The sequence below is a fragment of the Taudactylus pleione genome, unplaced genomic scaffold (genome assembly GCF_031769625.1).
Source record: "Taudactylus pleione unplaced genomic scaffold, aTauple2 ptg000609l, whole genome shotgun sequence".
In the NCBI taxonomy this organism is placed as follows: domain Eukaryota; kingdom Metazoa; phylum Chordata; class Amphibia; order Anura; family Myobatrachidae; genus Taudactylus; species Taudactylus pleione.
Window position 1 is genome coordinate 4,796,481 of NW_028285011.1, and position 144,179 is coordinate 4,940,659.

At 44.5% G+C, this 144,179-nt stretch overlaps 2 protein-coding genes across 4 annotated transcripts; one reads left to right on the forward strand and one right to left on the reverse strand.

The window, feature by feature from the left end:
• The first annotated feature begins 9,982 nt into the window (after window positions 1-9,982).
• LOC148480588 (uncharacterized) lies at window positions 9,983-11,175 on the forward strand. The gene has a single exon (XM_088454024.1). The coding sequence runs from the start codon at window positions 9,983-9,985 to the stop codon at window positions 11,159-11,161; it is 1,179 nt and encodes a 392-aa protein (XP_088310150.1). The 3' UTR covers window positions 11,162-11,175.
• A 12,079-nt stretch (window positions 11,176-23,254) lies between these two features.
• Window positions 23,255-90,645, reverse strand: UBE3A (ubiquitin protein ligase E3A). 3 transcript variants are annotated; one of them, XM_088454101.1, is made up of 12 exons: window positions 90,121-90,162; window positions 74,139-74,183; window positions 61,154-61,221; window positions 60,110-60,420; window positions 55,743-56,992; window positions 49,054-49,198; window positions 46,896-47,101; window positions 45,095-45,259; window positions 40,641-40,796; window positions 40,463-40,536; window positions 28,696-28,839; window positions 23,255-24,683 (listed from the first exon to the last, which is right to left on the reverse strand). In XM_088454101.1, coding segments are annotated over exons 3-12 (2,574 nt in total). In that variant the 5' UTR covers window positions 61,156-61,221; window positions 74,139-74,183; window positions 90,121-90,162; the 3' UTR covers window positions 23,255-24,562. The 3 variants fall into 3 exon arrangements, with proteins under 3 accessions (XP_088310227.1, XP_088310226.1, XP_088310228.1); XM_088454100.1 differs by lacking the exon at window positions 61,154-61,221 and having other exon boundaries at window positions 90,121-90,645; XM_088454102.1 differs by lacking the exon at window positions 61,154-61,221 and having other exon boundaries at window positions 60,110-60,224; window positions 90,121-90,164.
• Window positions 90,646-144,179: the final 53,534 nt, after the last annotated feature.

Below are 144,179 nucleotides of genomic sequence, written 5' to 3' on the forward strand. Positions count from 1 at the left end.
TTATTCATTGCCCACGTCTCAATGGGGAAACCTTTTTAGGACATTTTCATTTATCACAAAAAGCGCTTAAACATCCATTCACATTATATGTATTGAGTGTTTTGTTTGTATGTTTCACTATTGCTGGTATACGTTTTTTATCCTATACTATTCACAACATGAGCGCTTCCTTATCAAACATTAGAGTGATCGGAATGTAATATGCATCAATCATAGATTGGAGGCTATGCCTCACCCCTCAGCATAACAGTGCAGCCTTTCAATCAAACCGATCTCTTATATTTCAGTTTATACTGCTACTGTACAACCATTTTAAATATATAAACAATATGTGGAAAAGGAAAAGGCATGTAAAATGGAGATGGTAAGATCCAGAGCCTGGTTGACATCCCCACTTCTGCTTTTCACGTCGATGCCATGGCATGTAAACAATGAATGAGAGAGTGGTTGGCTAGCTGTGGACTGAAATAGATAAGTGGGAGGTATCAAGCTGGAGTGGAACGTGGCCATCTGCCCTGATGCGCTGGGCAGTGCAGAGGGTGTGAAGAGGCAAGGGACCTCTAGGACTTGCCTGCATATGAGAAAGGAAAGAGTTAACCATATGACCCAGTTCTGTGTTCTTAGATTGAGGCTCCATTCTGCAGAAGTCTCACACAGGTACCTTGCTAGAAGCATACAGCAATGGAGTGTTTCTGCTAGAAAAGCCCTCCTCCTTCCCCTCTGGAAAGACTGACAACATGACCCACCAATCACAAAGGCAGTAGTAGGGAGGACCAGCAGGAAAGAATTGTGGCTAGAGAAGTGTGTACAGTTTGACTCTCTGGAGGTAGGGGTGTTGTCCACTCTCAGTGTTAGTCGCCCTGTGTGCTCTGCTACAGCTGTCATTGCTTGCCAGATAGGGAGGAGATATAGAGAAACTGGAAAATACTTTGTTAAACTTTGAGTGGACATTATTAGTTTGCTGTTTGGTGGATTTCTGTGTCTCCTTGAATAAAGCTCATCTTGCCTTCATTATAACCTGATCCTGAACCCGGGATACCCAGGTCATCCGTTATCTTCACAGTGGGTATGTGCCGCTCACCTGATTCAGTGGTAAAGTCCTGAATGGATAGAGGTGAAGGGACAAAGACTGCAGTATTGCACTTGCTGCTATGGAGAGCCAGAGTAACCTGCTCACATGTGTGCAGTGCATGACCCGGAAGTTGCTGAGGCGCATTTTGCCTTTGAAGGGCTTTGTCACTGCCTATGCCAAGAGAGTAAAGGATACAGACTATGGGACATTACAAACAAAAAAACATATAAAGACCAGGGATGTAGTGTTCTGTAAAACAGTTCCACCTATCGTGAGGCTGGAACAAGAATCACAACACAAGCTTGTTTCTTTGGATATGCCTACAGACGTGTGTCTGAGTTGGGGACTACCAGTGTGGATACCCAATCACCAAATATTCATGTTGCAAGAAAAATAGAGGAGGGCCCCCCAAGAGATATCATGAGGAGTTTGCGCATATTGCTTTCTGTGAACCCTAAAGTATCCAAGAGGCAAAATCAAGCAGTGACTGGGAAAAATGGAAGTCAGCAATAGAGATGAATAAATTGCATCATTGCATGACAATAATACATGGACTCTTGTGAATAGGCTGACTCACCGCAAGACAATCAAGAACAAGTGGGTCTTCTGTAAGAATTTAAAGGATATATTCAGAAATCCACTACACTACAGTACTACATTTCTGCCATGTATGATTTATTGTTGTACAAGTAAAATTTTGATTCAGCTTTCCTGAATGGAGTTTTAGATAAAGAGATTTATATGGAACCTCCTGAACATTATGATGACATGTTCCAAGAAGAAAAAGTCTGTCTATTAAAAAAAGCATTGAATGGTCTGAAGCAGAGCGGTCACTTCTGGTACATTAAGTTAGACGCAGTACTTTTGCAAATAGACTTTGTACATTCAGAGACTGATTACTGTCTATACCACTAAACAATAGAGCAGAGACTGTTAATCATTCTTGTGTATGTGGATGACTTGTTACTAGCAGGACAAGAAGAAAACATAGGGGCTAATTCAGCATTGCACGCAGGGGCTGGCTGGCAACTTTTAGCCTGGGGGGCAAATGCATGCAGGTGGCCCTGGCAGAGGAGTAGCATGTAGCCATTGTGCCCGAAGAACGTGCGTGCTAGGGCGCCCCCCCTCAAGTGTTCCAGGGAGGAGGCGGGTCCATATGGGATTAATGTAAAGTAAAAATAAAGATTAGGGACAGCCCTGTCGTGGTGCCCATATGCAGTGCCCCCTGTGCCCCAGGAAAGGACCCCCTTATGCAGGCCTCCAGTAGTGCCCCCAGTAGTGATCCCCCCTATGCGGTGCCAATTATACAATATCCCCAGTAGTGGTCCCCCCTGTGCAGTGCCCCTTGTGCCCCCAGTAGTAAGCCCTTTATATAGTGCCCCAGGTAGTGGTACCCCCTATGCAGTGCTCCTTATATAGTTCCCCCAGTAGCAGTCCACACCCCATGCAGTGCCCCCAATAATGGTAACCCTTATGCAGTGCCCCTTAAATAGTGGCCCCAGTTGTAGTCTCCCCCCTATGCAGTACCCCCAGTATTGCCCTTTTTATAGAGCCCCCAGCAGTGGTCCCTCGATGCAGTGCCCCCAGTGGTAGTCCCCTCCCCCCTATGCAGTGCCCCTAGTAGTTGTCCCCTCCCCTTGTAGTGCCCCAAGTAGTAGTCCCCCCATTGTAGTGCCCCAGTAGTAGTCCCCCCTTGTAGAAGTAGTCCCCCCCTTGTAGTGCCCCCAGTAGTAGTCCCCTCAGTTGTAGTCCCCCCCTTGAAGTGCCCCCAGTTATAATCCCCAGTAGTGGTTCCCCCTTGTAGTGCTGCCCCCCTGTAGTGCCCCCAGTAGTGGTTCCCCCTTTGTAGTGCCCCCAGTAGTAGTCCCTCCCTCTTGTAGTGTCCCCAGTAGTGGTTCCTCCTTTGTAGTGCCCCCAGTAGTAGTAGTCCCCCCCTTGCATTGCCCCCATTAGTAGTAGTCCCGCCCTTCCAGTGCCTCCAGTAGTGGTTCCCCCCTTGTGGTGCCCCCAGTAGTGGTCTCCCCCTTGTAGTGCCAGCCCCCCCCAGTAGACACACATAGTAAAAAAAAATAAAACACTTACCTGAATCACCGCTCCCACCGTCGCCATCCGCTCCTCCGTCTGTCCTTCCCGGGCCAGGCCGCTCTGCATTATGGGAGAAACGTCATATGACGTCATGATGCCTCTCCCATTGCCCACTGCAGGAGCCGGAAGATGGAGCGGCTCCTGCAGTGGGTGCAGCAGCAGCTAATGAGAGTCTGACAGACTCTCATTGGCTGCTGATCAAAACAAACACACAGCTGCCGGTGCCGGCGGCTGTGTTTGTGTCACTTGTGTAGCGCTGACCAAACTCCGTCCGGTCAGCGCTACACACGCGGTGCAGTCTGTGTCACAGTGACACAGACTGCCCGAGGCCCGCGGCCCGCATGATGCTTCGGACCAGGGGGCACATGGCACCCTGCCCCCCGGCCCAGCCCACCACTGATTGCACGCAAGTGCAATGCTGAATGCAGACTCATGCTTATTGGGAATCTGTGCGTGTGCAGAACCCATTCTACGTATATGCAGAACGAGTCCTGCATGATCACACGCAGCCACTTTTATGCATTTAAGGGGCGGTGTGGGGACGACCATCATTCCCGGAAATCGGGGCATGTCTGCCCCATTTTCCAGAAGGGGCAAGGCCAGGGGCTGCATCCATGGACATAATTTCCTGGCCTCACAAGCTGGCCACCCTAAGTAAGCTGAGGCTTACTTAGGTGGCCAGCAGCCCAGCGCCGTCCACCATCGTGACCATCATTATCCCAACCTGCGACCTCATTTGCATGTTTGCAAGGACAGAATTGCAAAACTGCTTTGCAATTCTGTCCAGTACTGAATCATCTCCATAGTCAGTTTTAAGCATCTATTAGAGCAGAAATTTAAGTTGATAGGCTGTTAGGCTTAAGAATCTTGCAAAACTTGACTAAGGGAACTGTCACAGTTGATCAAAAAGGATATATTGATGCAGTACTTAACAAGTATGCAACGCTAGATGCAAAGTCAGTAAATTATCCAATTGACAAAGGCACAACATTAACAAAAGCCATGTCACCAACAAGCGAGGAAGAAATAGATTATACGAAAAGCATTCCATTTCAGAGCATTCAAGTATTGGAATTCAACCTGACATTAGACATGCCGTAAACTGAGTGAGTCAGTTGCTATTTATCCTAGGAAACAACACTGGACTGCAGTTAAAAGAATTCTGATGTATCTAAAGGGTTCAAATTAGAGGTTTCAAAGTATGGAAATGATAACTTCCAATTCTTCTGTGATGCCGATTAGGGAGCAGATGAGGATGACCGTCATTCCTACATGGGATATCTGCTTGTACTGGCAAATGCAGCCGTCAGCTGGGCAAGCAGGAAGCAACCCAGTTTTGCCCTATCTGTTACTGAGAAGGAGTTTATGGCACTGACAGAGTCAGCCAAGTAAGCCTTATACCTAAAGGAGACTTTTATATGAATTGGATTTTCTGGAACATGATGAAACCATCAACATAGAGTGGGACAATAGAGGTGCAATAGGCATCCTACAGCACAAAGTACCATGGACGGTCTGAGCACATAGTTATCAGACATCACCTCATCCGAGAGTTGGTGGAAAGGAAGACTGTCAGCATCAACTTTGTGGCAAATGAAGATAATGGGGCATATCCAATTAGCTGCGGGGTTTACCCCGCGGCTAATTAGCGCGTAGGTCAGGATTCAATTAGCGGGGACTCCACACGCGGGTGTCCCCGAGACCCCGCGCGTGAGTCCCCACTGTCAGGCTTTACCTTGCACCTCATGTAGGTGCGAGGTAAAATCTGTGTGAGGCCTCCCTATTCGGCCTCGCGCGAGCATGAACAACACACTGATTCCGCAGTTCTCACGGAATCAGTGTGTTCTCACGTGGAAGTCCTGTTTTTGGACACGGGGAAAAAGCTATTTTATTGAATAGCTAAACCCTGCGCCGCGGGACTTTCACCCCTCAGTTACTCGCGGGAGAAGTCCCGCGGGTAATTGGATATGCCCCAATGTTGCTGATCTGATGAAAAAGGGGTTGATGTGACAAGTTCTGAGAGTGTGCATGCACAATAGACCTGGCAGGCGGTGAGACATAGGCACTGGATCTGCAGTCTGGGAACAGTAAGAAGCACAGCTCTTCTCCTCAAAAGGGTGGGAGCCACCACTGGTTACAGGATATATTTTTCAGCTGCACCTAACCTAATAAATTTCCACCCTTCAAACTTGCAAGACTCCAGGTGTTCCCTGATAACTCACTATTTTTGGTCAAGTGTACAAATCACCTTCTTGAATTCCCTAAGTTATTCTACATGATTACCACCCTTTACACAATTTGCTCAAAATTGACTTGGGGGGTCATTCAGACCCACTCGCGAGCGGCAGTACGCTCGCAAGTGGGTCGATGGTCCCCACTGCACATGCGCACGACGGAGGGAGCTCCGTCGTCCGCATGCGCGAGACCCGGCGAGCGAAGGACTTTCCATCGCTCCGGGTCTCGCACCAAAGGGGGCATGCTGTCGATGTTGATCGACAGCACGCCCCCTTTGGTGGGAGTGCCTGGGGCGTGCCTGCCAGACGGAGGCGTTCCCGTGGGAACGCCTACCGTCTGAAGCCGGCCCCACTGACATCACTAGTGATGTCAGTGTGAGTGATTTTGGCTCCGATAGAGCCAAAATCACTCCTGGCCTTGCAGCTGGGAAACCCGACCGCAGGGTTTCCCTCGCAAGTCCGATGGTCGCGATGGTCAAGACCATCGCGACCATCTTTTTGCACGCTCGTATATGCTGTGGGTGGTGACAGACAGTTATACGAGCGTCCAGGAGGACGCTCCATATTAATGGAGGAGGGCCCTGATTCAGAGCGAGCGCTCTGGTCAGAGCGTCCGGCTCTGAATCAGGGCCTTGGTCTTTCTATGTTGAAACCATATCTTGGACCATATAGCTTCACTAAACACCCCTTTACCTTCCAATCTGTTAAGAGAAACATGCATAATGGGGCATTTAAGCTCAAGTAACAAACTTATTTTCATACATGGTAGATTAGTGAGCTGGACCCTGTCACCACTCTAATAGCCATTCTTATTGTAGTACTGTGTTAGCCATAGCTAAAAAAAATTATTCTACAAATGTTGATAAAATCTACTCCCCTCCATTCTCCCTCTTTTTAGAAAAACTTTTTCATGTTTTTAGAATGGAGTGGTTAGAGGCCTCATTACAAAAGTAGAGGTTTACTGAAAGATTTTTTCGAAACATGGGAAAGTTAAATAGAAACACTTTATATTTGTTACACGGGTATGGATGGGTGAAGAGTGGACGGGATGGATTCAGGTTCTCACCATAATTATTATGTTTATTTTTTTTTATTGAACATTTATCTGGAATGTAATGATCAATTAATTTTAATGTATATTTTGTTCCAGAAATGTATAATGCTGTATTTCTATTGACTGTACTATAATTTGATTGATACACTTCAATAAAGGAGAAAATTTGATTTAAAAAAAAAAAATGGGGGCAAATGAATCATAATTATGTGTCCTCTGTCAGACTCCAATCCAAGGAAGAAGAGGAAGAAAGAAAAGGGAGGAACTCCTAAAAGGTACAGTAAGTGAAACTTGAGTGTCAAAAAGTGGGGAGAGTGCCTGTAGAGTGTAGTGAGGGGGCACCAGTCAAAATCTTTCCTAGGGCACCAAATTGGATAGGGCCGGCTCTGGTGATACATAACACTCCGGTAAGTTAATATGTGAATATAAATTCCATAATTTACACAGTGGATGTCTGGAAGTTAATATGCAACTATTTAATTAAATAATATATCATAACCACCCAAGTCTATTTACCTTTGGAACGTAAAACAGGTTAGCCAGTCAAAGAACATTTTGTTTCCACAGTATAAACACATCAATTCCAATAGGTGACAAGTAAAATGTCAAAGTATTTCTAATGTGCTGTGATCAGCATCTTATGAGGAACTTATTGTAATCTGATATTATATATATATATTCTCCAGTGAAAGACAAGGCAGCACTCAGAGGCTTCCAATCGAAAAAATCCCAATGTGTGGGAATTTATTATGTGGTCGTGGTCGGCGTTTCGGGGACTGTATCCCCTTCCTCAGGACAGGAAGGGGACACGATCCCCGAAACGTCGACAACAATCAAATAATAAATACCCACACAATTTTTTTTCAATGGAAGCCTCTAAGTGCCGCCTCATCTTTCACTGGAGTATATTTGGGGGTGCTTACCCCCCAGGAGGGCACTGGAGCAAGTCATGGATGGCTGGTGAGCCAGAGTGCCGGGGTTGATCTATATATATGGAAAGAGTATGAAGTCCTGTTGCCGGAAGCCCGATCCTTAGAGATCCCGACAGGGGCACGTACATATGCAACCCTACCCTCCCCCCCCAACCCTCCCTTGGTGGTACCTAACCCTAACCCTCCTTCCGGTGATGCCTAACTCCAGCCCCCCCTCCCCCTAGCCTAGCCCTTCCTGGGGGGTGCCTGTTCCTAAGACACCCCGGGATGCCTAAACCTAAAATGCGTGGCTATGAGCTAAAAGTGGCCGGCTTACCTTCGTTCGGGAAGCCATCTGTCGAGATTCCGGCGTCGGGATTTAGACTACCGTCAGACTTTCAAAGTCTGTCTGTAGTCCCGAGTCGGAATTAAACCATTAAACCAGAAGTTGGCTGTCCTAGGACGTATTATGATCATGACTGAACTACAGGTTGTCTCAGACTAATACATACAGATAGATGCACAGGGGTGAACATCTCTACTACCATACCAACATGTTAATGCCCAACCTAGTCGTGTTTTTACAATATTTAACATATTTTGTATATTATTAAGTCCTTACTAAAAATATATAGATACTATGATTTTGTCTATGAGATCCTTGAATAATTTGAAACATTTTACTGAGCTTAAATTTATTCACCAAATTCTGATATTTAATATACTCTCTCTGTCATATACTATGGTTAGAACACATGGTTTCAATATCCCTGCTATATATCTATATGTGTACATTTTCTAATCTATGGGGCATATCCGGGTGAAACCCCGCGGCTAATTTGATATGCCCCTATATTTTGAATATATAGGAACAATGAAAGACACTTTATTTGGAGGAGTGAGCATCAAAAGCCTAAAAGGACTCCCAGACAAATGTCCAACAGCTAAAAGACATCAAAGGTGGCCAATTTTCAGAAATCGTATAGGTACATCAAGGCTCTGGACCAGGGATGTGTTCTACAATCAACAAATATCCATAGAACTGCAAAGATGGCCGCCATGCGCTCCAGGGTCCGGAAGGAACCATGTATATTAAAGACAGGAATTGGTCACGAGGAATCGGATACGGATCACTCATCATTCTTTACTTTTATTAATATATTTTCTATATAGGTCTATGTAGTATCACTGGATAATACAAATGCCCAAAAACAATGTTCACAACGAAACAAGAAATATGCGGTGATCGGAAGTGATGTATATCCCCTATGATCCCTGTGGGCGGAAGTGACGCGCCGAGTTCCATACCATTAAGAGCAACTGACACACAGCGGACACTTAGTCACAATACACATGAAGGCCGGAAATGACGCGCATTTCAAATGATGCGCATCCCGGATGACGCACATACCACACATACTCGATAAGGGCGGAAGTGACGCGCATCCAAAATGATTCGCATTCCCCATGAAACTGGGGGGCGGAAGTGATGCGGTGCGTTCCACCGTGGTCATTTTCCAATATTCTGTATAAACAATAAGGTATTTGACTCATTTTTCATTCCCTTTAGGCTTATGAAATTGTGATTAATGTCACATTATATAGTTTAGTTCCTACCTATTTCTTAAGAGGTACTTTAGATCAGAATCAGCACAGGAAGTGCTGTCATCAAAGACACATGTGATCTAGGCCCTGTTAGGTCTCCCCACACATATTCCCTTGATGAAGTCCAGATAAGAGGACGAAACGCGTTGGGTCCCTTTCTGCCATTATGAACTTTCCCAAACACTGCTGAAAGATAAGCTGAACTTTGTTTTCCATTTTTAAAAACGAAAAAAAAATCGCTCTTTTTTACATTTTCAATTTTTTATTTTCTCTATATGTGTTTTATATATAATTTGGATGATGTCATTTTTTTACTCTTAAATATTAATAAATTGCATTTTTTAGTTTATGAACCCTTATGTCAGTTTTTTATGTACTAAGAGGCTCTCTATATGTTTTTACTTCAAAATTTTGCATTGAATTACTTTGAATGTTGTTTTAAGTGATGTTATATTAGCAAGTGAGCACACTTGCACTTTCTTCATAACATTGCACATTTTCACTTTATAAATGACTTAGTGACGTTATACTAATAGGTAAGCACACTTGCACTTTTTTCATAATATGTTGCACATTTTCACCTTATAAATTATTCAGAATATTGCACTAATAGGCGCTTGTTGTCAACTATATTGTTTGATAAATATATATATATATATATATGTATGTATACATATACAGCTGCTGAAAAACTTTGCCCTGAGATTGTTTATGTACATAGTCACATCAATGGTCATGTTACCAACAACAAGGTATATTTGTTTTTGCTTGGCAAGCCTGACATTGCTCAGGAATGTGATACCTGAATAGGAAACTGCCATTGTCTGGGTGCACAGCCTGCTGTAAAAGAATGATCACTTGCAGTCCTTTGGAGCTACCTATTTAACTTCCCTGACAACATTCAAGTATAAGTGGTCTAAATTCTGACAACAAAGCCTCACAGGACTGCAAATTCTCATTAGCTACAAGTGAAGAAAACAGTCTATGAAATAAAAATCTCTATACAAATCACTGCACAAAAATGACAGAGAAGAAGTGGAGAGAAGCCGAGAAATCTCCCCTCACTATGTCATTCAATGCAAAAGAAGAAAGTCTACTAAAGAAGAAAATTCTCTCATTGGATTCCATGAAGAAACAAGCCGCTGACTCACTGACACTTGACCAGAAGATTTTATATAACCAATTTACGGTAAAGCTGAGGCGATCAGAACTGGCACATGCTAAGCTCCATGGGAACAGAGACCTGATTAAACACCTGGCACGTGAGATGTTCTCCAGTCTTAATACCACACTCAATGATGGAACAGAAGAAGCAGTGAGAGCTATACTGCACAGTGGCAAATCTCCTAGGGCTCTCTCTGCACCATGCAGACCTATATCTCGAGTGTCAGAGAAAGACCAAAGCTACAGGATGGATATCAGCCATGTCCATGGCATTAATGAACCCAAAGGAATGGATTTCCCAACTAGGAAAACGTATCTGAATACCTCTCAGAGGTTCTATTCAGCACCAGGAAGACGAAGATCGGGGAACAGACAGATACAAGTCAAATTTTTTGCCACAGATGAACCTAAAAACAAAAATCTGGTTACACCTGTCCATCCACTTTCCCCAACATTTCCAATGGCACCGAAACAAAACAGCTTTATAATAGAAGTTCCTGGCACAGAGAGAGTGGAATTCAAATCATTCTCAGGAACAGAAGCTGGAAAAGACATAAATAACACTAATTGGCCAGAGAGTAACACAAGCTTGGTGAGAAAAAGGCCAAAGTCCACAAGTTTTTTGTCATACAATGGAGGATCGAAGTTACAGGGCACCGGGAACATCATGGAGAAAATGCTTGTTGAAACAGAGGATCATTTTAAAAATAAAGTGAAGTTGTTTATTGAGAAAGTAAAATCCATGCAGCAACAAGATTCTACATTAAGAGATTATTATTCCCAGAGAATGTTGGACGTGACAGGTAAAAAAGAGATATTAACACCATCAAGCAATGAGGAGGAACAGAAGCAATGGTTGCCAGTTGGAGAAGAGCCATGCTACAGAAGCGTCACCATAAAGACACTGGATAGAAGTTTTACCAGAAAAGATTTGCCTATTGATATTCTGCTCATGGAACAGTATAATATGGTTCTTACTAAAGAGAACTATTCTGTAAGAAGCTGGATCAATAACAACCCATATATTTCTGAATAGCTGCTCCTGCTCCTGCTCCTGTATTTGTTTTATATTCTAAAGATGGGATGAAATATTTTATGACATTTCCTTAGAGATGCCTGAAGTTGATCTCTGTGACAGTGAAAAAGATGGGTTTTAAGTTTTGCACTCACAGACCAGGGGGTCTATTTACTAAGCAGTGTTAGGAGAGAGTGAAAAGTGATAAGAAAGTGATAAGGTGCCAGCCAATCAGCTCCCAACTGTCATTTTTCAAACACAGCCTGTGAGATGACAGTTGGGAGCTGATTGGCTGGCACCTTATCACTTTTCACTGTGTCTCCTAACACTGCTTAGTAAATAGACCTCTAGGTCCCTTGGTCACCCATTTGTGTTATTTGTACCCCAAACATTTCCAAAGTATAACATTTGTAAAGAATGTAATGAATTATGATTGTTTTTTTTTTAAGCGCAATAGAATTAATTGCACATACATATTTATCACATATTATGATTTAGATCAAATGTAATAGTGACAATAAAACTATAATATGCTTTCTTATTCATTTTCAAATCTAGTTATGTTTTAACAATTACAGCGATACCAAATCTGAGGTCTTTATAATTTTGAATCATTAATGTTAAAAAATAAAAAAGTTTTGTAAAAAACAAAACATGTAAACAACTAGAAACTGGTAAAATGCATTTTAACATGCAATGTCATAGGGACACTGGGCCTGATTCAGAGCCGGACGCTCTGAACGAGCGCTCGCTCTGAATCAGGGTGTGTTGTTTTTTTTGCAAGGCGGCCTCGTGGACGCTCGCATAGCTGTGGGTTACCACCCACAGCTTATGCGAGCATTCATGATGATGGTCGCGATGGTCAAGACCATCGCGACCATCGGGCTTGCGACGAGACCCTTGTGGTAGGGTCTCGTCTTCCGCAAGCCCTGGAGTGCTTTTGGCTCTATCAGAGCCAAAACAACTTCACTAGTGATGTCAGAGGGGCCCCAGACGGTAGGTGTTCCCATGGGAACGCCTTCGTCTGGGCAGACACGCCCCCGGCACGCCCACCAAAGGGGGCATGCTGTCAATCACCATCGATAGCATGCCCCCTTTGGTACAAGACCCATAACGACGGCTACCCCGTCGTTATTCGGGTCTCGCGCATGCGCACGACGGAGGCGCCTCCGTCGTGCGCATGCGCATTTGGGAAACATCGAGCCACTTGCGAGCGCTCAGCGCTCGCGAGCGGGTCTGAATGAGACCCACTGTCAGAAATTATCTGGATTTCACTAAATATTGTATGCAGTAAGCACCAGTGATCATGTTACTGTATAATGCCTGTTATCAAGATCCTACTGTGATGCATGAGGGAAAATATTCATAGGACACCTGATTAATGTAGACAAATAAATTGATACTGTTGGCAGTGCCGCAGCAGTGCCCCACACCCCGCCCCCAACCCCGCCTGGACGCTCTGGGCAGCACTATTGGCTGCAGTGTAACCTTGCAGTGACGGGGCAGTGATGGTGCCATGGGATGTAGTTAACATACCTTCACCCAGTATTCCAGTTGATGAAATCCTGGCACCGTAATGCCACTACCTGGCCCCGTCAAGAGGGACGGGGGGAGGGTTAGGCTAGGGGAGGGAAAGTTAGGGTTAGGTACCCCTAGGGTAGGGGGGACAGTTAACATACTTACCGCACCCTTGTCGGGATCCTGAGCATTGGCATGCCGCTGTCGGTATATTGACAGCTGGCATCCCCAGTGCCGGGATTTCATACCGATTCTGGTGCCACCCCCAGTGTCCTGAGCAACAGCACCGCTCGCACATCCCTCCCTACGCCCTTGGCTGTTGGCCTTCTAAGGGTGGGGTAGGTTCTGATGTAATTGATGGCAATGAAAAAATTTAAGATTTCCCAAAAAATCACAAGAGAATAGGTGGGCAAGGGCTGAGGTTTTGAAACAGGGAAGAAGAGGTGGTGACTGTTATGGCTACTATACTAGGCTGGTGGGGTAGTTGAGCTTCTGCTCAAGAAACATAAATGAAGCACCCACCCGCACCAGTCATTACTGCCATTTTTCCCGCATTTCCCGTTATGGGTTTTAGTAGTCATTGTGTAAGTCTCAATAAATTGCATCAGTACACAATGTCCTGAATTGGTCAGAGATTGTTTCAGTGGCCGCTCTGATCCCTACAAAATTGATAGGCTGAATTCTCGTTCATCGTTGTTAAACCCCAAAAATATGCTGATGTCAATAGTGTGTTGGTACAAGGTGCTCTTTTAAGAAAAACGGAGAGATGCAAACACACACCAGAATAGGCTATATGTTCATTTTTTTGCTGTTTTAAGTTTGAATACAATTTTAGCTGCGCACAAATAAATAATAAAATACCGTAGTAGTGTTAGCTTGGATTTCCCTTCCATCACAATACGTCATAGCTAATGGTCAAAAGATTATGTGGATAAAAAAAAAGCAGCAAGCTAAAGTATTGCCACTATTGTCCTTGAACGTTGTAAAGCACAGATGATGCCCTAAATTATAGGATTGTGTGATTCTATGTGTGAATCCAAACCCATGCAGAGCATTTATGTTCCCTAGGTTACAGTAAATTACTGACAAACCTTTCCCATTACATGGACTAGTGTCACTCTTAGAATACCAACCTGTGAGTGTTAATACCACAACTTTAATAATCTGTTGGACCAGAAGAAAGGGGGTATCTGGGCGCTCAGAGGATTTATGGGTTGATATGTGTGTCAAGTAAACAATAAAAGTGTTAATAAATGTTATAATAAAATAAAACACCAGGTAGCAGCCAACTTGAAGGAGAGATGTTGGTTATCTCCTATATGTATATGTATAATCTATTAGGTGAGAGGAATGGTAAGTAGTACTATGGGTGTTACTGTATATTTAAAAGTATAGATTTAGATTTATAAAAAACAATAAGGATATATACTATAAAAGATTTTAAACATATAATCATTTAACAGAGCTAGATGCTAATTATACAGTTCTCCAGGGGGTAAATTTACTAAAGTTTGATTTGTTATTTGATTTTATGAATCTATAAAATCGACTGAAATCGAATTTAAATCGAACTGCAAAATCCCTGAACAAAGCCCTCATTTACTAATATTCGATTTTGCATTCAATTTTGGTTGATTTTACGAAGGGATTTTGTGTTCAGTTTATGAAATCCCTTACAAAATCGAATCTCAAATCCCCATTAAAATCAAATGCAAAATCTAACTCAACTTCCTCATTACTTCCTACTGGGCCAAATGTATCACACACACACACTAATTAACGGGGAAAAATTGGAAACACTTGTGCACACTCTAGAAAAGTGAAAGTGATTTATGATTTCTTCATAAATATAATATGCTCATTATATATATATATATATATCTGTATACATGTGTATATACTATATACAAATAATTGAAAAAAATTTTTTTTTTTTGCCTGGCTATGTCGGCAGGACCCCACCATGGGGGAGGGGGGCTTTGTGCAACTTTGCTATGGGGCCCCAAAGAGCTAGTTACGCCCCTGATACCGCAGGTAGGTGCACAGCATAGCATAGCCTTGAGCAGCCATTATTCGTATAGCCAGACAGCCCTAGATGCTTCTGGGAACTTTTAAAGGCATCACAATCAATTTCCTGCCAAAAGAATGATGTTTAGAAGCTCAAATCAACTGTCTCACATTATTCTAGTCATTTGGGGATTTAAAGTTCGATTTTGAGTTCGATTTGCAAATTGAATGTTAGTAAATGAAGGGATCCTATATATGACTATGGGAAAACATTGGAGTTTTGCCTATATTCAATTTTGTGAAATTCCGTATTGTGGGCCTGATTCAGAGCCGGACGCTATTTGCGCTCGCTCGGTCAGAAAAAGGGGCTGGCTATTTAAATTGAGCGCTCGCTCTTTGCGGTCTGTTGACGTCTCTATGTCTGAGCGAGCGAACGAAACATGCGCTTGCTATTTTGTAAAGACGCCCCCTGGCCGCTCGCATCATACGTCATCTCAGCTATTTATTTGATTAATTGAGTACATCGAAAGGCGTCTGAACTGCTCGCAGTGCTTGCGGTAGCATTTTCCTACCGCAATCATGCGAACAGTTCAGGCTAAGAAACAACCAAGTGACGTGGTCGATGACGCTGCTTTGTTAATTATGCACACCCTTAAAACGCCCGTTTTGACCGTTTGGCACGCCTGCGTTCGAATCTCCACTCCCCGTTTTCAAGCACCTTCCCCTGTTACCACCCACAAATGCCTCATTCTGTCACTCAAATTAGCAGGCATTCGCTATTTTGCGAGCACACAATTTCCGACCGCAATGACTGGTTCGCGCATGCGTATTACAACCCATACGCATGCGCAGTTGTGCGAACATCGCTCGGAGCGAACGAGCTGCCGCTTACGAGCGGCTCTGAATCAGGCCCCGTGTCCGATTTGACATTCGATTTTGGCTTTAGTAAATCTCCAATATCAAAATCGAATGGAAATCGAACCAAAATTGAAAGGCAAATTGATCAGAATCCAAAATCGATCTTTAGTAAATATACCCCCAGGTTTCAGTAGGAATCTCAATGATTGGCTACAAACAAGATGGAATAGTTATATTTCTGATCTTGGTAGAACAAGTATAAACACAATTCTCATTAATTCAGCTTTTTGTCCATATGATAGTATCATGTAAACATTTCTGTAGATATAGGTAGAAAAAAATGTAACAAAAGGTTTTATCTCACCAAATTGGTGGTATGCGATATTTCAGGGTAATTAGAGGGGTCACCTCTTTCATATATAGGGCCTGATTCAGCAAGGTTCGCATTTTCTAATACGTACGGCTAACCGATTGTTGCGTTCTATCGCAGTGCGCGCAGACCCATTGCAGAGTGATTAACAGGAAGTGCCGTTTGTGGGTGGTAACGAGGGGATGGTCGGGCGAACGCAGGCGTGCCAGTGCGTTTCAATGCCGTTGCAGGGGCGTGTGTAAATTATCCACTGCAATATCATACGCAGCCTGAGGCCTCATAGCGTGCGCAGAAGTTAGCAATTCCTGAGTGAGGTCAGACCTGCCTTAACTGTGCATATGGGTCCGATGTTACCAATTATTTCGCTATTTTGCCAAAGTATACGGATGTGAGTAAGGGGAAGTGGGCGTCCTTATGTTAGGCTGTGACTGCAATGTGAATGCAAAGTTGCAAACATTTACATAAAAATCAAGACAAATGGTATTCACTAATTGCGCCAATTGGCAGCTTAGGTAGAATTTCCTAAGAAGAAAGGTATCTTACATTCCCAATATAAAACACAAACAATCAATAAATAAGGTGACCCACCCTAGCGCCAATAACGTTAATCGGTACTTACAGTATCTTAAATATAACAGTACTGTATTTTTCCTTGATCTTTGGTCCTTACGGATTGATGTGGTAAAATTAACTACAACATGTAAAGAAAAAAGGAAATAAAATCTAGTGCAGATTATCTTCTATTTATACAGATATTTCCATGGGTATATACCTTACATGTATCACAATGCAAATTCTATAGGGCATACCCTAAAGAATGATTAGCTTCTGTGCAACAGGTGATAGCATAAAGCACCGATTAACGTTATTAGCAAACATTTACATATCACCACTGATATTAGCAACTGCGTTGCGTGTGTATTAGCAGAATAGCGACCCTTACTAAATCAGGTCCATTGTGAGCTGCTAGTGGATAGTATTTAGGTGTTATTTGTCTCAGTATCCGAGTTCTATGCAGAGCACCGGTAATACACATAATGGGGTATATTCACTAAAGTGCAGGTTTTTAGAAGTAGAGATGTTGCCCATAACAACCAATCAGATTAAACCTTTTATTTATCTAGCGCCTTCTAGAACATAATAGTTAGAATCTGTAATCTTCTAAAAACCTGCACTTTAGTAAATATACCCTAATGTGTGGTTTCCCTGTGGATGTGGTCTCTGTGCTCACCCAAACCCACTGAAGGATGGGTATGTGATTGCCTCTTGTCTCTATAGCTGAGCTCTATGCTGGGAGCCAGTAAACACACACCATATATGGTGTCCCTGTGAGAGCGGTCTCTGTATTCGCCCGAAGCTGCTGAGTAGGTATGCTGGCAGCCACTTTCCAGCCCATCAGGTGAAAGGGTGGAGGTGGCATCTTAGAATTTCCACAGCTGTTAAATGCCCCCTCCAAATAAATATATGTAAAAACCCACTGTGTGTGACATTTGCGGGGATACCCTGGCAGGCTCTAGGGTAGTGGGTTACACAGTCAAGGCATGATAGCTATATATATATATATATATATTATATCGGGGGGTCTCAGGCAACACACACCCCAGATAAACAGAAGTGGCGATCCCCAGGCAGGCTGGTCAGGGTGTTGCTTACGCTCTGGGCTGAAATCTCCTTCAGCTTCTGCCATCTCTTGTGCACTCATCCAGCACCACAGAAACCTGGCTCTCTCTCAGCGGGCCACCTCCTCCGGCACCACAAAGTGCAGGGGAGCTGCTGCACACGGCGTAGCGTCAGAGTTGAGATGGAAATTGATGGAGCCGTGCACGCTAGGGGCTTGCATTAAGCATTTTTTGCCCTAAAATGCATCAGTCAAACAAATGTAACAAAATGCTTCCTCAGACTGCACGGATTCACTGGATATGGGACACTTGTGTATGAGGACACATCTGCGTGCAGGTGGTAGGGTCAGTTTTTAAGAGAATCAACGTGCATCCATTCTGCCTTGTATAAACGGTTCAGACTAGTGGTCGTACAATGGTGTGTGGACCGTTTTCTTTGCTCGTTCTTACCAACTGATCATTTCTTTATGACCACAGCCTATCCATCTTCAAATTGCTATTTCCAGCAGGAGAATGGACTTTAGCACAAGCTAGCTCCACAAACATGACAATAGCAAAGTGTACTCCAGCAGCCTCTACATTTACCAGATCTCAGGCCAATAGACTCTGTGCAGCCAACATATCTGCAGCAATGCATGATGCTTTCATGTCACCAAGGACCACAATCTCTAAGGAATATTTCCAGCACAGGGTTTCCCAAACTCAGTCCTCAAGACATTAACAGTCCAGGTGATAAGGATATCCATGCTTGTGCATGGACAGTAAAATCAAACTAAGGTACTAATTAAGGCACCTGTGCTTAAGCATGGATATCCTTAAAACCAGGACTGTTAGGGTGTCTTGAGGACTGAGTTTGGGAACCACTGTTCCAGCACATTGTTGAATTTTGATTCTGTTTCAGGGCACAAAAGAGGGTCTGCTCCAATATTGCAAAGCAATACATAATAAACTGGGCAATGAATGTATGTACACCAGTATAAAAACAATGATAAGCGTGTTGTCCAAGTACTCATGGGATGCCGTGCTCAGAAGAGTTATTATAAACTTTGGCACTAGCTTCTGTTTTTTTTTATTTTATTCATGGGACTATGGAACACTTTCACTAGAAACCTATTACAATTTGTGTCACAGCATCATATGAATGGTAGGATTAGAACACTCATGGGGCATACAAACTAGACGATAAAAGTGTACGACTTGAACGATAACAATATAAAGTTCATATCGTCCAGTGTGTATGCACCAAACGACCAACGATGCACACTCCCACAGTTCGTTAACTAGGTTTGCTGTTGTGCCAATCGAACGATATCATCAAAAAGTGCCTGCTCAGGGATGTGACAGGGTGATGTCACTCAATGATATCGTTCAGTGTGTACACCAATATCGCTCATACAGCACAGCGTCTAGTGTGTATGCCACATCAGTTGCACTGTTAAATCATCATCTGAACATTCAGTCTAAAGTATTGTTGGTTGGACCAGAATTTATAAGTAGCCCAAGAGGTCATATACACCAGTATAAGACTAAATATTTAGTGATTACTGAATTTGTAAAATATAAAAGGAAGCATGTGGTGGCATTTATAAAGGGGGCTACCTTATTTCACCTGGGTTTCTGTTTCAAATGTATGAAGACCATAAGCTTGCTAAACATTTAATTCTTTAAATAACGAGACTGTACAGTACTTGTGAAAAATAAACCATACTGCGTGAATTAAAAGGGAGTGGGGAAACATTGACCTTGGACTATCCCAAAATGGTTTTGCAAGTTTCACTCCTCTCGCATAGATAGTTGTAGCCACACAGCATTCAAAGAAGTTGTTTTTCCTGTGCGTCGTAAAAATGCTTAGTGTAAAAGTAGAGCGACCTATTAACAAACTTTTTAGTTACATTTAACAAAATGCCCACCAAATCTTTCCATATGCTAAACCAGGCTTATGGAGCAGATTGTACATGTGTTTTAGTGGCGCCAAAGTATGAGTGATGAGAGGATGTCAAATATGAACATCCCACAAGCCCTTGCAAATAAAAAAAAACATGAAAATGTGGGGGGGGGAAGGGAACTAAAAAATTGTTCGAAGTGACCATCGACTCAGCATCCGAATGATGGCGGAAACGGTAAACATCGACAAAGAAACTGTTAAGCTCTTGATGCAAAACCTGTCTAACATGACAAAAGTTTGTTATAAGATGGTTCCAAGGTTTCTCACTGCCGAGCAGAATTTTTTTTTTTTTAAAAGCTAAATTTGCAGACATTTTAGAAGAAATTCAAGTGGATTCGCATTTATTTAGATAAAGTTATTACCCGTGATAATATATGGATCTCCCAGTACTATCCTGAGACAAAACACCAGTCCATGGAAAACACCATCACCAAAAAAAATGAAGTAAACACGTCAAAGCAAATCCAAAGCCATGTTGATTTTATATCAAAGAAAACAAAAGGTGTTCTTTTTGAAAACTCGGTAGCAGAAGGCACAACAGTAAATTAACATTACTACAAAAATGTTCTAGCAGCTTTGCAGGAAAGAATCAGAAGAGGCCATATTTGTGGAAAATGGTTTCATCCTCCATCAGAACGCACCAGTCCACACAGCAGTTTTTGGGCGAGAAACAGATTGCAGTGCTAGAACACCCTCCATACTCACCAGATCTAGCACCGTGTGACTAATTTCTTTTCCCTAAAGTCAAATCTGTATTCAAGGGAATCCGTTTGGCATTAGTTACTGAGTTTAAAGAAAGAAAAAAAAAGGGCAGCTGTTGAGACAGCTGACAGATGATGAGCTACAGCACGGCTTTGATCAATGGAAAATAATAATGCAGCGGTGTGTGGATGCAGAAGGGGAGTACATAGAGGGGAAAATATAAATGATAGCATCAGTCTAATTATTTAATAGTCACATGGGTAATAAGCACAGGCTGTAAGAACTGTAATTCACTTATAAATCTCTTGCAGATAATCAGTGTTCAGGCATTTATTACTAATAGAGGCGTTTCTGATCCAGCTCTCTCCTCCTTGCATCTCCAGCCTCATCAACACACACCTGCCTACTTCCCTCTACTAATGACGGATGCCTGACCTCCCTGATCACCTCCTCCAATGCTCGGACATTCACACAACCACTTAGCTTTCAAACATGTCTTCAAAACAGATCTCTTCACCCAAGTTTACCCAATCCTGCTCCTAATGCTGGGTACACACCTAACATCTGCCATAAGGGGAGGGCGCATTTTAATTTTCAAAATCAGGCAACGTGCCCCAGTAAAACAGCCTAGCAGGAACACTATACATCTGCAATACCCACTTCCATCATGGGTAGTTTTTCACAACTTAAATGAGCATATTTAGGCAGTAACTGCTGCTGTAATATTAGGGATTACAGCTTTGTGTTCCACTATAGAAAATCAAACAGCAGCAAAACAGGTCATGTAGAAAAAAAAATTTTTTGTTTTTTTTTTGCCATCTGGAAAGTTTCCAACATATTATAAATCCGTTTTCAGCTACAAATTATTAGAGCTATTTCACGCCGATGTGTCCTATGGCAGGCATGGAGATTTAAATATTGCCTAGGAAAATAAAGTCAAATAATGAAGACATTGCATTTAAAATACAGGTTGAGTGTCCCATATTCAAATATTCCGAAATACGGAAAATTTTTAGCATGACTGAGAAAGTGAAACCTTTGCTTTTTGATGGTACAATGTACACAAACTTTAAGGCACAAAATTATTAAAACTATTGTATAAAATTACATTCAGGCTGTGTGTATAAGGTGTATATGAAACAAATGAATTTCATGTATGTACACAAACTTTGAGTCACAGAATTATTGAAAATATTGTATAAAATTACCTGCAGGCTGTGTGTGTAAGGTGTATATAACACATAAATGAATTCTGTGATTAGATTTGGGTCCCATTCCCAAGATATTTCATTACGGTATGTAAATATTCCAAAATACGGAATATTCAGATATCTAAAATACCCCTGGTCCCAAGCATTTTGGATATGGGAGACTCAAACTGTACTACAAAAATTCTGAGCAATGATATGTACGCCAATGCTGTGTAGACTAGCATCATTAAGCGACAGTCTGTTAACTGCACTGTTTGATACATCTCCTAAATGTGATACTTATGATCTAATCTTAAATCACCCCCTTAGCATCAATTCACAACTTATTGTTTTTAGACATTTGAAAAACTGTACTACAAGCGCAGAAATACATAGTGAATGTACTGTAGAACTTTGGCATTGCAGAGTATTTGCGCCAGGGCCCAGATCCCTGTTTTCAGCCATGTGCAAAATAGAACAGAGTTTGAGAGTCATTTAATGAAAACAAACATTCCCCTTTACAATTTGTCCCCCAGTGCTCCTCAGTGACTGTGAAAAGAGACACTCGATTTTACCTGTATGTAACAAAATTACAGAACTCCTGCCATTAACAATTTATTCTCTCCTTGTAAGAATGGTCTAGATACATAGAGGGGTAGTCAATATGAAACGTAAACTTCGCTGTCAAAGTTTACGTTTCATATCGGAGTTTTTACCTGCATTAAAGTATCGGGCGCGCGCCCGCTTATCCCCGTATTCAATATGAAATTAACGAAAACGGGAGACTCCGAAGTTGGATTTGCGTAAAGTTACGAATTTTTCCTTAAAAAAATTGTAGGACCCCCCTAAAGTTGTAAAAACATGGGGGATCACTATGGGTACCCCCGTTTTAGCCTGTAATTGAAAGCCGGGTATTTAAATAGCCGCAGCAGGTTTTTTTTCCCCAACATTGAATAAGTGATGCAGAAGAGCACTTAGGTTATTTTTTTCGTTTTTTTAAGTGGTCCCATCAAATTTGGGGCACACGAAAATGGGTACTAGCATATTTTTAAGTCCATAAAGTAAGTTTTTAAAAATTCTGCAATTGTGCACCTGCCGCTATAAATCTATTCTTCAAAACACCTGCCGCATACTTACAGAATAGCCCTGAACCTATTTCCCTATTTTTAAACAATTTTTTCCCATTTTTTTTTTCACCCCAATTTTTAAATTAATTTTTTGGGGTGTCCCTATTTTTTTAAAAACTTTTTTTTGACACAGTTCTTTTTTAAATGTAATTCCCAGGGGTGCAGGCTATTTTTTTTAAGCCTGCACCCCTAAACCCCAATTCTGCACTTTTTTTCGACACCTATTCAATGGTGAAAAGTTATCCCCGTTTTTGATCAAAGGCTTTTCGAACCTGCGATAAGTCTTTGAAATTGAATACGGTGTAAAAGTCAAACCTGCGATAATGACGTCAAAAGTGCGATATTAACGCAAAAACGATGTTTTCGCTCCCATATTGAAAACCCCTGATAGAATTACTTGATCTACTTAAACTGTTGTGTTAGTGTAGTCACAATAAGTAATGTGGAGTGTCAGCTGAAAAGCTTTCACTCTGTGCATGGCCGATACAGTAGGAGCAATATAAGAATGGGGAGCTTGGTTGTGGGGTTGTGCTTCTGCTCCTCTGTATAGAACCTTCACAAAATGCACTTGAAATTCTAAAGACAGAGGAAGATTAAGTTACGTTTATTTAAACACTTAACAAATTAGTCTTAAAACTGAATTTGCTTTTAAATTCCACATAGAACATGAAAATGACCAGACCACCTGGTGTCTATAGAGCAATTCTCAAAGCACATGCTCCGCTTTGCAGATGGTCAATTCTAATTAACTAAAAAGATATACCAATTATGTTGTTGATTAAAAATGGATAATCCCTTTATTTCATATTGCAACATGAGAAGTTTACAATACACACGCAGAAGTCCAGGAAAGATAAACAAATACATTCGGGTACAGTCTTTATGAAGTGACTCATGTGCCCTACATTTAAACTAATACAGAACCGGGGATGTATATTTGTAGAAGTCCAATGTCTTTCATTATAAAAGTGAGATGTAAATTGTGTATATCGGTTTATGAGATTAGCCTGAACAGGATTCTGTGCGTTTTGTTTTCAGAGATGTTCATTATCTACTGATTACGCAGCAGCCGTGCTCATGTGCCTCGCATATAGGAAATAAAATAGGATAAATTGACACGATGGGTAGGGAAGACTTTGGATTGTCTATTTAAAAGAATTACTTTATATGCAATTTAATATTCTTAATTTAAGTGCACTTTCACAAGCTTTTTTTTTTTCTTAGGGTACAACAAATGCTTAAAGATTTTCTGACAACCCACCATCTACCGCAGAAAGTTTGGCTGGAAATGCACGCGTCAGTAAATGCATATTGAGAGAAGAAAAATAAAAATTAAAACAGCGCTAAATTCTACCCCCCATTTTCACAGACCCAGATATAAGATTTACTCATGAAACACAATATACCTTACAAGACGTGAAGACAACAAATTGTGAAATCATTTTTTTTCTTTGTAACTTTAATTTGTAAATTTTTTGTGCTGTGGCTAAAGTAAAGGTTCGCAAGGCTGTAGAATGACATTCCAAACACTCCCCTCCATCTTTATTTACTACATTATTTCTTTTGTCACAGAAACTGCTTGGGGCTAGAACAGCAGTAATTGCATCACACGTTTTCCATGAATTCAAGTTTTATAAGCAAACTGTAAAAACAAAAAATAAAATAAAAAGAATCGGGAGAGAAAAATACAGTTCCTGATTTGAGTAGATGAAAGTTAGTCTGCTATAAATTAGCATTATTCCATGAGAGAGTATCGGTCACTGAAGACTCAAGCAGGCTCAACTTCAAGCAGTATTAAACACAAGCAAAGTGATTAAACCCTTAAAATAAATATTCAGGAAAACCTCTCTGTACATACATGTGAAAGACTGTATAACACTTTCACGCTAGGAAAAAAAAAAAAAACAAACAGACTTTGTTCAGATAAGCAGCAGAAATCTGCTGTTCCAGCCCATTGTCCCGGAGGAGAAGGGAGGCACATGTACAGTTGACAACATGTAGGTGACTATCTTATGGCCTTTGTGGTCAGGGACATCAATTTTAGCGTTGGTTATCCCTTTTGTATAGCTTTCTTTGCCTTTTCATTTTACAGCATGCCAAATCCCTTGGCATAAGTGATAGCCTTTAATAATCTCTCTTTCAGTTTCTCCTTGCTTGAGTACTCCGGGAGTAAAAGGACATTAAAGCATGTATGAGATGTTGGTAACCTGCAGCAAACATATAGACAGAAGAAAGGTAAGTACAGAACAACAGGGTCTGGCGAACACACTGACTTCTCTTAATACAGTGTTGTCACATGAGAGCTTCACATGCAGTGGTACAACCGCTATGAGAAGGCATTGAATCATTTGTGGGTCTTCTACTGACTCAAATTTAATACAGAGCTCTCCAGCTGCTGTTTAAATAGCGACAGAGGTAGAATTATCAGACTTCTATGAAGCTGTTTATTTATTATGATGTTAGGAAGATTGTCAATTTTATGTATATATTAATTTTTTTTTTTGTAATTTTAATATAATATAATATATATATATATGTACGGCTGTATATATATATTCATAATCGTGTGACTATTGATAATCATATTGATTAAATATATATGTAAGAATACTGTTTATATGTGTCCAGTTCATATATATAGTTATTTATTTAGTACATTATATACTTACTACTTTATATAGAAAAACTTAAAGTATATGTAGAGATTTTTTTCATTACCATATTCTTCTATTTGTCCCATCATAAACACGAATGGTTAACTGAAATGGTTCTTAATTGCTTCATGTGCTAATGTTTAATTAATTATTGTCAGTACAAATAGAGTGTGCTTTTGCACACTAGTCACCTCTGATGAAACGGCCTTTTTTATTGGCCGAGAAACGCATCAGGTGTTTCCTGTGCTTCCCAGACCTAGAAAGCACCTGATAGGTCCATCAGCCGCTGCCAGCCCATCTGCGTTCCAGCACACCGGCAACTTACACGGATACAGACGCACACGCCGTTGTGCCTCAGTCTGTCTGGACTCCCGCGGATTGGCACACTGCCTGCACCTCAGCTTCCAGACATCTTTTCTACCGGGCCCTAGTGAAACAGCGTGGCCGCCTAATTCACTCATGACGGCCAGTTACCGGGACTCCTGCAGGCACAGACGCCGATACAAATCCTTCCCCGCAGTCACTACCCGCTTGGCTCCGGTGGTTAACAGTGAGGCCTATCACCCTTCCAGACGGCTCAGCTACCACATAATATCCGGATCTGTCAAGTGGTAGGCCAAACGCTACATAGCTGTTTTTGCCGGGACGCTGGCTTACAGCTTCATTTCCATACAGGTGTAAATCCTCACCGTTGCCTGTTATCTTTACAAGTTGATTGTGCTGCATCATCAACTATTATTCAGTTGGAACACAATATATATGCAGATTTTAATTACTAACATTTTCAATTCGCTTCACTAACGCTGGCTGAGCTGGATGGAGAATGCAGGAGACACTTTGCAGTTAATTATATTTCTATTAACCCTTTATTGCATGTTACTATCTTGCTTACCCATGTTCTACTATCATTTAAGGTGCCATATTAACAGTATCTAGTCTGGACATTATTAATTTATTCTGTGCACATGTCATTTTATGATATTGAGATTTTATTACATGTTTTGTGATAGTGATTTTTTGGATTAATAAATTATTTACCACTGTCCAGCGCTCTTCATTGTTTTTCTACTAGACTTGTATGAAGCTGTTCTGAGTCAGCGATGTTGCTGCTGACCCTAAATACTGCTTGTGTGACACCCCTAGACAAAAACTCTTCATTCCAGGGGGTTTGCATGTGAAGCGCTAAAGGTCAGGGTGGAAACACCACAGGAGGGGGGGAGGGAATACCTTTTCCACATTAATTACACATAGAAAAAACTAGGTATTCACCGCATAATGGAATTTCTACATGATCCTCTAGATGGCACAGTGCTATAGTGTTTTGGTGACACACATCTACAGCTATATTCTCATCTAATACGATTGCTTCACAAATTACAATTGTAGCATGTGTGGACAGCTTTAGACCACTGCAAAAAACAAAACAACCTATCTTGCGCTCCAAACTTGTTCAACTTCAATATAGGCAGTTTTCCTCCAATGATGGAACCGCTCTCACATGAAATAAGAGACATAAAATGCCACAATAGTGTAATATTGTCAATATTAAAAATCAATCCTTTGTGAGAATCCAGAAAATGGAAATAGGTGCAGGAAAAAAGGATCCTCTCCCAGGTTTATTATGTCCCCTTCTTTCATTTCCTTGTAGCTAGTGATAGTGGTACGCTTATTGCGCGTTCCACATCACACTTGGACATATTTATATTGTATATCATTTCATTGTTTATATATATTTTATGGTATTGTAAAAGGTGAAAACCGGGTATATTTTGCACTTTTATAATTCATTTATGGCAGTAAGTGATGTTGGAACACATAATGTGTGTTTCACATCACATTTGAATATAGCTGGATGCTCCCCATCTGTAGCTCGATGATGTGATCTAATCCTGACACATGACGGTGATCCCAGGGAGAGAGGGCAGTGACGTCATTTGCGGGCGGCGTGTCCTTACTCCCGCGATATGTAAGCAGGCACTTAACCACAGGGAGAAAGGACAGTGACGTCAGACGTGGTCGGCGCATCCTCAGCCTGGAGCCTACTCCCACGATATGGTAGTAGGTGAGTTATAACAGGTGAAGACCGCATGTTAACAGCGTCTTCCGGGTCTCACAATTAGGTCACATGTTTCGTGGATGCCACTGTTTCATTGGCTTATGAGGTGTGGTTGCTAGGCAACCCCAACCTATTTAGGTTTTCACTGTGCCTGTGTGGGCTGTTTCTTGGTTGATCTAACGGCAGAGCCCACACTGTGACAGATGAACCTATTGATATTCTAAGGAGTGGTAAGACACTGTGAGCATATTTCATTTGTACTCAGTTGGTATATTTTAAGTATAAGTTGATGACTAGAAGTTTTCTCTTATTTTAGTTTATTTACATTTACACTCCACTTGAAAAAGACGCCGCAGTGCGTCGAAACGCGTAGAAAGGAGTGTCACACAGCGGATTTGTTATATGGCCAGTACACATCATTTACTGAAAGTACCTGGGTCCCATCTTCAGTAATATCACATCTTTATGGTACGGCTGTTTACAAACCTCTGGTTATATCATTGTTCTTTTCTGGTTCTTTGAGATTGTATAGAAGCTACTTATTCCCTTTAAACTGATGGACGTAGAGGAACCTAAAGAAACCGCTATATGATTGACACCAGTTTGATTGAAGTAAGCATACGTGTAAGCTTTTGACACGCTGCATATCTTCACGATTGTGTTACTCTGGGATTTGAAGACTGGTTTTTGGATATCTTTCTGAAGTATCACTCTTGTAAAAGGAGAGGATCCTTTTTTCCTGCACCTATTTCCATTTTCGGGATTCTCACAAAGGATTGATTTTTAATATTGACAATTTTACACTATTGTGGCATTTTAGGTCTTTTATTTCATGTGAGAGCGGTTCCATCATTGGAGGAAAACTGCCTATATTGAAGTTGAACAAGTTTAGAGCGCAAGAGAGGTTGTTTGTTTTGTTTTTTGCATATCATTTACTCTAAGTTTGGTGACTTATCATCTTACCACCTCTACTGCTCCAAGTGCAGCGCCATTGGACTGAATTATTTTTGTATATTGAAGCTTTAGACCAATGTTTTTACTACCACAACTTAATCTAAATTAAAAAAAAACTGTAATAAGCAATGATTAATTAGCAAATGTAATTATGCAAACATGCTTAACAGCAACATATTTAGAAATTAATCACAAACAATATGTATATTAGGGCCTGATTGACCAAATTCACAAATTCCTGATAATCGGAAATCTGCACCTGCCCAGAATGGGTCCTGTGAGATCACTCGCAGCCACTGTTATTCCTCTGCCCGATTGAGAGGTATCGCCCCCGTATTTCTTCTGGAAGTGCCAAGGCCAGGGTTTGCGTTCATGGACGCCAATTCCTGGCCTCGCATGCCGGCCAGCCTGTGTAAGCCGAGGCTTACTCAGCTAGCCAGCGGCGTCCAACAGGTGATCCCGGGCTGCCCAGGATCCCTACATTTTCTCCTAGATTATTTCATGATCTCTTGGCATGTAGTCGAATTTATCTTGGTGGAATTTCAGGCATCTTACCTGTCTGTGTCGGGGCCATTTTTGGCTATAATCATCTTTAGTTTACCCAGTCCCCCAACAGGTGCTCTGTCTGTGCCTGTTGTAAACTGTAAAAACAATCTTTTCTGTTCATCGGTAAATGAATGTACTATTTCCCAGAACTCTCTGAAAAAGCAAAAAAGGCAAATAAACTTGTATTTTAATGTCAAAATACATATGAAAACATCAACTGCAATAATTTGAACAGCCAAAATCTGCTCATATCAAGCAATAAAATTCCCAGCGCAGAACCTATCATAGGGTAGTAGGGTTATATTGCAATAAAACAATGCAAACAATTAGTCAAACGAATTAGCAAATATATTATATGAAGTAAACTTTAGTGGTCTTCGGACCCAGCTTTAACTTTGTGTCTTTCTGTGAAATGCCTATAATAAATAAATATCAAGGCCGGCTCCAGGGGTCGGAGCACCCTCTGCCGATTCGTAACAGGGCGCCCTTACATCGTACGCGGCTTCTGCCACAGAAAATAGGGGTGTGGCCTAATTACCATAGGCCACGCCCCTTACACGCTGTTATTTGGAGGCGTGGCACGCCTACAAATAGCGTCAGGCTGGGGGGAGCCTCACTAGCTGGGCTTCCCCCAGCCCGCTCCCGTCACTGAATGGATGCCGCGCGCATCATCCATTCAGACTCCGAGGTCCAGCACCGCTGCGGTGGTGGGGGTCCTCAACCTCCCGATCTGACCACCCGCGGGACACTTCGGCCCACGGGTGGAACGGCGGGACAGTGCTGTCCCACTGAAATTGAGATGTTGGGGAGGGGTGCGCCCTCTATGGGTGGCACACCACTGGAGCCAGCGCTGAAAGAGAGAGATAGATATATATATATATATATATATCTATTAGTGAATCAGCCGGCAGTCCACAAATGTGGATCACATACCTGCCCCCGGTGCCCTCCCAGGTGTTCCATAGAACCACCATACATGCAACACAGTAAGATAGAGAGACGGCACTCTAGGGTCTTGTAAGAAAAGTTAAGAAAAGTATCAATACAACACCTTAGTCTGTTTGTTCAACGTTTCAGTCCACAATGACCTTTGTGGACTGAAACGCTGAACAAGCAGACAAAGGTGTCGTATTGATACTTTTCTTACAAGACCCTAGAGTGCCGCCTCTATCTTAAGCTGGCCATACACGCTACAATTATCGGGGCGATTCGCCTGATATCGGCGGATCGCCCCGATAATTGTAGCTTGTGGGGGGGGCGACCGAGTGTTAAATATTGCTCGGTTGGGCATGCCAGATTGTCCAGCATGCCTGTCCGATGCGATATTTACCGGTAAACTGTCGGCCACATCGGGCAGTGTATGCCCGGCCGCGGCCGACAGACAGACATTTCCTGTGTTCCTTCCTACAGAAGGAACAGGGAAATGTCTCCTCCCCCGGGGGCGGAGCGCGGATGTCGGGCTATATACTGTGAGAGAAATCTCACAGTGTATGCCGGCGACATCTGCGGCTGGCAGCCGGCCAGATAAAATGTCTGTCGGTCTGACAGACATTTTATCTGGCCGTGTATGCCCAGCATTACTGTGTTGCATGTATGGTGGTTCTAAGGAACACCCGGGAGGGCACCGGGGGCAGGTATTTGATGCACATTTGTGGACTGCCGGCCGATTCACTAACATATATATATATATATATATATATATATATAAAATCATACACACACACACAAATAGTAGGTGTGTCACTCGTCCCAAAAAAACAACTCGACTTAATCAAAATAACATCAACGTTTCAGTGCTTTAATGCACTGAATGGTTTTTACATCCTGAAGATTAAAGCACTGAAACGTTGATGTTATTTGCGAGTAGAATTGTTTTTTTGGGACGAGTGCCGCACCTACTATTTGTATATTGAACTTTCTGTGAAGGCACAGTCTACTGTTGTTGGGCTAGTTGTTTTGGAGTGCCGGACCTCATACTGCTATATGGGCGATAGTCAGGGCTGTGGAGGTAGTGTTAGAGAGTCCATGCCAGATAGGCTGTATGACTGGCCCAGAGCACTGGAGTGGGTGTAAAGGACCAACTAGTTGTGCATTGCATGTGACTGCTGAAAATAAAAGTCACACACAGCTTTTAACACTGCCGGTGTCCGTCATGCTTCTTTCCCAAAAGTGTAAAACCAATTGCTGTGCGGTTAAAGTTGCAGCGTCTTTTCACTGTGTCTGCGATGCGACTAATGTAAAGAAAAATATGGTACTCTACTTCTCTTGGAGCGTCTGACTCGCAATGAGCGTCTCCACACCCAGTAAGTGAGGACACATCTATATGTAAAGTGTATTTAAAGTATTGCAAACAAATAAGGAGAGTACTGGTAAAACTTAGCTTGGTTAACGCTCTCTCTTCGAAGTCCATAGGGTCCACAGGGAGTCATTGGGGTGTAGGTGAAACCTGGAGGACCGGACATCAACAGCAAAGCTTTTCAATCCCAGGATGCTCCGATCCTTCTCACTATACCCCCCCACAGCCTGAGGGCACTTCAATTTTGTTAACAAGCCCAAGGCAGGAGCTGATAGGATAGAAGGAAGACTGGTACACTGAAGAATCACACTCTCACACAGAGAAGGAAACAAGTGACCAGTAGCAGAAATCCATAGAAGCCAGGTGCGTCAGGGCGGGTGTCCTGTGGACCCTATGGACTTCGAAGAAAGTGTTAACCAAGGCAAGTTTTACCATAACACTCCTTTTCTTCTTCAGAGTCCATAGGGCTCCACACGGAGACATTAGGGATGTCCCAAAGCAGTTGTTCAAGGGCGGCTCCAGAGCTAATAGGAGAACTCTACGCACGAAGGAAGCATCCTGAGGGGCAAATGTACCAAAGGCATAAAACCTAAGAAAGGTGTGGACAAAAGACCAGGTAGCCGCCTTGCATAGCTGTTCAGCTGAGGAGTCACGCTAGGCTGCCCACGAGGGACCCACAGAACGAGTAGTATGAGCAGATACTCAAGCCGGCACAGGAAGGCCGGTCTGCATGTAAGCATGTGAGATAGTCATGCGAATCCATCTGTCTAGAGTCTGTTTGTTAGCTGGCCATCCCTTCTTGTGGAATTCATATAGGACAAAGAGTGAGTCCGATTTCTTGATGGAAGTAATGCGGTCCACGTAGATCTTCAGAGCACAAACCACATCCAACGAAGCCTCACCTGCTGAGAGGTCTGGTTAATTACATGCTGTAACCACAATTTCCTCATTCTGGTGGAAGCGAGAAACCACCTTGGGAAGGAAACCTAGGCGTGTACGAAGAACAGCCCTGTCCTGATGAAAGACATGAAATGAAATTACATGTAAGCACCCCTAAATCCGATACCCTACGGGTAGATGCCATAGCCTGAAGAAACGGATTCCAGGGGTTCGAATGGAGGTTCCTGAAGTGCTTGGAGCACCACTGGCAAATCCTATGGAGCCACAGGAGGGACAAAAGGAGGTTGTGTACGTAGAACACCTTGCATGAAGGTGTGAACATCCAGTATAGTAGCAATTCTTCGCTGAAACCAGATAGACAAAGCAGAGACTTGCATTTTCAGAGATGCTAGATGGAGGCCTAGATCCAGTCCTGACTAAAGAAAGGCAAGAATTCGAGAAACCTTAAAGACTTGTGGGTCATAGTTTTTTGTAGCACTCCATTGGAAATATGTATGCCATGTTCTGTGGTAAATCCTGGCTGAGGCCAGTTTACGTGCTCTGAGCATGGTCTGGACCACAGAGCTAGAGAAACCCTTAGCCGTTAGGAGGGATGTCTTAAGAGCCAAGCCGTTAAAGACAGAGGGACTGGGTCCGGATGTAGACATGGACCCTGAGACAACAGGTCTACTCGTAGAGGAACCTCTATGGAGAGCCTTTGAAGATCGGAGTAGTAATGATGTCTGGGCCAAGCCAACACTATGAACAGGACTGTGCCCCCCCTCTTGTCGGAACTTTCGAAGCACTCGAGGAATGAGGGATATTGGAGGGAAGAGATATGCCAAATGGAAGTTCCATTTCACCGACAATGCGTCGGGGTCCAGTGTTCTGGCTCCATAAAATGGAAGTTTGTTGTTGTGTCTTGAGGCTACGAGATCTACTTCCGGAAGACCCCATTTGTCCACTAGAAGCTGAAAGACTTCTGGATGTAGAGACTATTCTCCTGCATGCACGTCGTGACGGATGAGGAAATCCTCTTCTCAATGGAAAATCCCCGGGATGAACACTGCAGACATGGCTGGGAGATTGCGTTCGGCCCATGTGAGAATGCGGGACACTTCTGTCATTGCTGACTGATTTCAAGTGCCCCCTTGGGGATTGAGGTAGGCCACAGACGTGGCATTATCGGACTGTACTTGTCGGTTTATCAAAATATTCTGAGCCAGAGTGAGAGTTCTATAGATGGCTCAAAGTTCCAGGATGTTGATTGGTAACACTGCCTCGACTGGGTACCATCGGCCCTGGAAGGAGTGCTGGCCGGTTACTGCGCCCCACCCTTGGAGGCTTGCGTCTGTGGTAAGGAGAGCCCAGTCCGGGATCCAAAAGGGACGACTCTTGTGCAAATGGGAAGTTTGCAGCCACCAGGCTAGAGACAGGCGAACCTCTGGGGGAGGCTCATCGTCAGGGATTTGAGCAGATGGGGTAGCCTGTTCCACCTGGAGAGGATTAGGTGTTGTAGGGGCCTGAAGTGAAACTGGGCGAACTCCACCATGTCGAAGGTGGGCACCATTGATCCCAAGGCCTGCATTGCAGAGTGAATTGACAGTCGCCGATTGTGGAGCAGTCTGCGTAGTCTTTGCTGGATTGCTGAAATCTTGTCCACTGTTAGGAAAAGTTCAGATGGGCTCCAAATATACCATCCTTTGAGAGGGAGTTAGGGAGGATTATTTCCAGTTTATCAGCCAACCGTGTATTTGAAGAAAAGCAATGGTTACCTGTAGATGGCGGTGAAGAGTCTCTGGAGAAGTGGCCAACAGCAAGAGATCGTCCAAGTATGGGGGCAGTCTGATCCTTCGGCGACGAAGAGAGGCCACCATAACTGCCATGATCTTGGTAAAACCCGGGGAAGTGGCAGAGCCTGAAATTGGTAATGTTGCTGTAGTATAGCAAATCGGAGATATTGTTGATGAGAAGGCGCTATAGAGGTACGCTGGTAAGCGCCCTGAATGTCTAGAGCAGGCATGTCAAACTAGCGGCCCGCGGGCCGCATGCGGCCCAAAGAAAGTTTTATGTGGCCCAACAGCGTGGACCCAAATATATATATATTATGTGGCCCAGTCACTCCTGCCACGATCGGAGCTCAGCTCCGATCACGGCATGGGGTGAATGGGCCACATAATATTTGTGTTTAAATTTGGAACATTGGTCTCTGAAGCAATCAGAGACTAAAGAAGCCTCTTATCGCTTCAGAGGCCAGCGTTCCCAGTGATGCAGTTCGTGGGTGCGCGGGTAACGTCATAACTTCACCCACGATGTGAGCAGCCTGCCCTGCTGGATCTAGTTCGATCTAGTCAGGGCACTGCATAATGGGAACTGCCTAAGGGGCTCTTATGCAGGGGGCACTGCATAATGGACACTACTAAGGGCACTGCGTAAAGGGCTCTAATACAGGGGGCACTGCATAAGGGGCTCTTATGCAGGGGGCACTGCATAAGGGGCTCTTATGCAGGGGGCACTGCATAAGGGGCTCTTATGCAGGGGGCACTGCATAAGGGGCTCTTATGCAGGGGGCACTGCATAAGGGGCTCTTATGCAGGGGGCACTGCATAAGGGGCTCTTATGCAGGGGGCACTGCATAAGGGGCTCTTATGCAGGGGGCACTGCATAAGGGGCTCTTATGCAGGGGGCACTGCATAAGGGGCTCTTATGCAGGGGGCACTGCATAAGGGGCTCTTATGCAGGGGACACTGCATAAGGGGCTCTTATGCAGGGGACACTGCATAAGGGGCTCTTATACAGGGGGCACTGCATAAGGGGCTCTTATACAGGGGGCACTGCATAAGGGGCTCTTATACAGGGGGCACTGCATAAGGGGCTCTTATACAGGGGGCACTGCATAAGGGGCTCTTATACAGGGGGCACTGCATAAGGGGCTCTTATACAGGGGGCACTGCATAAGGGGCTCTTATACAGGGGGCACTGCATAAGGGGCTCTTATACAGGGGGCACTGCATAAGGGGCTCTTATACAGGCGGCACTGCATAAGGGGCTCTTATACAGGGGGCACTGCATAAGGGGCTCTTATACAGGGGGCACTGCATAAGGGGCTCTTATACAGGGGGCACTGCATAAGGGGCTCTTATACAGGGGGCACTGCATAAGGGGCTCTTATACAGGGGGCACTGCATAAGGGGCTCTTATACAGGGGGCACTGCATAAGGGGCTCTTATACAGGGGGCACTGCATAAGGGGCTCTTATACAGGGGGCACTGCATAAGGGGCTCTTATACAGGGGGCACTGCATAAGGGGCTCTTATACAGGGGGCACTGCATAAGGGGCTCTTATACAGGGGGCACTGCATAAGGGGCTCTTATACAGGGGCCATTGCATAAGGGGCTCTTATACAGGGGGCACTGCATAATGAGCACAACTACAGTGGCATTGCATAAGGGGCTCTAATACAGGGGGCATTGCATAAGGGGCTCTAATACAGGGGGCATTGCATAAGGGGCACTTCATTGGTTTTTATTAATAATAACCCTTTCAAAATTGCATATAAAACTTTTTTTTATTCTTGCTGCCCACATACTCTAAAGCTGGCCACAAATCTAAAGATTATCTGTCCAACCAGCCAACTAGTTGATTGGTTGGAATGAAAATCTGGTAAGGTATGAAAGCAAATGACAATCAGCAATTTGCTCCCAAACGCCGGAAAATGGACAAAAACTGTTGTGTGAACCAATTGTTTAGATCAAACATTTAACAAACTTGTCTGGACGACCATTTTCATCTGTTTTCTGGCATTTAGGAGCAAATTGCTGATCATCTTTTACTCCCATACGTTACCAGATTTTCATTCCAACCAATCAACTAGTTGGCTGGTTGGGCAGATAACCTTTAGATGTGTGGCCAGCTTTAGACGTCGAATATTCAGCCCGGTTGGTATTTTGAGTTTGACATGCCTGGTCTAGAGATACCATAAAATCCCCAGGCTCCATAGCTAGGATAATGGAGTGGAGGGTTTCCATACGAAACGCTTTCCTGGGCACCCTGACAATCTTGTCCAGAGATTCGAGGCAGGAAAGGCCGATGAGACCCATTGGGCTTCTGAACTTAGAAAAGGGTAGAATAATAGCCCTGGCCCCGCTGTGAGGAGGGGGCCCGAATTATTATACCTGAATCCAGAAAAGACTGAACGCCTTTTTTGGAGCAGCAGGGCCTTGATTGGGTCCGATGGAGGTCCTGTGCAAAAGAACTGCTGGGGGGGGAAGTGTATGCCGTTGAAAGATACATTTATGAGCCTCGCAGTGATCTTTTGTTTGATTAGAGAGTTGCGGTACGCCACAATTTTTTAGACACTAAATTGAAAATAAAAGCACCGAAAAATTTTAAGTTGTTTATATATGGAATACATTGAGGACCAGTTTTTATGATAGTATATGAACATGAGTCTTCATAACTAAGAAGACCCACTACACATTGTACCCTTTTTTCTCCATTTCCATCTTTTTACCCATCACCCAGAGTAAATTCAAGACCGAGATAAGGAACTTTGGAAAAAGAAACAGAAGCTACACCTCCACAAGGGACGTATGGTTATTTATTAATTTTATTACATTTGCTTTAACTCTTTCATATTGACTATTCACCCATTGCCAGATCCCAAAAGAAGGGGCGCCAATTGATACTACCTATTCCTTTCCATTTTGTCCTCAGACTTGGCAGGTGGACGTCTAGTAGCCCAGGCCTGTTTGGCCCTATGCTTGGAGGCCTTGGTTGATGTCTGCTGTCGTGGAAAAGACTGACCCTTGGCTTTTCATTGAGGGCAAAATGACCGGAAAAATGACGCTCAAGGCTTTGTATTATATGCAGAGGACAGGAACGCCGCCGTCAAAGTAGTCACAATTTTATCCAATTCTGGACCAAATAGGATGTCTCCTGCATAAGACAGACTCTAGAGCCCGTTTTGATTCTGAATCTGCTTTCCAGGAACGTAGCCAAAGAATACCGTGGGCCACTAACGAACTGGCAGATATCCTGGAGGCCAGGAGAGCCGTATCCATAGCTGCTTCACCCAAGTAAGAGGCTGCATCTCTAATATGAGAGATTTAGGACAGCTGTTCTCTCGAAGCATCAGGTGGAAAAGTGTCTTCTAGGGCCTCTGCCCAACTCTCAATGGCTTTTGTCGTCCTGGCCATAGCCCTAGCAGGACGAGTAATAGCTCCTGTTATAGAGTATATAGATTTATGACAAGCTTCTATGTCTATCCGTAGTCTCCATCAAGGAGGTTGCCGTGGGAATGGGTAAGGTGGAATTTTAACCAGACGTGTTACATGAGAATCCACTGCGGGGGGAACTATCCATTTAGTACAATCAGTAGCTGGAAAAGGGTAAAAGGAACTGAACCGTTTTGGAAGTTGAAACCTTTTACGGGGCATATTCCATGCTTCACTCATGTGATCAGATAGCTGGTCAGAGTTAGGAAACTCTGGTAAAACAACCTTTTGTCGCTTAAAAAGTGTGTGTTTTTTTTTAGGAGTGGGTTCATCCTCTTCTGTTTGTAGAATAGTTTTAACAGCTCTCACAAGAGCAGGTATATATTATAGTTTAGAGGGTGGCTCCACTTCTCCTGAGACTGAGTCAGAGTGAGAGAGATCTGTGTCTTCTGCCTCCCCAAATGATATCTCAGAATCAGATAACTGTGTGGATTGGGAAGATATCATAGTACATTTAGTAGGCTTAGTAGGTAAAGCCTTTTCTTCTTGTAGCATTTGCTGAGAAACCGTAGGGTTATTAGCCAAACTCTGTACCGAGGTAGACCGTACGTCTGGGGGAGGCAAAGGATTTGCAGGGAGTACCTGCTGTGGCAATCCCATAAGGGGAGCTACCACGGGGACTGCTAATTGGTCCGCAAGTTTTGCCACCATTTGTGAAAAGGCAGCCCAGGGTGGGTCCTTATGGAGAGATGCCAATGCTGATGGGCCTGGGGCTGTGTAACAATTAATAGAGACCATCAATGAGATCCTCTTTGGCTAAGCCTGCAAAGCAGGACTTACAATACACCAGAGTAGGCGGAGCAGCATCAGAATGCTTGTTATTCTTGTGGCTATGGCTGGCAGGGGAAAGAACAAAATACACAGTATGATACAGTGCAGTGAACACCATGGATAATATGGTACAGTGTAGCGTGCAACCGCGTTATAACGTATGTGATAGCACTCACAAGTATCTTAGGTTCTGGTTTTGTTGTGGACCCGGGGTGGTAATAGGAGCAGACACTGAAGCAGGTTTAAAAGTAAATGTGGAGTTTTTAATGAGTTGCTTAACAGACATGAATGTGGTAAAACAGAAAGTCCGAGTATAGCACTAAAGTGCACTTGGGAGCTGTACTGAGGCAAATAGGAAAAAGTCCAGTTAGTGACAGGCAATGGAAAATGTCCAGGTAGTGACTGGTTAATAGAAAATGTCCAGGTAGTAGCAGACAAGGGGAACTGTCCAGGTGGTGACTGATTAATGAAGAATGCAGACTTGAGGAAGAAATATCCAGCATTGTGTCAGTGGAGGCAAGGTGAAGGGTGAACAGCAGGACTCAGGCACTCAGGCAAGTGGAAGGTAAAGGAGGATGCAGGGTAGTCCAGCGGGGTTGGAGCAGACAAGCAGGCAGGTAGCGTTTCACAGGTAAACAGGTGGTGAGCACAGGGAACACTCTCTCTCAGCTTTGCTGAGAAACACGTTGCACTGGCAATGAAGGGAGGCTCTGAACCTCCCTAAGTACCAAGTGCTGTGCCGTGACTGGCCAGAGAGAGTATGTGACAATCCAGGATTGGGCAAGAAAATCACATGGCCGGAGGCAAGATGGCGGCGCCCATGCCAAATGGAACGGAAGCACTGCCAGGCCTCATCAGCCCAACGTGACAGCATGCCCGCACAGCCAATGCCCCTCGCCACACACCAGCACCACCGCCAGATGCCACCCGCCACAGTGACCTCACAGGTAATACCCGTCGACCACCATGCCGAGAAACCCTGGTCGTGACAGTATCTGGGAAATGTGAGGTACAATGAACCCCTATACCTTAGTATGTCAGGGTATAGTATAATAAAGGAAAAGATATAAGCTGTACAGTATAGAAAGTAGAGATTAGCGCTAGCACAAGTCACATACAAACGCAGAAAAACATTACATGTTTACAATGGGCACTAAACTCAACTACACAGACCACAGTGGCTGGTAGGATATAGCGCTGTATGACCTGGCCCGTGGGAGACTGGAGACTGGACCCAGTGTTCCCAGAGATCGGCTTGCAGAAAATGGCTGCCGCGCTTTTCTGGGAGGGCGGAGAGTGAGGGAGGAGCAGCCCAGGGAACACCAAGACCTCAGTGGAATGGCGCCCTGGACTGGGGGAGGGGCTGCGCCTTCTCCACTTGCTGATATTAGCCACCGGGTCCCCTGGCTTCCTTACATATGCCCTGCGCAAGTATGTTCTATGCCCCAGTGGTTTAGTGGAGTCGTGGGTGTACCAGTGTCCACATCAGCGCCTCCGGTCTGTCTCCTGAGACAAGACTGCGCAACAATGCGGGTCCCCACGAATGGGTTTCTGCCTTGCCTGTCCCCTGAATTCCGGGCTGCCGTCTGGGGTCCGAGGAGCCTGCTAGCTAGTCCCCCTTGGTGCCTCGCCGGGAGTACCTAGCACAGGCTTACAGTCACATCGCCTCGGAGGGATGATGGGGCGGCAGCACAGATGTCCAGAGGACAGTCTGGTGCTGCTCGCCTATTATAGGTAAAAAATAGAAATAAATTGAATCATAAAATAAAAGCTTGGGCTGCTTAATGCAGCCCAGTTATAATGGTGGTCCAGCTCCTACCGGACACCAACGAAACTGAAGGGCCCTCAGGCTGTGGGCAGGGTATAGGGGAAAGGACAGGAGCATCCTGGGATTGAAAAGCTTTGCTGTTGGTGCCCGGCCCTCCAGGTCCCACCTACACCCTAATGTCTCCTGTGGAGCCCTATGGACCCTGAAGAAGAAAATCATTTTTTTCATATTAAAAATTACAACACGACGGGTGGAAAAAAATAAGATAGTTAACGTAACAAGGACAATTTGAAGAACATTTGCATATTGCTTTATAGACTCTCTCCCTAAATATTAAATACCTAAGTTACATTAAGCACAATTACAGACCTCGCTGGAAACGAGGTAGCTTTCTTTCAGCTAATGAGGTGGCAGAAGGGGCAGAGCAGGCTGTAGAGGTATACAGTTTTCTCAGACATCCGGAGGAAAGGGAAAAGAAATGGCATGACGTGTAGCAACCATTCTGCGGTTACAATATACACACATCACTGCATAGTGTTGGATAGTGTTTTATTAAAGCAAACATAGTTTAAATGCAGTCTATTGGAACAGGAATAACATAGCTATGGTTCCCAGTTTCATTTCTAAGTGTTTTTTTTTTTTTAATGTGAAAGGCACAACACAGTGACAGACTGATGGTACACTCCAATCAGATTACAAAGCCAAATTCACTAAAAGAATGTGCAAACTAATATACTAAAGAAAGCCACAATCATTGAACTTGATTCACAATTCCCTCTACTCACCTAATAATGTGGGAATCTCTGGTGTAGCCTCCATCATACTCTGTTGTTTCTTTAAGAGCTTGAAAATCTAAGTTCTGTGGAGAAAATATTCCATGAAAACGTGTAGTCCCTACCTCATGGATGTAATATATCACCACATTTTCTGCATGAAGTGACGGAATAAACATAAATCTCTTACCCTACTTCCACAGATGAGCAGCTCTATTTCCTCAGGCCTGAACAGATACTTTAGCGGGGATTCATTGGTGACCATGTGAAATCCCCTCCTGAAGGCCTTAAACTGTTTTTCCACAGATTTATTTAAAATGTAATCTGCATAGAGACTGACAAACTCCTAAAGCAAACAACGACAGAAATACACTGAAATGACATTTCCCAAAAAAATAAATAGACAAGCGCAAAAATCAGGTAATGTTACCATGTGTTTCCCAATTCTTTAGGATCAGGCATTACGGGGTCCATTCATATTAATTATAGGGGGCTGGACGGTCTCTGATAATTAAGCATCCAACTCGCTACGAGTAGCAGCAGTGGTTATATATTCACTGGAGCAATTCAACATTGTTCCAGCGCAGAGACAGCTGATCTGAAAATCGGCTATCTCCGTGATCTCTTTCTCTTCAGTAGCAGCGAAACTTATCACTGCTAAGTCTAGCTTGGCACTGCTAGTGCTACTGAGTGAACAGGGCTTCACACAGGAACACAAAGCCCCGGTGTCCAGCAAGAAGGAACCGGACAGGGATGGAGGGATCCAAAAGGATCCTACTACGTGACCCAGGTTGCGGGAGAAACCACAACTTGAAGGTGGCAAATGCTCCCGCAGGTCCCCATACTAGTGTATGGTGACAGCAGGACAGATCGGGACTGATAGATAAGCCGGAGATACAGATGTGTCCTTATACATCTAGCCTCAGTAAGTCACACATCGCGACTTGTCTGGTGTGAGTGAGCCGCAAGGTCCCATGCTACCCTGCTAGCATCAGGAGTCTTTTTTAGCCGAACATGTGTCTAAGTAGTGACTAGGACGCATCAGCAGAGTGTGCTTGATTAATTTGTGACACTTGGATATCTGCATGCACCGGAGTCTGCATATGAACCGGAGTCTGCATATGAACTGCAACATAACTTGGAATGAAAAAGAGCTTTGACTCTGAATCTGTATACGAAGTGCTACAATGTAAGAGTCTCAGTCACACTTATGGAGCATACACACGGTAAGATTTGTCAGATGAATGATTGAACGATTTTACCAAAGATTTGAACGATTGAATGATTAAAATGAATGGAATTGTCCAAGTCTGACTGCAAACACATATCGTTATCTGACCATCGGGAACGCGCATCGTTCAGGCATGTCAGATATGTCAGATTTTCCTTAAGATATGAACGATTTTTTAAAACGTTATCGTTCAGATCTGAAGAAAAATCTGACCGTGTGTATGCACCATTAGATATACAAATTAATCAGCACTGTCTGCTGGTGCGCTAGCAGAGTCTCACCGGACCTGGCGCGCCTAGACCAGCAAAGATGTATAAAGACAAATCTGTATCACTGGTATTTCATCTCCTGTATTACCTTTATTATGAATATTCCTGATTCTTAATTTCTACAAAAGCAGGTGAAAATTAACATTTTCACCTGCTTCTGTAGAGATTAAGTGATGATGAATGGACCCCCAAAAGTGAGGAGTTTATGAACTCTCCTTTCTGCAACCAAATGGTTTTTGTCTTAAGCTGGCCATCCACTATACAATTATCTGTCAGATATCTGTCCAATCTGGCTGGTTGGAATGAAAACCTGGTAATGTATGGCAGCAAATAACAGTCGATCACATGGTTTTAAACACTGAAAAAAGGACAAAAAAAAAATTGTTCAAATTGGTTAAATTAGTGTGGTTTAACCAATTTGTCTGAACGACCATTTTTGTCTGTTTTCCAGTGTTTGTGAGCATATGGACGATTGTCATTTGCTGCCATACATTACCAGGTTTTCATTACAACCAGCCAGATTGGACAGATATCTGACAGAAAATTGTATAGTGGATGCCCAGCTTTAGAGTACATGTAAATTTACATGTCACAACATCTCAGAAGGATAAAAGAATGCATATAATATCTGAAATTCTTTCAAAGTCCACAAATATTTCCTTTGCTAAAGCCAAATAAACTCCAACAATTGTTTTAACTTTGTAGTACCTAGTACAGAGGAAACTAATGCTGTTGTAATGGGAGAGGACTAGAACTCACGAATAATACTGATTAGCGTGCTTTAGCAGATATGCTTTAGTATTTCATCCAACACTAATTACTCTTATACAATATCTGCTTTCTCATTTGAATAAAACTGTGGTTATGGATATTCATCCTATAGATCTTTACAAGTGATATCTTGTTCTGGCTGCTAAACTCTCCACCCATAGATTCAATCTCTGGTTGCCTGAAGCGTGTTCTCATGTTAGGGCTGCAGTGAAATAATTGCAAGAACACCACCCTGTTTATTTTAGGCTATGCAAAATAGGAGGCAAGTCTGAAAAGGGCAACTGATAAGAATTAAGGTCAAAACCTACACTGTGATGCTGAGAATTATAATTGCAATGGGCCTTATAGCTAAAAAAAAAACACCATGTAATGTAAGCCCTTCATGATAGAAGATAAGTTTGCACAATAATGGTGAGAAGCATGTATGTGTTTTTATTCTGCATTGGTTTTTTGGGAATAATATGTATAACTATTTTTTTTTCCTTGAAGAGATGAGGTGTTCATTTAACTATCTGTGGCCACTTTTATCAAGGACACCTGCTCGTTAATGCAAATATCTAATCAGCTAATCATGCAGCAGTAATTACATACATAAAAGCATGAAGATATCAAATGGTTCCTATTAAAATCCAGAATGAGGAGAACATGATAGCTGGTGCCTATCTGGGTAGTTGGGAGTATCTCAGGCACTGCTGATCTTGTGGGATTTTGCAATCACAACAGTCTTTAGAATTTACAAAGTATCGAAGCAAAACTAAAAACATCCAGTGAGTGGCAGCACTTTTCTGTGAATATGGCTTCTTAATGAGAGGTCATAGAATAGCAATACAGTAACTGAAATAACCATGCATTACAACAATGGTAGGCAGCATCTCCGAATGCACATCAGGTTCCGTCCAGCCAAACTGGACAGTTGAAGATCGGAAATGTTGCCTGCTCTGATGAATCATGATTTATGTTGGAGACATACAGATGTTAAAGTCATAATTTGCATAATTAACATATGTATTGTGTCAGTGGTTCAGGCTGGTGGTGGCGGTGTGCTGCATATGTTTTCTTGGCACACCCAAGTACCCTTAATATCGCTGAGCATTATTTAAATGCCACAGTCTACCTGATTATTGTTGCTAATCATGTGCATCCATTATGGCCACAGTCTGCCCATACTCTAATGGCTACTTCCAGCAGGGGATGTAGTCACAATCCCAGCTCCAGGATCTCAATGGTACATATAAGGGTTAGGCACTAGGGGAAGGATTAAGGTCTGGCAGTGGCTTAGGGCTGGAGGTTAGTTAGGCAGCAGGAAAGGTGGGTTAGGGTTGGGGGAGGGATAAGGGTTAGGATACTTACTAAATTCTGTAGGGATGCTGACTGTCGGATGCCGCTGCCTGAATTCTGAACAACCGGCATCCCAACCGCCGGAATCCCGTACCCGGCCCTACAGCAGGATAATGCGCCATGTCACAGAGCACACATCTCAAGCTGGTTCAAAAAACATGACAATGAGCTCAGTGTACTTCAACAGCCTCCAGTGTCACGAGGTCTCAATGCAATAGAAGAACTTTGGGATGCGGTGGCATGAGATATTCACAGCATGAATCTGCTGCGACTGCATGTTGCCACAATGTTGATAATGACCAGATTGGAATGTTTCCTGCAACTAGTTGAATCCATGGCAATATAGAATTTGTCCTGTTCTGGGGGTCATATCCAGTACTATAACGGTGTACCTTAAAGTGCCATTGATTGTATACAGTATTTATAATTACGTGCACTAAATAGGTAAACAAAGGTAACATTTCGCAAGAACAGCAGAAACACCAGTCTGTCGATCATGGTGATACCAGATAGTCTAGTCTTGTGGGATATATAATGCCAGGAGCAATGGAATAACTTTTTTTTTCCTAAACATTAATCACAACTAACCTTAAAAAAACAAAAAAACAAACAGCGCTCACCTAAATACAGTCTAGAAATACAAAACGTTAATTTGGGGACAGACCAAGTATATTAAAACATTTTCCTTTTCCATTACAGTGACATCACAACTACAGGGAGAAACACTTGACTGGACAACGCAGTTTAGTGTAGGACTGCTCTATCTGGTAACATTCACATAACATACATAAGTAGTGTAAGGAAAAACAGCAGACGAAAAACCTATATTTTAAATGAGTTTAATTAAAAAAAATTAGAAAGCAATGTTCCTTGAAGAGAGTATTAAGAGATTACAGAACAAAACAATGGCTCTCCAGTACATAGTAACATCAGCAAGATGGTTACGCAACACATTTCATTAATGACAGTATATGAAAGCCAGAGAGCATTAGCGTGCCATTAGATCTTTATGTGACATTCTCACAAAGTAATTACCTTTCTGTTGTCATTTGTGATGGGGATTTTATCTCCATTCTCCTTTAAATCATGCATTAAAGGATTCCCGAAAAGATCAGTTTGAGATATCTGAAATGTTATCATCATGTCTTCTTCAACACTGCCTTCATATTTCAGTAGGTCTTTTAAACTTTGGTACAGGACCTGTAAGAAAATGTGAACCATTTGACGTTCAGATGTTTGGGAGAAAAACACTGTATAGTGCGTGTGCGCGCGCGCGTGCGTGCGTGCGTGTATGTGTGTCAGGCAGCTGCTAATCCTCACCACTCACTCCTCACATTACGTCTTTATCCTAATAACAATAGCTGTAACCCACACAGAAAAGACGGTGCAGTTTCCTTAATGTGAAAAGTAATTATCAAAACTGGTGACAATCTATTGGAAGATTTATACTTTTTTTAGGGTTTCTCACAGTTGTAATCAAAGTCAAATCATCAAACAGAACTGCAGAAATCTGGGAATTAAATTTTAAAGTAAAATTGTTATACTGGTTTTTTTTTTTTTTCAAAATGAACTATATGTGATTACAGTTAGTGGGAAGACACAAAGAAAGTGAATACAATGTCCACATACTTGCTTGACAGCCACCATCTCTGGTATTACCTATCACATTGATCATAATTAATTTGATTTGGTCCTGGACCAACAACCTATGGCACCCCCTACAAGTGCCCCCGCGAAGGTAGGCAAGTCTCCCGGAATGGCCGCCGCCTCCTCCCTCCCCCCCACGCCACCAGACCCAGTAGCATCCCAGAGGTGACTGCCAGGAAGTTGGTAAGTATGTATAAAATGTGATGTTACAGTAGTATATAATATGTGATATTACTGTATTATGTGACATTAACGCGCAGTGCCCCGCTAAGACAGCCTGCAGGTGCAGTCTTCACCCGCGGGTCGCAGTGTCCCGCGGGTGGGGAAATGTGCGGTGACCCGGTCACCGCCGGTAAATAGACGCTGGGCGCATGCGCCCAGTATCTATTCTACCTGTCAGCAGCGCTTGGGGGCTGCCCGGTGTGTCTGAAAGTGCCGGGCACACCTCCAAGAGTGACGAAAAGGGGACGCGTCTTATAGAGACGCCCCCTTTTCAATGACCACGCCACCTTATCGAAGTGCCCGCTCTAGCTCCGGCGCCCTGCCTGCACCGGAGCTAGGGTGAACACTATTACTGTATATGTGATATTACCATAGTACTGGATAATATGTGATATTATTGTATAAAATGTGATATTAGCTTGGTATGTAATATATATTACTGCATAATATACTACGGAAGTATGTGATATTACTGATATATATATATATATATATATATATTATATATCTATTCACCACCACAAAAGATTTGAAATGAAACAAACAAGATGTGCTTTAACTGCAGACTTTCAGATTTAATTAGAGGGTAATTACATCCAAATCAGGTGTACGGTGTAGGAATTACAACGGTTTCTATATGTGCCTCCAACATCACCATGCGTCTGGATGTGGCCACTGAACGATATATAGTGCGGTTTAGAGCGTATGGCTGACCGGTAAATAGTTCAGTCGGTCGTGCCGTTGGGCACGATCCAGGATCGTCTAGTGTGTATCCAGCTTTAGGGGTGCAGTATACTTGTAAATTGTAGCATAAATAAACAGATGGTGTTGTCTTTTAGAAAATCATAACACCGTAACACTGCTGACCGTGGCAGCAGGCCTCCATCGTATGAATACTGGTGTGGGTTTGTGAAGAGTGTATATGAAAACTGCCACTTTAAATTAGAAAGCTAAATTTTACACTTACAGGGTGAGAGTCAGCCAGATCACGAAATGTTCCTTTCTTGCCCATCAGCTTCCTATACACAACCATTGGAAAATGCACATCCAGAATGCAATTATTGTAGATTGCCAGGCCCAGCACTATTCCAATGAGGGTGAACTGCCCTTCGGTTTCCAGTGAAGATGGATTGTACCAAAAGAGTTTTGTTGACTCATCGTAGGTAAACATTCCTGTAAATTAGAGAGGGGTTAACTAGGTGTTATACATGTATACGGATTTAACCACCACCACCCTGGAAACTGACTCAAAATGTTGGCATTTTGAAAAATAAATCTATATAGTCTACCAAAATGCCATATGTAGAGGCACAGAACTCACAATAACTGTACATCAGAGCAATAAACATGCCTATACTGAAATGGAAGCAATGTGTCATAGGGCTGCTAAATCTGACCTAAAATAGTTCAAATATTGAGAACCTTCTAGGACAGAGGTTCCCAAACGTTGTCCTTAAGGCTCCCCAACATACAGGTGTTACAGATATCCATGGCTGAGCAGAGGTGACTTAATTAGTACCTCAGTCAATTTGATTTAACCACCTCTGCTCAACCATGGATATCTCTAAAACCTGAACTGTTGGGGAGCCTTGAGAACCGCGTTTCGGAACCTCTGTTCTAGGATGGAAAAACAGTCTATGATGTTTGGATAAGTACAATTCAACCCCTATATTGTTTAATCACCATGCTAGTAAAACACAACTGACAGGTTCTGAAGAAACAAACTCGGGCTTCATCAGAAACAAAAATGTAAAACTTTCCATTAAAAGCATGAACAGAACAGTTTGTAACAGTAGAGAGAAGCATAATGACATACTTAGTAACCTTGTTGGAGGTATCATTTATTTTATCATGATGCTTTTAATTCCTATTTTGTATCCTCTTCAGCTTACTGATCTTATCAAGTACACAATATTCCTTGTCTACTATAATATCAGAGAATTATATTTAAAGCTGCAATAAGTGAGCATGACTTGCCAGTTCTTTATTTATAGCAGCTCAATCACAGATTATTTAGTTGACATTGACTTCACAAGGGTCAATGCGTAAGCCCAGAAATTACTGCACCTGTCATCATAGGTATCTGTATTGCAACTTCCTTGTATTTGATGATGCAGTCCCTGCAGACTTCCATAACCACTTAACTGGTGCGGTCACATGGGATGCTACCGGAGCCAGATGGGCTCTCTCCGACTCACATCCCATGCGACCGCGCCCGGGTGCTGGGATCATTTTATATGGAAGCTTCCTGCTCTGGTTGTAGCCCCTGGTAGTAATGTAGTTGTCTGTGCGCACCGATAACAGATGCTGTTTTTGCAACCCAGAATTCTGCCAGTTTCACAAACTCATTCCTCAGGGAACACTAACTGCATGTTTTCCAGGTCTCCTCGCAAAATCACAAGTGATTTAATTAGCTCCACTTCTTTTAAAATGTCTCAGCCAGTAATGAATACACCTGTGCACCAACTAGAAAAAATGGAAACCATGCACTGGTAAGTACTCCCTGAGGAATGAGTTTGGGAAACCCTTATCTGAGCCACTGTATGAAATATGTCTAGCTTACTCTTTATTATGTCTGTCATGCAAGCAGATATTTTAATTTAGGGAGCTGGTCTAAAGCTACATACACTAGGCCAGGGTTTCCCAACCTCGGTCTTCAAGGAACACTAACAGTCCAGGTTTTAGTAATATCCATGTTTGAGCACAGATGGTTAAATCAAAATAACTGAGGTACTAATTAAGTCACCTGTGTTTAAGTGTGACTATCTTTAAAACCTGGACTGTTAGTGTGCCTTGAGGATCGTGGTTGGGAACCTCTGCACTAGGCGATTAAACCAGGCAATTGAACGATCACGTCAGATTCAGCATGTTCGGGGATTCCGATACTGATCATTCAGTGTAGGCACATCACAGACGGAGAAACGACAGCACGATTATAATGTTGTAATCGTGCTCTCGTTTCTCCGTCTATTAGTGGATACGCACCTTAAGGAGCATCAGTAAGCCTGACTAACAAATATAAAGTGTTGTTTAATATAGCCTTTGCTACAAATTTTTTTTATGTATCCATATATAGAAAATAAACATTTCGTAGTAAACAAACATAACAAACAAAAATAAATTACCTATATCAGGGTTAAAGATTTCTTCTACAACCAGCTGGAAAAATTCTTTGGAAACTCCTCCTTCATCTACTCCTTGCTCCCCCTCAAACTCCACATACAACTGCTTCTTCAGGTCTGCGGGGTTTTCCATAGCAATCATTTCTAGCTGGAGAGGAAACAAACATTGTAACACACAAAGAGACATCTACACTGTAATCAGAGTTTCTGCTTTAATTCTTCCGAACTACCTGGGTTCCATTGTTGATGGAATATCGAATTTAACCTCCAATGGCTATATACATTGCAGTCCTTTATTCAATAAACACGGTCATCTTCTTGAATGGGAAAAAAAGGAATGAGGGATCTAATAGTACTGCGCCCTGACTAGGAACTCAGGAACATGACATTTATGTTAAATCTATTTTCTTGTAAAAATTAAACCTTTAAAATACATTAAAGTAATAGAGTTAAGCTTCACCAGCTGAGGGACACATACTAGCAGTAGGGACATCCTGCAGCAGTGGTTATTAGTATAACGAGTTGAGATGACACAGGGGGCGCGGTGGAAAGGGAGTAGAAGCAGGACCCATAGACTTGATGGAAAGTGGGATTTATGTAAATATGACGACAACAGGAGTCACAACATTGTAAATGTACCCCATTGAGTTATGATTTCAGTTTCTATGTTTTATGGGCTCCCGAAATGTTATTATTCATGTCTCCTCCATCCGTTAGTACTGCAATTCCAGATGTAGCGCCCATGCACACAACAGCCTTCCTCGCTCACTCAGGTAATGCTATGATCAGTGTATGTGAAGGCTGACAAGTCTCCCACTCAGGTCCTCCGCTAATGACACTAGAGAGGGGGGGGGGGGGGGGTGGACCTTACACAGACATTGCTTTTAAAAGCCAGATCCATGTCAAATCTTTCATCACACACTTTTAGACTCAGGGCGGCTCCAATGAGCTTTTTGGTTTAAGAGTTATACCTTTAGTACTGGATTATTATTTTCATTTGGACATTTATTTCTGTACAATCTGGGAGGTTGGTACTGCAGGACTCCCATGTTTAGTTAGACAAACTCCTACCTTACCCTAACTTAATTTTATACTCATTTGGTAGATTTCACGTCATACAGATGTCCCAATAGGAAATGTATAATGTTAAGGTGCGTATCCACTAGCAGATAGTGGAACGACAGTACAATTACAACACTGTATTCGTACAGTCGTTCTTCTTCCCCTGCAGTGCCTACACTGAACGATATGTCAGTCAGTGCAGGCATCCTCCCTCATCCCTGAACATGCCCAATCTGTCGTTATCGGCAGATTGACCGGCATGTTCAGGCGATGATGGATGTCAAAAGACCAGCAGGAGCGTGCGTCGCTGGTCGTTTGACATTTTCATGCCCAATCAATGAGCGATTGAACGATAACATTCAGTTGCTCAGTTTAATCGGCAAGGGGATACGCGGCATTAGGGTGTGTGCAATATTTTCACACAACCTGTTTAGGATTCAAAGCCAAACCTCTATGCAAACTCTAGATTACCCTGTACTCAATGTGGGTGACATTTTTGAACATACATTATAAAATGTTTATTAATGAAATCCAAAAACATAAAAAATGTATATTAAATATAAGACACACATCGAGGTAGGTGACTATCCATGAGCTACTGATCTTGAAACGATCTGTGAGCAATAATGATGTCCATGGGGTCTCTAAAATAGCACAATGTTATTTGTTTGCATAAAACAGTAAAAATACAGAAGAAGAGCAGAAAATACTGGAGGGCATTACCTCCTGCAGCCGTGCGTATGTGTGCAACATTTACCATATTCCTCACATGATGTGGGCACACGGATTCTCATTCAATGGCTGAATGGGAAGTGGAGTTAGGAAAATAAAGATTAGATAGAAACGGAGTGTATTCCATATGCTTCTATACCACAGGGGAGCAAAAATTAGGCATCACTTATCTAGAAAAATCAGTGAAAAGCTGATGGTCGCTACTGTGTACTTTTTGTTGTTGCAAATTTACATCTGAGAGTTAATTTAAAAAAGGAACACAGTGTTTTTACAATACCCTTCTAAAGTCTGCATAGTAACATTTAGTTAGATTTATTAGCATATAAAGTACTGGCAGTAAGTGAACAGTAGGGATACTGATTGACAAACTGGAGAACCTATACATAGAATTCATTAAAAATAGAAAGCATTTTTCTCCACAAACAAACTGCTTAACATCATCCTAAAGAAAATGATTAAGGGGCCTATGTATTAAGCAGTTTTTTACATAAAAGTATGTAGGAACAGCAGGTTCTGCATAATTATATGTATTGTACCTATGTACTAATGGCACAAAGCAGGACATTTCACAGAATTCTCCAGCAAAGTGCTTATTAGCACTGCAGATCGCAGTCCCAATATTCTCAATGGGGACTACGATCTGACCCCTATGTACCAAACTGCAAAAAGCTAAGCTTTCGGAGTTTGGCCCCAATAGTTTACACCACAGGCTATCAAACTCTGTCTTAGGACCCATACAGAGCATGTTTTCCACTCCTCCTCAGAGAATCACAAGGGAAATAATTAGCTCCACCTGTGAATGTTTTAACCACTTAAATTACAAATTCTTTTTCCAAACAACGCTCAAAAATTATCTTTTTATGACTGAATTAGGTCAAGAACATCTTTTTAAAACTTATCCAACACGATTTTATAAAAAACAAATAAAAACATTTTAAACACCGTATACAATAAAAATAGCAATTCTTATGGGATACTGTAACGATGGCAATTGACAGCTGTACCATCGACGGCCGATGGGTTCAACCATCAATAGAATCCATCGGTTTGTTTGTTTGAGACTGCAACCACTGAGCGCGCCCCCACACCCCTTCTTTTTTTTTTTTATGATTGGCCCGCAGCCCTCCATTCCCCGCCGCAGCAGTGGCCATCAAGGAGTGCAAAACATTGATAGTTCTCCATAGATGTGTGCCTTCGATGGTAATAACTAGTGGACACATCAATGGACACCCATCCGATGGCCAGTCCTAGTATACTGTATAGTCAGTGATCGCAAAATACGCGCTATAACACTTATGCGCTACAAGCAGTGAGGGACTCCATTTTTAAAAATGTGTGGGTCCTGCAGGATGCGCTGCGAGTTACTGACCTGTGAGAGCCGCAGCAGCCAATAAAAGTTCTCAGTGTCTCCCCATCAAATAAACAGCAGGTCCTCAGCGTCTCCTTTTCCAATCGCCGCTAACCACACCCACTCTGCCTCCTAACTCCGGCAGCTGCTAGGTTATTATCAAGGGCTGCCACTGGTGCCGATTGCAGGGCTCGCTGCCTCTCTCCAGGGGACCCTCAGCCTGTGTGTCCTGCCGCTGCAAGTAATCAGCCCTGCAGTGAAGATTACCTTCCCGCAGCCGCCTAGTGGGCATTTCTGACTGCTCACATCAGATGCGACCATGTCAGGGAAAGCCCAGTCTGGTATGGTCGCATCTGAAGCTACCCTGTCAGGCAAGTGGTTAAAATGTGTCGGTGAGTAATGACTACATCTGTGCACCTGCTAGGTGAGCTGAGGACAGAGTTTGAGAACCACTGGTTTACACCATTTTCAGATGGTCTAAACTGCTTTAAGCCTATGGAGGTTCCAGATGCAGGAGAGAGATCTTTCAATCTTCTCTCTGGCCAGCTACAGAAGCTGACACTGTACGCATGCAATATGAATAGTTAATAATCGTTGCAGCTCCACAATTATTAGTACATAGACCCATTATAGTCCTCCCATCCCGCCGAAACATCTGTACTCTGAAAGTTAAGAACAGGGTCAAAATATAGAATAGAAAATGTTCCCATCTACTGAGCTGTCAAGTTTCTGATACCTTACTACTTAATTGCAGCACTAAAAATCAACTTCTCTCCAGTACAGCAAATCTGCTAGAGGAAAGTACAAAACTGATAGAAATCCATTCTGCCTGCCAAGTTCTACTGCAGAGAAGAAAAACAGATAGCAGGGGGGAAAGTGGAAATGAATGTAGTTGGCTGAATATTCCTGGTGATAAGTAGATAGGTTTAACAGCTAAATATATACATTGTCTCCAGCATTAGTCAGCAGAAAAACTTCACATATCTTGTCAACCGACTATGAATATTAATAAAAACTACTATGAATCTCAATAAAAAGAGCTAGATTTAATCGTTAAAGTTCTTTGTGTGTTTTTTTTTTTTTTTTTTTACAGGGTGGGGGTAAAATGTACCAAATCCAATAGAGCATATTATCAAAGCTCATATTCTGTGTATACTACAGCTTGTTACAGACAAGCTAAATAAGTACAAAACTGTTGAGCTGAACGCTGCAGATGGGTTAGCTTTGTTTGTAATACAGGTATCTTAATGTTTGGGTGGATGAACTACATTTGTGCCCTGAGCACCTTGCAGGGCAGACTGAAAAGCTCACCATTGCCACCTAATAGGTACAAAAGGTAACCTGAAGGCCAGACTGATCTGTGCTGAATCAAACTATCTGGTAATATGATGTACTGTTATCTCTACTGACATCATAAATAGTAATGTGTTACTTATTTTACCAAACCTAAAATGTTGCCATCCATGTGCAGCACATAAGTCAGGCTGCTAAATATAGTGATTACTGTTTAATGCATTTCAAATAGAGCATCAACTCACAGCATGTACTGGCTGGCCTGCTTGTGACTGGTCCACTGTAAGGTTTGGACAAACCTGCTACTTAAGCCACCACATACAGTTCATGGACCACCATTAGCAGGGATCTGCTGCCAGTGTGACGAGTCACATATAATAAGGGGAGAACATATATACGCATGACCTATACGTTCCAGAGCTGCGATGTGCACTGTATGCAGCAGCGGATACTGCCCAGATAAGCAGACAATGGTCTTCTCTACAATATGACAGAGCTGCTGGATCAGAGGCAACTGCTGGTAAATGAGGAAGTCCAGGATGATCCCCTTTTAGATCATTTATCAATTGAAGTTCATTTTTACAATACTTTCTAACTTTGCTGTCCTGACTGCAATTAAATTACATAGTGTATATGTAATTATTACTTAACATGGTATACAAACATCAATTACTTCAATAAAAGATACACTTTTATTACCGTATGCCAATTCTAATGTAAAACTAATGTAAAACGTTCTCATTTGAATTATAAACCAATCCTATGGACGAGGGTTGTCCAAAAAGTAATGTCTAAATGCTCATAACTCTGAAATAATATGCAATATTTATTTGAAACTTTGTCAGTTTGTAGTTTAATATGTCTGCTAGCTAATATGTATTTTTGTTTAGGTAGTCCAAGGAATACCATGGAATAAAAGATGAAACAAAGAGCAGTCATTGAATTTCTGGAAAAAGAAGGCTACAGTACTACAGAAATCCACAGAAGACTGAAAAAAAGTATATGGTGAGCGTACAATGGACTATAGCAATGTCAGAAGGTGGATGAAGTGTTTTCAATTGGGAGAATCGTCCGTGTGCGACAAACCTCGTGGTGGAGAACAGACACAAAGTCGATGCCATGATTCAGAAAGACCATCGTGTGACCAGAGATGTCAGTGATTAACTGGAATGTAGCCATGGCACTGTAGAAACACTAATCAATGATTTGGGATATCGTAAAGTGTGTGCTAAATGGGTTCCAAAGCAATTAACCAGGGATCATAAGGCCCAGAGGGTGGAAGTGTGCAATGACCTTTTGACCAACTTTGAAGCCAACCCTGAGACGTTTTTGGAAAATGTCATTACAGGAGAGGAGACCTGGGTATTCCTTTATGACCCAGAAATAAAGGCCCAATCAAAGCAATGGAAACAAGTTCACCCAGACCAGTTTAAGTTTAAATCACAGCGATCCATAAACAAAGTCATGGCCACATTCTTCTGGGATTGCCGAGGTGTTATTCTCATCGATTACTTGGAACCAAACCAATCAACAGTGATCGATGCATTATTACACTTAAGAAGCTGAAAGAAGCCATCCGCAAGAAAAGGTCAACAATTCCACTGTCAAATGTCATCTTACACCACGACAATGCCAGACCTCACACTTCAATGGCAACATCTGCGGCCATTGCCAAAATGGGGTGGGCAATAATGCCACATCCAAATAGTCCGGATTTGGCCCCTTCTGACTGTCATCTGTTTGGCCCTCGCAAATACTGTCTCCGGGGTCAACATATTGAAGACAGAGGTTGTTAAAAACGCCATACGTTCCTGGGTCACACACCAACCACTGGAATTTTTCCAAAGTGGATTCACAGCTTGGGTTGAGAGGTGGAGAAAATGTTTGAAGGCAGATGGTGAATTTTTTGAGTAGAGTCATTCTGTTACTAAGACTTCAATGTATTTTACTGCAAATTTTCAAATCTGCATCTATAATAAAATTTGAGTTGTGAGCATTTAGGCATTACTTTTTGAACAACCCTTGTATGTAATGGTCTACATTGATTTTGAAAAAATTCATCCATTTACTTCCACATTTTTTCTCCCAGATGTTAAAGATGCCAAAACAATGATTTTGAAGCCTCACAAAGGCTACAGAAACTATTCAGTGTAACTAACAATGAACACTTTTAAAGACCTTTAAAGAATAACATATATAATGCACCTTAAATAGAGATTTATTTTTAAAAAGAATAAAATAAACCCAATAAACTTACCCTAACCAGAGCATCATCTATGATGTGATCTCTCCGTACTTTGAGTCTCAGGTAAGGGTTAAGTTGCTGTCCTTGCACTAAACTGTAAAGGACTGTGATTCTTCGCTCACTGTACATGCGGATTCTGTTGTCATAGTACAGACCCAGGTTCTTTGTTACAGCATTCAGGATAAAGGGACACGTCATAAAAGAGAATTTATTTTCAGTTTCTACTTTAAAGAAAGTATAGTCTTTGTCCATTTCAAGAACATCATTTAGTGGTTCATTAACAAATTCTTCAAAAGGGATGAGAGGTTTCCGGCAATCAATTGTTTTGACACCAAGTTCAGTTTCAAGCGGGTCTACCCGGGGCCCTTTTTTATTTCTGCGCTCCTCGCCCAGGAGCTCTTGGAGGGTTAGCTCACTGGATTCAGGTATAGGTTCTTCATCCTCCTCTTCGTTGTGGTCTGTCTCAATCTCTCCCCCAACGACGTTTGCATAGTAAACCATTTTCAGGCATTTTGATGCAGCCACAATAGCGTCATCATCGTTGACTAGGTTGCGGCTGTTGAACTCATTACTTATAACTTTGTATGTAATCAGCTGTTGAAAAGTTTCCATCATCCGGCGAATCTGCTCGGCGCTGTATTTTGACCACAGTCGGATCAACTTAGCTTGTGCTGCCAACGGCAATTTGCTCATTGCTTTGCAAAACAGAGGCAACGCCATTTCCAGGTACTCTGGGCTATGGAGATTACCATTTTCCATCACTATAATGAACAAATTTAGATAGTTGGGGTCTCGTGAATATACATTATGATAAGTTAAGTCACATTCCACATTGGGAGATAGGTACACAAGTGCATTAAGAAAGGCAGTTTCTATTTTCTCATTAGAAAGTAACCTGTGATAGACCCGTCTAACAGCCTCAATGTCTAGGGACACCTCTTCCGGGCCTAGTTTCGGTATGTTGTTCTCTCCCTGTGCACCGTCATTTAACCTGGAGGAGGAAGCTGCTGAATCGTCTTCCATAGCAGCAGCAGCAGAGGAAGCAGCTTTCTCCTTCTCATCTTCATCCTTGTCTTCATCCTTTTCTTGTAAGGATTTCAGCTCCTCCTTGGTGTGCCGTTTTGCTTTTCGGAAGCTCTGAACCAAGGCTTCAGCGCTGGAAAACACTCTCCCAATCACCCGAATCAGAGGAGAGTAGTCCTCTCTTTCTCGACATAACTCAAGAATTTCATACACTTTTTCTTCAGAGAGGAATGTCACATCTGAAACAGGAAAACAAAGTCATTGTTCCTCATTCAATACTAGACATTAGCAGAAACTGTGCTCTAAAAGGTTCATTTCAACCAAGGTTCCGGGGTGTAGCAAAATGATGTGCTGCTCATGAAGGTGGCGACACCACATAAAAGTTTGTCTACAGCACAGTTGCTAATGGAAGACCAGAACAAACGGTCAGAAATCGTTACCTTGAAGAAACTAAATAACAGAACCTGCACATGCATATATTTGGGAATTAACTTTCTATACATCATGAATGCTTTCATAGTGCAAATAATTATCTTTATATCTTACAAAATTTAATTTCTTCTATACACTATCTATGTTTTTCAAGCAGTTTAAAAAAAAAAAAAAAAAACACCTTATTTAGACAAAAATGTCTTTACTTTGGTTAGTAAGCTGGGTACACACTTTGACGACAGATCGCACAGCAGACCGATCTGCCGTCAGAGCGGCCTATTGATAACCTATACACACTTGCCAATTGGCCACTCGATGTGTCTGGGTTGATATCACAACTGGGTGCGCATTAAAATTTGTCCGCCCAGTTGAAAGGTCAGCGCTGGTAATCCCCTACAGCAAGTATACAGTCGGAAAGTTGTCCGTATACACAGCCAGTTGCACCGATATATCTTTCAAATATATCGGCATCGGCTGTGCTGTAGGGGCGACCTGATGTTTGTGAACAATGCCGTTCACAGACATATGGGAAGTACACACCCGCCAATGGTTCTGATGACATTATTGCTGACTATTGGTTTGGAAACACTAGACGATATGCTCCCTGAGCGATATCGTCTAGTGTGTCCCCGGACATTAACGATATTGTTCAGCGCCGGGCTCTCTCCCCCATTCCCCTACATGCAGCAACCTGACGACATCGTCAGGTTGGCCTGCATGTTATCCCGATGAACGATGATGACGAAAGACCCGCGGGAACGCGCGTCGTCGTTATCGTTCATCGCTTTTGTGTAAAAAATGGACGATAAAGTGGACGACTGAACGATAACGATATCGTTATCGTTCAGTCGTCCACTTTAATCGCCCAGTGTGTACCCACCATAAGGATAACACCCGGACATACTTATCTGAACCGTTTGTTCCAGCATACTACCAGCCTATGACGTGTTGCTACCACAAACGTTGTGCTTCCACTATGCTGGTTAGCTGCCTATACATCACACGGGGAGTGTAATGCACTGATAAGCCCACAAAATGATGATGGTTGGCAAGTAGGTAAGGTTTGGCAGCCACTTCACAGAGCATCTGAATGGGTCTTTAAACACACAAATAGGCTTCCACTGCTTACAATATATGAGGTGTAGCTATTAAATAACGAGACTGTACTTGTACTGCAGGACTTAAAAGGGAGTGGGGGAACATTGACCTTGGACGAACCCAAAACGGTTTTGCAAGTCTCACCCCTCTCGCCCAGATAGTTTGCTGTCACACAGCGTTGGAAGTAGCTGTTTTTCCCGTGCATCATAAAAATGCTTGGTTCAAAAGTAGAGCAACGTGTTACTGTAAATTTTTAGTTAAAGTGACCAAAACGACCACCAAATCTTTCCGCATGCTAACCAAGGCTTATGGGGCAGATTGTATGTCACGTGCACGTGTGTTTTAGGGGCACAAAAGATTTAGCGACTGTCGGAAGGATGTCGAAATGATGAATGACCTGAAAGGCCTTGTACATCAAAAACAAATGAAAATGTGAAAAATTTTTTTAGAAAATGACCGTCGACTAAGCATCCGAATGATAGCAGAAATGGTAAACATCAACAAAGAAACGGTTAGGGAAGTTTTGCATTAAGATCTTAGCATACAAAAGTTTGTGCCAAGATGGATCCAAGGCTTCTCACTGCCAAGCAGAAAAAGTCGTAAGCAAATTTGTACAGACATTTTGGAACAAATTCCAGCGAAGTTATTACCTGTGATGAAGCATGGATCTTCCAGTATGATCCGGACACAAAACGTCAGTCCATGCACTGGTAAACACCATCATCACCAACAATGAAGAAAGCACGTCACAGCAAATCCAAATTCAAAGCCATGTTAATTGTTTTCTTTGATATCAAGGGTGTTATTTTGAAAGACTGGGTACCAGAAGGCGCAACAGTGAATCAACATTACTACAAAAATGTTCTAGCAACTTTGTGAGAATGAATAAGAAAAAAAAAAGAGCCCAGAGTTGAGGAAAAATGGTTTCATCCTCCATCAGGACAATGCACCAGCCCACACAGCTCTCTCTGTGAGGAAGTTTTTGGCCAAGAAAGATTGCAGTGCTAGAACACCCTCCATACTCGCCAGACCTAACACAGTGTGACTTCTGTCTTTTCCCTAAAGTCAAGTCTGTAGTCAAGGGAACACGTTTTGCATCAGTTACGGAGGTAAAAAAAGTAAAGCACGGCTTTGACCAATGGAAAAGAAGAATGCAGCAGTGTGGATGCAGAAAGGTATTCATTAAAATTAAGCATATTATAGCATCAGTCTCGTTATTTAATAGCCACACCTCATAGAAGACACCGATAGCTAGCAATATAACTAGATTTAGTCTCAAAATCATTTTAAACACAGGTAGTACAGATTTGTGAAAATTATTAGTCGCGTGTAACACATAGTCAGAAATGGATAGTGTAGGCTATATTTACCTCTACCAGAGTGAATTCTCCAAGCAATTAGCTTAGCTGCGTAAAGAATGTGAGCTAGACTAGCACAATATATTATATAGCATTACAAATAATCAGAAGAAATACATTCCACTCTCTAATATTAATAAGATGCATTCACAAATACTATATTGCCAACTCCCCTTCCCCAAATTGGCGAATGACCGGTTCACTGCATATTCACTCCCTTCCTGAGAGCTAATCCTGCAAAATTGTATAGTACTCAAATACTGAATACCACTATTATACTGAGCTGTGTGGTTTATCATTCATCAAGATCACTGACGGGATGGCTACAGAAGCCTCCCCCCTCCTATCCTTTCTTCTAGTTAGGCAGGGGGTTAAAAAATATTTAATTTGGTTGGGAATCACCTCTGATATACATGTTGTGTATGCATGCAGGCTCATCATTGTGATTAGAGACCATAAAAATGTTACCTTTGAAATCATCCCTGGGTCCGTGTATTTCCTTCTTGTTCATCTTTCTGTCTGTGCACGGGATGGTATGGGCACTTTTGGAGTTATTCTCTAGATAAGATGAGCTTGTTCCTTTCTTGGAGGGATGAGGATCACAGAGTTTTGCATTAACCTTATATAAGTCGAGGGCCTTAATGGCTGCTGCATTGTTATCCATACGGAGAAAAGTAGGACAGGAAGCACAAAACTCATTCGTGCAGGAATCATTTCCACAGCCCTCAGTTAACTGGTGGTAGTAACGTTCTATTAGATGCTTTGCAGCTGCTCGCTTCCTGTAGCAAACATTCAAACAGGCATGTGGATTAGTACAGCTTCTGTATTCAAAGCTCACTCAAATTATTAGTAAAGCAGGGTTAGTCTAGCATATACACAACACACTCTGGGATGACAGAATTTTGTAACCAAAATCATAGCAAGAGAGTTCCTCAGATCAGATGTTAAGAGATCCCCTGAAGACACAACTGAACATTATAGTTATATGACTGCTAGATCATTACTTGGTTGAAATATGATATCGTGCACGGGGTGCTCTCGGCGCTTACCTATCCGGATGGGCAAGCGCAGAGAGCATCCCCTACACGATACCCATTTTCTATTAACTAGGAAAGGAATCTAGTTGTTCGTAGGCTGAGACCTATCACACGAACCCCATTGGATTTGTGCAGATACAGTAGTTTCAACTATTTCTTGGTTGAAATAAGTATTAATTGTACATTTCTTAAAATATATATAATATGTGATATATTGTGTGAATGGAATACAACACATGCATACTGCTTTGTTCGAATTCTCCACTCTTTAATAATCTGCAGGTGACTTGCCTTAATACAACAAAAGGAATTTGCAGGCTTTAAGAATGTAAAAGTCATTATATTATTGCAATGTGTATTAAAGGCCATCTGAGCCTGCCCCTGTGTTCAGCAAAGTAAGCATCATATAAAAGGGTTTAAGAAAGAAAAAAAAAAAAAAAAAAGAATTCCATTTACATTTTTAATATTTCCTTACATGTCTTTGGCTTTCTGAATTCCTTACAAGCACAAAGCTTGGGTGTTCCTTGTCCCACAGACACTAACCTATAGTCATAATGAAATGGAAAATATACATTGTTCGGCACACCAAGGAGAACATTCTACTCAACATACAATTGGCACAAATAAAAGGACATTTTTATAAAAATATAAATGCTATATAAAACACACAAACCTATATAAAACAGTATATAATCAAACAGACTATTACACAGAAAAACAAAATATGACAACTGACATTAGAAACTGTTAAACAACAAACTAAGTGCACACACACACACATACAGCGGGTAAAATAAGTATTGAACACCAACATTTTTCTCAGTAAATGTATTTGTACTGGGGCAATTGCAATGAAATTTTCACCAAATGTCAGCAACCACCCATGCAATCCACACATGCAAAGAAATCAAACCAAGATGTCCATAAACTAAATAGTGTGTAATAATGTGAAATGACACAGAAAAAGTATTGAACACGCTTACTGAAATGTATTTAACACTTAGTACAAAAACCTTTGTTGGTAATGACAGCTTCAAGACGCCTCCTGTATGGAGAAACTTGTCGCATGCATTGCTCAGGTGTGATTTTGGCCAATTCTTCCATACACACGCTCTTTAAATCTTGAAGGTTCCGTGGGCCTATTCTATGAACCCTGGGCCTGATTCAGACCCGGTCGCAAGCGCTGAGCGCTCGCAACCGGGTCAATGGAGGCCCAGAGCGCATGCGCACGACGGAGCCAGCTCCGTCGTGTGCATGCGCGAGACCTGGATAGAGACGGGCAATCCGTCGCTCCAGGTCTCGTACCAAAGGGGTGTGCTGTCGATGTTGAGTGACAGCACGCCCCCTTTGGTGGGCGGGCCGCGGGAGTGGCTGCCCAAACGGAGGCATTCCCATGTGAACACCTCCGTTTGGGGGCGGCCCCACTGACATCACGAGTGAACTGACATCACGAGTGAACTGACATCACGAGTGATGTCAGTGGGAGATATTTCGGCTGTTTGAGCCGAAATCTCTCTGGGGCTTGCGGCAACGAGACCCTACCACAAGAGTCTCGTCGCAAGCACGATGGTCGCGATGGTCTTGACCATCGCGACCATCTTCCTGGCCGCTCGCTATAGCTGTGGGTGGTCACGCACAGCTATGCGAGCGGCCAGGAGGCCGTTCTAAAGAAAAAATAGCCTGGCCCTGATTCAGAGAGAGCGCTCTGTCAGAGCGTCCGGCTCTGAATCAGGGCCTCTGATCTTTAGTTCTTTCCATAGATTTTCAATTGGATTCAAGTCCGGTGATTGGTTGGGCCATTCTAGCAGCTTTATTTTCTTTCTCCGAAACAAATTGAGAGTGTCCTTGCCTGTGTGTTTGGAATCATTGTCTTGCTGAAATGTCCACCCTCGTTTCATCTTCAGCATCCTGGTAGATGGCAGTAGATTTTTATCAAGAATGTCTCGGTACATTTTTCCATTCATCCTTTCTTCTGACATATGAAGTATGTCAGTACCGTATGCTGAAAAACAGACCACACCATGATGTTCCCACCTCCAAACTTCACTGTTGGTATGGTATTTTTTTGGGGTGATGTGCAGCACCATTTCTCCTCCTAACATGGTGTGTATTATGGCATCCAAAGAGTTAAATTTTGGTCTCATCTGACCAGACTATATTCTCCCAGTATTTCACAGGCTTGTCCAAATGTTGTGCAGCAAACTTTAAACAAGCTTCAACATGATTTTTCTTCAGCGATGGAGTCTTGCATGGTGAGGGTGCATACAGGCCATGGCGGTTGAGTGCATTACTTATTGTTTTCATTGAAACAATTGTACCTGCTAATTCCAGGTCTCTCTGAAGCTCTCCACAAGTGGTACTTGGCTCTTGGACAACTCTTCTGATAATTCTTTTCACTCCTCTACCAGAAATCTTGCGAGGAGCACCTGGTCGTGTCCGGTTTATGGTGAAATTATGTTCTTTCCACTACAGATTATGGCCCCAACAGTGCTCACTGGAACATTCAGAAGTTTAAAAATCCTTCTGTAACCAATTACATCAGTATGTTTTGCAACAATAAGGTTGCAAAGGTCTTGAGAGAGCTCTTTGCTTTTACCCATTATGAGATGTTTCTTGTGCGACACCTTGGTAATGAGACATTTTATAGTTCATCAGTTGGGACTGAACCAGCTTATATTAATATGCATTGACAAGGGGCAGGATTGCTGTCAAATTATGGATAGATTTCAGCTGGTGTCTTGGCATTCCTTGCCTTTTTGCACCTCCCTTTCTTCATGCGTTCAATACTTTTTCCCGGTGTCATTTCACATTGCACAACTTAATTTATGGACATCTATGGTTTAATTTCTTTGCATGCGTGGATTGCATGGGTTGTTGCTGACATTTGGTGAAAATTTCATTACAATAGCCCCATTACAAATATATTTACTGAGAAAAATGTTGGTGTTCAATACTTATTTTACCCACTGTAAATATATATACATACACACATACAATATGAAGTTTGCGCTGTTGCCCACAGCTACCAGCTATTTGCTTACATTTTCTAAACTGTATTAGGCATAGATTGGTTACAATTAGCCTGGTTGCTGTGGTTTACAACATATTTTGGCAGTTACCAGAGCATTAAAGTATCATTCTGATACAAATAATTTACCTCACATAAAACAAAAAACAATATGGAGGCATAAGACCAACACATTCTAACGGGAATCAGAAAAAAACATCACTACTATTAAACATTCGTTTTTTTTTGTTTTAGGTTTCCATTAAATACAACATATGGCAGAGGTTCCCAAACTCATTCTTGAAGGCACCCTAACAGTCCAGGTTTTAAGGATATCCATGCTTGACCACAGGTAACTTAACTTGTGTCTCAATCAATTTAACCACCTGTGCTCAACCAAGGATATTTAAAGAAATTAAAGGCAGCATTAACACAGCAGCTAGCAAATAGTCACATACAATGCATATGCAAATTTAGTTGCACTGGGCTCTGAATCAACTACTCAAAACACGATGCTTGGTAGGATATAAAGCACTATATACCTGGCCCATGGGAGAGGTATACAGGGAGACTGACCCAAAACCTCCTGAGACCAACCGCTACAGCAGCGCACTGATAGTGGACCGTGAGCATCTCATATACACAAGGCGGGTAGGAGGAGCGACCCAGACGCGCGAAAACCATTGACGGGACAACTTCAGGGGAGGAGCTGCCAGAGGAGCGCTGCCCCTAAGCTGCATCAAACGGCCGGGTACGCTGGCCTCGTGGCAGCATAAGCGTCTGCTGACGATCTCCGGCGTCAGACGATATAAGGCCCCGGCGGTCTGGTGAGGACGCGGATGCCCCAGGCCCCGACTGCAGTGGCTTCCGGTGTGTATTTGACATCGGAAATACTCCTTCCCTGACATTACTGTGCTTCCGGTTGCAGTCCGGGTCCCAGCATCTCTGCTAGCAAGCTCAGCCAAGACCCGCTGAAATCACCAGCCCTGTTACTGATGCTGCGGCCTGGCAGGGGTAGACGGAGTAGCAGCATATGCGTCTTTATTCAGATGCTCCAGTACTGCCAAACCAAAAACATAGAAATAAAATAAAAGCTTAGGACTGCCTAAGCAGTCCCCTGTTGCAAAGGTGCATCTGAATCTACCAAACGAACAACTGAAGGCCTGTGGCTGGGGGTTGGGTATATATGGAGGAGGACATGAGGCATCCTGGGAGCTGAAAGCTCTGACTGTTTGGTGCCTGGATCTCTCCAACCATATTACCCCCATGGTATCCTTGTGGATCCCTATGGACCCTGAAGAAACTTGACTATTGGGGTGCTTTGAGGACCACGCTTGGGAACATCTGACATGACATGGGTTTAAATTAGTGGTTGTTTAGTAGTTGGCTGGCAAACAGCAGTCTAGCAAGTCTTCAATTGTTGCCATCAACTCTGGGCCCCCATTTTGACTTTCTCTCAGTTTTATTACACAAAAAGAAAGCAGGACTGAATGGGAGTGACTGGCTTCTATGTAGAGTGCAATGTATTTTTCTCTCCCCTCCTTCCACTGTGGGTACCTGATGTGTAGGTAAGTCTTTTTAAACATATGGGAGGTCTGAGAGTGTTTAATGATATTTTGCAGCACTGTTCTTGTCTTAATTCAGCCTTTTCTTGTTTGTTTATGTATGAACTACACTAATTACACGTCAGTGGCCTGTTGTTTTTTCATCACAGGTCAGCAAAGTCTACCAGGTCCCATTTCTGTACTGTTTGTCCTGATTCATTCTGCTCCTCAGCCTCATTTATTTATGGAGGTGCCACATATTCTGAGGCGCTATAAAGTCAGCAACACACAAAACAGAACAAATTAGCATGTAAGCGTAGCAGTTACATCACAAAAAACATAGGAGCCAGAGAACAACTGCATCAGCAAAAAAACAATTTAAGATCAGAAGACACAAATAAAGATGATGGAAGTAAGAACACAGAAGGTCCTACTCATGAGAATTAATATCTGAGGTAGACGAGGACCAACCTTAGAAACTATGGGAGTGGTGGGAAGCAAGTGGATGGCATGTGGAGCATGAGATGGAAGTTGACATAGAATAGTGCTAAGGAGGCAAATGTTGAGGTGAATTTTAAGAGATTGCTTGGAAGATTGGAGCTTGGGGTACAGTCTAGTCAGACATGGCATGGAGTTCCAAAGGTGGTGAGTGTGAGGTGGTGATTGAAGGGGAGGGGTGGCTAAAGTCATCAGCAGTATGGAGTAGGAGTATTTCATCACAATTTCAGAAATGTAGGAGAAGGAGACGTTGTATAGAGCCTTATAGGTGAGGAAAAGTAGCTTGCATTGTATTGTGGAAGGAAAGGCTAGCGGTTGACTCTGCAGAAGAGCGATGGCAGGAGGGAAAGATTATGTTGTCACATTTGGGACAGACTGCAGCAGGGGCAGATAAGTAACAGGAAGGCCAGAAAGATGCATAATCAGGGTGGCAGGTAGGAGTGGGGATGAGTGTCTTGGTGACTTCCAAGGTGAGGAAAGAGCAAAACCTTGCAATGTGAAAGGTAAAGCTTTAGGATTGAGTGAGGGACTGGATGTGAGGAGAAATGTCATGGGCAATGTCAACAATGATTCCTAGGCATGCCGCAAGAGGGAGAGGGTGACGTTATGAACTGCAAGAGACATGACACTGGGATGTGGAAAGAGGACAAGCTCAGTTTTGTTATGTAGAGCTTGAGGTAGCAATCGGCCATTCAAGTGGAGATGGCAGAGACGCAATCACACAAGCGGAGAAGGGAAGGAAAAGTAAACTGGTGTGTCCTAGGCACAAAAGTGATACTTAAAGTCGAAGAAAGAAATGGAGTGTACCAATAGAGGTGTAAAAAGAGAAATGGAAGGGGTGGTGAGCAGGTACATAAGGAAGAAACACTGAACAAGCGATCAAATAGTTAGGAGGTCAAGAGATGGTTCCTTTACAATGGGTGTGAAGAGTGCATGTTGATGAGAAAAGGGATTCGGACAATAGTGAGGGACAGGTTGTACAGGTGTGCTAGGAGAGATAGAGGAGTTTTAATGCATAAGCACATGTGGGGAGCCTCTAAGGATGAAAGTGGGTAAACTGAAGGAAAAGAAATGGCAGAGCCAGGTGGCAAAATTGTCAAAGCAATGTGGAGGTGGCTAAACAAGAGGAGACAAAGTGTGAAAGCTGGAGGATAAGTAGGCAACTGAGAGTTTACAAGAAAAAAAATTGAAGGTACAGCCAGAAAATACACATAGTAGGACACATTACCACTGTAGCAGCTATCAGGACAGGGAGATTGTAAAGGATAGACTGCTACAGGAAAGGGCTGCAGGACAGGCAGTGTTTTAGTGAGGGCAAATGAGGCTGATGGATTGATCATGGAAGAGAGTGAGCTTGTTACTGACACATCTGGCATTCCAGAGTACACAAGTAAAGGGGAAGAGCTAACTAGTGATAAGTTAAGGTTTGAAGACCGTGGGGAAAATAGTGGAGGAAGGGGGACAACAGACAGGTTGTGGGCATAGGGCTGTGTCCATGGTTGGGGCTCCTGTTACCTGTAGTTAGGAGGTGGAGGGGAAGACAGAAGCAATGGCAGTGGATTAGAGAGTGATTTGGAGTAATCAATTGTGATGGGTAGGAGAGTGAAGAGAGTGACAGAAGTTTAGTCATAAGCGCAAAGGTTGGAAGCAGTAGAGGAAAGAGGGTGTAAAAAAAAAAAAATAGGTACATGAGTTCTTATTAATGTATCCCTTTATCTTAATGTTCACTTTATCTTTGTCTGGTGCCTCTCAGGTCAACTTTCTTTGTTTATTTCGCAGTTCTGGTTCTTGACACGCTTACTTAGACTGGCATAGTTTAGTAATTTCATATCAGAGTATCAAAAGGTATCACCAGAATAAAAAAGGCAGCTACTGCAAGGACACGCAGACCCCCATCCTCCACCATAGGAAGTGGACCTGGTCAGGCCAGGTCCACTTCCTATTACCTGCATTTATTCCTACATCTATCATTTTACACTTTCAGTAGATTACCTGCTTCAAAAATACATTTTTACATTTTACATGTGTTCATAACTGCTATTTTCACATCATCTGACTTGTTATCGCATCACCTATCCATACTCTAACCTCTGTTTTTCTTTTTCTCCCTCATTAGTAACCGTTCTGGTGTGCCCCCTCTTTACTCTCTTCTCTTCCCGTATATATTTCATTCGTATCTCTTTCCTTCCCATGCCTATTCACATTTTCCAACCTTTTATTGATATTTTTTATTAAACTTTCGCAAACAGCCCGCACTGTCCAACTAAACAAACCTACCCGCCAGCATCAACACCACCACCACAGATCCCAGTTTCTAGTACACCGCTTCAAACATTGTATTAAAAGGACTACAAACTGAGGGTGCGATTCAGACCCGGATGCAACGCAGCGCACTTTCGCAGCCATCAGGGGCAGGGTATGCAAATTCCTCGATCGCACGGCAAGGCTTAAGGACGCCCTTTATGTCTTAGATAGCGATGGCAGAGTGAATGCACACCGGTCTAAAGACGCCCCCTTTTCCTTCGCAGCACACGTCATCTCCAGGAAGTGTACGTGATATCAGTAACATCGTGAGCCATCGGAGCTGCCCGTAGCCCTTGAGGTCGACCCTACCCTGCCACAAGCACTGCAGGCAGAAATACAACCAGGTGACGTGTACAATGACGCCTCCATGCTAATTATGCACGCCCATGAAACGCCGTTAGAACACACACAGGCACGCCTGTGTTCACACTACACCCCCGTTTTTATAGACCTTCCCCTGACACCACCCACAAACGACACTGTCAGTCACTTAAAGTAGCACTCAGTCTGTGTACTTCGAGCGACCGATTTCCGATTGCAAAGACTGGCACGTGCACTATGGCTTATACGCATGCGCAGATTCAAAAATGGGCCAGCTACAAGAGAGCACATCCTAGTGAGCGGGTCTGAACCAGGCCCTGAGTTTCACAGCAGTGAAATGATAAGTACTGCTTTGCATTATTACTCAAGGTTTGATCTGAATTTGTGCAAAATCCAAGTTCTTTCCAGATTGTAAATGACACTGCTCTTCCGCAAATCAAGGGCCATGAAAATGTGACACTCGATGCCACTTTAATCCAATTTCACAAATTTGCTCCATAAAAAAAGAATCCTAATTTTATCATTGCACCGATGAATCTACTCCTTGCTTTGCAAAGGGGTTCAGTATAAAATACCAGCAGTTGGGATGCCTGCTGTCAAAATGCCGACAGCGGCATCCTCTATGCTCGTATCCCAACAGAGGTCAGGTATGCTAACTCTTCTCTCTTCTCCCCCTAATTCTAACCCTCCATTTTTGCACCTTAATCCTCCCTACCCTGTAACTCTCCCCATTAGTGCCTAAACCTAACCCTCCACCTTTGGTGCCTAAACCTAAGCCACCAACCCGCCCCCCCCCCCCCCCCCCCCCCTAAGACGCCCTGCTTAACTTACGATCGGGAAGTCGGCTGTCGGTATCTAAACTGGCGTCAGGATCTCAGCGCCTATGTTTAGTCCAGGGTCGGGATTACGTCGCCAGGATTTCAACATCTGCCATCCGGTCCGCCAGCAAACTGACTACATCCCTTTGCAAAGAATGCCCTCAATGCTCCTAACTCAAGCCTGTTCAAATCTGTGCTTCTTCGCAAACACTGCTGTATTATTCTACAAACCAAGGGATTTTGGCTGAAATCTAAGCATACTAGTGCAAATTGAGGTGCATGACATTAAAAAAGCTTTTGACTGTCATAAATGAGGTCCAATAGCTATCTGCACACTGGGAAGAGAGAAAACAACAAGTGTATGGTACTAAAAGTAGGTAAGATGTATCAATATAGAATGTGCACCTCATTGAGGAAGGCATCCAGAGATGAGAGAACCTGAGACTTCTTACAGTGAACTGGATGCGGGTTCATGGAACAGTTAAAGATGAATGTTAATTATCTAACCAAACACTATTTTTACAACTAAAATCTTTAAGTACCAGTAATTATGTTTACCTAGCAGCAATGGTACTTTGTTCGCTAACTTACAACATAGAATACACATTAATGTGAATTCATACACTCTGACTGATAGTAACACTATTTACAAATATAGATTATGTGTTTATGAATTCATAAGCTTTACATTGAGGGTATGAAGGGGTTTTTAGTTATACTTTAAATAAAACCATGCACATAGCAAACACATTGCACATATACTCTTTAAAGCAATCTTAGCAATGTCTGCAGACATGCAGAAGATGGAAACAAGCCAGCAGTTGCGTCTATAAATACACAGCATAAGAGCACGTGCTTGTTCACTTTAATTTTTGACTTTTCTGTATGCCCCAATCCCCACAACTGAGTTATGCAGAACACTCATGCTTTAATGTATGCTTAATTGTATGTACAACACTTACGCACAAACCATGCTGTGGAACAGATACATGCACAGGGAAGATTGTCCACACAAGCATAACATTATCCTATTTAGCTGCCTTGATAAATTAGCGAATTGAACACAGTGCTATATATTTCCTTCCAGCCAGAATTGCAGTGTTGTGGTATGAAAACAATGGAACTGAATTAAGCACATTTGATAATGTGTGAAAAGATTACAGTGGGGATAAGTGCATGTAATAAGGGAGTGCTGTATTACTGTAATATTGTGACAAGTGGAGGCATCATTTATAAAAAGGTCACTCACAACTCTTTCCATTTTTAGAACTCAGCAGGGACCTCAACCACTAGGGAGAACGTGCCCCTGCCAGTGCTGTACCAAGTCCCCTCCCTCCGTTCTACAAACTGCATGTTTCATATTCTAACAGAACGGATGTCAGCAATGGGAAATTATAGGTGACATTTCTCTTGCGCTGTAGGGATCCTAGTATGGTACCCGCACAATTCTGCTGGGAGAATGTGATCTTTGGCGTTGTTCTCCCCAGAAAAATTTTCCAGCCGGGTGGTATCAAGAAGTAGCCGGGTGGGGCCTTTGCAATAATAAAATGTTTTAAACCCTGACCTTATAATGATTTAAACTTGAAATATACAGCGCCCCCAGACTGGCCCCATATGCAGCGCCCCCAGACTGGCCCCATATGCAGCGCCCCCAGACCGGCCCCATATGCAGCGCCCCCAGACCGGCCCCATATGCAGCGCCCCCAGACCGGCCCCATATGCAGCGCCCCCAGACCGGCCCCATATGCAGCCCAGAATTTACCTGAACATGCTCGGCGGCGGCGCTCCAACTCCCCACTACCTCGCTCTGACTGGATCTAGCAGGCGCACAGTGTAAGCTCTTCACGTCGAAGGTGACGTCATGATATCACCCACGCCGCACATCACTAAGAACGGCTTGCCTCTGATGCAATCGGAGCCTTCTTTAGCCTCCGGTCGCTTCAGAGGCCAGCGTTCCACACCAGGAGGCGGAGGGTGACCGGGCATGCGGCAGGGGGGGGGTTCGAGTTCCGGGCGGTGGGCTATTTCTGCCAGGCAATACGCCCGCAGAAAACAGCCTGGGGAGAACACTGTAGGGTCTTAGAAAATGTCTTTGTGACTTAGACTTAACATAGAATTTAGTTCACTTTAAGCAATCTTTAAGTAAAAAAGCATGTCAAACGTAACATGTTCCACCAATAAAATGCAGCTTCCTGTTCTACACTAAATAAGTAGCACGGTTCGCAAAATACGCGCTATAGGGAGTTCCAGACCAGATTTTAAAAACTCAGCGGGCCCTGCAGGACCCGCTGGGTGCAGCAGCCTATCACCGCCGGCGGCATCTTTTCAACCAATAGCCACCAGCATCTCCTCAGTCACCACGCTCCGACCTCAGACTGTCTGGCCACGCCCACGAGTAGCAGCAGCGAGCCAGCGTCTCCTTCCCGCATTCCCCCTGTAACCAGGTCAGACTCGCAGAGCGGCTGCACAAAAGTGCAATAGCGGGTGCTGCGCGGCGGCCATCGGAAGACGCACCCAGGGCTGCCAGCTGTGTCTGGGGGGCCTGCACCTGGGGAGGGAAGTTGCCGGGCGGCTGTCCATACACGCCGGCCCGGGAGCAGCATGGAGTGTCTTCTGCGACAGGCAGCCTAGCAGACCATCAGATTGGCTGCCTGTCACTACAATGCGCCGGCCATACATAGCTCAGTGTGGTGAGCAGGGAATGTCCAGAGACTGCTCACCACACCGATGTACAAAGTGCTGCAGAGCCGACTGACAGGCAGCCGAACCGATGTCACTGCTGCCAGGCCCTGGGGAGTATGGAGAGCTGCCCCCAATGCGTGCCTCTGTCCAGTGCCCCAGTCGCCAATGCGTGCCTCTGTCCAGTGCCCCAGTCCCCAATGCGTACCTCTGTCCAGTGCCCCAGTCCCCAATGCGTACCTCTGTCCAGTGCCCCAGTCCCCAATGCGTACCTCTGTCCAGTGCCCCAGTCCCCAATGCGTACCTCTGTCCAGTGCACCAGTCCCCAAAGTGTGCCTCTGTCCAGTGCCCCAGTCCCCAAAGTGTGCCTCTGTCCAGTGCCCCAGTCCCCAAAGTGTGCCTCTGTCCAGTGCCCCAGTCCCCAAAGTGTGCCTCTGTCCAGTGCCCCAGTCCCCAAAGTGTGCTTCTGTCCAGTGCCCCAGTCCATGTGTGACTCTGCATCATTCCCCCCAATGTGTGCCTCTGTCCAGTGCCCAAGCCCCCAATGTTCGTTTTTGTCCAGTGCCCCAGCCCCCAATGTGCGCCTCTGCCCAAGTCCCCATGTGTGCCTCTGCCCACCCAGCCTTTGTGAGCATCTGCCTGCTTCCCCCTATCTGTGTGCCTCCGATTGGGGAGCCCTACTTGTTTAATTTATACTGGTCCTACATATTCTGATGTAAGCCTGCCTGCACCCACAGTGCTGCATCCTTTGTTGTTTGGCAGCGCTGGACTTTTCCATGTGATTCACATGCAGCCCGATCATGGCATGACCAAGAGACGGTGAAGCGGTGACATGACGTCACGTACCTGTATTTCGCCTCCAGCTACAGTGATGCAGTGACACAGCTCTGCAGGCGGCAATGCAATGAAGTTGAATCAATGTGTTTATATTTTTTCCTGTGGGGGCCAATGTGTTATATTTTTTTTATCCTATCGGGGCCAATGTGTGTGTTTTTTCTTCATGTGGGGCAAATGTTTTTTCCTACTGGGGCCAATTTGGTGTTTATTTTCCTACTGGGGCCAATGTCATCTACTACATGCTTCATGGATTTAGATGGGACCCAGAAAATGTCAGGTAGAAACCCGATTTTGTAAAGTGAGGGGTCCCTGGGACCCACACTTATTTGGCTCACCGCGATCACTGAAGTAGCATAATATTTTATTCACAACAGGCTCATGGCCCTGGTAATATTAAATGAAGCACCTGCACTGTTTAAGTAAATAAAACACAAGTTTGCCTATCCTCACTGTACTGCAATTCATCAGTCTCTATGTGCCCTTATAGTAAGAGACCGAAAGATCATACCATGCATTTACCAGCTAAATCTTCATCTTTGAGTCTTTCTGAAAAACCTTAAACTTAATAACAGCATAGGGGCCACCATGTGTAAACTTCAAATGTAGCTTTACTGATTCTGACATCTGTATCCTAATGATCAGCTGTATTTTAGGAGAAATTTACAATTTGACAAAGTTTTACATCAATGGGCTTGATTTAATTCAACGCGAATTGAATAGTGCCGGAATAAGCTATTCAATTCAGTGCGCTGCTAAGCCTAAGGGTTTCTTCCAGCATCCCTCCTGGGATGCGAGTAGAAATCCAACAAAAGTACAGGCAAGATGCTGTTTCCGCTGCGCTAAGGGCAGGAAACAGCATCGCGGCGGGAATGCTCGTTGTCGCGACTAAACACCCTGGTTAAGGAGCGAACGGTGGGAGAACGGGCATTCCCCGTCCTAACAGCGCAGAGAATTGAAAAGCTCTGGGACCTCCTTCCCGGCGCTATTCAATTGGCGTTGAATTGAATCGAGCCCAATATAAGTGTTTCTAGTTCATATTAGCTGGAGATGTCAAAACGTCAAAAGCCAATTAGCAGCAGCAACAGCGTGCTGCTGGTATTATCGCACACCTTTACGCTAGGATTCCAGAACCCGCAACAACAAAAATATGTTTTCTACAAAGCTTATCTGGGGATATTTCCATCTTCACAGGTGTACACAACCTAACTGTAATGAAGTTGTGCTGGTCAGCACCATTTCCACCTCTATGGGTGTAAGGGACTGTAAGTCTAAAATGCGCTGAAATAATCTGGACGAATGTGCAGGACCGTAATTTATATGTCTTACAGCTAACTCTGAATGAGGCCCTTTATGCGTGTGCTAGTTTATGAATTACTATTTATCCAACTCTCAGGAATGTTTACAGCAGTGTGTACATTGAGCTGATTTACCAACATGAGTAATCATACTTACATTCGGCTATTTTCTATGTTTTCTGAAATTGGATCTCCTGGTGATCTGTAAAAAATAAAGATATACATACACATATGTAACTAATACAAAATGGTAGCAACAGAAGAAAAAAAAAAAAAAAAGAACCTAAAGCCACTTGTGCACTTCATACACCAAGGTGTCAAGTCAGACAATGCCAGTTCTCGCAATTAAAGTGGCGGCTGGGATGCTGTTAGTGGTGCGCTAGGCTGTAAAACAGCATTGTGGACGGCACTTTAGTCGGATTTCTGCTCTCACCTCAGGAGGATGCGAGCGGAAATCCTCCTTAGTCTGCTTAACTTCACTATCAATTGAATACCCCCAGGACCTCCTTCCCAGGGTTATTCAACATCGCAATCAATTTAATTGCACCCTGGGGGTCATTCAGACCCACTCGCGAGCGGCAGTACACCCGCAAGTGGGTCGATGTTCCCCACTGCGCATGCGCACGACGGAGGGAGCTCCGTCGTGCGCAAGCGCGAGACCCGGGGAGAGACGGGCTTTCCATTGCTCCGGGTCTCGCACCAAAGGGGGCGTGCTGTCGATGTTGATTGACAGCATGCCCCCTTTGGTGGGCGTGCCGGCCAGACGGAGGTGTTCCCATGGGAACGCCTACCGTCTGAAGCCAGCCCCACTGACATCACTAGTGATGTCAGTGGGAGTGATTTTGGCTCTGATAGAGCCAAAATCACTCTAGGGCTTGTGGCAGGGAGACCCTACCGCAGGGTCTCCGTCGCAAGTCCGATGGTCGCGATGGTCTTGACCATCGCGACCATCTTTTTGGCCGCACGCATATGCTGTGGGTGGACACCCACAGCTATGCGAGCAGCCAGGAGGCCGCTCCATTTTCATGGAGGAGGGCCCTGATTCAGAGCGAGTGCTCTGGTCAGAGCGTCCGGCTCTGAATCAGGCCCCCTGTTTGTAATGTTACTGTAACAGAGAAAGCACTTTCCTGACATTTTACAGGTTTTTCACAAAATCACTTAAGATCTATATTTATGCCTTTAAATATGTGAAATTGGTAAAATAATGTTTAAAGCAGGTTTCTAGTTCACCCTGGGGTTCACTATTTATTACTTCTTCCACCCAGGAGAGGGGTCTCGTAAGTTTTTAAAACACACAACATTATCCTTCACCCGATTCCCACTGGCCCAAATCTTACCATAATTTATCCACTAATGTGGACAAATACTGTTTTTATGCTGCAGATAAATTAAAACACTTCTATATAGGTAACAAGGATGATTATTATTTCTCAAAAACCTTGTTGAGATTATTATGCTATCCAAAAATAAATCTAATATTTCCTTAAAAAGATTTTCTATTTTCTCTTCAGCAGGACATAAATCACCTCCAAGTTGCACTTCAATGGAGAAGTGCAGTTACAGATGCATGTCAAGCTTTACACACACACAAATGATGCATATAATAAAAACAAAAGATAAATATAAATATAGGTGCTGTCAGTTTAATAGCTACTAGCTGGGATACCCGGCGTTGCCTGGGCTGAAGACTGGACCCTGAAGTACACCTGTTGCCTTTATTTGTTTAAATTATCCTCGCATATAACCCCATTCCATTGATCCTGAAAAGGACCCCACTGTTTGCTAACATGCATGCAAACAGTGGCGTAACTACCGTGGGTGCAACTGCTAGGCCTCTGTGGCCCACCGCTCCCCCTGCACCCAGTCACGCACACAAGGTGGGCCGGTCCAGTCAGGGTTGTCGAGGAGGGCCCAGATGTCAGCGATGTTGCTTTCGTGTCGGCGCGCCAGATAATTACTGCTGGCGCACTAGCAGGCAGTCATGGAGAGAAAGTGCTTCCAGACGTAATGCAATCGGAGCTCGCGGACTGGCGCCAGATTCAAATTGTGCCTGGGCTGTCTGTCCATGTCTGCCCCTGCGCCAGCTTTAATTAGCTATTGGCCTGGCCTCAAATCCACACCTGCTGGCTGTTGATGGCACACAGGGGGAGGCGAGAGGCTGCTGGAAGGACACGGGGAGGTTAGTTGCCAGGAGGGGGCATAATGTGTAAGAGGCACTACTACTGTGTGGAAAAATGAGTTATATGGAGCGCTACTTCTATGTGGCGTAATCTGTAAAGGGCACTAATGTGTGGCATAATGTATAAGGGGCACTACTACTGTGTGACAATGTGTACAAGGGGTACTATTGTGTGAGGATAAAAGGATACTTTTGTAGCTCTCACAGGTTTTTGGCAGACTGCCAATTTCCAATGGAGCCAGTCCGTGAAATTGTGCAATTTAAGTGCCCCCATTATTAGGATTTGTGTGAGAATGTGTGGCCCTCATACCTAGGAAAAAAATTAATTCTGATCAAACTACACCACGCCAAATTTGGTGGAGCTAGGTACAAAACTGTGGCTATGCATAATGGCCAAACGAACAGAGACAAGCTTTCTCGCTTATTATATAGATATAATATGGATCCTTGATCAGTAAGCTGCTTACAATTATAGGGAACCTGCAATACCCCACAACAGAGTAATTAAAAATAAAATTAGTAAATTGATGTGGCCCAGAGAACAGAAATAGGAATATATTGCATTTTGAGGAAATTGTATATATCACAGAGAAAAGGATCAAAATACATCGTCAGAGGTGTTGCATTTGTTTATAGATTACACCTCAGCAGCTAAAGGGAGACCAGCTATTCTGAAAACTCTGCTCACATGCTACAACTAAAGCACTGCCTTGGACTGGGGGCACCAGATGTTCCAGAGTTTACATGACTTTACTCGAAGATGTACCTGTGTTTCTTTATTTGATTGTTTATTCTAACATATACGTGAGGGACCTCTTGACTCTAAAAGGAGCCATCTTTCATCAGTGACCTCAGTTGGAACACTATAATGCAGATTCAATAAGAAGCGGGGTAATTGTCATCCCTACGATATTCAATCAAGTGCTGCATCACCTCGTGTTAAACCCATAGGAAGCACAATGTGGATTTTACCTCGTGGCCTCAGGAGCTGCGAGAAAAACCTGTGTTACATGCACGCTCTGGTACTAAATGCACTGAGAAACCCATAGATTCCAGTGCTTAATGCGGAATCTATGGGTTAATACGAGCAAGTTTACCATCCAGGGAAATTGGCTAATAATTGAATAGCTCTGGGCATTAAACCTAGAACTTTACCTGCATAGTAAACACTGCAGGTGATTGAAAGTGCCCATATATATGCGAGTAAATATGATCAATGAGGATAAAGTTGCAATCACTGCTTCAATTTCTGATCAATAGTAAAGATGGCCACACACACATAGCGATATTTTACCCGATCTGGCCGATTCCGACACATTGGAACGACAGATCGTGTAAAATATGGCCAAATCGGGAGTAAATCGTGAGTCCCCACTCACGATCACGATGCGCGTCCCCGCTGTTCGCACAGCACATCGGCAGATCTGACAATCTAGGACCCGATGCACTGTGAAAGTCTGACTGCAGGAGAGATCGTATGAAGATTTGACACCAAACTGTGTTCAGATCGTGTGGAGATCGTTTGCAGAGCTGCCGGGGAGAGTTTCAAGGGAAATCGTACACATCGGCTGATCATGTGCAGATCGCTATGTGTGTGGCCTCCTTAAGAGTACTTTATAATGTTACATATTCAAAATGTATGTAATCTTTTCAAATTATTGTTCAGATACAACTCCAGAATTCAACTTCATGGCAATGTTGCATCCCAAATCAGCAGCTCACATATGCATATAGTACACTTATACATACAACTTAGGGCCGTATTCAATTACAGGTGAAAAGCAGTTTTCAACTGTTTTTTGGAGATCTTTTCGCCTGAAAACTTATCTCCAAATTCAAATCCAGGTGCTTTTCGCCTATGCGAAAACTCAATACATTGAAATAGGAGAAACAGTTTCTCCTTTAAATAGCAGGAGATAAGTGCAAAATCTTTATTTTGGGGTGCAAACATGGGGAAAACGCAAAACCCTTGGGACACCCTTCAACCAAAGGACAAATCAGCAAAAAAAAAAACCTAAGAAAACCCCAAAAAAACGCATGTCATTTTGGGGGAGAAAATGTAAAAACTGAGGGGACAAGTATAAAAACTAGCAAATTCTTGGGGTGCTGTAAGGTGGGGCCAAGTGTTTTTGGGATAGCAGGTGCATGTATGAGGGTGGTTTTTCATGTTTTTTAAAAGTTCACTTTAGGGACCTAAAAATATGCTAGCACCCATTTTTAAGTACCCCAAATTTAACTGGATTACTTATTTTCACAAAAAAAAAAGCTTTATGCCATTCTTCACCACTTTTCCATAGACGTTAATAGCAAGCAATTAACACCTGCTAAGTACACTAAATAGTTCAATTAGGGCTATTAGTACACATCCTTAATGATTTCCTATGTCAGCCCATCTTTTCCTGGGGTACAGAGCGATTCCCCCATACCTCCTACAGGCAAAACCTATCCGACTTTCCGCTGCTAATTAAATACGGCCCTTAGTGTCCAAATTATTAATGAAGTGTATCACTAATGAAATAATGGGTAAACAAAGCGATGTAATGGACTTTTAAACATGAAATGTTGGTAAGCGCTCGCAGCAGCAGCAGTGTGAGCATTAGCAAAATGGCTGCACTAGTGAATTGTATGAGGGTGCAGTTGTTACAGTGTACACAGAGCGGATCAGCAGACAAAAAACTGGGTCTGAGTACAAAGCCTGTGGTTGCAAATGGCTAATGGATGCTCGAGCAGAATGGTGAGTGTACAGACTTGTTCAGTCCCACAGACAGGAAACTACAGATAATCAGAATCAAAGACTAATGCAAATGGCCTCTCACAGAGCCGTATGCCGCACATTACATTGTAGGGGCTGCAGAAGGCCTGTCCGTAAGTCACTGCTGCCTGCTGCAGACATGGAGAAACACCTTCAGTTTTGCTGAGGAACACAGGAATTGGACAGTAAATGATTGGAAGTGGGTCATGTGGTCTGACCAATCATGTTTTCAATGACACCATGCTGATGGTAGGACGAGAATATAGAGACAAATGCATGGGTCTTTCTGGCACCGTCATAACTTTTCAGGCTGGCTGAGACAATGCTATGGTATATGTATATGCTATGGTATATGTATATGGTATGGGGCATAAGAGTGTCTGGGTACCCTTTGATTCGTATGAACAATTTGTAGAAACCATGCCTAGAAGGTTTCAAGCCATATTAAGGGCAAAAGATAGCCCAACAAAGTATTAACACAATGATTAAAATAATTTAGCCACTCACTGTATGTGTCTGTGTCTGCATATACATATTTTAAAAGGGTCATGAACATTAGCCTCAACCAAGGTTATTTAATTATGGAAGTTTGAGACAGTAGTGAATGCATTCGTGAATTGTTTTAATTTAAAGTGGGTTCACCAAAGTTCTTTGGAAGGTGTGTACTCTACATGCCCAATGCAACAAATATCTGATAGAGATGAGTGCCAGTAACTGTGATTTAATGGTGTGTTGGGCATATATGCTAGTGTAGGGACTTGCAGAGAATTGGGCTGCAGTCTTAAATGTTTTGATCAAAATATGAACAAAATGCTCATGTTTTTATTCTCTAGATATACCCAGAATTGCAGTATATTATTGCTAGCATCGATAGCAAAAGTCTGTTTTGTATACATATATGGCATTAATACCACCATGCAGCTGGTACCATGTACAATATGGGTAAAACTGAACAGGGGCATATTTCTTTTCGATTTCAAAATTTTGCCTAGTGCCATCAACTCTGCTTTCAATCAAGTCTCTGGAAAGGCCTAGTAGGGTGCGTCTCAAAAGCAAGCCCCCATATAGATGTTACCCTCATTACTTGAGAGGTGAGTGCATTTAACTGCAATTTAATGGTGTGTTGGGCATACAAGCTAGTGCAGGGACTTGCAGAGAATTGACGATGGACAGCAAGTTTAAATGTTTTTATCAAAATATGAACAAAATCCCCATGTTTTTATTTGCTAGATACACACAGATATGCAGCATTTTAATGTTAGCACTCATAGCAAAAGTCAGTTTTCTATAAAGATCCAATAATGTTTTAATGTCTGACGAATCAATCATTCATTCGTAATCCATGTGTGGCTGGGAAACCCGAACCATGCAGGTAAGATGGCCATCACTGTATAAGATTTCATGCTGCTGCGCCATCAGGAGAAATGTCAGTACTATGCACCTAATGTGGACTGTATATTTGATTATGTAATATGTATTTTTAATACCTGTTGCAGTTCGCTGTGGCATACGTGCACATATCGTCTGTATACCCTGACGCGCACACAATATATCGGCCGTTGCATTGAATGGGCAATATGCCGGCCAGTGTGTACATAAGAAAGTCAGTGCAACTATATACTGTTTAAATATAAAAAATGAGATTTCTAAAGCCTAAACATTATGTGTGGCTATTGTATATGTTAATTGGTAAAATTTCAGAAATGAACACAATTAATAGAGTGCTGTGATCTAATTCTGGGAGACATTTCCTGATATTAAAATTTGGTACAAAACTTTCTGAAAGATTTGTGAACTAATCTTCATTGGTACAAAGAGGCTACAGCTGGTTTACCCCTTGCCAACATGGGTATGTTGGATAAAAAGGGCAGCTATGGCGGGATGCACTCAGGAAGCTGATGGTCAAAATGCTGATCGCCGGCTTCCCAACTGTGCAATCCCAACAGGGGACTAATGACAGGTGTCGAAATCTTGACGCCCATCATTATCCCTACGCAGGGAGCCCAACGCCTGGCATACAGAACGGGGTTAGGTTAGGAGCTCCCGGGTGGGACTTGCTAAAGTGCCCTTTCTATGGTCTGGCGCCCTGCGCTGTACCTAAAGTTAACACTAGTATTGGCAGCTTGTGATGTCCTATCTTATATGCTTGGCATACACTACAATTATCAGGCCAATCTGCCCAATATCTGCAAATTGCCCCAATAATTGTATTGTGTGTGTGTGGCCGACCAAAAGACAAATATCGATCGGGCATGACGGATCGTCCATCATGCCCATCCGATGCGACATCTGCAAGTTAAAATGTCAGCCGCATCGGGCAGTGTATAACCAGCCGCGGCCGACAAACACTCCCTGTTCTTTCCCATGGAAGGAACGGGGAAATGTCTCCTCCCCCAGGGGCGGAGCACAGATATCGGGGCCAATACACTGAGATGACTGTGTATGCCCACGATATCTGCAGGCTGACAGGCATTTTATCTGACAATGTATGCCCAGCATTAGGCATTTAGAAATATTTTACAATTGTGTAGAAAATAGTAGCCATGAGCAAGACATATTTGCGAGATCACACAATTACCATCTACTGTAACTGCAAAATTCCAAAGAAGCTAATGAGAAACAGCACGATACACAACAAAATATTTAATAAAATAAACAGCCCCCGATCTAATAATGATTCAATGGGATTTGTGGGTGACCAGGTTTTCCATAAGCTTTTCAGAGTAATGCTAGTCTCACACTGCGATTGTTGGGTCAGCCAATGCTCTGCTGGTCGGTCTGATTATTGCTCAGAGTGTACACAACATGCGGAACCAACAGTGTTCACGACCCGTCAAATCGGCTCTCAACATTAAAACTGATGCATGACATTCGTCGATCCTGACGAGCAGATGTTGTGCAGCAAATTAAGTGTGTACAGACATCTAACAAACAAGTAAAAAAGATCACATAAAAAAAGGTATCATTCATAAAGGAACGATAATTGTGTAGTGTGTATAGGAAATTGGATGTTCTCTGGATCATTTCAGTTGTTAGAAAAAAAAATTGGAACGTTCCTCTAATCTTTCAGGTGTGTAACTAGTCTTTGCCTGGCACATGGCTGGGGCAGGCACAACACTGTTGCACTTGTCATTTAAGTGCTCTATAAAGGGGGGCATCCACTAGACGATTTTATCCCTGTCCAACCTCTTAACGATTTTCCCTTGAAGTTTCCCTTGAAATATGATCTTCCACTCTGAACAATTTGCAAAGGATTTGCAAAAGATTTGCAAAGGATTTGCAAAAGATTTGCAAACGATTTGCAAAAGATCTGCAAACGATTTGCAAAAGATCTAACAATAAACTATGTTGTTTTAATCTGTAATTGAGAGCTTTCAGCTATAGTGGGCAGACAGTGGTTCATCGTTTGATCGTTCAGCATGAACGATGTGTAAACGATGTGTAAACGATGTGTAAACGATGTGTAAACGATTTGTAAGCAATCAAGTGAAATTGACCTGCATGTTCAGTCGATGGAGGAGACGATCAAACGACCAGCGGGAGCGCGCATCGTACATCGTTAGAAACAATTACTGCACGATTTGCAAACGATGTTCAAACGATGTTTGAACGATTATCGAACGATTTTGTCATTATCGTTCAATCGTTCAACTTTATCGTCTAGTGGATACCCCCCTTAGAATGTCTGGTCACATTTCAACTGAATCAAAAATAGACAGCAACATTGCAGCAGACTGGTGCTTAACAGGGCCTGCCTAAAAATGGCTTCCCTTCCTTTAATGAAAGTAGGTATCACAGAGATTTTTCCAGCGGAGGAAGTAGGTGGCCATGTAATGCAGACTGCATGTCCTTGTGTGATGTCAAGTGTGCTGCCGTCACTGTGACCTACCTGTGCCATTACCCCACTGCGTTATGTGAGGGAGGTGGTCATGTGATACAAATGTTGGCTGCTATGAGCAAAGAATAAGAGAAAAAGTTTAGCCTTATTCTGTTTTATGACCCTGTTTTTTGGACAGTTGCAGACAGGTTTAAAACCACCTACTGACCATAAATGCACTAGAACCTGTGGAAGCAAATATACCAAATGTTATCAACTACTTCCCTTAACTTTGAAATACTTAGCATCTACCTTTTTAAGAGCATGGTTATTCCAAGAGAGTCTGGACATCCTGTACCAATGTCTGATAATGATATTGGAAAGTATACATAAACGATCAAAATACAAATATCTATTTATTGAAGGTTGCCCCGTTTTGCTAATCAAATACTTTTGTTTGTATTTTTATTCAAGGGTTAAGGGTGCGTATCCACTAGCAGATAGTGGGACAGTATGATTACAACATTGTAATCATACAGTCGTTCCTCATCCCCTGTAGTTCCTACACTGAACGATATGTTGTTCAGTGTAGGCACCCTCCATCATCCCTGAACATGGACAATCTGTCGTTATCGGCAGATCGACCGGCATGCTCAGGCGATGATTGATGTCGAAAACGACCAGCGGGAGCAAGCATCGCTGGTCATTTTCGACATTTTAATGCCCGATTTGTTAACGATTAATGAGTGATTGAACGAGAACGATGCAGTTATCTTTCAATCGTTCATTTTAATCGCCTAGTGGATACGCCGCATTAGTCATATGCTTTAAGGAGTAGGACAGATTTACATTACAATTTGCACAATTCTTAAGTATGGTTTAATTTATCTTGGACCTTGCCCAGTGCTGAAAAGGGCAGCGTGTATTTCCTGTAGTCCCTTTGGTCACTGGAATTAGTCTGTACTATATCAGGAGTCCCTTGCTTTACACAAACTGCAAACTTGCATTCCTCCCCAGTAAACTGATACAGATGTTACACAGCACTCACTTCAGACTTGCTACTAAATCCAAAGTGATGGCTGATGCTTGCTGTCAAGCCACACTAGTACAGTTCACCGGAGGATGCAGCAAAGCTGGCTCTCTAGTGCGGAAATCAATATTCAGAATTCATTTAAAATATAGAGCAGGAGAAGCTTGCAGGTTTCTTAAGAAAACATTTCAGATTCTTAAGCATCGATAATATTTTTATAAGTGGGATTTTCTATTTTATTTTTTTAACTATAAACCAAAACTGCTGGATAAACAAAACAAGCATCACTGTTCCTTATATCAGGAACAAATCCCTTATCAAAGCAATTCATCATTTAGATCTTTGCTGCCGTCAAGCATCAGGGGCTTTGACCAATGAATTAAAAAAACGGTATTAGGAATAAAGGCTAAACAAGAATAATTTTGCATTTATTCTTATTTTCATTTTAAATCTACTGGTCAAAGTCGACGATGATTGGCGGCTAACATCTTAGAAAGTTTACCCCACAGGCTTAACAAATTAAAATGTGTTCATACATACAAGCCAGGCTAACATGTCTATGGCATGTTCTTAAGATGACAGGAGCATTCCCTTACCCAATACATATCCAACTGGGAACCAGGCATGGCTACACATTCCCCATATATTTGAAACAGCCAGTGAACTAAGGGCTTGATTCAGCAGCGTACGCAATTGCAATTACTTAAGCACATTGATCGATTGTTCACTACTGCGCATGTGTATAAGCCGCATTGCACATGCGCTGGGATTGTACTGCGTTCTCGCACGCACAGAGTAATTCAACGCAGAATGACTGACAGACTGAGCGTTTGGGGTGTTAACGGGGAGTGTTCGTAGAAACGCATGAGTGTCTGTCTGTTGGACCGCCGTTGCAAGGACGTGCATAAATTAGCCACTGCGATTCCACACGCAGCATGAGTATTCACTACGCGCAACGAGACTTGCAGTTTTTGCAGCAGGTCAGACCTGGTGTAAATGTTGCCTGACGGAAAAATGTGCATCGATGTTACAGATGTATACACAATAATGGGAGGTTGTATGGATGTGAGAAAGCAGCAGTGGGCGTCTCTATGCCGGATGAGCTATGGCAGGCATTAGCATTCATTCACAAAAGTTATGTTTATTTGCAGATGGTCTACTCCTGTCCCTGACAAAACCATTAACATCCCTTTACTATGAGAGTGATCAGGCCAAACTTTCATAGTGTTGAACACAGCAGAATTTGGACACCCAATAGGCAGACACTGTACAGTGTGACAAAGCTTCTCCAGTAGTATCCATTATGTTCTGTTCAGCTCTTTGATTCAAACCAAGTCAGAGAGCTGCACAGAAACTATGGTGCTTGTTAAGGGCAAACTTAGTCCGCCATCATCTGTACAATATATTTCCTTTATATTACAAGTTAGCTGATGGGCCTAGAGACATGTGTGTATCAAAAATTAGAGAGGAGTTCTAGTTTGTATTATGAGCAATGTCACAGAACTAGCAGTTTATTTACAAGGCATTGGGTTGTAAAACCCAGCGCTGCTGAACATATTTATGCCTGATATTTTAAAGGGCAATGTTTTACTATGTGCAGTACTTCACAGCTAATTTGCTGCCTTACTCCCGCCTCGGTTGGTTACAGAGAGCTAGTCTCCCCATTGCATGCCCCATGTGTGGTAGAACCTGAGAGTTTGAGTGGCTCCTGGACGCTTTACGTGGGGTCACAGGTGTTGGGCCACCAGTGACATTGAGAAGGGATCGTGGAGTACTCCCTCCTGTTCTGTGAACGGTGTGCGCATGCTGGGTCCTGGGTGCCCAGCAATTTTCTCCACCCATCTCCTGATGCTCCCAGACTCAGGATCAGATTCTGTAAGGATCGTAATTGTAAAGCTGTACACAGGCAGCTTTGCAATAGCAATCCTTTGCAAATATGGTAATGTACAGGAGGCAACACGTCCCCTGTGCATTAGTTTACCGAGCTGCGTTGTTCAACGCAGCATCGGATAATCTGCGTACCATCGGCCGGCTGTGGTGACCCATAGGGTCCCGCAGACGGTCGCTGCAGTTTAGAGGAAGAAGCCAGGCCTCTTCCTCCCCGAATGCGCCCCCCCCCCCCCAACGGCGCCGACACGCCTCTGTTTCAGGTAACGGGGGCTGATGCCGCCCCCGCCCCCAAATGGCAGCAGACACAGTCTGCTGCCAGCTTGCAAGCGGACTCGCAGACCCATTCTGCACATGGGCAGAACGGGTCTGGAGCCTGCGCAGATCCCAAACATCAGGAACAGGTCCTCAGTCACTTACTGTGTGGCGTGCTCTGGAAAAGTGCAGTGCGCTAGTCAGCAGTCACAAAACAGACCTGGCACACCTCAACATTTACAAAATGGGCAAGGTCCAGCGTAATGCCTAGAGAGCCTAGCACGAACACTGCAAAATGAATATTTGAACAAGTCATCATTAATAGAAGTTCTGAATGTTTCACTCTATTGGATAAAACGCCACCTGCTTTATGTAACCTCTCCAGCGATCTCTGTTCTGCTGCAAGAAATGCTATGACTAAGCACAGGCAAAGGCTTGCTACTTGTGGTATGCCGACGCTTACATTACCGGCGTCAGAATTCCCAACGCAGGTCAGAACCCCGGCACCAGAATCCCGACCGCCGGGATGCCGAAGGTAAGTAACGGGGTTGGGGGGAGAGTTAGGTTTAGGGGTAGGCACTAGGGGGAGGGTTAGGCTTAGGATGCGGGGAGGGGGAGGTTAGATTCAGGCACTAGGGGGGAGGTTAGAGTTAGGCACCAAAGAGGGAGGGTTAGCATACCGACCAACAAGTGGCGGTATGTTAACCATGTCTGGATCCCGGCGTCAGGTTTCTGAACGCCAGTACTGTGTCGGTATTTCATACCGATTCATCACTTAGTGCTCTTGGGCTGTGAGGAAACCTGGTTCTTTCAGGATTTAAACTCAACCTATGGTTGCATTCTTAAACTTGATGCCCATTCTCACATGTTGACAATGTACATCACATGCAACCCAGGACCTCCCTAACTTAATGAAAGTAGGTAACAGGTCCCTGTCTTGCACTTGATTACTGAACTCCTGGTATCCCATGTCATGCTTTGCACATTCCAATGATCCAATTCTCAATGAGTTGTCAAATTGTTGCCTAATGCAGAATCGGACAGAGATTGGACACATCTGGGCCTATATCATTTGCACAGAAGCAAAATGTGTATATTTACCAGTAGGCAGAGCTGAATGGATCTAGGGCCTGATTCAGAGCCGGACGCTATTTGCGCTCGCTCGTTCAGAAAAAAGGGGTGGCTATTCAAATGAACCGTTCGCTCTTTGCGGTTTGTTCACGCCTCTAGGTCTGAACGAGCGAACCAAACATGCGGTCGTTTTTTGGAAGACTACGCCCCCTGGCCGCTCGCATCCTACGTCATGTCCGCTATTTATTAGATTAATCGAGTACATCGACCAGCGTATGAACTGCTCGCTATTCTTGTGGTTGGTTTTTCCTACCACAATCTTGCGAGCAGTTCTGACTATAAAATAACCCAGTGACGTGGTCAATGACGCTGCTGTATTAATTATGCACACCCATAAACCGCCTGTTATGACCTTTAAGCACGCCTGCGTTCGGATCTCCACTCCCCGTTTTCAAGAACCTTCCCCTGTTACCACCCACATACGCCTCCTCCTGTCACTCAAAATAGCAGGCATTCGTTATTTAGCGATTAAACGATTTTCGGCCGCACTGACTGGTTCGCACATGCGTATTACGATCCGTACACATGCGCAGTTGTGCAAACATCGCTTGGAACGAACGAGCGGCCGCTTACGAGCGGCTCTGAATCAGGCCCCTAGTCTGACCCTATCCATAGGCTTTATTTGCTAATAGTTATTTCATCAGTGTGCACTTGAAGGTATGTTACATAATGTTCATAAGTACATTTTAAACAGCATTAGCCATTGCAACATCTAAATGGTGCAAGGCATAAGGAAAAAAAAAAAAAAGTCACACACCATTTCCCAAGTATAAAAGAAATAAATAAGTGCTCTAGTATATGGTTATGTGCACATTATGATTTAAAATCAATCTAGTGTACTGGCAACAACCAAATGTGGCTAAAGTGACATCGATCACTTCATGTGAAATAACAAATTAAAAGGTAATTAAGTGAACAACTAAAGGGTATGCTTCTAGTCTGAGAAAGGTAGTAAATGTTGCATATCATAACACTGGGCCTGATTCAGAGATGTACGCAAACAATAGGGTTTATGTACATCCCTGATGTTTTTAGATATGCGCATGCACAGAAGCCGCACTGCGCTAGTGTAGATCTGGGGCTGGGATGTTACTTGCAGAGCCCTAAACGCCACAGCATGATTGACATGGGGCAGCGTCAGGCAGCATCCCAGAAAACGGGGCATCAGCCCAGATTTCTGGGTGTGCTGAACCAGTGGCTGCGTCCTGAGAGTTACTCAGATGACCCAAAGCAGATCAGAGAAGAAGACAGGAGACGTCTATTAACACAAGACACCACCTGCGGCATTAGCATATTCTCACATCCACTACGTACAAAGACGCAGCGGCTGCGAGATAGCATTACATCTCTGAATCTGGCACACTGTGCAAGTATTTTTCTACATAATGTTACCTGTTCTAGGATACTTTATTTTACAATGTTTTAGCCTTCAAAATGACAGCAACCACTGCCAATAATAAATGCAGGTACACAGAATAAAGAGCTCCATGAGCAGCACAAGTGATAGTGTTTGAAATTTATGTTTCTCTGTTCATGTAGCATAGTATTCCTAATGTATGCAATATTTCCAATGAGCACTGCTGCTCCTTAACGTATCAAGCCATAGACAAGTACGCACTTATCTTACATCATAATGACAAAATAACAAATCTTCTATGTATGCAATAGTTTGAACTAAATCTCTGAAAGGCTACCAACCCTTTGATCTACCCAAACCCCTGGGCTGTGGGTGCCAGGATAATGGTAACTGAAGTGGCAACTGGTTCAACCCCAGTGGGTCTAATTATCTAGTATGTTAAAGGGCACATAAAAGGCCACACCTATTTATAGGGTAAAACTCCAAATTAAATATTTTATGTATGAATCATAAAACATTTAATTTTACTTGTGATGTAAAACAAGGGGACCTTAAACTAATTGACAGGGATGGGTACAGGATCTCGACGGTCAGCATCCTGATGCTGGCATCCGACAGGGTTAGGATACTGACACCTGTCGGTCGGTATCCTAACCATTCCCCCCCAGTGCCTAAACCTAACCTCCCCCCTAGTGCCTAAACCTAACCTCCTTGCACCCTAAACGTCCCTCTTTCTGCCTAACCCTACTGGTAAGCCACTCCCTAACCCTGGTACTTACCGCCAGCATTCTGGCCGCCGGAATCCCCGCAGACGGGATATTGACCGCTTCCCCTTTGACAATGTGGACAATTTAGAAACATCTTTACTAATAGGTTAAAGTTTTTGTAAAACAACTTATATTTGTTTTTTGGAATTTAGGGGCAGTATAAAGTTTAATCATCAGTCTCCAACAGCGGACACTAATAAATACAGTAAGCACACAAGAAGCTAACAAAATATTCTACATCCCAAAATGTTAAAGCCACGCTACTATTATGCACCTGACAGACATTTCCACTCTCTACCATTTATTTAATCCTGCAATAGGCCCTCCATGAGTAGACAAAATAAAGTAAAATTTGACAACCTGCCAGTGAGATATAGGGAAGATCTGCCTCCATTGACACAAGTAGAAAGGTCCCAAAAAATGTTGGTGTCTGCATAAATGTTAATGGTAGCAGGTAGCACTAGCAAATGTGACTCCCTCCCCCATCACTCCTGTACCATGTGTATCGCCCCCTCCCCATCACTCCTGTGCCCGGTGTATCGCCCCCTCCCCATCACTCCTGTGCCCGATGTATCGCTCCCTCATCATCATTCCTGTGCCCGGTGTATCGCCCCCCTCCCCATCACTCCTATGCATCACCACCTCCCCATCACTCCGGTGTTCTGTGTATTGTCCCCTCCCTACTGTGCCCTGTATATTGCCCCCTCCACATCACTTCAGAGCCATGTGTCTCACCACCGTCACTGCTGTATCATGTATATCGCCCCCTCCCCATCACTCCTGTACCATGAGTATCCCCTCCCCCATCACTCTTGAACCGTGCATTCCCCACTCCTTCGCTCCCGTATTACGTGCCCCCCAATCACTCCTGTAATGCATGTTCACCATCTCTCCATACAGAGCAGGTCCCTGATTTGTCACTGTGTGTGCCCTCCCCCTCCACACACATGAAGCACAGGCTGACCTGTCTCCCCCGGGGCTGTGTTCCGGGCTGATGCAGTGGGTGTGTGTCCTGCTCTCCTCGAGCTCCGGGACTCCCTCTCTGTCCTGCTGCTGCTGCCGCCGTCTCCGATCCGGGGAACTCATGCGAGAACCCGGCACAATCCAGCAGGCACACTAGTCCGCCCGATCAGCCCCTCGGGCCATACACACATGCAGCCTCCCGCAGAGTGAGTGTGACCCCGCACAGGCTGCACTGGCCACCTATGAATGAGTGCAGTACAACAGCACCGGCGCTGAGCTCTATGCGCGACTGTGCGGGATGCCGGGCACACCGGGGCGGAGGTGTCCGGGGTCGTCACGCGGGGTCAGGGGAGAAGAAGATGAGCGCTGGCTGCTTCTTTCTGTTCTTGTCTGGTCACCCCGAGCCCAGCTCCGCCATCTTGCTACAAGACACGGACCTCAGCAGCAGTGCAAACTGGGAGGACCGGAGAGGAGGGCGGGGGTATTCCGGCGTGCACCGCGGCACGGTATCATAGAGTTCAGTGTAACCTTTACGCACTACTGTTTGGCCTACCAGAGGGGGAGACGGAAGTAGAAGCGCTGTGCAACTCTATGGTTTGGGCTGGGTCCAGGTAGAGCATGCGCAGATGTGCGTGGTTGCACAGGGAACTGCTGCTGCTGCTGCCGCTCTCTCTCAACGTCCCTCAGCTTCAGCGTTTGGTGACGACACGGGTGGGCTGGCCAGGCCAGGGGCTCTCCCACTATTAGAAGAACATGTCAGCTACTACTAGTTCATAGTAAATGAGTAATATTATGTTTTAGGGCAATTTAATCACTGGAAGTGTCTGTAACTGGAGGAACAGCGATTTTACCTATCTATGGAGAGAAGGAGGTGTTTGACTTAAATGAACTAACAAGTACGAACCTTGTGTATAGGGGACCAGGAGGTTTATTATTTCACTGTGTTCAAATAACATTTTAGTTGAACCTACAGACTCAACAGAATGTACATTTTTAAATTTCCGATCTCCCACCATCGATGTTCTGCGATCCGTCGCCGGGAAAGCGGAGATTTGACATGTTAAATGTCAGTGATTTGACAATTGCGATAATTTTTTGATCGCGATTGTCAAATTGACGAAATCCAACATGTTGGATGCCTGGTTGCAGCGTCGCGGCAATCCATCGTAGATGTATGGGCCCATAATTTACAATAGTTTTGAAAGTATGCTTGTTATATTGATTGGCAATTAGTGTCTAGCTTGCATATAGTTTTATTCATCCTGTGTCATGTGGGTTTGCTGTAGGTGCCTGTTATTTCTACCGTTGACCACAAACTCACTTAAAAAGCTGCAGTAATTTGTGCCCACTGGGCAAATAGTACATTAAGATGGTGTCAAGTGCAGTAATGCTAAATTATTGGAGTGTTCTCAAACATCCTCATACAGTAGCTTGTGCACCCTCTATGCATTTTGTCTGCCAGTGGTGTATCGCCTGTTGTACCATCTGAGCAATTCTGTCCCGAGGCACCCCATCCTCTTCTTTAATCACTGCCTGGTCTTCCTCCCTGGGGTAATTGTGAGAAAATTGTACAAACTGCTGGCACTTCCAGCACTGGAATACCAGTGGCGTCTTCTGATGGCCTTATCCTATCTGCCGTCTTGTCCACTGATCCTGCCATTGTTCTGGTTCTGCCAGCTATGCCACGTGTACGGGGGGAGGGGGATAAGGTGAAAATTTGGTAACATACCTTTGTAGCCCACTATCTTTTTCAGGAAGTGAAACCTAGTGGTTAGTAAGGAGAGAAACCAGATTTACGCCTGACAAGCCTAATAAAAATGGCGGAAACCCAAGACTCCTTTATCTATTGCAGACCTTGCCAATTTTAATCCCTCCTTATGTTTTTAAATAAATTAACCATATTTCCTCTCAGTTTATATGGGTTAAAAAGTGTCCTTAAAATTAGACTTAAAATCCTGCAGTCAGGTTACGGCATAGGATCGGCCGTTACCCCAGCGCCGACTTCCCCTGACTTCATGAACGGTCAGATGCGGCGGCAAGTGAGGCGCTGAGGATTATGCCTTGGGACCGCTTGGACATCCATGTGCTACCCTGTGACTTGGGTACTTCAGTTGTCATCATGGGCACAGCCATGACAGTCTTCATCACCTGACTAACCCTTTACCCAATGGTAGCGTGGTTGCTGTCAGCTGACGCTGTCCTCCAATGGACTGCTACCTTAGGGTATACAACTGGGCTCTGGAAAGCAGGAAGATTCCTGTACAACGTTGTTTCTTCTGGTGTATGCTTGCCGTTACTACGTTCCAGGTTCCTCTCTTGTCAGAGCTACTTCTAGTGTTCATTTGCAGCTAGTGTACTCAGGGGGTCATTCAGACCCGCTCGCGAGCGCAGGACGCTCGCAAGCGGGTCGATGTTGCCCCACTACGCATGCGCACGACGGAGGGAGCTCCGTCGCGCGCATGCGCGAAACCCGGATTGCAACGGGCTCTCCGTCGCTCCATGTCTCGCACCAAAGGGGGCGTGCTGTTGATGTTGATTGACAGCATGCCCCCTTTGGTGGGCGTGCCGGGGGCCTGGCTGCCAGACGGAGGCGTTCCCATGGGAACGCCTACCGTCTGAAGCCAGCCCCACTGACATCACTAGTGATGTCAGTGGGAGTGATTTTGGCTCTGATAGAGCCAAAATCACTCCAGGGCTTGCGGCAGCGAGACCCTACCGCAGGGTCTCCGTCGCAAGCCCGATGGTCGCAATGGTCTTGACCATCATCATGGACTCTCGCATAAGCTGTGGGTGGTAACCCACAGCTATGCGAGCGTCCATAAGGACGCTCCATTTTCATGTAGGAGGGCCCTGATTCAGAGCGAGCGCTCTGGTCAGAGCGTCCAGCTCTGAATCAGGCCCTCAGTACCTACACCTAGTGCCATCTCGTGTTACCATCTTCTAGTGACAGTGCTGCGTCCAAAACCTCAGTATGTGTACTCTGTACCTTCACCTAGTACATCTCGTGATACCATTCCTCAGTGACTGTGCTGCCACTTAGCCACAGGGTGTGTACTCCGTACCATCATCAAGTACATCTTGTGATACCATTCCTCAGTGACTGTGCTGTGACTTTAGCCACAGCGTGTGTACTCCGTACCATCACCAAGTTCCATCTTGTGATACCATCTTTCAGTGACAGTGCCACGTCCAAAACCACAACTAGTGTACTCAGGGCCTGATTCAGACCCGGTATCAAGCGCTGAGCGCTTGCAACCGGGTCGATGGTGGCCCAGAGCGCATGCGCACAATGGAGCAGGCTCCGTCCTGTGCATGCGCGAGACCCGGATAGCAACGGGCAATCCGTCACTCCGGGTCTCGCACCAAAGGGGGCGAGCTGTTGATGTTGAGTGACAGCACGCCCCCTTTGGTGGGCGGGCCAGGGGGGTGGCAGCCCAGACGGAGGCGTTCCCATGAGAACGCCTACCATCTGTGGGCGGCCCCACTGACATCACTTGTGAAAGCTCTCTGGGGCTTGCGGCCACGAGACCCTACCACAAAGGTCTCATCGCAAGCCCGATGGTCGCGATGGACTGGACCATCGCGACCATCGTCATGGCCGCTCACTATAGCTGTGGGTGGTCACCCACAGCTATGCGAGCGGCCAGGAGGTCGTTCTAAAAAAAAAAAAGACCGGCCCTGATTCAGTGCGAGCGCTCTGTCAGAGCATCCGGCTCTGAATCAGGGCCTCAGTACCTTCACCAAGTACTGTCTCGTGTTATTCCTTTCCTGTGTCAACGTTGCCTCAGGATCTGCACAGAGCACACTTTATACGCAGCTGAGTTCTACTAGTGCTATTCTACTGTGTCTCTCCTGTGATTGTGTCCTCTATTCCCACTGGTACTGGATACCTGACCAAAGGGTGCAGCAAAAACGTAAATCCCAATTGGAGGAGTCACTGGTGAACACCTCCCGGCAGGGTAGACTCCACGCCTTTGGTCAGGTCTCGCCAACATCCGGTACTTGAGGATGAGAAGGACGTATCTCCAGGCTCCTCGCCTCCGGTTCATTTCCCAACCCGGAACCTTGACTTCCAGCTCCTCCTTAACACAAATGTGACACCTGCAATGTCTGACTCGGGGAGGGGGGTCTTGGTATACCTAACTTCAGAGCTTACTACCTCTCTGCGTGGCTCTGGCTCTCTCAATGCATTCTTTGGAATGATCCTTCGTCTACTAAGGTCTGGGCCTCTGTAGAGGCTGGAAGTTTGGGGTTGGCATTGGCATCCTCCCTCCTCTTGCACCCATGCCGCCAGTGACCAAAATGTATAGGTTCACATCAAGTTATTTCTTATTCCCAATCGGTTTGGGATAATTCTCGTATTAAGCGTTTTAAATTTGCGCCTTCTCCCAGTGATGTGATTCCTCTTTTTAATAATCCTTACTTTCCTCTAGGCTACAAACCATGGTAATTATCCTTTTGGAGGACAAATGGCGTAATGTTCCTTAATATCACCCGTACTCACATCTTCCCTCCTTTCCCGGACATCCGATTTAACTTTCATTTTCCTTCCAGATCCTTTTCTCAATTTCTGCAAATCAGGAGCTTTTTCATCTCCTCAACTGATTGTGTAAATTGTAGACCTGTTACTTTGTTTGAATCCCTCTGGCAATGTTCCACGATTTGACTCTTTGTTATACATGGGGATTATCTCTTTCTGCTTCTTACTAAAAACTCCCATGAACTTGGGTGGGATGGGTATTAGGGGGAGACATTAGACGAGGATGATTCTCCTGAGATAGGGGAGAACATCGCAGCAAGCTCCATATGCGTTAGTTCTAAAGAAAGCTGCTAGAATTTATTATACAGTTGGTACTATGGGCCTGATTCAGAGCCACTCATAAGTGGCAGCTCGTTCGCTCCGAGCGATGTTTGCCCAACTGCGCATGCGTACGGATCGCTATACGCATGCGCGAACCAGTCAGTGCGGCCGAAATTCATGTGCTCGCAAAATAGCGACTGCCTGCTAATTTGAGTGACAGGATGAGGCATATGTGGGTGGTAACAGGGGAAGGTGCTTGAAAACGGGGAGTGGAGATCCGATCGCAGGCGTGCTTAAAGGTCAAAACGGGCGTTTTATGGGTGTGCATATTTAAAACAGCAGCGTCATTGACCACGTCACTGGGTTATTTTATAGCCAGAACTGCTCGCAAAATTGTGGTAGCAAAAACCAATCACAAGAATAGCGAGCAGCTCATACCCTGTTCGATGTACTCGCTTAATCTAATAAATAGCGGACATGACGTAGGATGCGAGCGGACAGGGGGCGTAGTTTCCCAAAAAACGACCGCAAGTTTTGTTCGCTCGTTCAGACCTAGAGGCGTGAACAGACCGCAAACAGCGAACGGTTCATTTGAATAGCCACCCCTATTTTCTGGACGAGCGAGCGCAAATAGCGACCGGCTCTGAATCAGGCCCTATGTTCCAGTATTTTTCCCAGATTCCCTGCACTCCTGTTGGAGACAATATCATATGGAAGGCACCTTTCTCCATTTTGGTGGCAATGTCCTAAATTATCCCCTTTGTAGCAGGACATTAAGAGCCTCATGCAGGCAGATTTAAACATCAAAGTTCAGTTTTCTCCAAAATGCAACTCACCATCGAAATAAATTAATTCAACATATTGTCTCTACCGCCACATGTCTGATTGCAGCCTTGTGGAAACTATCTCCCTCCCGCTATTCATTTTCTTCAATCTAAATTGTGGTATATTTACCAAATGGAATTTATGATGAGCATTCTTAACTCTTCCAAATCCTTTTTGAAACCCCGGGAGCCCAGTAAACTGCAATCAACTCCCTCTCAACTACCTCCAAAACATCTTTTGATCTTCTCCTTCCCTTAAGGTGCATATCCACTAATAGACATAGAAACGAGAGAACGCTTACGACATTGTAATCGTGTTGTAGTTTCACAGTCTGTAATGTGCCTACAGTGAACGTTCAGTGTAGGCACATCCATCATCCCTGTACATGCTGAACCTGACGTGATCGTCAATTTGACCAGCATGTACCAGCGATGATAGGTGTCAAAAACGTTTTTGACATTTACATGGCTGAATTGCGGACGATTAGCAAGCGATTGAGCGATAACGATGTCGTTATCGTTTAATCGGCCTGTTTAATCTCCTAGTGAATATGCACCTTTAGATGTTTTAGGCCTTTCAATTTCTTTCCCTCTGGCAGACTGCCACACCGCCTTTACCGCCCCCCTTTTCTTTTTTCTTCCCCTGTTAAATACAAAAATTAGATTCAGTAGTTATGTATTTCTGTCTTCTTATATTACATGCAATTGAGTATTTTTAATTGTTAATTCTCTCTTTAGTATAATATTACATGCTTCTGAATCTTAAATAAAAAATATTCTTAAAAAATAAAACTGGTGGAAACCTAGCAACCGTAGAACCTTGGTACCTTCTTAGGTGTAATGTAACCACCAGCACAAGTGCCACAGACAGCCTTTTTCACTTACAGATGTGTCCACATGCGCCTATCCTCTAATCGTGCCAAATGTTGTTATTATTCTGTATTTGGTGCCATAATGGTTCAGCAGCATCTTACAAAGTACATAAACAAATGAGCACACAAGAAAAAACATTTTTAACAGTACAAACAATACAGACATAGGTCCTGATTCAGCAAGGAATGCACCCAGCCGCTGCGAGAATATGCTAATCAATGCATACGCACGGAGACAGCAGCACAAGATGCAGACGCCCAGCCCCATATTAAACTGCCCATCTCCCTTTACTCAAAGCCTTAATTATGCATGCCCCTAAAATGGCGTTCCAATGCACAGGCACGCCTGTGTTTGCCCGACCTCCCCCCACAAACGTCACCTGTCAATGTCAGAAGGGGTCTGAGTAGACGCTGCGTATGGTTTTCGTACACTTACCCGATTGCACTGGCTATTTCATGCACGCGCAGTGCGATACATACACATGTGCAGTACGGAAACATCGGCCAAGTGTGTGCGTTTTCCTGTGCGTTCCTTGCTGAATCAGGCCCATAGTTTATAAACACTTAAATAAGCAGCAAGGTGTCAGCAACCAATTGTTAGGTGCCGTTGTGGGGAGTTAGCAGTAAATGATAGTATAAATAAGGCAAGGAGAAGCACGTGAGGTAAGAAGGCCCTGCTCGTGAGAGCTTAAATTCTAAAAGGGGAGGGGAAGACAAACGAGTGACATAGATAGGGTAGATAGTGAGGAAGGAGCATGGAGCAGTGGGTTAGGATGAGCTCTGGAAAGCTTTAAGGAAGAAATGCATCTTGAGAGCCCATTTGAAGATTAGGAGCCAGGAAGAAAAGTTATCAAGGAATTTGGAGCTAGGGCCAGGGGGACGATAAATGACAGCTACACGTAAAGGAACAGGTTGGAAGAGGCGAATAGCATGAGCCTCGAATGGAAAGAACGAAAGGGAGGGTTCAGACGGTAAGAGTGGATAGGAGTGGCAAAGGATAGAAGGACACCACCACCATGGCGACCCCCAGGCCAGGGTGTGTGAGAGAATGTGAGGCCCCCAAAAGGAGATAGCTACAAGACATGTGGTGCCAGATGGATAATTCCAGGATTCGGCGATGCTAGGAGATTCAGGGAGTTGGAGATGAAGCGATCATGGATGGTGACCAGTTTATAATAGATCTGGCTTTACAAATAACCCTGTTTGGCGCACCACAGACTTTGAGAGTTAGCCGCCCCATGCAACTTTTTCTCAAAAATTGCATCTTAATCTGCTACTTTATACCAATATCTTTGCGATAAAAAAATTCCTAGTGCACTATTAATGACTTAGTACACAATTAGCGCATTAAAAGCAAAGTTCTGCCTCATCAGTGAGTCAGGTGCAATATGTGACTACACTGTGACGAGCAGCGGCTTCCCAATGGATGTGATACTTGGAAATCACACACAGGGGAGGCAGTCTCAGGTGGAACTGTTAACTCCCTCTGGGACTGCCAGACTGAGGGCCTGATTCAGAGCCGGACGCTATTTGGGGTTCCTTGCTGAATCAAGCCCATAGTTTATAAACACTTAAATAAGCAGCAAGGTGTCAGCAACCAATTGTTAGGTGCCGTTGTGGGGAGTTAGCAGTAAATGATAGTATAAGTAAGGCAAGGAGAAGCACGTGAGGGAAGAAGGCCTTGCTCGTGAGAGCTTAAATTCTAAAAGGGGAGGGGAAGACAAACGAGTGACATAGATAGGGTAGATAGTGAGGAAGGAGCATGGAGCAGTGGGTTAGGATGAGCCTGGAAAGCTTTAAGGAAGAAATGCATCTTGAGAACCCATTTGAAGATTAGGAGCCAGGAAGAAAAGTTATCAAGGAATTTGGAGCTAGGGCCAGGGGGACGATAAATGACAGCTACACGTAAAGGAACAGGTTGGAAGAGGCAAATAGCATGAGTCTCGAATGGAAAGAACGAAAGGGAGGGTTCAGACGGTAAGAGTGGATAGGAGTGGCAAAGGATAGAAGGACACCACCACCATGGCGACCCCCAGGCCAGGGTGTGTGAGAGAATGTGAGGCCCCCAAAAGGAGATAGCTACAGGACATGTGGTGCCAGATGGATAATTCCAGGATTCGGCGATGCTAGGAGATTCAGGGAGTTGGAGATGAAGCGATCATGGATGGTGACCAGTTTATAATAGATCTGGCTTTACAAATAACCCTGTTTGGCGCACCACAGACTTTGAGAGTTAGCCGCCCCATGCAACTTTTTCTCAAAAATTTCATCTTAATCTGCTACTTTATACCAATATCTTTGCGATAAAAAATTCCTAGTGCACTATTAATGACTTAGTACACAATTAGCGCATTAAAAGCAAAGTTCTGCCTCATCAGTGAGTCAGGTGCAATATGTGACTACACTGTGACGAGCAGCGGCTTCCCAATGGATGTGATACTTGGAAATCACACACAGGGGAGGCAGTCTCAGGTGGAACTGTTAACTCCCTCTGGGACTGCCAGACTGAGGGCCTGATTCAGAGCCGGACGCTATTTGCGCTCGCTCGTTCAGAAAAAGGGGCCGGCTATTTAAATTGAGCGCTCGCGAACGAAACAAGCGCTCGCTATTTTATAAAGACGCCCCCTGGCCGCTCGCATCATACGTCATCTCCGCTATTTATTAGATTCATCGAGTACATCGAAAGGCGTCTGAACTGCTCGCAGTGCTTGTGGTTGGATTTTCCTACCGCAATCATGCGAACAGTTCAGGCTAAGAAACAACCAAGTGACGTGGTCGATGACGCTGCTTTGTTAATTATGCACACCCTTAAAACGCCCGTTTTGACCGTTTGGCACGCCTGCGTTCGGATCTCCACTCCCCGTTTTCAAGCACCCTCCCCTGTTACCACCCACAAACGCCTCATCCTGTCACTCAAATTAGCAGGCACTCGCTATTTTGCGAACACACGTTTTCTGACCGCAATGACTGGTTCGCGCATGCGCATTATGACCCATGCGCAGATGTGTGAACATCGCTCGGAGCGAACGAGCGGCCGCTTACGAGCAGCTCTGAATCAGGCCCTGAGCTTCAATTAACAGAAAGTGTGATTCCAGTGGGAAGCCACTCCTCTGCCAATCGGGCAGCCCTATCTGGCTTCTAGGGGCTGCAGCACTAGAAGCCAATGTTTTGCACATGCACGGTCCCACCGTTGCATGTGCGCATGCATCAGTCGCGGCGCCTGCCAGAGTCTACTGTCTCCTCCGACGTGTAGTATGGGCAGCTGCAGCCCCTCTCATCCAAGAGGGTAGGAGCAATTGTAGGTTGTAAGCCTACAATTCTATAAACTAAAAAGTGTATGAAAGTTTCATATAGTTTTGAAACTAGATGTAATTGTTAGTCTAAACTACTGCAATTAGCAAATCACACTACATAGATCTGCTTAGCTGCAAAGGTTTAAACTGATAATTACAACTAGCTTCATATACTTAGAAACGTTAGCTCATGTATTAAGTGTCTGACTGTGTTGTGTCAGGCTCAAAATTTGAATCCCGTACCATAATATCCTGAGCAAAGGGGGAGTTAACTGAAGGTGCCCATATCTCCTATCTGCCCCCTTCCACCAGTACATCAGTAGAACATCGGAACCAAAAAACTTGCAATAAGGAATCATCGGATCCTCACTATTGCAGGTTTAGCCTTTGTAGAAATGGAAACTTTGGGCCAGATTTACTAAACATCATATGTACAAAGCCGCTGATGATCAGTGACTTTGACCAATGTTTTTCCAATAGCAATCGTACTTTATGCAAAACAGCACTGATTTAGCATTAATTACTAATGTCTAAAAAACATCGATTGCAGTGGCTTTGTAAACCCGACATTTAGTGATCCTAGCCCTTTGTCTTCGTCTCAGAAAAAAAAGTAAATCCATCAAGATTTCTGGGTACTCGGAATCCTTATTCTTTTCAATACCAAATTAAACTCACATTTGTCCCAAATAAATATATTCAGTTTCCTTACCCCAATTTGGGTTACGGTGACTGCTATAACTAGCAAAGAGCTCACAAAGATTAGTTGTGATCAGGGGGTAACCAGAACTAGGGGGTCCCATAGCAAAATTTTCACCCCCCCACTTAGTCCACGACACTCCCTCCCCCGCACCCTCCTCACTCCCCTCTCCTCGATTTACCTGCTGGCTGCTCCGTTGTCACGCAGCGCAGGGCAGGCACTCCCAGTCGGCTCCATCTCCCCTCACTGACTGATGCTGGGAGGAGACAGCCATGCCTCCTCCAAGTATCAGTCAATGAGGAGAGGCGGAGCCGACCGGGAGGACGCGACCTCGGAGGTGGAGGACGAGAACACAGAGCAGATAAGTCGAGGAGAGGGGGGGTAGAGGTGCGAACAGAGGGCTGGCACCATAGGTGCAGGGGGAGGGCCAAACCATGGGTCGGTCCAGGCCACATAGCAGCCGCACCCCCTGTACCTACGGTAGTTACGCCACTGGCTGTGTTGTGCCTGCACCGCCTAGAGATAATGTCTAATAATACAGTAGATGGGTATGCTGGGACTTGTAGTTTCACAACACCTGGAATGCCATTGGTTGTTCAGGCCAGAGCTAGGATTGCTGTTTCTGTATAGTACATGTATGACTAGGAATCTCTTCCTTGCATCCTGGTTATTTGCTTCACTTATGTATGTTTTCGTATGGCTAAGCATCAAAATCATAAGGATCATTAAAGTCAGTATATAATATGGGAAGTCATCTGCAGTTGCCACATAATGTGTTAATACCTCGTTTCCCTGACTGACTTTAGTGGTAGCAGAACAGAACCGGTTCTTGGTCATGTAGAAATATAAATACATATGATTAGAGACACATACAGTACAGGAAAGTACCGTAATAAAGTACAGTGAATCAGGCAATACTTTTATTTCTCTGTATTGAGATGAAGATGGAAGTGTGTTTTATGTTACTCTGGTTATTTTTGCCTGGTATTTTTATGAAAATATCACATGGAGAAAAAACATCAGGTATAGTGACATTCATTTATTCTCAACTCTCTAACCCTAATATTTATTTTACAATCTATCTCCCATACCAACTTTAACTGACATATGTCCCTATTAAGTATATACACATTCCAGCCCACAATTACTTTTCTGAATACAATCCCACTTTTCTTCTAAATCTCCCACAAATCAGACTATAATATTATATTATGAGAAGAGGGATGTTGCTGTGACTGCTATAACTAGCAAGCGATTCAAATCAACGCAAATTGAATAGCGCAGTGAACGAGCTCCCAGAGCTATTCAGTTCAGTGCGCTGTGTGGTCGGAGAATGCCGGTTATCGCACCTTAACAAGGGTGTAAAGGCGCGTTAACCGGCATTCTCTGACCAAAGTGCCGGGCGCGCGGCTGTTATCGCCGCACTAAGCAGGAAAACAGCTGCGCGCCCGGCACTTTGGTTGGATTTCTCCTCGCACCCAAAAATCCTTAGCCCGCCCAAACAGCGCACTGAATTGAATAGCTCCGGGAGCTCGCTCCCGGCGCTATTCAATTCGCGTTGAATTGAATCGCCCTCAAAGACTTTCATAGCTTCTACTAAATTTTAATTTAAGGGACATTTGTTTTTGATATACGTAAGAGAAGAACAATACAAGTTTCTCGCTTCTCTAAAAAATTTTGCAACTGCTCTTGGCTCTAGCGAAGAGCAGGTTCTTACATAGGGCCTGATTCAGACCCGGACGCAAGTGGCCGTTCGCTCGTCCGCCGTACGAGCGGAAAAATGTAAATTTAAACGCTCGCTCGTATGTTCACTCGTAGCTAACCTTCCGCCCCATATTCTCTCAACCCCTCCTCTAGCTAGCGAGCGTTCAAAATAGCGAGCGTCCGTCTCCTCTTTGGTTGCATTGAGCGCTCGCACAAGTCAATTCCGGAATTGGCCCTGTCAGTTTTCGATTGCCTGCTATTTCATTCTGCAAACATACTTGAATCGATTACTGGCAATCACTATATTAATTACCTTAATTGTTATTCACATGTTTGCAATCCTGGTTTTTTTTTTTCAATGTCAATAAACTTTATTCTTGTTAGTGTGTGTCATTTCTTCCGCAGAATACGTACGGTTTGACCAAGTGGATGGTTTTTCGAAATTAATAGTTTGTTTGAATGCTACTATTGTTTTGCGGTTTTTTTTATAGGCAGATTTTAATACTTTAATTTTTATATTTAAATTAGCTTATGCATGTCACTGCATCAAGACTATCATAACTCACATTATATTTGTGAGGGTGTAGGTCGCATGACTCATACAATAACCAATAAAATTGTTCCTGTTAATTTACAAAGTACATTAGCCAATCAAATTTTTTCTAGGACCTTTATTAAAACTGTTTTGTGTAAAAAAAATCATTGCCATCATGAGAGCCTCCGCTTTCTGTCGGCGTGAGCTACTGGTCCTCACTGAGGTGATGGTCCAGCGAATAACTGACCATCCGCCCCCCATCACCAACCTCCGCAAGCGGCTGGCCTACGCGGAGGAGGGCCGCCGCCTGTGTTCCCTCGGCTGTCACCGAAATATCGGCCAGCTGGAACGCAGGTGGTCGGATCTGAGGCGCAGATCCCCACGCCTGCTGGCCCTTTTGTGTTTCCAGATAGTGCAAAGTAAGTGTTTCTGTGTATGGTTTTTTGTTTCCTCATACCTGCGTGTGCATGTTTACAGTATAGGCCTGTTTGTTTATTTTGGACATACCTGCGTGTGCATGTTTACAGTATAGGCCTGTTTGTTTATTTTGGACATACCTGTGTGTGCATGTTTACAGTATAGGCCTGTTTGTTTATTTTGGACATACCTGCGTGTGCATGTTTACAGTATAGGCCTGTTCGTTTATTTTGGACATACCTGCGTGTGCATGTTTACAGTATAGGCCTGTTTGTTTATTTTGGACATACCTGCGTGTGCACGTTTACAGTATAGGCCTGTTTGTTTATTTTGGACATACCTGCATGTGCATGTTTACAGTGTAGCCCTGTTTTGTTTTTTTTGGATTAAAAAAAAAAAAGGGGAATTTGTAATTAAAAATGTTTTTCTCCATCATTTAGGGGCAGAGCGGAGACTCACATGTCGCAGATGTGTGTCTCGTCCCCTATCCCCCACCCAAACATCCTCTGCCCACTCTTCCCCAAATTCCCCCTCCACCCCAGACCTTGCCGACCGTCAGTCCCCTCCCTCTCCTCACATTAACATCCCTCCAACTTCCCCCTCCCCTCAAACCCCCCCTCTCTTTTCCTCACCCTCTACTTCATCCCACATTACCCCTCCTCCTTCCTGAGCCACTGGCCCACCTCTGATGAGGAGGAATTCAGGGCTCCAGGCCCAGTCAGCAGTGTGCCCAGTATGTTTACATTTTAAACTATGGTTTTTTGTTATGTTTTTTTTATTTTGGTTGATGTTGTCCTTTTGCCTGTGCAGTTCAAAATAGTAAAGTAGTTAAAATGTTTTTTAAATATATCTTTGTGAAACAATGTCAAGGATGTTTTCCCCTTGCACATATGACACATGTTCAAACACTCACACTTGTGTCTTTCTTGTTTACGCTACCAACAAATGTCGTAGTTTTGCTTAGTTTTTTTTTTTTTTTTAGTTTTTTTCTTCTTTTTGGGCCCTTATTTGTTTTAAATCTTTTCTTTTTGCATTCCTTTTGTTTTGGACATGTTTTGGTAACTGATGTTTTTTTTTGGTATAGTCTGAATTTTTTGTTGGTTTTTTTAAATCTAAATGAAGGTGTAATTTTAGTAATCCGCACATTTTTTTAACCCACAGAGGACCAGAGGCGTAACGAGGCAATTGCTGCCGGATTACTGGATCTACGGGGCCATGTAATTGCCATGCTGGAGGCATTGGACCATCTTTTGGCGATCCTGCGCCACTAATTTTTTGACATGACCAAAAATAATTTTCCAAAAAATAAAGTTTAATTATTTAAGTCTCATTCCTTGTCTGTAAATCTTAGATTGTTGAACCTTACATAAGTCTACTATTTGTCCCTGAGTTTTTAAGTAATGTAAATTTGTTTGTAGAAAGCTCAAGTAAGTATGTAAGCCTGCACATTAAACACATAACAATACCAATAGGTTTGTAGAATTAACCTCAAAAATAGAATCATTTTTTTGGGGGGTTATGTAAAAATTAAAGCTACCTGCTTAGGCCTAGAATTGAAAACATACTGATTCAATATAATACCTTTGGTGTTTGTTTTGAGCAACAAAGCAGGGTACTAAAGTTTACAAATTAAGAAATTACAGTATTAGGCATTAAACAAATTTTTTGGAACAGGTTACACTTGGTTGTAATTTACGATGGAAATGGTTGGGTAACGTTAAAAAAAAATTGAATGCACACAAATAATAAACACCAAGTGAATTGACACAATAAATTCACACATTGAAAACACACACAAAAGTCCAAACAACACCAAACCCCCCCCCAAAAAAAATTAGGAACTGTTTGAAGAAGTAGCATGTCAACATGAATCCACAAATGAGGAGAAGAAATCATTGTTCCCGAAGTTATATCCAATGTGTCCACATAAAGTCATTTGTGTTGATCAGGTAGTATGCATGGATTTTTATGGTCATTTTAGGGAATAAAAAAAAAAGTTAAAAGTGTACATTAAAATATTACATGTCTACATTGTGTCAATTAAATACATTTGTGGAAATAATTACCTAAAAAATCTTGCAACAACTTCATCACGTATGGCCCCCCACATACTGACCTCCGACCAACCTCGGGGGGGGGGCGTCCGCAGGCAAGGCATCCTCTGGCTGCATTGGGACAGTACTCCTTATGGTGATGTTGTGAAATATCCCACACAGGACCACAATTTTCGAAACCTCTGGCAAATACATGAGGTCGCAACCAGAGGGGTGGAGGCATCTGAATCGGCCTTTTAAAAGGCCGATACAGCGCTCCACCACCTGCCTGGTGGCTGTAAGTGCAGAATTATACTGACTTTGTGGCCCTGGTGTGGGAACCAAATAAGGAGTGAGCAGCCAGGGCGTGCAAGGGTAACCACTGTCTCCTGTGAAAATATAAAAAGCAACATCAGGATCATTGTGTACCAAGCTTTGCATTGGTTTCAACAGAAGGTGTCAACTTACCCAGAAGCCACGCATCACCAGCTTGTAGGTTGTTTAATTTGTGCCACATCCCTGATTGCCGGATGACGAAGGAATCATGTGCACTGCCTGGGAATTTGGCATTCAAGGACAGGATCTGGAGGGAGGCATCACATACCACCATTACATTCATCGAATGAAAGTGCTTGTGGTTCCTAAATATTGCCTCCAGACTTGCTGGAGGCTGAAGTGGTATGTAAGTGCCATCCACAACCCCTATGATGTGTGGGAAGCCAGCAATTTGGTAAAAATTAGCCTTCACCACATTAAGGGAACTATATCCATTGGCATTTTAATAAAATGATGGAGGTGTTTAAAAAGTGCATCCATCCCTGCCCTCAGGATCCTTGAAAAGGAGGATTGGGATATTCCTGCCACTATTCCCATGGTGGTTTGAAAGGATCCTGAGGCACAAAATTGTAACACCGACATTAATTGCGTAAGTGGTGGTATTGCTGTAGGACTGTCAATTTGCCATTCAAGATCACTCTCTATTAATGAGAGAGTGTCTATGATGATTTGTGGCGGAAGACGGTATCGCCTTAACACATCATCTGGCATTCCAAAAAGAGTGACACGTGTTCTATATATCTGGGGCCTTGCACGCCTACGAGGCCTACGCCTGGGATGAAGTTGAGGTTGGTCGGGTTCTGGAACCATGGCCAATATAATACGACCAACATCAACCTGAAATGTTAAGCCATGTAGTTATTGTTTTAAACAAATGTGTTAAGAAAAATATACTTATCTTTTAAAAGAAAACCAAAGATTCTTACAGGCCTGGGTCGTGTCATGTGAAAATCAACCTACATTTCAAAAGTAGAAAATATTTTTATGATTAATTTAATAAACTAGGAATTAAGCCAAATATAGTTGTCGAAAATTTAGAGAAGGGAGCACACATTAGTTCGCAAAATAGTACACTACATTTAGAGTTAAGACATGATTTTACACAGAAAAAAAACACGTTAGTTCGCAAAATAGTACGCTACATTTAGAGGGGTATTCAATATGAAACGTTAACTTCACTGTCGAAGTTAACGTTTTATATCAGAGTTTTTTTCTGCGTTAAGGTATGGTGCGCGCTCCCGCTTATCACCTTATTCAATCTAAAATTAACGAAAACGGGAAACTCCGAAGTTGGATTTGCGTAAAGTTACGAATTTTTCCTTAAAATAATTGTAAGACACCCCTAAAGTTGTAAAAACATGGAGGAACACTATGGGTACCCCCGTTTTAGCCTTTAATTGAAAGTCGGGGATTTAAATAGCCGCAGCAGGTGTTTTTTTCCCAACATTGAATAAGTGATGCAGAAGAGCACTTAGGTTATTTTTTTCATTTTTTTAAGTGGTCCCATCAAATTTGGGGTACATGAAAATGGGTACTAGCATATTTTTAAGTCCCTAAAGTAATTTTGTAAAAATTCTGCATTTGTGCACCTGCCGCTATAATTCTATTCTAGAAAACATCTGCCGCATACTTGCAGAATAGCCCTGAACCTATTTCCCTATTGTTAAACAATTTTTTCCCATTTTTTTTTTACCCCAATTTTTAAATGAATTTTTTGGGGTGTCCCTATTTTTTTTTTTTTACTTTTTTTGACACAGTTCTTTTTTAAATGTCATTCCCAGGGGTGCAGGCTATTTTTTTTAAGCCTGCACCCCTAAACCCCAATTCTGCACTTTTTTTCGACATCTATTCAATGGTGAAAAGTTTTTTATCAAAGACTTTTCAAAACTGCGATAAGTCTTTGAAATTGAATACAGTGTAAAAGTAAAACCTGCGATAATTATGTCATACCTCTGATATTAACGCAAAAATGATGTTATCTCACCCATATTGAATACCCCTGTTAGAGTTAAGACATGATTTTACACAGAAAAAAACACACATTAGTTCGCAAAATAGTACGCTACATTTAGAGTTAAGACATGATTTTACACAGAAAAAACACACATTAGTTTGCAAAATAGTACGCTACATTTAGAGTTAAGACATGATTTTACACAGAAAAACACACATTAGTTCACAAAATAGTACGCTACATTTAGAGTTAAGACATGATTTTACACAGAAAAAAACACACATTAGTTCGCAAAATAGTACGCTACATTTAGAGTTAAGATATGATTTTACACAGAAAAAAACAAACAGTTCGCAAAATAGTACGCTACATTTAGAGTCAAGACATGATTTTACACAGAAAAAACACATATTAGTTCGCAAAATAGTATGCTACATTTAGAGTTAAGACATGATTTTACACAGAAAAAAAACAAACATTAGTTCGCAAAATAGTACGCTACATTTAGAGTTAAGACATGATTTTACAAAGAAAAAACACACATTAGTTCGCAAAATAGTACGCTACATTTAGAGTTAAGACATGATTTTACACAGAAAAAACACACATTACTTAGCGAAACATATGCTAAGACCAACACATCTAATTTGTTAATTAATAAAACCAAAAACACTTACCAAAACCAGACAAATATCCCAAAGTTAGAAAAGGTCACTTGGTCACTGCCAAAATAACTGTTAAAAAAATAAATAAATAAAATGATTGAAATCAATTTAATAATAAATATTTAGGGGAATTATTGAAATACTTACTCAAAAATATAAATAAAAATAGCAAAAAGAAACGCAAAAATGCTAACGTAAACAAAGTAATAAAAAAACACTCCTCAAAAATACAAACTACTCCTTCACGAACCAACAAACCACAAACAAACCACTACACCGAAAAACCTCCAAAAATACCACCTCGAATGGAGTCACACCAAGCCATAAATAGGCTTTATTTTCCCGCTCAAATTAAGGACGGACAATAGGAGTGCACAAGGAATGATGCAGCCGAATAACGCTTTCGCATGTATAAAAACGTCACTGAGGGCCAAAATCGGTCTGCTACATTGAGAAAAGACAGAGCAGCAAAGTACTAGCCAAGAGGTGGCATGTAATTATTTTAAAAATTATGTGAAAATGCTTATGTTTAACATTACATTTTGAAACATTTAACTTTAAACATTTTTCAACTATTTAAAAAAAAGGTGTGGAGGATGCCATGGAAGAGGCTGCTGGGCCTAGTAGGCAAACTAGGGCCAAAAAAAAAGGCAGCCACAATTCACAAGGAAGGAGATGGAGGTTTTGGTGCAAATGTGCAATGACAACCTGGCACAGGCACCAAGGAATATGGGTGCAACCCAGAGATGGAAACTGTGGGACGACATAGCCAGTGCTGTCAATGGGGTTGGTGAGTTTGAACGTTCAACCCGGGAGGTCAAATGCCGGTACGTAAAAACTACATTTGACTAAAAAATTGTTACAGGTCCAAATACTGCAGTAATAATGCCAACTTTTTAACCAACAGATGGAACGACTTAAAATATCGGCTTAAACAAAAAATGGCTGATAGGGCTAGGCATGCAGGGGAACAGGTGGGGAGGTGTTTGGCGTGTCGAACATGGATAACGACATGCCAGACTTTGCGGCTCCTCATGTTGCCCCAGGTACATGTTGTAATGTTAACAACTCAGAAATGTGTTTTGTAAAATATCTCGATTTGAATTTTTACCTTTTCTCTTTTTTCTCACAGAGACACAGGCGGATGAGTCTGCTCCAGAGGTGAGCTTTGGCCGCAGAATTTCTTCTGGCTCTGCAGGGGAGGAAGCAGTAGATCCGGCTGGGGACCCTGTGGCAGACAGTCCAGGGCATTCCCCCTCACAGGCAGTGGCCCTCCTCACTGATCTCAATGTTAAAATGGATCAGCACACCGAGATTCTGTTGAGGATGGACGCCAATCTGCTACGGGTGGCGTTCGCCCTGGAGGAAAATACTGCGGCCAACGTGAGAATTGCAAATGCCCTGGTGGAAAATACTGGGGTAAACGTAAGAATTGAAAATGCCCTGGAGCAGCTCGTTCGCCAGCACATGTTGGAGCCGGCCTCCCTTCCTGCCGGAACATCAGGACCCTCCACCTCTGGCACAACACCCATCCCTCCAAATGTGCCTAGCCCTATGCCTAGTCCAGAGGAAACAACATCTGCCTCTGGCCAGGCCAGCCGAAGGAGCTCCCGGGCCCGTTCCGGCTCCCTCCAACCCCCGGCCAAAAGGCATAAAAGGCGATGACGGCACTGGCTAATTACCCCACAATCCATCTCTGTGTTTGCCCCATATTTCTTCATGACAACAACCTCCCTCTCCTTTCTTGTGATTTTTTATTTTTGTTCAAATGCCACTTATTTTGTGTGTGTGGCCCAAATCATTTTAATTTTTTTTTACCTTATTAAAAATGTTTATGGCAAAAAAAAAATATTGATTTATTCCAAAACGGGATAAAAGGTAATCCCTCAAACAAACTTAGAAACAATACAACGGAAATAGAAACATTTAATTTTTTTACACAAAACAAGGGTTAAAAACAATTTATGAGTTTGAATTAACACTTAGCAAAAAACAAAAGGACGATTGGTTTCTTGTCCTCCAAAAAAATAAGAAAAAAAATAAACATGCGTACAATATTGTTTCCCTAAAAAAGAAACACTTACAAATATTTTAAAAGCCCCCCCGAAAAAATATTTGTTAGCTAATTGATTGTATGTCCCAGAAATTAGCAGCTGAGTAGTTCACCTGTGTTCGTTTTTTTTTAGCTACTAAAAAAGGTCTATTTGCTAAACACCTTACAAGCAGTTTTGCAATTAAAAGATGATTGTTTTTGTGGCCTCAATTGATAAATCGCTACACCATCGATGAGCCCAGGGAAGTACGAAGAGACCATCGTCATTGTGGTAGACTATACCAGACCACAAGCTGAGCGAGCAGTCTTAATGGAAATTGTAGCAGACAGTGACATATCACTTGTTCCGTTCACATTTGGCGCTCGCATAAGATAATTTATGTATGCCCAAAAAACGCCTCGACACGCCTGCGTTTTTTCCATCTCCACCCCCATCACCACCCCAAAACGGACAATTCTGTCAATCACATTTGACATGTCACTTCCTGTTTGCTGTGTCTACGATCGACTGAAAAATGACCGCAATCAGACGTACGCACATGCGCACTGTTACACCGACGCATGCATGGTTGGACAACATCGACTGACTACGAACGAGCGGCCGCTTACGAGCGGCTCTGAATCAGGCCCATAGTTACTAGTTGTAAACCCAATAAATAGTTTTCTGTCCCGAAATTGCATTTCTGGATCACAAAAATCTATGGCCAGTATCAGCAGCTATAATTATGGTGGGTGTCATCAACTTAAGCTGCAGTTTCCTGTATAAATCCACTAGGCACTCCTGCAATTTGTGGATAAAAAGGGAACGGCACTGGAGTACTGTATTGGTCTCATTGAATGTGCAAAGCACTGCATGAAGGAACAGAATATATAGGTCAGTAGCTGCAACCTCAAACATGTCACAGAGAGCTCTACTCCTGGCATTTTTCTCACAGTCTTCTGACTGGAAAAATGACTTTAGTGCTGGAAACATGTTCAGAGCCCTCTCAATGTAGGAATGCATACTGAGCCAGCTGGTTGCCCCATGTTGCAGTATTTTAGCATATTCACTGTCCACAAACTCACTGATATCTTTAAGTCCTTGAATTCTTTTGGCACTGAACCTAAGTTAGTGGAGAAAGGCATCAGCATCAAATGAGAGCTCATTGTTCCCCTCGCTTGCAGTAAGGTGCACAAGATGACATGGACACCCTTCTGTAAACACGGAAGGACTCTTCTGCTGAATTAAAGTAGGGGTGTGCACCGGCCACTTTTCGTGTTTTGGTTTTGGATCTGGATCTTTCTTCGTGTTTTGGATCTGGATTGGTTTTGCCAAAACCACCCTTCCGTGTTTTGGGTTCTGGGTTTTGTGTTTTGGATCTGTATTTTTTTGAAAAAAAGCATAAAAACAGCTAAAATCACAGAATTTGTAGGTTTTTCTGCTCCTATGCTATTATTAACCTCAATAACCTTAATTTCCACTCATTTCCAGTCTATTCTGAATACCTCACACCTCACAATAGTGTTTTTATGTCCAAAAGGTTGCACCGAGGTAGCTGGATGACTATGCTAAGCGACACGAGTGGGCGGCACAAACACGTGACCCATCTAGGCGTGAAACTGCAGTGGCAGACAGGATGGCATTGAAAAACTAGGCCCCAAACTGTACATAATGCAAAGAAAAAAAAGAGGTGCAAGATGGAATTGTCCTTGGGCCCTCCCACCCACCCTTATGTTGTATAAACAGGACATGCACACTTTAACAAACCAATCATTTCAGCGCCAGGGTCTGCCACACAACTGTGGCTGAAATGATTGGTTCGTTTGGGCCCCCACAAAACAAGCTGGCAATTAATCTGTCCCTGCACAAACTGGCTCTACGGAGGCAAGAAGTCGTCCTCATCCTCCTCATCCACAGATTCCTCACCCTCTTCAGTGTTATGTACATCCTCATCCTCACAGAGTATTAATTCGTCCCTGCTGGAACCACAGGTCCCTCTGTACGTTCTGGAGGCTGGTCTCCCTGGAAGAGTTGATCATTCATTTTATGAACATCATCTTCTCCACATTTTGTGGAAGCAACCTCCTACGCCTTTCGCTAACAAGGTTCCCGGCTGCACTAAACACTGGAGGGGGGGCAACTCAGGTAAAATAGAGCCAGTTTGTACAGGGACCTCCAAATTGCTTCTTTTTCCTGCCAGTACAGGTACGGACTGTCTGACATGCCTACTTGGATGCTGTCACCGATGTAATCCTTTAACAGACAGACGCACGCTTGTCGCTGCTGCTTTGAGGATTCAAGTGCGGCTACAGCCCACACAATTCACAAAGACAGAAAAAAAAAAAGAATATTTTTATTGTTTGTGTAGCACACTTTGAGGGTGTCACCACCCTTTAACAGACAGACGCACGCTTGTCGCTGCTGCTTTGAGGATGCAAGTGCGGCTACATCGCACACAAGTCACAAACACATAAAAAAAATAGTTTTTTATTTTTTGGAGCACTTTGAGAGTTACACCACCCTTTAACAGACAGACGCACGCTTGTCGCTGCTGCTTTAAGGATGCAGGTGCGGCTACAGCCCACACATTTCACAAAGACCGAAAAAAAAGAACAATATTTTTATTGTTTGTGTAGAACACTTTGAGGGTGTCACCACCCTTTAACAGACAGACGCACGCTTGTCGCTGCTGCTTTAAGGATGCAGGTGCGGCTACAGCCCACACAATTCACATAGACAGATAAAAGAAGAAGAATATTTTTATTCTTTGTGTAGCACACTTTGAGGGTGTCACCACCCTTTAACAGACAGACGCACGCTTGTCGCTGCTGCTTTAAGGATGCAGGTGCGGCTACAGCCCACACATTTCACAAAGACCGAAAAAAAAGAACAATATTTTAATTGTTTGTGTAGCACACTTTGAGGGTGTCACCACCCTTTAACAGACAGACGCACGCTTGTCGCAGCTGCTTTAAGGATGCAGGTGCGGCTACAGCCCACACAATTCACAAAGACAGAAAAAAGAACAATATTTTAATTGTTTGTGTAGCACACTTTGAGGGTGTCACCACCCTTTAACAGACAGACGCACGCTTGTCGCTGCTGCTTTAAGGATGCAGGTGCGGCTACAGCCCACACAATTCACAAAGACAGAAAAAATAAGAATATTTTTATTGTTTGTGTAGCACACTTTGAGGGTGTCACCACCCTTTAACAGACAGACGCACGCTTGTCGCTGCTGCTTTGAGGATGCAAGTGCGGCTACATCGCACACAAGTCACAAACACATTAAAAAAATAGTTTTTTATTTTTTGGAGCACTTCGTGAGTTACACCACCCTTTAACAGACAGACGCACGCTTGTCGCTGCTGCTTTAAGGATGCAGGTGTGGCTACAGCCCACACAATTCACAAAGACAGAAAAAAGAAGAAGAATATTTTTATTGTTTGTGTAGCACACTTTGAGGGTGTCACCACCCTTTAACAGACAGACGCACGCTTGTCGCTGCTGCTTTGAGGATGCAAGTGTGGCTACATCGCACACAAGTCACAAACACATTAAAAAAAAAATTTTGATTTTTTTGGAGCACTTTGAGAGTTACAACACCCTTTAACAGACAGACGCACGCTTGTCGCTGCTGCTTTGAGGATGCAGGTGGAATCTAGTCGGGATTTGGAACCGAGGACACACTACCTCCATCAATTGTCTAAATCCCACTGCACTAATGTCGGATACCGGACGCACGTCTAACACCAACATAGCAGTCAAGGCCTCAGTTATACGTTTTGCTTCAGGATGACTGCTGTCGTACTTCATCCTCATCGCTAGGGACTGTTGGAGGGTCAATTGTTTAGTAAAAGTAGTGATGTTCCTACTTCCTCTCTGGGATGATGAACAACTCCCAGCAGCAGCAACAGCACTAGTAGGAAGTGGTTCTTGATCTTTCCCTATTTTATTTTTATCAGAGAAAGTTTGGTCCTCCATTTATGTTATATTGATATATATACGTGCGGCTAAAGCGCACACAAACACAGAAAATATTTTTTTATTTTTGCTGGAGAGTAGTGCACTTTGTGGGTTACACCACCCTTTAAGAAATGAGCCAGCCGGCTCTTTACTTATGGGACACAGGCGCACGCTTGGCGCTGCTCCTTTGTTGATGCACGTGCAGCCACAGTGCACACAAGTCACAAACACAGAAAATATATATTTTTTTGGTTTGGAGTGTACTTTGGGGGTTACAGAACCCTTTAACGGTCAAGCCAGCTGGCCCTTTACTTATGACACAGGCGCACGCTTGGCACTACTTTGTTGATGCACGTGCGGCTACTGCGCACACAATTCACAAACACAGAAAATAATTATTTTTTTGGTTTGGACTGGAGTGTACTTTCGGGGGTTACAGCACCCTTAACGGTCAAGCCAGCTGGCCCTTTACTTATGACACAGGCGCACGCTTGGCACTACTTTGTTGATGCACGTGCGGCTACTGCGCACACAATTCACAAACACAGAAAATAATTTTTTTTTTGGTTTGGACTGGAGTGTACTTTCGGGGGTTACAGCACCCTTTAACGGTCAAGCCAGCCGGCCCTTTACTTATGACACAGGCGCACGCTTGGCACTACTTTGTTGATGCATGTGCGGCTACTGCGCACACAATTCACAAACACAGAAAATAAATTTTTTTTTGGTTTGGACTGGAGTGTACTTTGGGGGTTACAGCACCCTTTAACGGTCAAGCCAGCTGGCCCTTTACTTATGACACAGGCGCACGCTTGGCACTACTTTGTTGATGCACATGCGGCTACTGCGCACACAATTCACAAAGACAGAAAAAAAAAGAACAATATTTTAATTGTTTGTGTAGCACACTTTGAGGGTGTCACCACCCTTTAACAGACAGACGCACGCTTGTCGCTGCTGCTTTAAGGATGCAGGTGCAGCTACAGTCCACACATTTCACAAAGACAGAAAAAAAAAGAACAATATTTTAATTGTTTGTGTAGCACACTTTGAGGGTGTCACCACCCTTTAACAGACAGACGCACGCTTGTCGCTGCTGCTTTGAGGATGCAGGTGGAATCTAGACGGGATTTGGAACCGAGGACACACTACCTCCATCAATTGTCTAAATCCCACTGCACTAATGTCGGATACCGGACGCACGTCTAACACCAACATAGCAGTCAAGGCCTCAGTTATACGTTTTGCTTCAGGATGACTGCTGTCGTACTTCATCCTCATCGCTAGGGACTGTTGGAGGGTCAATTGTTTAGTAAAAGTAGTGATGTTCCTACTTCCTCTCTGGGATGATGAACAACTCCCAGCAGCAGCAACAGCACTAGTAGGAAGTGGTTCTTGATCTTTCCCTATTTTATTTTTATCAGAGAAAGTTTGGTCCTCCATTTATGTTATATTGATATATATACGTGCGGCTAAAGCGCACACAAACACAGAAAATATTTTTTTATTTTTGCTGGAGAGTAGTGCACTTTGTGGGTTACACCACCCTTTAAGAAATGAGCCAGCCGGCTCTTTACTTATGGGACACAGGCGCACGCTTGGCGCTGCTCCTTTGTTGATGCACGTGCAGCCACAGTGCACACAAGTCACAAACACAGAAAATATATATTTTTTTGGTTTGGAGTGTACTTTGGGGGTTACAGAACCCTTTAACGGTCAAGCCAGCCGGCCCTTTACTTATGACACAGGCGCACGCTTGGCACTACTTTGTTGATGCACGTGCGGCTACTGCGCACACAATTCACAAACACAGAAAATAATTATTTTTTTGGTTTGGACTGGAGTGTACTTTCGGGGGTTACAGCACCCTTAACGGTCAAGCCAGCCGGCCCTTTACTTATGACACAGGCGCACGCTTGGCACTACTTTGTTGATGCACGTGCGGCTACTGCGCACACAATTCACAAACACAGAAAATAATTTTTTTTTTTGTTTGGACTGGAGTGTACTTTGGGGGTTACAGCACCCTTTAACGGTCAAGCCAGCCGGCCCTTTACTTATGACACAGGCGCACGCTTGGCACTACTTTGTTGATGCACGTGCGGCTACTGCGCACACAATTCACAAACACAGAAAATAATTTTTTTTTTGGTTTGGACTGGAGTGTACTTTCGGGGGTTACAGCACCCTTAACGGTCAAGCCAGCCGGCCCTTTACTTATGACACAGGCGCACGCTTGGCACTACTTTGTTGATGCACGTGCGGCTACTGCGCACACAATTCACAAACAGAAAATAATTTTTTTTTTTTGTTTGGACTGGAGTGTACTTTCGGGGGTTACAGCACCCTTAACGGTCAAGCCAGCCGGCCCTTTACTTATGACACAGGCGCACGCTTGGCACTACTTTGTTGATGCATGTGCGGCTACTGCGCACACAATTCACAAACACAGAAAATAATTTTTTTTTTGGTTTGGACTGGAGTGTACTTTCGGGGGTTACAGCACCCTTTAACGGTCAAGCCAGCCGGCCCTTTACTTATGACACAGGCGCACGCTTGGCACTACTTTGTTGATGCATGTGCGGCTACTGCGCACACAATTCACAAACACAGAAAATACATTTTTTTTTGGTTTGGACTGGAGTGTACTTTGAGGGTTACAGCACCCTTTAACGGTCAAGCCAGCCGGCCCTTTACTTATGACACAGGCGCACGCTTGGCACTACTTTGTTGATGCACGTGCGGCTACTGCGCACACAATTCACAAACACAGAATATATATTATTTTTTTAGCACTTGGGGGGAGCACCCCTGATGGACAGAGCACCCCCTGGACAACACTACAGCACCTCTTTAGGACTGGGACACTGCACAGGACTTTGGAGTGGACACAGCCCCTATGGAGAACTGACTGCACAACACAGTCCAGCCAGCCCCTATGGACTTTGAAGTAGTGGACACAGCCCCTATTAACAACAGCAGCACAGCACAACACAGCCAGCCCCTATGGACTTTGAAGTAGTGGACAACAGCAGCACTACACTACACTACACTACACAGCCCTAACTCCCACCCTCCCTCTTCACTGTCCACAGCCGAGTGAGAAAATGGCGCCGACGTGGGTACCTTATATAGGATCCAAAACCCGCGAGACTCGGAAGGCGGGATGATGACGTTTTGCCTCGATTTCAGATCCGAGTCAGGCGGGAAAAGTCGAGCCTGATTCGGATCGGACTCGGATCGGGGGGGCTCGGGAGGGTTCGGATTTCAGAAATCCGAACCCGCTCACCCCTAAATTAATATTAATAGATTAAATTAAATCTCCACATATACATATACCACCCCACTCCCTATCATTATATATAGCCCAAATAGTTTTACATAATTAAATAATCCCTTATTAAATAGATATAAACATTTATCATAAAATACTTACCTTCTTTCTGCAACTGTTTGCTTCTTCTATCTTCACCAGTCCTATTCTTAATGTCCCTCCTCTCTCTGCATGGACACCATTACACTGTAGTTCTGTGAGGGGAGGAAACAAAGAAGGGAAGGGAGGGGAGAGGAGGGAAGGGGAGTGGAGGGGGCGGTGCTGAAGACTGCAGTGTCTTCAGAGACAGAGGGGAGGAAAGAAAGGGGGGAGGGCTGGGCGGTGCTGCTGCCTGTCTGTCATCCAGCTTGACTGGGCAGTGGGGAGGAGCAATGAGGAGAGGGAAGGGGGGAGGGCCCTGACACAGGAGGAGACTGAAGTTGAGGAGGTAAAGTCAGAGAGGGGGAGCAGAGGTGGACCGCAGGAGATGCTCTTAATGTTGCCGGTGCCCCTGCCTGTCATACAGTTTGGCAGGTGCAGACTGCGGCAGCCGGCAGCAAAAGGCAGGGCTCTGGCAGTAGGGAGGGAGAGGCGGATACGCAGGAGCGGCCCTTCATGATGCCGGAGCCGCTGCCATCATAGAGTTTGACAGGTGCGGACTCCAGCAACAGATAGCAACATGCAGGGCAGTGGGGCACAATCAGCAAGGAGCCAGAGAGGGGGGAGCCATTCTTTATACTGCCGGTGCTACAGCCTGTCATACAGTGACAGACGCAGGCTCCGACATCAACAGGGTACATTAGAAAGGTACACTAGCAGAGCAGGGAGAGCACCTTTACAGCCCGGCGCCTTCCTGCTTTACAGAGTGTGCTGAGCAGGTGGCACCGGTCCTCACATACACACGGCCCCCATAGCCGATACACACACTGCCCCCATAGCCGGATACACACACTCTCATAGCCACATACACACACACTGCCCCCATAGCTGCACACAAACACTGCCCCCATAGCTGCACACACACACTGCCCCCATAGCCAGATACACACACTCTCAGAGCCACATACACACACACTGCCCCTATAGCTGCACACACACTGCCCCCATAGCTGCACACACACACTGCCCCCATAGCCGGATACACACACTCTCAGAGCCACATACACACACACTGCCCCCATAGCCGATACACACACTCACATAGCCACATACACACACACTGCCCCCATAGCTGGATACACACACTCTCATAGCCACATACACACACACTGCCCCTATAGCTGCACACACACTGCCCCCATAGCTGCACACACACACTGCCCCCATAGCCGGATACACACACTCTCAGAGCCACATACACACACAATGCCCCCATAGCTGCACACACACACTGCCCCTGTAGCTGCACACACACACTGCCCCCATAGCCGGATACACACACTCTCAGAGCCACATACACACACACTGCCCCCATAGCTGCACACACACACTGCCCCCATAGCTGCACACACACACTGCCCCCATAGCCGGATACACACACTCTCAGAGCCACGTACACACACACTGCCCCCATAGCTGCACACACACACTGCCCCCATAGCTGCACACACACATTGATCCCATAGCTGATACATACACTCTCATAACCAAATACACACACACTGCCCCCATAGCCGATACACACACTCACATAGCCACATACACACACACTGCCCCCATAGCCGGATACACACACTCTCATAGCCACATACACACACACACTGCCCCCATAGCTGCACACACACTGCCCCCATAGCTGCACACACACACTGCCCCCATAGCCGGATACACGCACTCACATAGCCACATACACACACACTGCCCTCATAGCCACATACACACACACTGCACTCATAGCCATACACATACAGAGCCCCCATAGCCTCACACACACATGGCCCTCATAGCCGCATACACACACGGCCCCAATAGCCACATAAACACACAGCCCTCATATCCATGCACACACATGGCCCCCATAGCCTCACACACACACAGCCCTCATAGCCACATACACACATGGCCCCCATAGCCTCATACACACACGGCCCTTGTAGCCACACAGGGCTCCAATAGCCGCATACACACATGGCCCCCATAGCCGCATACACACACACTGCCCTCATAGCCACACACACACATTGCCCCATAGCCTCACACACACATTGCCCCCATAGCCGCATACACACACTGCCCTCATAGCCACATACACACATGGCCCCCATAGCCTCATACACACACGTCCCTTGTAGCCGCACACACAGGGCCCCCATAGCCACATACATACATGGCCCCCATAGCTGCATACACACACACTGGCCTCATAGCCACACACACACATTGCCCCCATAGCCTCACACACACATTGCCCCCATAGCCTCACACACACATTGCCCCCATAGCCGCATACACACACTGCCCTCATACACACATGGTCCCCATAGCCTCACACACACACGGCCTTCACAGCCACACACACACAGCCCCCATAGCCACATACACACACATGGCCCCCATAGCCGCATATACACACACTGCCTTCATAGCTGCACACACACACGACCCTCATAGCTGCACACACAGGGACCCAATAGCCGCATACATGTGAGCGGGGTCATCAGGGTAGGGTCTGGTCCGGCCCGAAATCCAGTGACTGCTGGACAAACAGGCGGCGGTTCGGGCAGCGTGGTGCGGCGTCAGGAGACGGGGCTGGACGAGCTTGCATCTGAAAAGATTCAAGCTCGTCCAACCACCAGCGCAGATTTTGAATTTGGCGCCGCTGGCGAGCCAGTAATGGCTCGCGGGCGGACAGCCAATCCGAGTCTGGCACGGCGAGCCAATTGTGGCTCGCCGCATCATGGCTCCGCCCCCTCGCGGCTCCATATATTAGGCGCCGCTGAGCGGGGCGAGTCAGTCCATCGGCGGAGAGCAAGCCAGGAAGACCGTCCGCGGAGGAGAAGAGTTCCAGAGACGCCGGAAGACACTGTGCTCAACCCCTAAAGACTGAAGTGCTATTGCTGGAGCAGGAAGACGGCGGCGGGCGGCGGTCAGTGGAGCCGAAGCTGAGGACCGGAGAGCTCTGCAGTGGAGGGAAGTCAAAGAGCTTATCGAAGTTCCCCACTGCAGGCTCTCCCAACGGACAGGGTAGGAGGCCGTGGGCCACCTTTACTTATATTTAAAGTCAAATAATTAATTTGTTGTCGGGCTTAAGGCCCGTGGGTATAATCAGGCACTAGGCCTGTGGCCACGTAGGAGGGGCACAAGGCCCCGGGGATCGCAGGGGGCATTAGGCCCTGTAGGGATTTTTAGGTTCTACAGTCAGCAACCTGGGCACTAGGCCCAGGTTGTTCGGGCGCAAGTAGGAGGCAGCCCTGCATATAAAGTGGTCTGGGCATTAGGCCCAGGTCACTAAAACGACCCTCAGGCAGCCCTGCATATAAGGTGGTCTGGGCATTAGGCCCAGGTCACTAAAACGACCCTCAGAGGCAGCCCTGCATAAAAGGTGGTCTGGGCATTAGGCCCAGTCCACTAAAAGACCACTAGATTCACCAGAGGTGGCCCAGCATTCAAAGTGATCTGGGCGTTAGGCCTAGATCCCTAGGGATCGGCCGAAGGAAGGGGGGTCCAAAGTGAAAGGGCATCCTGGCAAAGAACCGAAGCGATCATTCACAGGTCGGTGGACCTGTGCAGCAGAGTGACCGGTGCTGGAGGTCTGTATCACTGGGTACAGAGTGCTGGTAGGTGGTTCGAGGAATAAAGTAATCCGAGTAATAGACTCGGATCACCCGCTTTAGCCCCAGCTGGGTGAGGTTGAGTACTGGGCATAGGATATTGAGTGAGCCCTCTCGGGAGTCAGTGCAAGGGGCTGTGCGGCTCCGGTGCTGAACCCCTGCAGGGGGAACTCTGAAGATTAAGCCTAGTAGATCAAGGCAGCGGTGTGTTCATAGAAGGGCACAGACAGGGCCGGCCGGCCGGGAAGAGAAAGGGAGGGACAGCTGAAACGAGAGTGTTTCCGCTAGAGGCGTATTGTTCCCAAGCCTAGTTAATATAGTGTGTAAGATGACGTTTATTTGTTGTTTGCCCTGAATCTTCTCGTTGTTATAGCAGAGAGTTTACGGAGGAAGTTTCTGGAAGTGAAGTTCAAGCTTCCAGGCATACCAAGAGGTAACCCAGTTGGTACAGCATTGTTTGCGTGTTTGTCCAGGAAGGAAGGGGGATTGTTTTGTTTAATTCTCATGGGCGGCGGACGACTCGTCAAGGTGACAAGGGGTCTAGTGTGAGTATCTCTCAGTGTCTGTCTGTCTTTCATTGGAGCGTCCGATAGGGGATCTCTCACAATGGTGAGAGATCCAAACAGTCTATACTTTCTCTTCCTCTGTCTGTTCTTCCCTTGAACACCGGTTAGGGGATCTCGCACAACGGTGTGAGATCCAAACTACACCTGAGTGTGTGAGCACTGTATAGGTGAAAACTGGGTAGCTGAGGCCCCATGCCAATGATGACCATTCACCCAACTGGTGAAGGTCGCGTTCATCCCCAGCGGTTATTGTGTCACCAAGCATAGGAGGATCATTACTGAATACACCATTCTTTTACAGCCTCAGGCTGGTTTGAACCTGATACTAAAACGGTGAAGAGGATCCGGATCGTAGTTCAGTTGGCAATTTGGGAACGAAGGCTCTAGGACTCTGCAGCGGAAAGTGGTGAGTGTTGGCTAACGAGTTATTGCTAGGGTTTCACATTTGGCGTAGTCGGCAGGATGTCAGATGATGAAGAGAATAGGGGGGCAACTGGACGGGTCAACATAGGTCCTGCCCTTGCTCATTTGCCTCGGTACGATGGCCGCAATTTACAGTTGGAGGATTGGAAATCATTGCTCGAAGGAATTGCCCTCCTATATAAGGTGTCTCCGGAGTCAAAACTCCAATTGGCTCTGAACTCTCTCGAAGGGGAAGCTAGACGTACTATCCTTTTGAGACCGGAAGAGGATCGTGATTCCCTGAAAAAGGTACTGAAGATTCTGGGGGATCTCTATGGGAATACATCATCGGCTGGTACCCTACGACAACGGTTGTTTGCCCGGTTCCAGAGAGAGGATGAGTCCATTCCTCAGTTTGCTAACGCACTTCAAGAATTGATGGGCGAAATTAGAAGGCGCGATCCGGATGGGATGGGTGCACTTCCAAATACCAGCCAGATGTTATGAGACCAATTTGCAATGGGGTTGAGGAATGTCCCGCTGCGACAGATTTTGTTAGATAAAATCACGCAAGATGACAAACTGACTTTTCACCAGACACAGATAGACGGCGTGTCCCGGGACCGAGATGCAAATTTTGGTCCATATGCTGTCACTCCACAGTGGGTACACCCGACGTCTGCTCCCGTGATGGGCCGGGAGGCCAACCCTTTGGAATCATGCGTTCAAGACCTTAAAGCAGCATTTTCTAAGGCAACCCAGGAAATGAAAGAAGAGGTTTCCCGGCTAAGAGAGGAAGTATACCGGCAAAGAGGCCGCAGAGCTGAAGAAGAGTATCGACTCAGAGAGTCAGACGGATCCAGAAGAAGAGGTGTTGGAGTTAGACAGGGAGGAACTAGGGGCCCCCGATGCTACCGTTGCAATCGGCTTGGACACATTGCCCGGAATTGTACCGAGGCAATTTCTGAGCCTCAGTTAAACTAGAATCCCTCGCGGTAAGGGGACCACCCGTGGGGGAGTTACGTGGAGAGATAGCCATTGTCAACTCGGCTGAATTGGTAGGGGAGTGTCCCATTGTTGTTGGATGCCTAGGGGGAAAAAATCAACAGTGTTTGTTGGATACAGGATCTCAGGTGACCACCATGTCCGAGGACTGTTTCTTGAAACATTATTCTCACCTGAAGAAATCTGTTTTGGAGAGTTGGGTCACTCTCACCGCAGCTAACAACCTCCCCATTCCGGTGGTAGGGGTTGTCTGGATGGAAATAGAAGTTTGTGGCTGAAAGTTGGGGAAGAAAGGTATCCTTGTGGTCAGTAGCGCAGGTTTGAGTCATGGACCGGTGATCCTTGGCATGAATGTATTGAAAGACCTGGATCAAATTTTGTTTCAAGAGAATGGTCCTCGGTACTGGAGACATTTGGGGGTCCAACGACCGGTTCAACAAGCCTTCCAACAGGTGGGACAGCGATGTGGGGCCCAGGGAAAAGGAAAGGAATCTTTGGGCCTCATTAAAACCAGCCATCAGCAACGAATAGATCTACCCCCTCGTCAAGAGATAGTACTCCCCCTGGAGGTGCGTACCCATCAGCGATTGGATGGGTTCGAGGTAATGATAGAACCCACAGGCTTCTTCGGAATAGAGTCCGGAATAGTTCTGGCTAGAACTTTGTCAGTAGTCAAAGAAGGGAAGGTGTTGGTCCGGATATGTAACTTAGGGGAGCAAATTCAGCGTGTCCCAGCAGGAGCTATAATTGCCCGAGTGGTAGCTATTGATGGTGATGGTGTTCGCAGAGGCCAAAGTATTTTGCTTCAGTCAGAAGCCACGGAATCATGGACCATGTCGGTGCAGGTCGAGCAAGAGGAAGAACCAAGTATAGAGTGGAACGGAGGGATAATAAGGGAGCAGATGGATGTCTCGCTAGCTGACTGTGACTCCGATACTGTGCGGAAATTGGACCAGATGCTGTGGAGACGTCGGAAAGCTTTTTCGAGACATGAGGAAGATTTTGGCTACACGGACAATTTACAACATGAGATTCGCACTGGAGACACTTTACCCATTTGCGAAAGATACCTGCCTATTCCCCCAAAGCTTTATCAGGAGGTCAAGACAATGCTTCGACAGATGCTGGATAACGAAGTGATTCAGGAGAGTAAGAGTCCATGGGCCGCCCCCATAGTGTTGGTTAGGAAGAAGGATGGGAGCATCCGTTTTTGTGTGGACTACCGGAGGCTGAACAGTTGCACCGTACGGGATGCCTACCCTCTACCTCGGATTGAGGAGTCCCTGGCGGCGTTAGGCGAGGCCAAGTTTTTTTTCCACCTTAGACTTGGCCAGCGGATACTGGCAAGTACCGGTTGCCACACAAGATCAAGAAAAGACTGCGTTCATTACACCCATGGGACTTTTCGAGTTTTGCCGCATGCCATTCGGGCTCACCAACGCCCCGGCAAAGTTTCAGAGGATGATGGAGCGGTGTCTGGGAGATTTGAATTTCGAAACCCTCCTGATTTATCTAGATGACATTATTGTGTATTCCGCCACTGTGGATGAACATTTAGCTCATTTGGAGGTGGTCCTGCAGCGTCTGGAGGGATATGGGTTGAAGGTCAAACCACGGAAATGTCACCTACTAAAGACTAGTCTGGAGTATTTAGGGCATGTGGTGTCGCGTGATGGGGTGCATCCCACACCAAGTAAAATTGCAGCTGTGCAAGAATGGAAGACACCCCGTACAGTGACCAAGTTACGAGCATTCCTAGGGTTGGTTGGTTATTACCGCCGTTTCATCAAGGATTTTGCTAAGATTGCTGAGCCACTCCACGCCCTATTGCGAGGGGTGGCCACAACTCAGAAAACTCAAGCGGTGGCGTGGGGCGTATCCCAAGAAGCGGCCTTTGCGTGCTTAAAGCAGGCTCTCACAGAAGCCCCCATATTGGCCTATGCCAATTTTGAGACACCATTTGTTTTGTATACTGATGGGAGCTTGCAAGGCCTAGGGGCCGTACTTGCTCAGGTTCAGGATGGCCAGGAGCGAGTGATTGACTACGGGAGTCGTAGTTTGAGAGAGACAGAGAGAAACCCAGACAACTACAGTTCCTTCAAGTTGGAATTATTGGCCGTAGTCTGGGCTGTGACCGAAAAATTTGCTGAATATCTGACAGCCACCCATGTAGATATCTTTACCGATAATAACCCTCTAGCCTATATTGGGACTGCCAAGCTTGGGGCCCTGGAGCAACGCTGGGTAGCACGGTTAGCTAAGTTTTCCTAAACCATTCGCTACCGGCCAGGAAAAAATAACGGAAATGCTGATGCTTTATCTCGGTTTCCTGTAGAAGTCCCTGGGACACGGGGGATGAAGACTGGGAAGAGGTAGAAGTCCCCGATCTGACACGTGTGAGGAAATCAGGGACGAAGGGTGATCGGAATGTCATGCAGAGTGCCACGATACTCCGGAATACCGAACAAAACTGGGCACACGAGCAGCAGGAAGACCCCGGTTTCAGAGCTATTATGCAGTGGAAGGAAGATGGTCACTGGCCCAGCAAATGGGAAAGGAGTAGGCTTACTACTTTCTGTCAGAAGCTGCTGCGTAAGTGGGACCGACTCAAGGTTTGTGCAGGTACTCTTCGGCATCGCACCTACCTTAGTTCGGAGCTTCGGTTTGTAGAGCAGATAGTGGTACCAGAAGCGTTGGTCCGACCACTGATTGAAAATGCACACCAAGAAGGAGCACACTTGGGCAGTGATAAGACCTATCAATGGTTGCGACGTCAGTAATTTGCACCTCAAATGCAGAACATGGTCGTTCGGGTCTGTCGGGAGTGTAGACGCTGTGGAGTGGTCAAACCTTCGGAACAACATGTGCCTATTCAGACCATCTGTACAGATCGACCATTAGAGTTATTAATGATAGATTATGTGTTGATTGGAGAGTCTGTTAGTGGTCATCAATACGCTTTGGTAATGACGGACCACTTCACAAAGTTTACTGTGGTAGTGCCAACCCGTGACCAGACGGCTGAGTCGGCTACAAAAGCGATTGTGGAAAATTTTATACGGCAATATGGGTGTCCCGAAAGGATACATTCAGATCAGGGAGCCTGTTTTCAAGGGCGGCTAATGGAACGTCTGTGCCAACTGTACGGGCTACAAAAGTCCCGTACAACTCCATACCACCCTCAGGGTAATGGGGCATGTGAAAGGTTCAACCGGACCTTGCTACAGATGCTCCGAACCCTGGAAGAAACAAAAAAACGGAGGTGGCCTGAACATGTGCAAGAATTGGTTTGGGCCTACAATAATAGGGTACATAGTACTACCGGGTTTTCTCCTTTCTTTTTGTTGTTCGGTCGGCCGGGCCGGGAAGTTCAGGATTTAGTACTAACCGAGTCCGATGGTAGGGAGGGATCGCTTCCTACAGGTTGGGTGGAGGAACATCGGCGGCGTCTGAAAATTGCTCATGATTTGACGGAAAAGATGATAGCCGATCATAGACGTACCCCGGTTGGGGCATTAGGCCCAGTCCACTAAAAGACCACTAGATTCACCAGAGGTGGCCCAGCATTCAAAGTGATCTGGGCGTTAGGCCTAGATCCCTAGGGATCGGCCGAAGGAAGGGGGGTCCAAAGTGAAAGGGCGTCCTGGCAAAGAACCGAAACGATCATTCACAGGTCGGCGGACCTGTGCAGCAGAGTGACCGGCGCTGGAGGTCTGTATCACTGGGTACAGAGTGCTGGTAGGTGGATCGAGGAATAAAGTAATCCAAGTAATAGACTCGGATCACCCGCTTTAGCCCCAGCTGGGAGAGGTTGAGTACTGGGCATAGGATATTGAGTGAGCCCTCTCGGGAGTCAGTGCAAGGGGCTGTGCAGCTCCGGTGCTGAACCCCTGCAGGGGGAACTCTGAAGATTCAGCCTAGTAGATCAAGGCAGCGGTGTGTTCATAGAAGGGCACAGACAGGGCCGGCTGGCCGGGAAGAGAAAGGGAGGGACAGCTGAAACGAGAGTGTTTCCGCTAGAGGCGTATTGTTCCCAAGCCTAGTTAATATAGTGTGTAAGATGACGTTTATTTGTTGTTTACCCTGAATCTTCTCGTTGTTATAGCAGAGAGTTTACGGAGGAAGTTTCTGGAAGTGAAGTTCAAGCTTCCAGGCATACCAAGAGGTAACCCAGTTGGTACAGCATTGTTTGCGTGTTTGTCCAGGAAGGAAGGGGGATTGTTTTGTTTAATTCTCATGGGCGGCGGACGACTCGTCAAGGTGACAAGGGGTCTAGTGTGAGTATCTCTCAGTGTCTGTCTGTCTTTCATTGGAGCATCCGATAGGGGATCTCTCACAACGGTGAGAGATCCAAACAGTCTATACTTTCTCTTCCTCTGTCTGTTCTTCCCTTGAACACCGGTTAGGGGATCTCGCACAACAGTGTGAGATCCAAACTACACCTGAGTGTGTGAGCACTGTATAGGTGAAAACTGGGTAGCTGAGGCCCCGTGCCAATGATGACCATTCACCCAACTGGTGAAGGTCGCGTTCATCCCTAGCGGTTATTGTGTCACCAAGCATAGGAGGATCGTTACTGAATACACCATTCTTTTACAGCCTCAGGCTGGTTTGAACCTGATACTAAAACGGTGAAGAGGATCCGGATCATAGATCAGTTGGCAATTTGGGAACGAAGGCTCTAGGACTCTGCCGCGGAAAAGTGGTGAGTGTTGGCTAACGAGTTATCGCTAGGGTTTCACATTTGGCACACACATGGTGCTCATAGCCACACACACACCTGGCCCCCATAGCTGCACACACTCACTGCCCCCATAGCCTCATACACACACACTGCCCCATAACCACACACACACACACACTTCCCCATGGCCGCACACACACACTGCCCCCATACAGTAGCTGCACGCACACACACTGCCTTACTGACAGGAATACCCCTTACTGACACAGACTCATTCATTTATTATGCATCCACACAGCACAAATTTTCAAATTTTTAAAATACATACCTTCTTCTAAGGTAATACACATCATAATGAGTGGAGTGCTTTAGATTCATGATCTTGGTTATTTCCACCCAGATCTCTTGACGAAATTCAAATGGAATGTCATGCCCAGGATATCATCTGGTTAGTGCCTCTTGGATGAGGGTATCCGTAACCACACAAGAAATAATTTAATCTTGTATCCTGCCATCTGAAGGTTCAGACACATTTGGAGTAGGGGTGTGCACCATCCACTTTTCGTGTTTTGGATCTGGATCTTTCTTCGTTGTTTGGATCTGGATTGGTTTTGCCAAAACCACACTTCCGTGTTTTGGGTTCTGGGTTTTGGATCTGTAGTTTTTTAAAATAAGCATAAAAACAGCTAAAATCACAGAATTTGTGGGTTTTTGTGCTCCTATGCTATTATTAATCTCAATAACCTTTATTTCCACTCATTTCCAGTCTATTCTGAACACCTCACACCTCACAATAGTGTTTTTATGTCCAAAAGGTTGCACCGAGGTAGCTGGATGACTATGCTAAGCGACACAAATGGGCGGCACAAACACGTGGCCCATCTAGGAGTGACACTGCAGTGGCAGACAGGATGGCAGTTTGAAAAACTAGGCCGCAAACAGTACATAATGCAAAGAAAAAAAAGAGGTGCAAGATGGAATTGTCCTTGGGCCCTCCCACCCACCCTTATGTTGTATAAACAGGACATGCACACTTTAACAAACCAATCATTTAAGCGCCAGGGTCTGCCACACGACTGTGGCTGAAATGATTGGTTCATTTGGGCCCCCACAAAACAAGCTGGCAATTAATCTGTCCCTTCACAAACTGGCTCTAAGGAGGCAAGATGTCGTCCTCATCCTCCTCATTCACCGATTCCTCATTCTCTTCAGTGTTGTGTACATCCTCATCCTCAGAGTATTAATTCGTCCCCACTGGAATCCACCACCACAGGTCCCTCTGTACGTTATGGAGGCTGGTCTCCATGGAAGAGTTGATAATTCATTTTTATGAACATCATCTCCATATTTTGTGGAAGCAACCTCCTACGCCTTTCGCTGACAAGGTTCCCGGCTGCACTAAACACTTTTGGAGTACACACTGGAGGGGGGGGCAACTCAGGTAAAATAGAGCCAGTTTGTACAGGGGCCTCCAAATTGCCTCTTTTTCCTGCCAGTACATGTACAGACTGTCGGACATGCCTACTTGGATGCTGTCACCGATGTAATCCTTTAACAGACAGACGCACGCTTGTCGCTGCTGCTTTGAGAATGCAGGTGCGGCTACAGCCCACACAATTCACAAAGACAGGAAAAAAAAGAAGAATTTTTTTATTGTTTGTGGAGCGCACTTTTTTGGGTTACACCACCCTTTAACAGACAGACGCACGCTTGTCGCTGCTGCTTTGAGGATGCAGGTGTGACTACAGCCCACACAATTCACAAACACAGAAAAAAAAGAATTTTTTTATTGTTTGTGGAGCGTACTTTGAGGGTTACACCACCCTTTAACAGACAGATGCACGCTTGTCGCTGCTGCTTTGAGGATGCAGGTGGAATCTAGATGGGATTTGGAACCGGGGACACACTACCTCCATCAATTGTCTAAATACCACTGCACTAATGGCGGATACCGGATGCACGTCTAACACCAACATAGCAGTCAAGGCCTCAGTTATACATTTTGCTTCAGGATGACTGCTGTCGTACTTCATCCTCCTCGTTAAGGACTGTTGGAGGGTCAGTTGTTTAGTAAAAGTAGTGATCTTCCTACTTCCTCTCTGGGATGATGAACAACTCCCAGCAGCAGCAACAGCACTAGGAGGAAGTGGTTCTTGATCATTCCCTATTTTATTTTTATCGGAGAAAGTTTGGTCCTCCATATATGTTATATTGATAAATACGTGCGGCTAAGGCGCACACAAACACAGAAAATAATTTTTCATTTTTGTTGGAGACTAGTGCACTTTGTGGGTTACACCACCCTTTAAGAAATGAGCCGGCCGGCCCTTTACTTATGGGACACGGGATGCTTGGCACTGCTCCATTGTTGATGCACGTGCAGCCACAGTGCACACAATTCACAAACACAGAAAATATTTTTTTATTTTGTTTGGAGTGCCCTTTGGGGGTTACAGCACCCTTTAACGGACAAGCCAGCCAGCCCTTTACTTATGGGACACAGGCGCACGCTTGGCGCTGCTCCTTTGTTGATGCACATGCAGCCACAGTGCACACAATTCACAAGCACAAAAAAAATATTTTTTTATTTTTTTTGGAGTGCACTTTGGGGGTTACAGCACCCTTTAACGGACAAGCCAGCCAGCCCTTTACTTATGGGACACAGGCGCACACTTGGCACTACTTTGTTGATGCACGTGCGGCTACTGCGCACACAATTGACAAACACAGAAAAAATATTTATTTTTTTTGCACTTGGGGGGAGCACCCCTGATGGACAGAGCACCCCCTGGACAACACTACAGCACCCCTTTAGGACTGGGACACTGCACAGGACTTTGGAGTGGACACAGCCCCTATGGACAACTGACTGCACAACACAGTCCAGCCAGCCCCTGTGGACTTTGGACTGGAGGAGTGGACACAGCCCCTATGGACAACAGCAGCACAGCGCAGCACAGCACTACACTGCACTACACTACACTACACAGCCCAGCCAGCCCTAACTCCCACCCTCCCTCTTCACTGTCCACAGCCGAGTGAGAAAATGGCACCGACGCAGGTACCTTATATAGAATCCAAAACCCGCGAGACCCAGAAGGCGGGATGATGATGTTTTGCCTCGATTTCAGATCCGAGTCAGGCGGGAAAAGTCGAGCCTGACTCGGATCGGCCTTCGATCGGGGGGGCTCGGGGGGTTCAGATTTCAGAAATCCGAACTGGCTCACCCCTAATTTGGAGGTGATGTATATTTAGGAGGTGGAGGAGGAACATCTGGTGTTGGCACAGGCACACTTTCAACACCCACACCTGCAAGTGTGTCCTCATCTAGATTTTCAAATGATAGTCCCATTTCAAATTCATCCAGAAAATCGTGTATCTCCTGCATGCAGTCAGACATACAGCAGGACGGGATGCAATCAGGAAGCTGGCTTCAGGACTGTCATATCCCGGCTAGGGTGAAATGACCGGCATCTAGATGTAGACGCCGCTCATTTCACTGACGCCGGGAGACCGGCGCATGGCATTCCGATCAAAGTGATGTCGGGAACCGCGAGCGGACAGCTGCGGGAGGGGAGGGTTAAGTTTAGGGCTCCCGGGGGGGGACTTAGGGTTAGGTACCCCCTGGGAGGTTAGGGTTAGGCTAGTTTAGGCAAGCCCGGGGGGAGGTTAGGGTTAGGCTCCCTCGGGGGGGGTTAGGGCTAGGGGGGGTAGGTTAGGTTAGTTAGTACTTACCTGGGGACGATCGGGATTCCAGCGCTGTTGGGCTGCCACTGCTGGGATCTGTTCCTCTGTCGGCCTGACGCTGTCGGGATTCGAACTGCCGGCCATGCGGCTGGCGGTAATACATACCGATTCCAGCAGGACTGATTCTCCATGACTGCAAAAATCCAAAAACCAAGTGTTGCTATTTATAGGCATGTGCATATGCCCTACCGTCACCAACACAAGCCTATAAAACCGCCCCTACAAGTTACAGTCACATTCACGAGGAACTGCAGAGTGTTGGGAGTGTATGGAATGCTGCACAGGCATACGACAGCTGTGGGACATATGCTGTATGGATGGAGTTATGTTGAAATAGAATATTAAAATAACCACTGTCCTGTGTTTAGCCACCATTTTTGTGGGGACAGCCAATCAGATAGCACCATAGTTTATATAAAGTATGCACACTGTAATATTTGTGATTGCCATCATGAGAGCCGCAAGCTTCACCCACAGGGAGCTGCGGATGATGACAAATGTCATGGACTGGCGCCATTTATCACAAATCAGCAAAAGCTACAGGCCTACGTGGAGGTGCGGCGTAAACTACGCTGCATAGGCTGAATACGCTTAATAGTGCAATTGGAGAGGCGACGGACTCCTGACCTTTTCGCCTACTTGTGGGCCCTTAATTTGAAAAGTAAGTTGTTTTGCACTATGTATGCGTGCGTATGCAATGTTTTTATTTTTATAATATTATAAATGTATTTATTATTCTGTTCCTGTTATGAATATAAATGGCTTTGCAGCCATTTTGTTTTTTTTTAGGGAGCAACTATTTTGTATATTTTCAGGTTTATTTTTTTAACATAAACTGTGTGCGTGTAGGTGTGTGTGTAGGTCTGTCTGTGTGCGTTCTTACATTCTTCAAGTGTTTTAAAAATGAACATATTTTAGTGATTCATTTTTAAAAATGCAATAGCACAAAATCAATCTCTCTCTCACTTTCTTTTGGAGGACATGTCCCTGCAGGATGATACATCCTGCCAATAGGAACACTTTTTGCCCTGAATGCATTGCAAAACCAAACATTGCTAAATGTGCCCATGTTATATATATATATATATAATAAGTTTTTACAGACCTGTGTCTTCCCTAGTTTACAGATGCATTATCTAAACCAGTGGTGTCAAACTCGGGCCCTCCAGCTGCAGTGAAACTACACATCCCAGCATGCAGTGCCACAGTTTTGCTTTTAGGGCATGCTAAAACTGTGGCAGGGCATGCTGGGATATGTAGTCCCACAAAAGCTGAAGGGCCCAGTTTGACTCCACTGATCTAAACAAAGACCAATGCAATTTTTCCAGGGAATTCCTTCTTTTTTAAAAACCTCATCAACTGCATTAACTATATTAATACTTGTGGCAATATTGTATACAACAAAATCTAAAAGCTTTGGCTTAACTTTTCCATCTGTGTCAACATAGGACACTAAAATGGGAAATAATTTCTCCTCTGATTCATTGCCACCATCCAGTGCCAAAGTAAATGGCTGGCACATCAAGGCCTCTATGACCGGGTTTGTGCAGTGTGGATCAAGAGCATGATCGATAATTGTACTGGTTTTTGTTCTCCAACAACCATATTTCTGCACTGCAACCTCACTTGAATTTGGCATAATAGCCCTCATCAATTTCCCTACATGATCAGAAGCAGAAATAGGCAGGGGCGGATTGGCCATTAGATTCACCGGGTAGATTCCCGGTGGGCCGATACGCCTATGGGGCCGCCTGTCAAGTGACTTCTTCGGATTTCAGATGGGAGCATTGGTTTGTGTGCTGTGCTCCCCTCCCCCACTCTCGCAGGGGTCTTCAGCATACATGCCTACCCTCCCGGTTTTTGCGGGAGGCTCCCGATTTTTCGGGTAACCCCCTGCACCCCCAGAAGGGTAGGCATTTCTTCCGCATTCTGCCCACTTCCTAGTGAAGTGGACAGAATGAGAATACCCGCGGCGATCGCGGGTCTTCGTGTAGGGGGCAGGGCTTAAAACGTGATTCTACATGGATCACGACATTTGGACCCGCCCCTATGCAAATTCTAGCCAATAGCAGCAATTTACCACGAGGGGGCGGGGCTTAATGATGCTAATCATCAGGCCCCGCCCCCATCGTCCCCCTCCTGCTTCTCTTACCCAGGCTTCTCCCGGGAAGAGATTTACAAAGGTAGGCAACTCTGGTCTTCAGTCTCGGGGCCAACAGCAGCAGCACAGCTTAATCTCCTGACTCTTTTACATGCTGCTCCGCCCCCATGTCTTCTATAGCTCCTTCATTCTCCTTCTCCCTGCTCAGTGCTTCCACTGACTGTTCTCACTGTGTGCTAGGCACAGACGGCACTGACTCAGATCATGTGCCTCTAACCTCCCTCCACCATGTGTGCATCTGCCACCTGTATAGGTCGTACCCACCCCAAGTGTGCCTGCCTCTAACCCCCCTCTCTCCATCATGTGTGCCTCTGCCACCTATATAGCTCCTACCCAGGTAAGCACAATTTTCTGGCACTGATTTTAAAATTCAATTTTATGAGTATGTATAAATATTTAGTTATATTTACATGTTATGTATGTGCATGTATGTATTTGTATTTATGTATGTGTGTATATATATATATATATATATATAATGTCCAGTCAGTCCAGCACTCTAATTATCACAATGGCATACTGTGCCCTCGTGCCCTCCTTTAGAATACAAACGGTGTAGCAGACAAAAATAGGCGGCACTGAGGGGCTTACATCAGCGTTTTTTAATGCTAATATTTCAGGGCACAATGCTCTCCTATCAAGGTTACAAAACCTTGATAAAAGGGCATTGTGCCCTGAAATGTTGGCCCCTCAGTGCCGCCGATTTTTTCTGCTACACTATGTATATATAAACTACTATATTATATATTTATATACATTAGTTATTATAAAATATGACCCTGAAAATTAATTATGGCTATGGCATGTGTCACACCTAAAGTGCACAGCTAGCACCCTAGCTCCCACTGCGCGCGCCATGGACATTAGCTGTGCCGTGCAGGTGTTCTCTTCAGCAACAAGAATGGAGAGGACGGGGAAGGAGGGCGGAAAGTATAACGGGACGGGAGTGGGCTGGAACAGAAGAAATGGACCGGCTGAGATCACCTGCAGATGCCTGGTCCATTTATTAACTAGAGTGTATTTGTATATATATATATATATATATATATATATATACACACACACAACAATAGATAAGGATAGGGAATGTGGGGTGTCTGTGGGCATGTAGGTAGATCTGGTGAGATCTTAGGAGCATCTGGTGTATGTTGGCACTATGGGGGTGCACCATAGCATGCTCTCGCTCTGGGTTCCAGGGCCCCATGGAACACCTCTACATCCACTGGATTGGCAGCGGTTGAGGTGTTGTAGGGGGGCACTGTGTTTTATTTGCACTGGGCTCTTCATGTCTTATGGCAGCCCTGGGTTCAAGGGAAGCCATTGCTATGGGGCTTGAACTGTCACTCGGGCCACTCATCGTCTGCACCCGTCATGCCACTAAACGGGAAAAATGAGAGAGAGAACATTACAGGCAGTGATTGCACTTAAGTGCAATAGCATGACGGTAAGGGACTTATCACTGGAAACTGAGCGGGTCCCCCAGAACGTGCTCTATAATAAGAAAATGTCTAATTGGGATACTATAATGCTGCCTCTCGGTTCCAGGACTACTGCATCCCGGAAGCTTGTCTAATACTGGTTGACTGGTGGAGAGTCAGTGCAGTGCAGAGGCTATTGGGGCGTACATCTTCTCTGGGGAAATGATTGCAGTGATCAAGGTATAGTGATATACTAATCCCGCCTACTTTGCTGTTGGCTCCGCCAACAGTTGATTTGGTTCCGCCCACGTGAGGCCACTTCCAGAATTTTTTTCAGGGCCACTTTTAGTCCCCAATCTGCCCCTGGAAATAGGTATATGATCAGAGAACCCATGAAAAGGGGCCGGCACTTTAGTCAGAGAATGACGGTTAGCGCAACTAAACACCCAGCTAAAGGCACAGTAACTGGCATTCTCTGACTTAAGTGGTTCTGGTTGGCTCCTATCCCGGCCCATTCAACATCGCTCTGAATTGAATCGCCCCCATAGAGAGGGAAACTTTATGTATAGTCAGAGCTGGACAAGCTTGGGATTATAGGTTTTATTTTTAAAATAGCTGAGGCTATTTGTACCAAATACCCTGGATTGGTGTATCACTATTTGGGTAGCTGTAATTAAGTGTACTCATCAGGGCCGGATTTGCCGCTATGTAACCTAGGCGGCCGACTAGGGCCCGGCGGATCCCAAGGGGCCCGTGGTCGGGCCCCCTCAAAGTTTGTCCATGGGGAGAGCCCGTTGCGCTGTTGTGACCTGCTGCTACTAGCACCAGCCATGGAGAAATGACACACATACTGGCAGTGTAGTAGCAGCAGCACGTTGAAGGCCCTGCTACTAAGCTCAGCTGGGGGAGGGGTCAGCGGAGTTGAAGGCTGGGGTGGGCCGGCGCTATCAATAAGCAGGAAGGGCCCGGGTCGGGGATGCTGCTGAATGGAGCGAAACTGTGAAGAGGGCACCGCTGCGCCTGTAGTCAGGGACAGTGATTGACTGTCACTCACTTGGTCCCTCGCTGTGCCACTGTTAAGGAGGCTGGAGCAACTCTAAGAGGCAAGCCATGCATGTCCGCCGGCGCTGTGCAAATGCAACAAAGTCCCAGGCAGGTAAATTTGCTGGTGGAGAAGGGAGAAAGGTGCTGTACTGTGAGTGGAGGGGGAGGGTCTGTGAGGGGAGGGGTCTGCTGTGAGGGGAGAAGGGTCTATGCTGAGAGGAGTATGTGGTGTGTGGGGTCTATGCTGAGAAGGGTCTGTGCTGAGGGGACACGGTCTATGTTGAGGGGGGTCTGTGCTGTGAGGGGAGGGGGGTCAGTGTGAGGGGAGAGTTAGATCTAAAATGAAGTGGGCTGCAGGACCGCTGATATCACCTGTGACAACAGGGGGAGGAATCTCGCAGGCTCGCTTCACTCGCCACAGGTTGCTATTCCCACTCTATGTCCACATGGATAGTAAAGTGGTAAGCTCACCTGCTTTACCTCTCCCCCTGCTGTCATGGGTCACATGGTTGTGATGTCAGAGGTCCTTCTGCCAACTGAGATCTAGCATGAACTGTGAGGGTGGGGATGATGAGTGTTAAGTCTTGGGAGACAGGCAGTGAAGAGGACAGTATGTGGTGCTGTGAGGTGGGCTTTGAATGGGCCAGGCCTCTTTCAAGTTCTAAACAGAGGTTAGGGTGATTCACAAGGGAGCCTGGGCTCTGACAATACTGTCCCCATGACTATAACAACCTGAACCTGTGTGCATACACACATATATTTATGAGAGGAATATATATATAAATATGGGAGGTTGCTAGCAGCATTAGCTGTGACCCCCTAATGCAGCACTAACTCCCCTGTGCCTGCTGGTGCTGCCATATCAAAAGTGCTAAACTTTACCTGGCAGTTGCTGAGGAGACAGGATGGATGAAGCCTGTGTGGGTTACCGCAAGCGCAGGTTAGTGTGTTCGGTGGAGCGGGGGCAGTGGCGGCTGGACTCCCTGAAGCTGTACATACATAGCCGACTTTCAAGGCCACAACGGACCTTTTCTTCAGGGTTCTATACCGTGGCATGAATCAAGAATGAAAATATACTGCTATGGATTGTTTTGAAGGAGGGGGCCCCAAACCGGTATCTTGCCTAGGTCCATCTGATGTCTAAATCCAGCTCTGGTACTCGTCTACCCCAGGAGAAAGCATCGATACCCCGATCTTGCCACAATATGTAAATACAGTATCTATTTATAATATATATATACAAACATTCTACTCCCTGAAATAAATATACTGCTTCTGAAATAAATATATTGCCCCCTGGAAAAATATACTGTCCCTTGAATAAATATACTGCTGCTTTATATATAATATTATTTTTTTTTGTTATGTTAATAAGGGAGGCAAGACATTGTATAGGAATAATATAGAAAGTAGAATGTAGGCTCCTCTCACGAGCAGGGCCCTCTTACCCCTTGTTCTTTTCCTTCCTGTAATATGACTCATGGCACCTAACCAACCCTTGACTTCTGCCGCCCTGCCACTTATTTGAGGGCTACGACGGCTGTTGCAGCAATGTTTATATACCATGTACAGTCAGGTGCATAAATATTGGGACATTGGCCCTCATTCAGAGCCACTCGCTATTTGCGGTCGTTCGTTCTAAAACTAGGGGTGGCTATTCAAATGAACCGTTCGCTGTTTGCGGTCTGTTCACGCCTCTATGTCTGAACGAGCGAACAAAACTTGCGTTCGTTTTTTGGAAAAATACGCCCCCTGTCCGCTCGCATCCTACGTCATGTCCGCTATTTATTAGATTAATCGAGTACATCGACCAGCGTATGAACTGCTCGCTATTCTTGGGGTTGGTGTTTGCTACCACAATTTTGCGAGCAGTTCTGACTATAAAATAACCCAGTGACGTGGTCCATGACGCTGCTGTTTTAAATATGCACACCCATAAAACGCCCGTTTTGACCTTTAAGCACGCCTGCATTCTGATTTCCACTCCCCATTTTCAAGCACCTTCCCCTGTTACCACCCACATACGCCTCTTTCTGTCACTCAAAATAGCAGGCATTCGCTATTTTGCGAGCACATGAATTTCGGCCGCACTGACTGGTTAGCGCATGCGTATAACAATCCGTACGCATGCGCAGTTGGCCTAACATCGCTCGGAACGAACGAGCGGCCGCTTACGAGCGGCTCTGAATCAGGCCCTTTGACAGAATTTTCATATTTTGGCCTCTATTCACCACCACAATGGCTTTGAAATTAAACAAACAAGATGTGCTTTAACTGCAGACTTTCAGATTTAATTTGAGGGTAATTACAACCAAATCAGGTGAACGGTGTAGGAATTACAACGGTTTCTATATGTGCCTCCCACTTTTTAAGGGGCCAAAAGTAATGGGACAAAATAAACAATCCTAAATCTAACTTTCACTTTTTAATACTTTGTTGCAAATCCTTTGCAGGCAATTACAGCCTGAAGTCTAGAACACATAGACATCACCAGACGCTGGGTTTCATCCCTGGTGATGCTCTGCCAGGCCTCTACTGCAAATGTCTTCAGTTCCTGCTTGTTCTTGGAGCATTTTCCCTTTAGTTTTGTCTTCGTCAAGTGAAATGCATGCTCAATCGGATTCAGGTCAGGGGATTGACTTGGCTAATGCATAACATTCCACTTTTTAGCCTTAAAAAACTCTTTGGTTGCTTTTGCAGTATGTTTCGGGTCATTGTCCATCTGCACTGTGAAGCGCCGTCCAATGAGTTCTGAAGTATTTCTCTGAATATGAGCATATAATATTGCCCAAAACATTTCAGAATTCATTCTGCTGCTTTTGTCAGCAGTCACATCATCAATAAATACAAGGGAACCAGTTCCATTCATGCCCACGCCATGACACTACCACCACCATGCTTCACTGATGAGGTGGTATGTTTTGGATCATGAGCAGTTCCTTTCCTTCTCCACATTCTTCTCTTCCCATCACTCTGGTACAAGTTGATCTTGGTCTCATGTGTCCATAGGATGTTGTTCCAGAACTGTAATGGCTTTTTTAGATGTTGTTTGGCAAACTCTAATCTGGTCTTCCTGTTTTTGTGGCTCACCAATGGTTTACATCTTGTGGTGAACCCTCTATATTCACTCTTGTGAAGTCTTCTCTTGATTGTTGACTTTGACACATATACACCTACCTCCTGGAGAGTGTTCTTGATTTGGCCAACTGTCTTCCTTTATCAGGGAAATAATTCTTCTGTCATCCACCACAGTTGTTTTCCGTGGTCTTCCGGGTCTTTTGGTGTTGCTGAGCTCTCCGGTGCGTTCTTTCTTTTTAAGAATGTTCCAAACAGTTGATTTGGCCACACCTAATGTTTTTGCTATCTCTCTGATGGGTTTGTTTTGATTTTTCAGCCTAATGATGGCTTGCTTCACTTATAGTGACAGCTCTTTGGATCTCCTATTGAGAGTCGACAGCAACTGATTCCAAATGCAAATGTCACACCTAGAATCAACTCCAGACCTTTTACCTGCTTAATTGATCATGAAATACTGAGGGAATAGCCCACACCTGTCCATGAAATAGCTTTTGAGTTGATAGTCCCATTACTTTTGGCCCCTTAAAAAGTGGGAGGCACATATAGAAACCATTGTAATTCCTACACCGTTCACCTGATTTGGATGTAATTACCCTCAAATTAAATCTGAAAGTCTGCAGTTAAAGCACATCTTGTTTGTTTAATTTCAAAGCCATTGTGGTGGTAAATAGAGGCCAAAATATGAAAATTCTGTCAATGTCCCAAAATGTATGCACTTGACTGTATTTGTCCTGCATTGTGTAAGTCACTGTTCTCTTGTTCTGCTCACTTGTTTATGTACTTTGGGCCTGATTCAGCAAGGAATGCAGTTGCTAATACGCACGCAATCGGCCGATTGTTGCGTACTGCGCATGTGTATAAGTCAAACGTTCACTGTGATCGGGACTGCAATCGCAGAGACTAAGCAGAGCCATCGCAGAGTGATTAACAGGAAGTGCCATTTGGGGGTGGTGATGAGGGGGTGATCAGCCGAACGCAAGCGTGCCAGTGTGTATTAGCAAAATAGTGATCCGTAGCAAATCAGGCCATTTGTTAGGTGCTCTGGAACCCTTGTGACACCATATAAATAACGTATAAAATATCTACCATTGTTTATCTAGGAATGTCATGTACTTTATCTGTCTATAGTAAATGTATCTAAGATATCTATGTTTTTATTGTATATCTTTAATTATTATTTACCTTTCCATTAAAGCAAATGGAAGGCAACAGTATATGAGATGCACAATACATAAATAACTCACTGGCAAAATCTTTGAGTATGTGCATTGAGTGCCCTGGCAGTCATTCATAAATTGTTTAACCAAAGCACGAACTACTACTAAAATATAAATCTGCATACAGTATGTGAGAGCCAAGTCCATTGGTGAAACTAGAGAGGGTGCAGGGTGTGGTCACTACAGGGCCTGTGGTATGCAGGGCATGGAAATGCTGCCCCCTCTGAGCACCTTTCAACAATCATTGGATATTATTGTCTGAGGACATTTTATGATTAAGATCAGGCTCACCCACCCTCCCAATTTTAGCAGGAGGCTCCTGAAAGTACAGCTGCCCTTTGAAAAATATATACATCAAAATGTTAATACATTGTTGACTCTGATATTTAAAACATGGAGCCATGCTATCCTATTTAATAAAAATAAATATATATATACACACCACACACACATATATAAATATATACAGATATATACACACACATATATATATATAAAACCATAAAATGGTTGAATAAATGTGCTCAGAGAGGGCAGCTGTATTTTTTGCAGCTCCCTTATTTTGATATTTCCGGTCAGTAACTGCACTCTGAAAGTGCACTCACTACCAGCCATCCATATATTGGCTGTCAGTGAATACCATTTCAAAGTGCTGATAATAATAATACCTTTGACACTCAGCACCCAGCCACCATCATGTACTATATTATATGACACAGTTATTTTTTAATAGCTTACCTTTGAGCGAAGCCACCGTGGGGTGGAGAAAAGGCCGCAACACACCACTCACTGATGCCTGACACCTTAATTGTCCAGATCAGTGCAGCGCTGCTATAACCAGGCTCCACTCCGCTGCTGCCGCATCCAAGCACACTCTGTGTGCGCACTGCTGACTAACGCCAGCCATCACTACCCACAACCCATCGGTGGCCGGTCTTTAAGTAACATGACGTCCCCGCAGGCCCCACTCCCTGACATTCCGGAACCGCGCATGCGCAGTCCAATGGATTAAAAAAAACGGGAGTTGCAGTAAACATTGCGGGGGAGCAGGAGGCTTCATTAAAAACCGGGAGCCTCCCGCTAAAATCGTGAGGGTAGGCAACCATGCTTGTAATATCACAACACCTGGAGAGCCATTGGTTGTTCGGGCCTGAGCTAAGGTTGGTGTGTCTGTATAGTACATCCAGTGCTATTTTCAGCAGGAGCAAGCAGGAACTCAGGGCCTGATACAGACCCTTTCGCTAGGCTGTGTTCGCATGTAGCCTGCCATGTTTGCAATGTGCGCATGCGTATAAGATGCAGTGCGCGTGTGCGAACTAGTCCATGCGACCACGAAACGATCGCCCCTTGTACATAGACGCCTCGCTAGACTGAGTGACAGGACGAGCCGATTGTGGGTGGTGACAGGGGTTGGTCGATGGAAATGAGGGAGTGGTGGTGCGAACGCGGGCGTGTCTGAGCATCTTAACGCCGTTTCAGAGGCATACATAATTAAGACGCAGTGTCATAGTACACGTCACATGGCTGATTTACACACTGAAGCACTCGTAGTGCTTGCAGTAGGGTATGGTCAGCTACAAGTGCTGCGTACGGGTCCGATGGTACTCGATGTTACTGATTGCTGCATACACTTCCTGGAGATGACGTGTATCACTAAGGGAAAGTGGGCGTCTTAAGACAGGCTGGTGGGCGGCTAAATACACACCGCGATCGCACGCCAAGACATAGTAGGCGTGCTAATACCTTGGTGTGCGATCGCGGGATTTGCATACTTTGGCAGCTGACGGCTGCTTGCGAACGTATCTAGCGAGCGGGTCTGAATCAGTTCCTGAACCTCTAACTATGATGTCATGTCCTGGGCCAAAATGTATTTTCCATAAGTTTTATTTTAAAGTCCCGTTTGAGTGCTTTCTTTTCTGAATACTATATATATGTGTGTATATATAATATTTATATTATATATAGATATAAAATTGTTTCTCTATAGCTCCACCCCCAGTAGCTCCACCCACAGTTCCTGAACCTTTTTCTCCAGAAAAATAGCCCTGAGTATATGTATGACTAGGAATCTCTTCCTTGCATCCTGGTTATTTGCTTCACAACACCTGGAGAGCCATAGGTAGTTGAGCCCTAGTCTAGAGTTGTTGTTTCTGTATAACAGATTAGTTGTGATGTCACCGCATCAGCTAGAGATGATATCTAATAATAAATAAACACGATACATCTTGAGCAAAGTTCGTTTCGTACTGTCCATAACTTACTACATAACTACTAGTGCAATTGTTTTTGTCGATACTGGAAAAAACATCTTAATTTCAATATTGTCTGGAATGATGCTGGCACATGACATTTAATTAACTTTATCGATTTATTTATTGATTTACAATATGTTGAGTGATCAGTTATAGTTGTAAGAAACTAAACTTGATCAAAGGGTGAAAACCTCCAGCAGGGACCTTCCTGCAGCTGTGGGTGGGGGGGGGCAAATGTTGTCTTTCATCTGCACCAAACCGGCCCTAAAAGTGTAGGCATGTTTAATATTTGATGATTTATATTCTGTACAATGGTCTTAGGAACAAGGTGGATCATTAGAAAGGAAAGCAGACTAATTATGTATAAGTGATTGGTAGTAAGCAGGGCTGGATTGGGAGTTAAAAGTGGCCCTGGAAAATCTCTGAAAGTGGCCCCATGTATACTTACTAGCAGTGGATATTGGGACATTTGCGCTCGCCTTCGAAAAGTGGGTTTGAGCTTGTTACAAGGGGCATGGCCTAGTGTGAAAGGCCATGCCCGCAAGTCACTCCTGTTTTCATCATGCTGGGTTCATGCCCACTGCTCTGGGAGCTGCTGGGCATGCTCCCAGTCCTCCTCTCTCCAGTGAATAGACACTGCATGCACACGGCATCTATTCACCGCTGGAGGAGGCGTCTGATTGGCTCCAAATTTATTATGCAGCAGGACAACGACCCCAAACATGCAGCCAATATCATTAAGAACTATCTTTTTAGCGTAAAGAAGAAAAACAAGGAATCCTGGAAGTGATGATCTGGCCCCTACATAGTCCTAATCTCAACATCATTGAGTCTTTCTGATGGATTACATAAAGAGACAGAAGGATTTGAGCAAGCGTACATCCACAGAGGATCTGTGGTTAGTTCTCCAAGATGTTTGGAACAACGTCCCTTCTGTTCCTCAGAAGAAAACTGGACCTCATTCAGAGTCGGTCGTTGCGGCCACTCGGTCGTAAGGTAAAAGGGGCCGGATATGCAAATGCAGCGCTCGCAAGTTGCGTCGTTAAGATGGGATCGTTAGCTGGACGAGCGAGGGGAGGATGCGGCCGTAAGACTAAAAATACGCCCCCTTCTCGTTCGCATTACACGTAATCTCCGGGCATATAAGGATTAATCGAGACCATCGGGAACCATCGGAGCTGTTCGTAGAGCTTAAGGTTGACCACAACCTCTCTTAAGCACTACGATCAAGTCAGTGTAAAAACCTCCCATGTCACATGTGCCATGACCCTAC

Excerpts from the sequence above, each read along its gene's own strand:
- LOC148480588 (XM_088454024.1), top strand. The coding sequence starts at position 9,983 with ATGACAGAGAAGAAGTGGAGAGAAGCCGAGAAATCTCCCCTCACTATG.
- UBE3A (XM_088454100.1), bottom strand. The coding sequence starts at position 90,242 with ATGAGTTCCCCGGATCGGAGACGGCGGCAGCAGCAGCAGGACAGAGAG. Across the intron at positions 45,260-46,895 it reads ATCTGGCTGACTCTCACCCT|GTCCTGTACCAAAGTTTAAA; the intron begins GTAAGTGTAAAA and ends ATTTTCTTACAG. Across the intron at positions 24,684-28,695 it reads AATGGCCCCGACACAGACAG|GTTACCAACATCTCATACAT; the intron begins GTAAGATGCCTG and ends TGTTTGCTGCAG.